Source organism: Dipodomys spectabilis, unplaced genomic scaffold (assembly GCF_019054845.1).
Source record: "Dipodomys spectabilis isolate Male_0828 unplaced genomic scaffold, ASM1905484v1 ptg000240l, whole genome shotgun sequence".
NCBI lineage: Eukaryota > Metazoa > Chordata > Mammalia > Rodentia > Heteromyidae > Dipodomys > Dipodomys spectabilis.
This window is the reverse complement of record NW_024870917.1, coordinates 3,435,336-3,573,826: the sequence shown is the minus strand read 5'-3', so window position 1 is coordinate 3,573,826 and position 138,491 is coordinate 3,435,336. Positions and strand designations below refer to the sequence as shown.

At 50.3% G+C, this 138,491-nt stretch overlaps 7 protein-coding genes and 1 non-coding gene across 11 annotated transcripts; 2 read left to right on the top strand and 6 right to left on the bottom strand.

Moving 5' to 3' along the window:
* Positions 1–7,008: 7,008 nt before the first annotated feature.
* Positions 7,009–10,074, bottom strand: Fam209a (family with sequence similarity 209 member A). Its single transcript, XM_042699272.1, has 2 exons — positions 9,406–10,074; positions 7,009–7,329 (listed from the first exon to the last, which is right to left on the bottom strand). The coding sequence occupies exons 1-2, from the start codon at positions 9,853–9,855 to the stop codon at positions 7,066–7,068; spliced, it is 714 nt and encodes a 237-aa protein (XP_042555206.1). The 5' UTR covers positions 9,856–10,074; the 3' UTR covers positions 7,009–7,065.
* Positions 10,075–12,091: 2,017 nt separating this feature from the next.
* Rtf2 (replication termination factor 2) lies at positions 12,092–40,871 on the bottom strand. Its single transcript, XM_042699236.1, has 9 exons — positions 40,728–40,871; positions 38,375–38,469; positions 36,909–37,002; positions 34,716–34,855; positions 31,144–31,222; positions 15,162–15,275; positions 13,400–13,454; positions 13,209–13,301; positions 12,092–12,662 (listed from the first exon to the last, which is right to left on the bottom strand). The coding sequence occupies exons 1-9, from the start codon at positions 40,794–40,796 to the stop codon at positions 12,484–12,486; spliced, it is 918 nt and encodes a 305-aa protein (XP_042555170.1). The 5' UTR covers positions 40,797–40,871; the 3' UTR covers positions 12,092–12,483.
* Positions 20,842–25,946, top strand: LOC122124581 (beta-1,3-galactosyl-O-glycosyl-glycoprotein beta-1,6-N-acetylglucosaminyltransferase 7-like). The gene is made up of 3 exons (XM_042699234.1): positions 20,842–21,811; positions 23,627–23,722; positions 25,678–25,946. Exons 1-3 carry the CDS (start codon positions 20,842–20,844, stop codon positions 25,902–25,904), a joined length of 1,293 nt encoding a protein of 430 aa, XP_042555168.1. The 3' UTR covers positions 25,905–25,946.
* On the bottom strand, positions 36,172–36,306 carry LOC122124642. Its single transcript, XR_006150609.1, has one exon. It is a non-coding gene; the product is annotated as a small nucleolar RNA SNORA57 (small nucleolar RNA).
* A 7,718-nt stretch (positions 40,872–48,589) lies between the features above and the next one.
* On the bottom strand, positions 48,590–81,399 carry Cass4 (Cas scaffold protein family member 4). The gene is made up of 6 exons (XM_042699296.1): positions 81,373–81,399; positions 63,521–63,781; positions 56,840–56,941; positions 54,330–54,410; positions 51,799–53,064; positions 48,590–49,000 (listed from the first exon to the last, which is right to left on the bottom strand). The coding sequence occupies exons 2-6, from the start codon at positions 63,779–63,781 to the stop codon at positions 48,590–48,592; spliced, it is 2,121 nt and encodes a 706-aa protein (XP_042555230.1). The 5' UTR covers positions 81,373–81,399.
* Positions 81,400–88,348: 6,949 nt separating this feature from the next.
* On the bottom strand, positions 88,349–98,621 carry Cstf1 (cleavage stimulation factor subunit 1). 3 transcript variants are annotated; one of them, XM_042699222.1, is made up of 7 exons: positions 98,264–98,621; positions 96,470–96,546; positions 96,178–96,368; positions 94,221–94,498; positions 93,900–94,097; positions 92,537–92,927; positions 88,349–89,122 (listed from the first exon to the last, which is right to left on the bottom strand). In XM_042699222.1, the coding sequence occupies exons 2-7, from the start codon at positions 96,511–96,513 to the stop codon at positions 88,863–88,865; spliced, it is 1,362 nt and encodes a 453-aa protein (XP_042555156.1). In that variant the 5' UTR covers positions 96,514–96,546; positions 98,264–98,621; the 3' UTR covers positions 88,349–88,862. The 3 variants fall into 3 exon arrangements, with proteins under 3 accessions (XP_042555156.1, XP_042555158.1, XP_042555157.1); XM_042699224.1 differs by lacking the exon at positions 96,470–96,546 and having other exon boundaries at positions 96,178–96,371; XM_042699223.1 differs by lacking the exon at positions 96,470–96,546.
* Positions 98,622–98,753: 132 nt separating this feature from the next.
* On the top strand, positions 98,754–111,748 carry Aurka (aurora kinase A). 2 transcript variants are annotated; one of them, XM_042699225.1, is made up of 9 exons: positions 98,754–98,809; positions 100,940–100,986; positions 102,382–102,637; positions 104,698–104,752; positions 105,948–106,139; positions 107,200–107,338; positions 108,571–108,719; positions 110,714–110,888; positions 111,020–111,748. In XM_042699225.1, exons 2-9 carry the CDS (start codon positions 100,945–100,947, stop codon positions 111,197–111,199), a joined length of 1,188 nt encoding a protein of 395 aa, XP_042555159.1. In that variant the 5' UTR covers positions 98,754–98,809; positions 100,940–100,944; the 3' UTR covers positions 111,200–111,748. The 2 variants fall into 2 exon arrangements, with proteins under 2 accessions (XP_042555159.1, XP_042555162.1); XM_042699228.1 differs by having other exon boundaries at positions 98,763–98,791.
* Positions 111,749–114,334: 2,586 nt separating this feature from the next.
* Fam210b (family with sequence similarity 210 member B) lies at positions 114,335–119,969 on the bottom strand. Its single transcript, XM_042699241.1, has 3 exons — positions 119,762–119,969; positions 114,870–115,045; positions 114,335–114,679 (listed from the first exon to the last, which is right to left on the bottom strand). The coding sequence occupies exons 1-3, from the start codon at positions 119,939–119,941 to the stop codon at positions 114,463–114,465; spliced, it is 573 nt and encodes a 190-aa protein (XP_042555175.1). The 5' UTR covers positions 119,942–119,969; the 3' UTR covers positions 114,335–114,462.
* Positions 119,970–138,491: the final 18,522 nt, after the last annotated feature.

Genomic DNA, 138,491 nt, shown 5'->3' with positions numbered 1-138,491 from the left:
TCCTTCCCCCTTTCCTCTGTCCATCCATTTGTCCGTCCCTTCCTCTCTGCCTCTCTCTCTCTCTCTCTCTCACACACACACACACACTAATATTGTGTCCCTTTATTCCCAGCTGGCTGCACTGGTGGACATACAAGTTGGCGGCTCAGCTCTGCATCATTTGGGGTGCCAGCATCATTTGGGGTGTCTGCTGTGGGAAATGAAGTGGGCTGCCGGGTTTGAACTCAGGCTCAGGGGGAGGCTGCCTGGCGGAAGTTCAGGGGAGCCACAGCTTTGATTCCTCTGTTATTAGAAAGAAGGAAAGAAAAGCACTTTCCAAACAACCGGCCCCCCCCCAGCACCCCACAACAAAGATTCCCAAGCCTTTTGGGGTCCAGCCAGGCTTTCCTACCCAAAAAGCAGAGGAGCTGAGGAGGAGGACAGGGACTGGGTAAACTGGTCCCAGAGGCTGGGCAACCCCCATTCAGCCCCAGCCCCCTGGGCCCAGCCAGATCCCGGGGCTGGCGTGACCCCGACACGCTCTGCTCCCAGAAACCCCTGGAAACCATCCTCAGTCCCGGGGTACAGGCTCTGGGGCCCAGAGAAAACCCTCAGCCCATGCTGGGGTCTGCCTGTCAGAATTCGCACCCAAGCTCAGCTGGGCAGCTCTTCCTACGTTCTCCCGTTCAGCAGTTTCGAGGTGTGTGTGGGTGACCTCCTGTCCCCCTTTGGAAGCTGAGGGAAGAAGGCAAAAGGCAGCCCCTCAGCACAGGGCCGAGGGGGGGTGCTCTCTGAGGGGGGGGTCCCCAGGGCTGGGGACCCGGTGGGGCGCGGGGAGGCCGCCAAGTACAGAGCCGGGGGAGGAAGGCGGCGAGTCCCGGGCGGGCGAGGCCTGCGGGGCTGGAGGGCCTGGCCTGTCCCCTCAGATCGGGCCCCACCTCCTGCCCCGTCCAGCTTCAGCCCTGCGTCTCAGGACAGTGTTTGGGGTTTCTGCTCCCCACTTTGCCCCAAAGGGGATGGGCAAAGACCCACTGGGCCCCTGCTCGGCCTGCCCCAGGACCTGGCTGGGTGGGGGCTGCCCCGGCAGAGGGGCACAGCCCCCCCGTTCCTGGGCCCCCCTTTCTTCCCCGGTTTAACCTTGCCAATCCCCGAGTGGATGCAGCCTTTGCTCTCTGCTCAGCGTGTTTGGGGTGCCATGTGCAGTGGGGGCTCCCCCAGCACCCCAGGCCGGCCTTGAACTCACGTGGTTTGGGATTCGAGCTCTTCCTGCCTGTGAGGCCCTGAGTTCAAAACTCCAGTGTCCAAAACCACACTGGCTGCCACGGGGAGAATGAACTGCTCTGAATTCAAGTCCTGGTGGGTCCCACGCACCTGTCACACACAGTCCCAGGGCTGGCCAGCTCTGCCCTGGCCGGGGGCCTGCTCTGGGCTCCGCACAGATGGGGGCCGCTGGGAGTTTCCACCGCGCTTGCCAGTGTGTGCGCCCTCCACCATCCTCCAGAGGGGCACACGAACACCGACAGCGTCAGACGCGGTTCCAGTCCCAGTGCTGCACCAGCACAGCTGGACTTGGATCAAAGCCACACACACACTTTTCGGCTGAGCGGTCTCCTCCACTGTAATGTCACCAGGCGGGTTGCTGCGGTGTGGACAACCCAGTAAGCACGCTTCAACCTTTTCTTCCTTAAAAAATGTCTAGGTCTAGGGTTCCTTGGGGCCTAAAAGGCCCCAAAAGTAATAGATTTGGGAAACTTAAAAATGAACATGATGCTGAGTAGAGCAGCTCACGCCTGAATCCCAGGTGCTCGGAGGCAGAGGTGGGAAAGATCAAGAGGTTGGAAGCTTCTCTGCCAAAAGAGATGGAGACCCCATCTCAACGCGTGAGCCGGGTATGGTGATACCTGCCTGTCATCTCAGCGAGGAGGATGGGTGCAGGTAGGACCCCCCCCCCCAAAAAAAAGTGAGATTCTGTCTGCAAAACAATGAAAGCAAAAAAGGTCTGGGGGTGTGGCTCCCGTGGCAGAGCACCTGCCTCAGAGTGTGAGACCTGAGCTTAGAACCCCAGGACGGCCCCTCCGAGTAAAAAAGCAGCGCAGTTGGATGAGAGTCAGGAGGGGCAGATCCACACGTGCACCAGGAGACAGAGCAGAAGTGTGGCGGGCTGTGTTCACTGGGAGGACTGGCCGGCGGGGGGGGGGGGGGGGGGAGCCCTGCCGGCCTGAGCTCCTCCACGGGGAGCGCCCAGAGGCCAACTGGGTGTGCAGGAAGTGTGTGGTGGCCTGGGCCGGGAGAGGTGCCCAGAGTCCCCAGGGAATGAGGGAGCCGCCCAGATCTAATGTGCATGTCCAGCGGACCCTGGACCGCCAGCCAGGGTCTCAAGCTGAGGTTGTGCCTAGATCTACAGCCTGTGAGGGAAGAGCAGAGGGGAGGTGCAGGGCAGGGGGAGGCCATGTGAAGAGGAGGCAGCTGTGAGGGCTGGAGCACCTGCAGCCTCTGGTCACTGGAGGAGCCACTGCCAGGGAGGAGCCTCGGAGGCTCGGCGCTAGAGTCACCAGAGACCAGAGGAGAGAAGGCCCAGGGATTCAATTTGTATTCTTTACAGGCATAGATAAGAAGTGGGGATCATCCCGGCTGCTCAGGAGGCTGAGACCCGAGGATTTCCACGTGTGCTGGACCATAGGACAGGTCCACCGTTGGAGTCCGCTTACGTGGCCTGTGACACATTGTCTGTGTCATTGTCATGTGAAGGCCCCAGCAGGGAGGGAGGGGGAAGGGAGGCAGAGGGGGAGGGAAGAGGGGGAAGGAGGGAGAGGGAGGGGAGGCGTCTGTTCTACCACTTGAACCACAGTTCTACGTCCGGCTTTTTGCTGGTTAATTGGTCTCTCTCAGATTTGTTTGCCTGGACTTGGCCTCAGACCACAATCCTCCAATCCCAGCCTCCTGAGTAGCAAGGGTTATAGACAGACACGAGCCCCCAGCACCTGGCTTTTATTCTTCGTCTGTCTTCTTTCCCTCAATGCTTCCAGCAAGTTCTGATCCCCAGTGCACCTAGCTCTTCCTGCGGGGTGGCCACACCAACAGTGCTGAGCTCATGGGCGGGCAGAGAAACTTGAAAACCGGTATGGAAATGAAGATGGCTCACATGGAAGATCCCCCCACCCCTCCCCCCCAGCCTCCTCCGGCAGCTCATCGGGGCCGAGTGTGTCTGCGGGAACTTCCTGAGGCCCTGCAGGACCCAAGCATGGGGAAGCAGCCCAGCAACCCCAGGACCTTGGCTGCTGCCGGCACTCACTCCTGATTTAGACACAAGTGGGACACAAACCTCTCAGTGGCTGGTCGCGCGCTTGGCTTGACTGATTGTTTCCAGCGGATCTATTTTCTCAGTTATGATAGCCAAAGAAAGGCTTCTCCCCCCCCCCCCCCTCGTGTCAGCTCCGGGGCTTGAACTCAGAGCCTCATGCCCTTGCTTGGCCTTTTCAGTCAAGGCGAGCGCGCTACCACTCGAGCCATTGCTCCACTTGAAGCTTTTTGGTGGTTCATTGGAGATAAGAGTCTTACAGACTTTCCTGCCCAGGCTGGCTTCAAACTGTGACCAGCAGATCTCAGCCTCTTGAGTAGTGAGGATTACAGCTGTGAGCCACCAGTGCTTGGGTCCCTTCCCCCTTCCCTTCCCTTCCCTTCCCAAGGCTAGCACTCTACACTTGAGCCACAGCACTACTTCTGGCCTTTTCTGCTTATGTGGTATTGGGGAATCGAACCCAGGGCCTCATGCATGCAAGGCAAGCACTCTACCACTGAGCCGCCTTCCCAGCCCATCTTTGCGGTCTTTATTGACAAATTAAATTTTGCCAGTCCTGGAGCTTGAACTCAGGGCCTTGCACTGTGGGCTCTGCTTTTTCTGTTCATCATGGGTGCCCTACCCCTTCAACCACACTTCCAGTTCCTGCATTTTGCCAGTTCATTAGAGATGGAATCCCAGACTTTGTCACCCATGCTGGCTTCAAACTGTGAACCTTAGGATCTCCGCCACCCAAGTGGCTTGGGTGACAGGGGTGAGCCCCCCCTGGTGGCACCCCTGCCCGCACGCACCCATTGGAGAAGGGCTCAGAGCACCCAGCAGGGGGCAGTGCTGAGCACCGTCAGTCCCCATCTGTTTGAAGCAGGGGCTGCATAATGCCCACTGGGGAGGGAGGCGGCCATTATCCGGGAGGAGGGGGTGAGGCGCTGCGGTGTGGGCGTGACTGCTGACCGGCCTGCCCAGCGGCTCCCCTCCCCCCGGGGCTGATCCAACTATCGCCAGTATTTCCAGGCTGCAGGTGGGCGGGTCAGGCTCCTGCAGGTGCAGGGCATGCATCTGCTTTCCCACAGCCCCTCTGTAGCCCTTCCGGTCCCCTCCTGAACTGCCCACTCCAGCCCAGGGCACGGGGTAGGGTCCTGGAACCTCTCTGAGGAGCCCAAAGTCCCGCAGAGCAGGGTGGGGGCTGGGACTGGGGGGAGGTTGGAGGGGGCGATGGCTGGTGAACAGCAGCCCCTTCCTTGGTCACAGCTTCAGATGGTGAATGGGGTAAGTGCCACGCTCACTCCTCTTATACCTGTTCACGTGCACGGTGTGCACACAGCACACACATGCACTCATGCACACACATGCAATACAAACCACACACAGGCACATACATGCACACATGTGCACAGACGTGTGCATTCATCCACGCACCACACGCTCTACTGGCTCTTTAGAAAGTACACACGCCTAACCTGACAACCTACACATTTCACTTTTTTACGTGTGGTGCTGGGATTCGAACCCAGGGCCTCACCCACGCAGCGGGACTCTCCCGGAGCCGTGCATACACACTGCCGAGTCTCTGCTGCCCTCTCCTCCACAGAGGCCTGCAGGTTTCTGCAGGTCCAACACGGCTGCTTTTCCTTCTTTCCTTCCCAGAGCAAAGCAACCCTTGAGCACATAACCCCACGATGAGGAGGATCTGTGACAATCCTTAGTATTAACAATGCTAGTTGTTGTGGTTGGCAGTGAAGGGTTCAGGACTTCGATTTACTCATTTTACAGCGTTATTGGAAGAAAGGGCTCCTGGGCAGTCTTGGGGAACTCTGTTCGTTGTGATGGGCTTTGTCTGCCTCCTAGTGGCTACTTCTGGAAACTGCGGCCCACAGGACCTTAGGGAGCGGGCCAGGCCTCTGCCAGCCCTGTCCCATTCCTGGATCCAGGGTAAGGGTGCAAACCAGCGTAGCATTCTAGAGAAATGTGGCAACATCCAGCCAAACCACTTCCCTCTCCAGCAAGCCCCCAAGACCTCCAGCCACGCGCATGCACGCACTCACACACGACACTGCACGCACCACTGCGGTGTCATTTCATGCTGTTGGAAATGACTTTTTCTTTTTTGTTGGTTGTGGGGCCTGAACTCTGGCCTGGGCACTGTCCCTCAGCTCTTCAACTCAAGGCTAGCGCTCTACCACTAGAGTCATAGCTCCACTTCCGGCTTTTTCTGCTTATGTGGTGCTGAGGAATCGAACCCAAGGCCTCATGCATGCGAGGCAAGCGTTCTACCACTGAGCCACCTTCCCAGTCCCTGGAAATGACTTCATGGCTAAGATGGATGGATGGAGGGCGGTACACAGCTGGATGCACAAGAAAGAACTGGAAAGTAGACACTGGCTGCTCCTGGCACTGTGTGGAGAGGGAGGAAGGAAAGGAGAGGAAGAAGGGAGGGGAGAGGAGGAAGGGGTGGGCCTTTCTTTTCCTCTTGACGCTGGTCGTGGGGCTTGATTCAGGTCAGGGCGCTGTCTCTGAACTTCTTACTCAACGTTGGTGCTCTACCACTTGAGCCACAGCTCCACGTCTGTCTGTTTGGTGCTTCCTTGGAGATGAGTCTCATGGACTTTGCTAATGTGGGATCAGCTATGAACTTCCCACGTGAGCTTGGGGAGAGCAAAGTGGCCTTCAGGGCATTTGTCTGGGAGGAAACAAGCGGCATGGAGCAGCATTCTGCGCGAGTCTGTGCAGCCTCTGGAATCCACAAAATCCTCCAGGCCGCAGCCGGCCGGGGTGGGCAGGGGCAGCCTGATGCCCGCACAGGGCGTGTGCCCAGGACTTGGCCTCAGAGATAACAGGGAATTAAAGAACTCTGGACAGCCGGGCGCCGGTGGCTCCTGCCTGTCATCCTAGCTACTCAGGAGGCTAAGATTTGAGGATCACGGTTCAAAGCCAGCCAGGGAAGGCAAGTCTGTGAGACTCCTATCTCCAATTAATCACCAGAAAACAGAAGTGGTAGAGGGGTACAGTGCTCGCCTTGAGCTGAAGAGCTGAGGGACAGCGCCCAGGCCCAGAGTTCAAACCCCATGACTGAAGGAAAAAGAAAAGGAACCACTGACCTATTTTGTGCACACGGACTCTAGGAGCAGACACCACACACATCTAGATGTTAGCATTGTTCTCCAGTCTCCTGGGCCAGCACACCTCGGTCAAGAGTGTCCTTGTATGGGGTACTGGTGGCTCATGCCTGTATAACCTTAGCTTCTCAGAGGCTGAGAGCTGAGGCTCAAGATTCAAAGCCAGAAAGTGGTGCTGTAGCTCAAGTGGTAGAGCGCTCGCCTTGACGTGAAGAGCTGAGGGACAGCGCTCAGGCCCAGAGTTCAAGCCCCATGACCGACAAAAGAAGAGAAAGAAAAAGATTCAAAGCCAGCCAGAACAGACCAATAGGCGAGATCCCTGTCCCCAGTTAACCAGCCCAAAGCTGGAAATGGAGGTATGGCTTGAGTGGATGAGCACCAGCTTTGAGCAGGAAATGCCAAGCAAGGGCACGAGGCCTTGAGTTCAAGCCCCAGCATGGACAGACAGACAGACAGACGGATGTTACTGTGTACCATCGTGCGGCTCGGTCTCCCCACCTGAGGAAAAGGTACCCCTGCTCTGGCTTGGGGCAGGGGTGTGCACCTCGAGCCCTCTTCTGGGTCAAAGGAAGGAAGGACGATGGTGTGCGTGCGGAGTCTTTGTCCAGAATAGTTTTATTAGATTGGATACTGCTTGTCAGCACTCTTCTCTCCTACTCTGATGCCCAAATCCACTCACTCGGACTCCTCTTCCCCCCAGATCTCGTAGATGGTGATGTTGTTGTGGGGGTCCGGGGGCAGCTCTGGGTTTTGCAGCTTGGGGGGGCTTCCAGTTGCCATGGTGACTTTCAGATTCCGCACCCTGGACAGAAACTTCACCAGGTCCATCTCGAGCTGGGTCAGCGTGTTAAACGCGTGGTCTTTGGTGGGGGAAGCCTTTGGACTTTTCTTTAGTGGCGAGCGGAATTGACAGCCTCGAAGGCTGGAAATATTCTGCTCCTGCAAAGACACGCTGCGGGTGAAGAAGGGCAGCCCGACAGGACATTTCCCATGCAGCTCTGGGCCACCTTTTGGAAAACTGGTCCAATCTGGCCCACCATCTGTGTTTCGTGCTGTCCTGGGGCTTGAACTCAGGGCCTGGATGCTGTCCCTGTGCTTTTGTGCTCAAGGCTGGTGCTCTACTCCTTGAGCCACAGCCCTACTTCCAGCTTTTTGTCTGGTTAATTGGAGGTAAGTCTCATGGATTTTCCTGCCCAGGCTGGCTTTGACTAGGATCCTAGATCTCAGCCTCCTGAATAGCTAGTTTGACAGGCGTGAGCCACCATGGCCTGGCTGCTCTGACGGTTTTTATAGATTTATTGGAACCCAGCCATGCTTGTTTTTGGTTTGTTTTGTTTTATTGTTAGTTGTGGGGCTTGAACTCTGGGCCTGGGTGCTGTCCCTGAGCTCTTTAGCTCAAGGCAAGTGCTCTACCACTTGGTTTTCTGGTGGTTGGAGATGCGTCTCATGGATTTTCCTGCCTAGGCCGACTTTGAACCTGGACCCTCAGATCTCAGCCTCGTGAGTAGCTAGGATGACAGGCGTGAGCCACGGGCGCTCGGCTCCAGTGACTTCTTATAGATTTATAGGGACGCAGCCATGCTTTCATCTGCACAGTAGCTGTAACCAGAGTTGAACAGCAGCCCCTTAACGGAAGCTCGCGTCTCTCGCCAGCAGGGGCAGTGCGTCCTGAAGCCTTGGGTCTGCCCAGGACACTTTTTCCCCTCTCAACTTCAAAAGGCTGGCAAGCCACTCTGGGGACCAGCAGCAGGTACCATTAACCCTATGTACAGGCCTTGCACGACCTTCCCTGGGAAGATGGGAACATCCTGACGGAGTCCAAGATGCACAAGTCTGAGACCTTAAATAACCAGGGCACAGCCGGGCACCGTGGTTCATGCCTGTAATCCCAGCTACTCAGGAGGAGACTGAGATCTGAGGATCCAGGCTCAAAGCCAGCCCAGGTAGAAAACGTTCTGACAAACTTATCTCTAAGAAATCAGCACAAAAGAAAGCTGGGGCTTAAGTGGTAGAGCACCAGCCTAGAGCCAAACAGCCAAGGGACAGTGCTTAAGCCCTGAGTTCAAGCCCTCTTACCAGCATGTACATACGCACAACCACAACAACAAAATCAAGGATGGCGAACCTGGCTTTATGAATAATTCTGGCTCAAAATACACTGTACATTTTTTTGTCAGTCATGGTGCTTGAACTCTGGGCTTGGGCGCTGCCCTTGCGCTCTTCAGCACAAGGTCAGTGCTCTACCCCTTGAGCCACAGCACCACTTCCAGTTTTCTGTGGTTTGAACCTCCATCCTCAGATCTCAGCCTCCTGAGTAGTTAGGATTACAGGCGTGAGCCACTGGCGCCTGGCTTGTACATTTTTTTTGCCAGTCCTGGGACTTGAACTCAGGGTCTGGACACTGTCCCTGAGCTTCTTTTTGGATCAAGGCTGGCACTCTACCATTTGAGCCACAGTGCTACTTCTGGCTTTTTCTGTGTATGTGGAACTGAGGAATCAAACCCTGGGCTTCGTGCATGCTAGGTGAGCACTGTACCATGAAGCCATGTTCCCAGCCCTGTACATTCTTTATCCTCAATTTGGAAAAAAGGAGTAACTTGATAGGCCAAATTGTGAGCCATTAACCAACTCAATACAAATGTCCCAGCCTCGGTGGGCTTGGGACACCCTACAGTCTTCACGAAGCGCACGGCCCAGGGTTTACAAGGATGGGGCAGCTACCCCCTCCCCCCTTTGAAATTTATCCCCAGTCCTGCCTGGACCGGCCAGAGATTTCTGGGACTGAAAACTGGGCTCATGCCTGCCCTCCTTGCTACTCAGGAGGCCGAGATCTGAGGTTCACAGTTTGAAGCCAGCCCGGGCATCAAAGTCTGAGGTTCTCATCTCCAGTGAGCGCCTAAGAAAGCCAGAAGTTGGAGGTGTGTGTGGCTCGCGCGGTAGAGAGCCCTGAGCCGGCCAGGGCCAGGGCCAGGGTTCAAGGCCCAGGACTGGGGGTAAAAATGGCGCCCTCCTCACCTTACTCTTCTCACTCTCTCCTCGAAACTTCAGTATCACATACAGCACAACAACGAAAAAAAGCCAGAGCCATTTGCTCCCAAGCCAGCCTTGGGCGTGCTCTGGAAGGTTCTGCCTGATCCGGAAGTGCCCTCCGCAGGGCGCCTTCCCCTGGGGCTCTCTGGCCATCTCCCTCAGCGACGAGAACATGAAGGCGCAGCCGCAGGAGAGGCAGAGGGGGAAGAACAGGGGCCATCTCAGCGTCCGCATGGTGGGCAGAGCTGGGGCCGGGCGCCGCTCATGGTGGGTCTGTTGGCTTGGCGCCGGGGCTGGGCAGCTTCTGCTGGATGCTCGTGATGTCACAGAGGGCCCGGCCTGCAGCCCCTGCCATTGTGACCCCTTCAGGCTGCAGAGCAGGGATCGCCGTGGTAGCCTGGGAACAGGACTTGGGGAGACAGTTCTAGAAGCCATAGAAGGGAGGGCAAGTCAGCCGCCCCTATTCTGAGCCTGGCACTCTGCTGGGCGGTTTGTGAGCTGGCACCACACGCCCCACCGCTGTGGAAGAGGTCGCCGATGCCCAACCTCCACTTGCCAGTGTTCCGGTGTAGATCTGTGTCTTGGAAAGCACAAAGTTTGGGGGGCAGCGGCTGCTCTCCTAGGCCATGTGCAGCCATCGCTGCACCCACAGCCCCTCCCCGCCTGCCCAGCCCCATCTGCGGGGTGACCCGGGGAGCACTGAGCACACTCACTTGCCATCCCAGCACGCAGGAGGCTGAGGCAGGAGGACCGTGAGTTCAAGGCCAGCCTGCTCCCAAACATCACAATTCATTAAAATGGTCATAAGAGCTAGGTGCTGGTGGCTCGTGCTGTGGTCCTAGATACTCAGGCTAGGAGCAGGCGGCTTGAGGCCAGGCAGGGCAGAAATGTTCACAAGACCCTATCTCAGAAGTAACCAGGAGCGCTGGGAAGGTGGCTTAGTGGTAAAGTACTTGCCTAGCATGCATGAGGCCCTGGGTTCCATTCCTCAGCACCACATACACAGAACAAACAGGAAGTGGCGCTGAGGCTCAAGTGGTAGAGTGCTAGCCTTGACCACGAAGAGGCTCAGGGACCGTGCCTAGGCCCCGAGTTCAAGCCCCAGGACTGGCAAAATAAATAACCAGGAAGGTGGGCACCCACGGCTCATGCCTGGCATCTCAGCTACTCAGGAGGCTGAGATCTGAGGGTCATAGTTCAAGGCCAGCTGGGAAAGTCCCTGAGACTCTTACCCCGGTAAACTACTCAGAAAATGACAGAAGTGTTGCCGTGACTCCACACTGCTGGCCTTGAGCAGAAAAGCTCAGAGATAGTGCCCAGCTCAGAGAGGAGAAACAAGGGGGAAAAAGGGGGGGGGGGGGGGAGACTAGAGGTGTGGCTCAGATGGTTGAGCTGAAGCCTGGTGAGTGAGAGGCCTTGAGTTTAAGCCCAGGACCACTCCCCCTCAAAGACAGAGCGCAGGAGAGCAGCGGGGCGGGCGGGTTCTAACTCAGCTGGAGGCTGGAGCCTGAGGTGTGGTGCAAGTGCGCCAGGCAGGGAGAGGGGCTGACCCCCGGCCTGCGTGGGGACCCCGACATGGGGCACAGGTGGACAGCCGCGCAGCCATTGGCAGAGGTGGCGCAGGTCCCACCCGCTCCCCAGGGTCACCTGTCTGCACCGCCGAGGCCCAGCTTCCTCCTGGGGTCTGGCGGAGCATCAGGTCCTTCCCTCCCCTCCCCCACCCCCAGTCCTGCCCCACCTCCACCAGGCAGGACTGTGCGCACGCGCAGCTCCGCTAACCACAACCGGACATGGTTTCTCACCTGCCTGGGCTGTGGGACCCAGGAGGAAGCCGGCCAAGGACGGTACAGGCGGCCTGAGCGCAGGGCGGCTCCTGACCCTTCACCGCCGCTGCCTCGTGGAGGTGTGCGCCACGCTCCGGTACAGTGCTCCCTGTGTGGGGAAATGGCCTGAGAAGCAAGCTTCCGCTAACCCGAAGGCTGGGCCCTCTGAAGAAAGTCCCTGGCCTCCCGCACTGCACGGCCTGGACTAGGGCAAAGCCTACGAGATGTCTGTCGTATGTCTGAGGTCAGGGCTTTGGGATGGACGCAAGACCCTGGACACTGAGCGGGTCAGTGGGAAACACTGGACGTGGCCAACAGTCCACCAGAATAGAAGTGAGGCGCAAGTTAAGGAAGGAATCGCACACCTCCAGTGCCAGCAGTCACGAGGGCTACGAAGCAAAGACTCCCAGCCTCCCTCCCAGCCTAACACAGCACTGAGGCTAGCAGCACTGGGGAGGGCACCCCTGTACCACACCCCCTTATACTCACTCTTTTTGGTCAGTTGTGGGGCTTGAACTCTGGGCCTGGGCGCCGTCCCTCAGCTCTTCAGCTCAAGGCAAGCGCTCTACCACTTGAGCCACAGCGTCACTTTTGGTTCTCTGGCAGTTCACTGAAGATAAGAGTCTCCAAGGACTTCCCTTACCTGGGCTGGCTTTGAACCGAGATCCTCAGATCTCAGCCTCCTGAGTAGCTGGGATTACAGGCGTGAGCCACCGGTGCCTGGCTTCATACTCTCTATGTATGTAGGGTCTCCCCTGCCCCCTGTGTGGAGGGAGAGGCGCGGAGAGGCAGTGCCAACTCCTGGGGGTGATATGGGGGGGTGGGGGGACACAGGAGAGCCAGCGGGAGAACAGCAGACCTGCTTTATTCGGTACCATACCCCCAGGTGCCCAACTGATCTCAGCTCTCTCCAGATGACACCGAGTGTCAGGTGGGACCTGGCGGTGGATGGGGGGGGGGTGCCACTGGTGAGGCCACGGCCTGGGTCCCAGCCTCAGTTTCTCCTGGGGACTGTGGGCGCTATGGCCTCCGTGGCAGGGCTGTCCACGCACGCAAGAAACCTGGGCCTTTCACTACCGAAGCAGCCACGCAGCGGCTGCGATGTTGTGGTGTGGAAAGGAGACAGCACGTGGAGGCGGAAGCAGCGAGGCCGAGCTCAAAGGGACCACAGGGGCTGGCGGGTGGCAGGACAACTTTATCACCGAGCGCGCAGGGCTGGTGGGCCGGAGGGCGGGGCTGCTCAGAAGCAGTAGGACGTGTGGGTGACCCAGTGCGCAGACTCCTCCTTGGAGCGCTTGGCGGAGCTGTGTGTGGTGAAGAGTGACTTGTAGGCTTCCGACTCCTCGCTGTCGGCAATGGATCTTTTCACGGCTCCCGGTGCTGCCTTCCCAGCTTTTCCAGGAGCACCTCCATTAGTGGCTAGAAAAGAAAGGCCCAACTTTCACGGCTGAAGGTCAGGCCGGGTCCTGGCCGGCGGGAGTGCTGGCCCGCGCCTGGCTGGCATCTCCCGAGCAGTGGCCATGACTCCCGCTGTGAACGTGCCAGTGGCTGTGATGGCCGGGCCCGGGGCGGCTCCCTCCAGGACGCCGCCGCGCTGGGCGCTCTGCAGGCAGGCGCCGCACAGCTCACAGCTTAAACTGCGTGAGCTGTGGGCCGGCTGCGCCTGTGAAGCGAATGCTGTTTGCTTGAAGTGGGGGTGGTAAATGTCAGGGTCCGGGCTGGCGCTGGGCCAGCAGCGGGGCAGGGGCTGGAGAGGACTGCGTGGCACCGGTGGAGCCGGCTGTGCCGAGACCAGGAGGCGGCCATGGTCCCGAGCCGTGCACAGGGCACCGAGCGTGTCTGAGTGGGCCGGGTGGCCTCTGGCCACACACAGTCACCACCTGGACAGCACCCAGGACAAGCTGCTTCCGGTCCTCCCTCGTGTGGCCGCAGGCCTTCCACCCCCAGCTCCTCCGTGGGACTCACCTGCACTTTTGGGGGCCGAGGCTGGCTTCTCTTTGAGGTCGGAGCCGCTTTCCTCGGCCCTGCCAGGCTTCACTTTGGATGGCCCTGGGCATTCTGGAAAAGAAACACAAACCCAGCAAAGCGGGCCGTTGTGTGGGCCGCGGGCCGCGGGCTGCAGGCCGAGGTGCTGCTGTTCTAGCTCTAGCACTCACCTTCGGTGGCTCCCGCCTTCGAAACACACTCCACGCCCTTGGGCTTCTTGGTTTTCTGCAAGAGGAGAGAAGCGGGGGAAGCATTAGACATGGCTGTGGCGCCTCCTTGTGGCCGGTGGTCTTGGCACAGCAAACCCGGCGCTGGCACGGGTCAACTCTGACCCAAGCCTCCATGTGCATGTGCATGCCGGTCTGCGCGAGGGCCTCCTGCTGGGACAAGACGCCAGTGCCACTCAGTGGCCATTGGGGACCGCTGCCACGGCGGGCAGAGCAACGCGGGTGCGCAGTCCAGCAGCACAACATGGGCTACGTCCATGGATTACGTCCAAAACTCTCAATTACTTCTAGGTTGTTTTTTTTTTTTTTTGTCAGTCATTCCTGGGTCTTAAACTCAGGGCCTAGCTGTTGTCCCTGAGCTCTTTTTGCTCAAGGATAGCACTCTACCACTTTGAGCCAAGCTCCACTTCTGGTTTTCTGGTGGTTAATTGGAGATCAGAGTCTTACATCCAGATTTTCCTTTGAACCATGATCCTCAGAGCTCAGCCACCAGAGTAGCTAGGATTACAGCGCCTGGCTCTGGTTAGGTTCTTAGGCACTAGAATTGTGATATGTTAATTGCTGGTCAGCAAGAATGGAAAGAAAGGAGCCATTGTAAAATCACACAGCCACAGCCGGGCACTGGTGGCTCACGCCTGTAATCCTAGCTACTCAGGAGGCTGAGATCTGAGGATTGCGGTTCAAAGCCAGCCCGGGCAGGAGAGACCGTGAGACTCCTATCTCCAACAAACCACCAGAAAACCGGAAGTGGCGCTGTAGCTCAAGTGGTAGAGCGCTCGCCTTGAGCTGAAGAGCTGAGGGACAGCGCCCAGGCCCAGAGTTCAAGCCCCATGACCGACAAAAAAAAAAAAAATCACACAGCCACGTCTGCACTGACTCAACTGCAGAGACAGGACTGCGTTCGTTTAGTTTACTAAAACATCACTTTAGTGGTGGTAGCAAGGCCAGAGAGCCACATTATTTCGGACGACCATCTCCACCTGCTGAACACTGAAGGGTCCTTCTTAGGCTCGGCCTCCCACTGAGGGCGGCACCTCTAAACAGGCCGACGCCAGCCGTCCCCGCTGCCAGGAGGGACAGGGCGGCATGTGTGGAGGGCCAGTCACTTCCGCTGAGCTCTGACCAATCGGCAGGGAGCCTGGGACAGGCAGGCGTGCTCAAGCAAATGGGACAGAGGCCCACGAAGACCCCAGTAGCTTCTGCAGTGCTCAGTTGCCCCTCGTGTGTGTGTGTGTGTGTGCATGTGTGTGCGCGCGCATGCGCACTGGAACTCAGGGCTGGGTGCTGCTCATAAACATCTGCGCTAGCTAGCTAGTACCCGTGCCTACTCAGTGAATCGTTGTACGAAGTGCGCTGCTGGCCTCGGCAGCTCTGAGGGTTGAGCGCAGGGCTCCTCCTGCCAGGCGGTGCCTCCTGCTGAGCCGCGCCCCAGCCCTGTCGTCAGGCAGCGCTTCCGCGTCCCAGCGCCAAGACTGCCCCCTCCCCGCACAACCCCGCCACTGCGTGCCCGGTGTGGGGCGTTGTCTACGCTGTCACTCGTGGTGGGGCCGAGTGTGGACGGGTACCACGGTGCCCGGCACGAGCGGGAGGGGGTGGACCCACGCGCTCAGAAGCTGCCAGCAGCCTGGGTGAGGGCTGGGGCGGCTCTGGGGAGAGCTGGCTCACCGTCCGCCCTGGCCCACAGCCCATGGCCCACGTGTCTCACCTTCTCCAGCCTGGCCCGCAGCCGCCGCTCCTCCATCCTCGTCTGGAGCTCCTCCACATCCTCCTTGGTGCCGTTGAGCACGATGACATCGTCCTCCTGGAACGCGGTCCCGCACTGCAGGGCGAGGGGGAAGACCGTGGGTCAGATCACGGCTGCTCCCGGCCCTCTCCATGGCCGAGGGCCACGTAGGAGGGAGGGCAGGGCCGTTGCGAGGCACGGCTGGCCCCTCACCTCCCTCGCCTCCCACCCCCCTGCAGTTAGGGCTTTCTCGGCTAATGCTACCTGCACAGTGGGCTCTATAGGAATGCCAACGTTTGCTTTATTTTGGTCACGTGTGCCGTGGATACCACTAAACGGGACAGAAATCACAACACTTACTGAAAAGCTGTGCACGCCTTAGCTCTGCACATTCATTCAAAGGCAAGCCAAGCCAAGTCAGCCAAGACAGCCAGCCAGCCAGCTCCACGGTCGTCCTTTGTGTTCTTATTTGAGGCGGTTTCAGCACACAGCACAGGCTGCCTTGGCTGCACCTTCCTCCCAGGAGGCAGCCCAGGCCTGCCTCAAATTCTCATCCTCCTGCTCCACTTCGAGTGCTGGGATTATAGAGGTGTGCCACAATGCCTGGCTCTAGGTCGTAATCTTTCTTATAAATGCTTTTTAAAAAAGAGTTGGGAAATGTCAAGAGGGAACTGTGGTGGACACGGGCGTGCGTGTGCTACACCTACGTTGTTCACAGCCAATGGGACAGGGCTCTTGGGGTTTCCTTACAAGTGGCACCTGTAAGGAACAGCTGCTGTTGGTGTCTGACCCAAGCGCCACCTGTGTGGCACAGCTGTTCTGTCACATACCTGTCTGCCCCCTGCAGAGGGCGTGACATGGCTGTGAACGTAGACCTGTCTGCCTTCGGGCTCCTCCGCCTGGTGGTGGCCCGGGTTCTGCGCACAGGCCCTCCATAACTGCTGGCGGGTCAAGGGCCAGCGCCAGCACAATGCTACGGGGCTTCCAGCCCTGGCTTTGCTCACAAAGCCTGAGGAGGGGTGGGTACCCATACGCCCCACCATGGCCACCATGTGGCCCCCCGCCATGTACACGTGAGCTCTGGGGTAGTGTGGCTCAGGCTCTCTAGTCAGCGGGAATCGCCAGCTCTTCCCTCTCTCCTTAGGAACACATACACGTGACTAGAGTAGACTTTACCACGCAGGAAAGCTGCGCTCAGCGCAGCCCGCAGTCTCAGACCCCCGAGGGTGGCTGTGGGCTGTCCCCAGGGCCGGCTGTCCTGGTGCAGTGCTTTGTTTACCCAGCTCTGAAGAAGCTCAGAGAAGCCACGGCAGCATCGCCCGGTGCCCCGGGGGAGGCAGAGGCAGCGTGGCCTGCCAGGCAACTCCACGAGCAGGAGGGCAGAGCAGGAGAGCGGCAGGGCAGTGGCCGGCACCTGCAGAGCCTCTCACCCCGTGCGTGCGCACAGCGGCAGCTCAGCAGTTCAGCAGCTCTGGTGGTAAGTGCCCTGTTACCTGCTGTGACTGAATGGCAGGCTCTCCAGTGCTGGGAGGCTGAGGCAGGAGGGCCAGGCCCCTGACTACAGGGTGCACGACCATGCCTGTCTTTCTTGGTCCCTCTGTGGCACTAGAATAGGAAGCCTGAACATCAGGCAGACTTGGAATGCAGGCATGCGGGAACCTTTCCCTCACCACATGCTCCGAGTCTGGCCTAAACAAAGGCGAATGGAGTATTCTCACCAAGGCAGAACCACCGATCATTCCATTTAAAGCATGGCCTTGGTGTGTGTGTGTGTGTGTGTGTGTGTGTGTGTGTGTGTGTGTGTGTGTGTGTGTGTGTGTGTGTGTGTGTGTGTGTGTGTGTGTGTGTGTGTGTGTGTGTGTGTGTGTGTGTGTGTGTATTGATGTGATTAATTGGAGAGAAGTCTCATGAACTTTCCTATTGAGACTGGCTTCGAACTGTAATCCTCAGTTCTCAGCCTTTGCATAGCGAGCAGCACAGATGTGAGCCGCCAGCACTGGGCAGGGCTGTTTTTGTTTTTTTGCCTGTCCTAGGGCTTGAACTTAGGACCTGGGCTGTCCCTGAGATTCTTTTGCTCCAGGCTAGCGCTCGTTAACACATGAGCCTCCGTGCCACTTCCTCCTTTTTCTGTGTCTGTGGTACTGAGGAACGGAACCCAGGGCTTCATGCATGCTAGGCCAGCACTCAACCACATTCCCAGCCCAGGCTGGGACTGCTTTTAAGGAATGTATATTCCCCACGGGGGTGGGGGGGTGGGGGGAATTCACGTTTACTAAATACACCTTCATTATGGCTAAAAACATTGCAATCACAGGACAGAACCGTCCCCGCCCCCCCCCCCCCCCCAGCAGTCCAAAGTGGCTGAAGCAGCAAGTTAAGACAGATTGGTGGAGGCCATGCAGACGTGAATCCCAAATTCAAAGTGAGCCTGGAACAGATGTAGTGGCCACTGTGGGGGCTGTGACAAGCTGACAGGCCACCCAGACGAGGCTCCTCTGTGCGTTATGGAAACGGCTGAGAATGCCGCCCGGGGTGGGGTCTACGCCAGGTCTATGTGGGTCACCTGCACACGCAGGGTCGCACGACCTCTGCAGCAGGAAGGGAACCAGGAGGAGGGAATAAAACCCCATCCCCCCCCCCCCCCCCCCACCTCCGGGGAGAGCCGACCCCTACTGCATTTAAACAGTCTCCTTACCGGGCAAGTTCTGTTTCTAAGGTGGATTTGCTTAGTTTAGAGATGAGATAGAAAATATGCAAACTATAAGCGGGAGTGTTAGGTTTGTGCAGGCAAGTACTAGAATTTCGTAACAGGTCTTTCCAAGTAGGCTGTGAGGTTTGACGTTTGGCATAAGGAACATTTACTGAATCATCACAAAATACCCCACCCCTTGACATTTGGGGAGCAGCTACCTCTCATTCCCTAAGCCTGTTGGGTAAAAAGAAATTACAATAAAGGTAAAGGCAACATTAGAAAATCCAGGCCAGCCACAGCGCTCAAGCCTACTCCTAGCTATCTGGGAGGTAGAGCCTGGGCACTGCGTGGTTTGAGGCCAGCCCAGAGACAAAAGCTCACAAGCCTGTGTTTCCCTCAACTGGAAACTGTGTTTCCAGTGCTGTCACCCCGCTACAGGGGCAGCAAAATGACACAGTACAGTGGTGCGTGCCTGGCATCCCAACCATCAGAACTAGAACCACAGCCCACGCTGGGCATAAACGGAGACCCTACCTGGAAAAAGGGGCTGGAGGCAAGGCTCATGTGGTAGAGCACCGCCTAGCAAGCACGAGCCCTGAGTTCTATCCCAGTTCCATAAAAAACACAACCAACATATAATTAGTTTTGGGGTTTTCTGTTTTTTTTTTTGCTGGTCCCGAGGCTTGAACTCCGGGCCTGGGGGCTGTCCCCAACCTCCTTTTGCTCAGGGCTAACATTCTACCTCTAGGGCCACAGTGCCACTCCGTGGTGTGAGCCACCAGCACCCAGTTTTTATTGTGTCAGAACTTAAGAACCCAAGGATAACTTGGAATACTTTCTCCAAATAACATTTGTAATGGTGACAGGAGAGACAAGAAAGTGCTGTCACATCTGAGGGAAACACCAGTCAAGACAACAGGCTCGCCAGGCGCCGGTGGCTCAGGCCTGAGATCTGAGGGGCGAAGCTGGGAGCCAGACCAGGCAGAAAAGTCCCAGTGAGACTCTTATCTCCAAGTAACCACTCAAAAACTGGAAGTAGGACTATGGCTCAAAGCGGTAGAGCGCTAGCCTTAAGCAAAAGGTATCAGGGACAGCGCACAGGCGAGTTCAAGCTCCACAACTGATCAAAAGAAAAAAAAGGCAACAGGCTTTTTACTTTTTACGGAAGCCGAGGTGCCAGTCACGGAGGCGCAGCCCCACCTCTTTCCTGAGCTCAAGGACAATGACCAGGCCAAAAGGAAGGTGGCACCCACACATACCACCACTGCCCTTCTGCCATGTCCACCGAGGAGCCCACTGGAGGTCGGGGCAGGCCCCATGCTAGCCTCCAGTGATGAGGAGATGACCCTATCTTGTCTGCAATTGAGCAGCTCCTCCCTAGAAACAATTCATGCTCTCGTGCCAGCAGGCTTGTATCTGCGATGGCCACACAACACTTCATGTCATTTCCGTTACTGGAAGATGGGAGCAGGCACTGCATACACCCCAGGCTCCACACCTATCATTCTTGGGGAACCACCGCTCAGATTAGAGGGTTATCCTGGCAACAGCCAACCACACCCAGTGCTGACACAGCTGTCTGCTGCTGCAAGCACTTTGGGAAACACAGTTTCTTTTTTTTTTTTGGTTGGTCGTGGGGCTTGAACTCTGGGCCTGGGCGCTGTCCCTCAGCTCTTCAGCTCAAGGCCAGCGCTCCACCACTTGAGCCACAGCACCACTTCCGGTTTTCTGGTGGTTTATTGGAGATAGGAGTCTCATGGACTTTCCTGCCCAGGCTGGCTTAGAACCGCAATCCTCAGATCTCAGCCTCCTGAGTAGCTAGGATGACAGGCATGAGCCACCGGTGCCCGGGTGGAAACAGACATATGGAGCCAGCCACTTTACTACCTGACATTCACCCAAAGAAACAGACATATCTTTCTGCCACACAAAGACTCGCACTCAATGCTCACTGTATAATTGCAATGTTCAAAACCTAGAAATACTGAAATGTCCACAAGCAGCTGAATGAATACGAAAACTGGGCCTGAGTGCATAAGGATGTAGCTCAGCGGCGCAGCACTGGCCTGGCGTGTGAGGGCCTTAGATTTCACTTCCAGCCCCCCACCCACCACCAAAAAAGGGCTGGAAATGAGACTCAAGCGGGAGAGCGTCTTCCTAGTAAGCTCAGCACTCTGAGTTCAAATCCCAGTACTGATGATAAATGTAATGCAACCATAAGGATGAGTTCAGAGTCAGTGTTACCGGTGAAAGCCAGGAGAGACGTGCACGCTGTATACATGACACAATGTGCACAGGAATCTGGGGAGGTCCAGAGATGGGGGCAGGAGGGCTTCACTAAAAGAGGCACAAAGCAACTCTCAGGGGTGAAGAAAATGCTCACCTGATTGTGGTGTTGGTATTTATATAAACATGCACATAGCTGGATGTGGGAGTACCACCTCTAGTCACAGCTCTGGAGGCAGCTAGGGCAGGGGGATCTCTGGAGGACAGGAGTTTGAGGTCAACTTGGACAGGAGAACAAAACCCCATCTCAAAAGAGAAATCTGGTCAAACTCTCCACTTGACGGACGCATGGACTGGTAGCTGCGGTAAAGCTGGGAAGGGTAAGGAAACTCACCAGCGCTGTCTCTGGTTCTAGGAAGCACAGAGGAAAACACCCAAACTATGGCCATAAGAATGCACTGGGAACCAGGCGCTGGTGGCTCACGCCTGTAATCCTAGCTACTCAGGAGGCTGAGATTTGAGGACCGCGGTTCAAAGCCAGCCCGGGCAGGAAAGACTGTGAGACTCCTATCTCCAATTAACCACCAGAAAAAAATGGAAGTGGCGCTGTAGCTCAAATGGTAGAGTGCTCGTCTTGAGCTGAATTGCTGAGGGACAGTGCTCAGGCCCAGAGTTCAAGCCCCAGGACCGACAAAAAAAAAAAAAAAAGAAAGAAAGAAAAAGAATGCACTTGGAGCGCCAGGCATGGGCCAGCTTCGAGCCACAAAGCCCGGGCTTCTCGTGTGTGTGGCTGTCTGCATCTCCATCTTCCTGTATTTAAGGAGCTCTGCTCCGGAGGCTGCTGAGGCAGAGCTCACCCACCCGGCCGCCGTGGAATGCGGCTTTTATCCAGATGAACTGTGCTCAGCTTTATTTGAAGGGAAGAAAGCAGCCCCCCAGATTGCCAAATTCTGTAAAAGTCCACCCACATCCCACCTCCTTGGGTATGTACACAAAGCGGGGAACTGCTCCCAGGTTTCCCGGGGGCTGCACTTCATCACCACACCTCTCTCTGCAGAGGAGGGGAACTTCTCGCTGGCCTACATCATCGCCTTTCACGAGGAGCCGGCCATGTTTGTGCAGCTCCTCAGGGCTATCTACGCACCACAAAATGTTTACTGTATTCATGTGCACGAAAAGGCCCCAAGGAAGTACACGAGGATGGTGCAGACCCTAGCCAACTGCTTCGAAAACATCTTTATTCCATCACAGACACAAAAGGCGGCTTACAGCAACCTGGCGAGACTGCAGGCGGATATTAACTGTATGAAAGATCTGGTCCAATCCAAACTGCGATGGAGATATGTCATCAATCTTTGTGACCAGGATTTCCCCATCAAAACCAACAGAGAAATCATCCACTACCTCAGAAGCAAGTGGAAAGATAAAAACATCACTCCCAGAGTGGCCCAAACAGCGCGCCCCCCACCCCCGCCGGGCCCAGGGCTTCCAGAGTCCCGCACGGAAGGGAGTATCCATGTATCTCCAAATGAAGGATTCGAGCGCAAGCCACCACACAACGTAACCATTTACTTTGGAAGTGCCTACTACTTGCTTACGAGGAAGTTTGTGGAGTTCATACTGACCGACAGCCATGCAAAAGACATGCTGCAGTGGGCCAGAGACAGCCACAGCCCAGAGCAGCATTACTGGGTGACCCTGAGCCGACTCAAAGGTAAGAAGACTGACCACACAGATGTCTGTCCAGAGCAGAGGCCAGGGGCAGGGCTTCTATCCTCCCCTCCTTTCCCCCCTCTCCCACTTGTCTTGTGCCTGTTCTTGTGCCCTTACTGGGGCTTGAACTCAGGTCCCCAAGCTCTTGTTTAGCTATTTTGCTCAAGGCTGGCACTCTACCACTTAAGCTACAGGCTTAAGTATACTTAAGTATACTTCTGGCCTTTTGCTGTATAATTGGTAATCTTCACAGGCTGGATTGGAACTTGGATCCCCAGATGTCAGCCTCCTGGGTAGCTAGAATCACAAGTAACCTGGGCCTGTCTGCCCAGGCTGGCTTTGAACCTTTCCTCAGATCTTAGCCTCCTGAGTTACAGGATTACAAGTATGAGCCACCTGCAGTCAAGTGGGGACTTTATTTTTTTGTTTGCTTCATTTGGCTTTAATTTTTATCCTTAATTATTCAAAAATTGTGGACATCTGACCTGTAACATTGTTTCTAAGAAAGTATTCCATAATCTATAAAATATACCATAATAGTGGTATAGCTGTATCCAAAATAAGAAAAGTTCCTTCCTGGCCTTCATGTGCATTGGGTCCCATATCTCTGGACACTGAAGGCTAACTTATGCTAACTTATGCTGGAATGAACAAAATTATTTTGTACTATTGATGAAAACATAATTTGTTTTTCTCTGTCATGTGGCTTTCCTAGCATTATTCTTTTCAAGGTGACTTCTTCCCTCATTTCCTTCATTGCTTTCTACCAAGGGTTCTGGTTCAATATTTCTCCAACTGCCTCCTTGTATTAGCTGTAAAATAAATGTAAAGCTTGGTATAAGCCCCAAAAATATCTGATCAAAACATAAACAGCAAAGTACAGACGTTGAAATGTAGGCCCTGAACTAATCCGCGTGGACTGGCTGGGGAGAAGTTCACACATTCCTAGGGAAAGTGTTTTATAAAAATGCTTGCTTTTCGAGATTTTAGCAGACCCGTTTTAGTGGAGGGAGTTATTCTTAATGGAGATTTTTTTTTCTATTCAGCTGTTTTCTGAAGGCTTTGTTAAAATTCTCTTGCTTGATCTTTTCCTGGGGAGTGCAGGTGGGTCTTTGGCTTTAGGACAGTCACATCCCCACCCCACCTGGCTGCTTTAGTCTCCTCTACAGAAGTACTGGCATTTTTTGCTTCTCCTCAGATAGAGCCTTTGAAAATCCTGGCCATGTCTTTGGGAATTCTTCCTGTTTTCACCCATTTGGTAAATACCACTGGGCAGCCACTACTGCCAGGCATGACCATGAGGGCCCTATAATAAGGAGACATGCCCACACCAGTGATGTGTTTGTGCAAAGGCCCTGACACTTCACAAGGCTCTTGGAGGCAGAGGGAAATCCTGTGTCCTCTCCTCTCAGTGGACATAGGTGTCTCTTCCTTGGAAAGACTAAAGGGCTCTCCAGGAGCACAGCTGCATGCGGGACATCCAACACACCTGGCTAGGACCTGTGCATGCCCCTCCCACCCAGCGCAAGTCCTTTCTGCAGGTCACCTCAGAGGGCTGTTACCAACAAAACAATCCGAACAACCCAACATGACTCCAAGGGGCACTTTGCAAACACCCGTAAACTACAAGGGATGGGGAATGGGTGGAGAAGGCAATCTAGGTCCTGGATGGAGGCTGGCACCCTGCCGCTCAGCTCCAGCTCCAGCACAGGTGTGGAACACCATCTTTCTGCGGTGGCCTTCGCTCAGGGAATGGAACTTTTACTGAACAACCAAAACTGAACTCCTGGTGCGTGCTGGTTTTGTGTCCCCTCAGATGCTCCCGGGGCTACACGAGATGCTGGCTGGGAAGGAAACGTTCGAGCCGTCAAGTGGAGAACAGAGGAAGGAATAGTTCATGATGGATGTAAAGGTAAAAACAAAACCAAAACAACCAACATTAGAATGTTTTACAAAATCTATGTGGAAGCAATATACAATTATATTTAATCTGAGATGATCAATTAGCAGGGGTGTCAATTTTGATTAAAAAAACCCTTTACTTGATATAAGATGCCCACAGAAAAGTGTAGGAATTATAAATATACGGGCTAATAAACATATTAGTAAGTGACTATAACTCAAAGTTGTCTGTTTGGTTTGGTTTTATGAGACAGGGTCTTGCTATGTAGACCTGGTTGACCTGGAACTCTCTATCTATCCTTCCTGAGTTCAGAATTTCAGGTGTACCAATATGCCCAGCTGAAGTGTTTTTTTTTGTCAGTCATGGGGCTTGAGCTCTGGGCCTGGCCTGGGCGCTGTCCCTGAGTTCTTCAGCTCAAGGCGAGTGCTCTACGGCTTGAGCCACAGCACCACTTCCGGTTTTCTGGTGGTTAGTTGGGAGATAAGAGTCTCAGACTGGGCTGGGAAGGTGGCTCAGTGGTAGAGCGCTTGCCTTGCATGCCTGAGGCCCTGGGTTCGATTCCTCAGCACCACATAAGAAAAAAGCCAGAGTGCTGCTGTGACTCAAGTGGTAGAGCACTCGCCTTGAGCTGAAGAGCTGAGGGACAGCGCCCAGGCCCAGAGTATAAGCCCCACGACTGGACCAAAAAAAAAAAAAGAGTCTCAGACTTTCCTGCCTGGGCTGGCTTTGAACCGCGATCCTCAGATCTCAGCCTCCTGAGTAGCTAGGATTACAGGCGTGAGCCACCAGTGCCCGGCTCCAGCTAAAGTTTTTAAACCACATTATGATCTGGTTCTTTCTACCTGCTCCTACAATTCCAACTCAACTGAAGAAAGTGAGTCCTGTGCTCTGATTTGTCACCTAGCACGCGAGACTGACAGAGACACGCTTCCTGTAGCCACGGCCCCCAGACCATGCTGCGCAGCGACGGCTGCTGCTCTCTAGTCAGTGACGAGGGGTCCTCTTGCTCCCCAGCAGTCTCACACAACTTGAGCGCGCCCTCTGTACCCGTGATCTAAATTCACCCAGTCACACAGAATCACGGTGCAGCCATTACTTTCCATTGGGCCCGAGCCTCCAGGCTGCGACCTTCACTTTCCTGACTTAACAGGTGACGATGTCTCTACTTGAACGTGTCAGTTAGGAAAGCGCCCGTGATAGCGGCTGCCACCCCTCAACTTGACCACGTGCCAGCCCTGACTCTTCACACAGATAGGCCTCTGGAGGAGTGCTCCTCTGGATTGTCTCAGCTTCTGCTTGCCGCGCTCTCCTTCTCCTTTAAGTATTTCCTGAGGGAGGTTGTGAGAGAGAGGACTTCTGATGATTGGGCTGCGGTGGAGACAGTGCAGGAAGGAGCCATTAGCTCGGCCCCTCCCCAGAGGCGCTGACAATGGAGAGCGAGGAGCAGGCCAAGCGCAGTGAGAGGCACTGACAACGGAGAGCGAGGAGCAGGCCAAGCGCAGTGAGAGGCACTAAAAAGTGCTTTGGAGTTGGTCAAAGGAATCTCACTGGATTCAAATCCCCATTTTAATTATTTACACCTACATCCAACAGTCACTCAGAAAACCAATAAAGCCAGAAGCAATGACTTATTAAAACTAGCACCCTGATGAACTGCCCATGACCAAGGAAAAGTCTGAGCAAGGGGAGTTAGATGAGGGGGGACTTGTTTTGCCAGGCAGCAGGTACGTGCCAGCTCATCTCCCAGTGTCCAGGTCAGTGAATCTGACACAGGATTCACCTGGAGAGAACATTATAGGAATTTCTGGCACAAAGGACCTAATCAAAACAATGGCGAGATGGTTTTTAACTGAACTGTGAAGCCCAGAGCCTTATAGTGACATCAGAAGGGGCATATAGCACTTCTCTGCAGAGGGAACAGCTGGTGGAACAAAGGCAGCTGAGATTCTGTGTTCTCTCTGCAGGCCACTATGTCCAAGACACCTGTGTCTACGGGCCAGGAGACCTGCCCTGGATCATCCAATCGCCTTCTCTGTTTGCCAACAAATTCGAGCCGGCCTCTGAGCCCCTCGTGGTCACGTGCCTGGAGAGGAGGCACCGGCTTCGGGTCCTGGCACAGGCAGAGGTCCCCATTGAACCACACTGGCGTTTCCAACCGGAAAGTCATTTCAACATGAAGCTGCACTGCTAAAGGCATCTGTTTTCTTGTGGATGTGATTCTTTCCTGATCGAAACAAGGAAGTTTAGAACTAAAGAACACTAGGACAGTAATTCCTGGTACTAATTAGTCCTCAGATTTTTTTTTTGCCAGTCCTAGGGCTTGACCTCAGGGCCTGGGCGCTGTCCCTGAGCTCTTTGTGCTCACTTGAGCCACAGTGCCACTTCCAGCCTTTTCTGTGTATATGGTACTGAGGAATAAAAGCCAGGGTTTCATGCATGCTAGGCAAGTCACATTCCCAGTCCTGGAATGTGTTTTGACAAGACATTACTACTGATCACAGGCCACTTCCCTAGCTTTGGGAGAAAAATCTCAGGAGAACAAAAGGCCTAAGCCTGTCCCAGTAGTCTTGGAAAGCTGAATGCTTTCATAAAACGCACAGTGCTACAATGTGCGTTCCAGCTGGAGTTGCTCTGGGGAGGGTACTTGTGGACAGTACCTGTGGGGAAGGAACCCCCCACTTTAATGGAAATACGCTGGCCATGCCGGGCTTGTCAGTGAGAACAACAGACTGTACTCTGGAGACCCCTGAGTAAGATGAAACTGCTTAGAAGCAGGAAACACTTTGTCCAAAGCTGCTGAAAGTGAGCCATCTGCGCTGTTGCCTGCTAGTGCTCTTCAAGGCAACCATGGCTACGCTGCGCCACGGGGCACCATGGATGCTGGAAAGGGGGTGAGTGTGACTGAGGAGTGAATCTGGACTTCCGTTTCATTTAGAAGTTTTAGCTGACTGTGTTAAATCTGAAGCCCAAGTGGCTAGCAGCTCCGTCGCGAGGCTCACTAAGGCAAGCACAGCACGCACCAGGACGAATGCCCCCTAGCAGCACTGACACTCCCCACGGGAGATGACGGGGCCTGGGCACGGGGCAGGAGGGTGAGGCCAGGATCTGAGCAGGCAGCTGGGCAGCCTGGCCACAGAGGCCACCCTACTGACTTCCTATGAGGTACAAGCTCCGTAACAGAAGCAGCAACCAGAACACACCACTTCAGAAACAGCACAAAATACAGTAAGAACAGCAAGGTTTCAGGGCCCTTGTGTAAGCGCAGCAGCAGCTTTGGGATTGGGGGGTGGGAGGGTGTTAGGAGGTGAAGGAAAGGCAAGCTGCTCTGACCTGAGCAGCACAACACCAGTGCAAGCTTCAGCACCACTCACATCCAATGGAAAGGCAGATGGCGCACACTCCATTCTCAAGCAGATTGTCTGCTCACTTATAGCGTATAAGAACAAAATAAAATCCCACATAAAACTGTGTGAACTCTAACACCAAGATGATTCACGCACAGGGGTCCTGAGATGATGCCTCTAGTCTCTGGAAACAGAGCCCTCTTGCAGCCTTACACGTTACTGTTTAAAAGCATATATTAAGTTGGGCGCTGGCAGCTCACCCCTGGAATCCTAGGTACTCAGGGGGTGAGATCTGAGGATCACAGTTCAAAGCCAGCCCAAGCAGGAAAGTCTGTGACACTCTTATCTCCAATAAACCACCAGAAAACTGCAAGTGGCGATGTGGCTGAGAGTGGTAGTGCAAAGAGCTCAAGGACAGCACCCAGGCCCTGAGTTCAAGTCCCATGACTCCCCTCCCCATCACAAAGTAAGTGTTTCTTCCAATTCTTTGAGGCTTGACAACCATAAATATTGCAGGAAGCTCAAACAACCCAAAGGAGATCAGAGCCAAAAACTAGAATTAGATGACCCACTAGTGTGTATGTGTATGTACACAGGTAGTGGGATTTGAACTCAAGGCTTTGCTGTCTCATCTGGGAGAGCTAGTGCTAGTGCTCTACCACTTGAACTATAGCTCTACTTTTAGCATCTTACCACTTAACTGGAGATTAAGAGCTTAAGACTTTCCTGCTGGCCTTGAGCCTTGATCCTCAGGTCCTAGTCTCTTCAGTAGCTAGGATTATAGGCACGAGCCACTACAACTGGGCTTAGCTGACCACTTCAAAAAAATATTCCCTTTCCTAATGTAATCTTCTCTTTCCACCCCATCTGCCATGAAAAGAATGTAAAACAAAACAAAAGAATTTAAAACAGAAACAGCCAAGTACACATTCACATTTACTTCTAACTTAAAGCACCCCACAACCTCCACCTATCACAGAGCCTGAACACAAGGGGCCAGAAGCTAGCAAGTTAACTACTACCACTTGCCACACCTCTAACCTTCACAGCAACTCGCTTTATGCCTGTGCATACCAGTCACCTAGGGACCCTGATAAAACACAAACTAGATCAGTAGGCCTGCAGTGGGCTGAGGTTCTATACTTATTTGTGTGTGCTGGTACTGAGGCTTGAACTCACAGCCTCACACTCTTGCTCGGCTTTTTCACTCATGCAGGAGCTCTATCACTTGAGCCACACTTCCATTTCTGGCTTTTTGCCGATTAGTTGGAGGGAAGAGTCTCTTAGACTTGTTTGCCAGGCTGGCTTCAAACCCTGGTCAGATCTCAGCTTTCTGAGCAGCTGGGATTACTGGCGTGAGCCACCAGCGCTTCTTTTATTCTTAGAGGTGATATGCAGAGGGGTTACATGTACGTGAGCCAGGTAATAAGTGCATTTCCTTTTGTACAGTGTCACCTTACCCTCATTCTCTCCCATTCCCATTCTCCACACACGAGTTGTATAGTTCACTCTCATCAATGTCCACTGCACTCCACTGCTGCACTTTTTCACCCCTCCTCCTCAGATTCTGTGCCTTCTCACCCAAACAATCAAACCTGCCAATCTTGTAGGTTTTGATGGACTCTGAGTAGCAAGCACATTATTCATTTTGCAACCTGAAATGATTCCAATGTGTTTCTTCTTGTTGTAAGAACTAAAAATACAGTGGGGAATACAATTAATTTTTCTGGCTAGTGGTTTGTTTATAGCAAAAACAAGAAAGCCTAGCAACTGCCATCTCTTTGGATCCTGTTTACTGAAATCAGGCATGTACACCTGATAGAACCAAAGCTGTCTCCAAGCTCTGAATCTCTGCTAGTGAATTTAAAAGGTACTTCTTGGCAGGCACTAGTGGCTCATACCTGTAACCCTAGCAATTCAGGAGGCTGAGATCTAAGGATTGCAGTTCAAAGCTAGCCCAGGCAGGAAAGTCTATGGAACTCTTATCTCCAATTAACCACCAGAAAACCAAAAGTAGAGCAGTGGCTCAAAGTGGTAGAGCACTAGCCTTGAGCAAAAAGAGCTCAAGGAGGGGCTGGGAAGGTGGCTCAGTGGTAGAGTGCTTGCCTTGTATGCACCTCAGCACCACATTAAAAAAAAAGAAAAAAGCCAGAAGTGGTGCTGTAGTTCACGTGGTAGAGCCCTAGCCTTGAGCTGAAGAGCTGAGGGACAGTGCCCAGGCTCAGAGTTCAGGCCCCACAACTGGACCCCCCCCCCCCCAAAAAAAAAAGAGCTCAAGGAAGTGTCCAGGCCCTGAGTTCAAGCTCCACAATTCCCCTCCCCCAAAGACACATCTAGAAAATAGAAGGTGAAAGGAGAAAAAAAACGCATAGCTTTCAGCCCACTGAGGCCCTGGCACAGTCCTCACACCAGTGATTGCTCAAAAATTCAGATTCAGTCCAAATAGCCTTTGGCACTGGCTGTCTTCCTCCATTCCCATATTCACGGTGCACTGAAATTCCTGATGCAGAAGTGGCCGGCGTTCTCCATGCACCTAGATACCCATTAAGACTACATCTCCCATGCTTCCCAGCAGCCAGGTTCCCTGGCCTTGTGACTCCCAGCCAATGGGGAGAGTAGAGGGGTTATGAGCCAGTTGTAGGTCTGCCCACAGAAATCTCCCCAGAAAGAAAGATACTCTCCTTCCCTCAAGTCAAGGGAAAAAGGGAGAGAACTTTTAAACCACAGGAAGTACAATGAGAGACAATCCATTTCTGTCCCTCAGTGCATGGTATCTTCTCACAGTGGCTCTGGCAAACGAACACAGGCATGCATGCAACCCGTTCTGCAGTGGCAATGTTTACGCATATTGTAGTAGTAAAAAGCACTCATGACCTTGTCTTCTACAACAGATTCCAAAAAAAATTCTTTTAGCCCAGTGCCTGTAATCCTAGTAACTTAGGAGGCTAGATCTGAGGATGGCAGTTCAAAGCCAGCCAGGAAGGAAAGTCCATGAGATTTTTATCTCCAGTTAATCACCAAAAGCTGGGAGTGAAGCTGTGGCTGAAGTGGCAGGGCGCTAGCCTTGAGCTTTTTATGAACGTTCAGGGACCAGGCCCAGGTCCCAAGTTCAAGCCCTAGGACCAGCACACACAAAACAATCCCCCAAATTGGGAGGTACCCGAGTTCCAGCCAGTCCTGCCTCACTGGAGGGCTGGGTGGCTGCTTGGCTCGGCGCTGGGTCTGTGTCTGCGAGAAAGGTCAGCACCCTTGCAGCTCTGCAGAGCCTGTCAGCTGCACCGGCTTCAGCCGGCTACGCGAGGGGCTGAGGTGACACTAGGGGCATCCTCGCAGCCTAAGCGTGTGAGGATAAGGCTGGCACTCTAATCACTCTCATCAGTGAGTGCCCCACGCCTGGGTGCCCGCTATGATTACTCTGGAAACTGAAAAACTAGTGCTGACTTGGCTCACTTGGCTTCTGAACGAATTTTCAGCTCACTCCCCACCTTCTCGTACCTCTTTCTAAGATTTCTAGAGTGCACAAGGTACTCCGGTGCGTCTAACCTCAACACCTCCATGTACACTATGTGTAATAATGCACACACAACTGAGCACGGGCATACACAGAGCTCCCTTCTTGCTGGCAAGACCACCCTGCTGCAGAGTTCCCTCCTGAACTGTGCTTCCCACAGCTGTGCTTCCCAAGCTGCTGCCAAGCTCTCCCACCCCCACGCTGCAGCACACAGCCACTTTCATGCTAGTACATGCGTTCCGGCTTGCTCTACCAGGGTAAGAGCTAAGAAGACAGTCAGGGACACGCAAGGACCAACCGCAGGAAGATTCAGAGCTAGTAGGAGCTAGGCAGCCTTAGGCTGGCACGGTGCCAGATCAGTGCAGAGGGAACACAGCCCCCTGGGAACAGCCCTGACGCGCGCAGGATGCATGGGCAGACCACAAGAGGCTGACTCTACTTCAGCAATCAATGGCCTCCAAGGGTTTTCAAATGTGCTTTGGAGAGAACGTCAGGAGAGCTGAACGATAGAGGGACCCCAGGCCATCTGATTTCCTCTGCTACCAAGGGAAAAATGGAGGACAACAAGAACTTACCGTGTGACAGACTTCTGCCTTTATCTCTTTCAAGGCGCGTTCAGAAAACACACAACCGCAGCCCCGAAGGAAGCAGAACCTGGAGGGAGAGTCCAATGAAGAGAATGGCTTTACAGTGGACTAGACATGAGTACCGACATCACTGACACCACTTGGCTACACAAGGAGCCAGAGCCATGAACATAAAAATGGCTGCATTTCACTGACTAAAAAATCAGGGATTGGGGTCTAGGGCAGGGCATTTGCCTAGGGCATGCAACTTGCACACACTAGGCACTGGAACCCCAGTGCCACAAAAACAAATTAATAATTACGTCATGTAAAAATTAAGAAAATATTCATTGAAATTACAAACATAAAAAGACAAAAAGCAAATCGAGTGTATAAATCAAATATATATATACATATATATTTAGGTTTTATACAGTTTTTAGTTTATTTTATGAGTATTTAAAGGTTTTTTTTTGTTTGTTTGTTTTTTTGCTGGTACCAGGGCTTGAATTCAGGGCTTTATGCTCACTCACTTGGCTTGCTGGCTCACACTGGTGCCCTACCATCTGAGCATCCGGCCCTCTGAAAAAGCCTTAAAAAGCAACTATAAACCACATGAAAGCAAAATACTCAGGAGGCTGAGACCCGAGGATTGCAGTTCGAAGGGAGCCCAGACAGGGAAAGTTCATAAGACTCATCTCCACTTAAGCACCCAAAAAGTTGGAAGTGGAGCTGTGACTCAAGTGGTAGTATAGTAGCTTTGAACACAAATGTTCAAGGACAGTGCTAAGTTCTCAGTTCAAGCCCCAAGGTTGGCACACATACAAAAAAGCTGAACAATATGATAGCAGGGATAGGACACTAACATGCCATTTAGAAAAGACAAAATCTACAAAAAAATTGTTAGCCTCAAATGTTAAAGAAATTCATTTGAAAACCATGGCTTGTTTCACCTCGCAGGTGTAAGTGAGGAAGCTGAAGGTCTCTAATGAAAACTGTGGACACGGGCACTTCTGTGGGCGGTGGGTACCACATGGCACTGCATTTTAGGAGTGGAATTTAACAATACCAAGTAAAGAACCACTTTAAAAACTATTCAATAGAAATGGGTCTCCAAGTGCACAAATGCACAAGTGTGTACTCATTAGGTTGTGAAGCACAACACTGCTTTTAATAAGGAAAGCAGGGAATCACAGACATGTCAAGTGCTCACCAGTGGGGAATGAGTCCAGCAACTCTGAATACCCACAGAGCCTCTGAAAAGAATAAGGCTAATTGGTGTTCAAGGTTGGAAAAACACATGAAAAATTAAACAAGGCAGCAGCAAAGTAGTTACAAAATATGAACAAGGGATCCATGGCTGTCTAGAAGAACCATGTTTAAGTACAGGTCCACCTGCTGAGAGTGGACACTGGAGGGAGGATGGGCAGCAGAAAGCACATTCACATTCTACTCCACCCAGTCCCCAGAAAGTCCACCACGGAGATTTTCACCACACGCAGACGGTCCTAATGGAAACTCATTAACACCTCAGTAGCTTCACTAAATAATGTTGGGTGACTCCTTCCAGTGAACATTTTATGGATGCTTACTACTATTACACTATTTTTCTTTGAACAAAGACCTAATGTATTTTATTGCATGGCAATTTATTTCTGTATGTTCATATCGTTAGTATATAAATTTTACTAAATTTACTAATGAAAAAAATCTATTGCACAGGCTCTATTAATCAAGAGGACAGAAGCCAAACAGGCAGAGTTCAAAAATAACTGGGAAGAGAAAAAGGGGCAGACTAAGTAGCAGAAGGGGGAGGAGTCAGTCAGAGCACCAGGCTACAGGCAGCTGGGTTTGTTTCCTACTGAGTTCTTCCTGTGGGGAGAACCAAGGTTTTCTTAAAAAAGAAGTGGGCAGGGGCTGGGAAGGTGGCTCAGTGGTAGAGCGCTTGCCTTGCATGCCTGAGGCCCTGGGTTCGATTCCTCAGCACCACATAAGCAAAAAGAAAAAAGCCAGAAGTGGTGCTGTGACTCAAGTGGTAGAGCGCTAGCCTTGAGCTGAAGAGCTGAGGGACAGCACCCAGGCCCAGAGTTCAGGCCCCACAACCGGACCCAAAAAAAAAAAAAAAAGAAGTGGGCAGCCATGTAGAAGGCCAGTCATTGTATGAACTCTGTATATATGAAATACGTAAGACAAGCAAATTCACCGAGGAGAAGGCAAACTGACACCTGTCAAGGGAGAAGTGCCAGGGGAGGGGAAGTGGTTGCCCTGTGGGCGGGGCGGAGCAGGGGGAGACGGGGGTGGGGGTGGGGGGGGAGTTTCTTTTGGGTGACAAGACAGGTGGTGACGGCACTAAAATGTGAATGTATTAAATACCACTGAATTAAAATGGCCGATTTTGTTACGTGACTTTCACTTTAAAATACATACATGAATATGTACACAAAAATAAAAAGAAGCCAGGCACTGTTGGCTCACCCCTGTAATTCTAGCTGCTCAGGAGGCTGAGATCTGAAGATCTTGGTTCGAAGTCAGACAGGGCAGAGAAGTCTGTGAGAGTCTTATCTCCAACTAACTACCAAGCCAGAAGTGGATGCGTGGCTCAGGTTGTAAAGAGCTATCCTTGAGCAAAAAAGCCAAGTGAGAGCAAGAGGCTCTGAGTTCAAGCTCTAGTACTGGCACCAAAAAAAAAAAAAAGTATAATAGCTTGAAATAAAATACAGTAAGCAGGGTAATATTAGGTAAGCAAGTTCCCTGCTTGACCCAACTGCCAAAGAACTGAGCCCTCAATGGTTTAAATTCAGGCACTTGAAGGGTCCCTGGCCTTCTATTTTACTTCTCTTCAAATCCATAAGCTCCAGGCTCTTCCACTTCTGAGCATGGCAGTCCATCTCGGGTAGAGTGTGAAAGCTGGCACAATGGGCACACCGGCTGGCACACCTACCAGCATTGGTCTGTTACCTGAACAACACAAATACACCAGAATGCCAGAGAAGGAGCACAATCAGCTGGGACCTTAGCTGGTGCTCACAGCATGCCTCACTACATCCAAAAAGTCGCCTGCTAGTCAATAAATCTGGGTACTTCCAAGGAACAGGAGTTGTCATGGGAAGCCCTGCCCTTTGCTTGCAGTACCCTAGGAGCCGATGGTGAAATTGACTCAGGTCTCCTGAGTGTCACCCTACAACTTTGTGAAGTTCCTCTTTTTTTTGTTTGCTGGTTGTGGGGCCTGAACTCTGAATCTGGGGGCTGTCCCTCAGCTTTCAGCTCAAGGCTAGTGCTCTACTACTTGAGCCACAGCACCACTTCTGGCTTTTTCTGCTTATGTGGTGCTGAGGAATTGAACCCAGGGCCTCGTGCATGCAAGATAAGCACTCTACCACTGAGCCACCTTCCCAGCCCTCTAAAGTTCCTCTTCAGCCTTGGTTTTCCTACTCTCAAGAACAGTGGGCTGCAGACAATGAAGGCAGCTGAGCACAGATGGCCACTGGGGACTGAGTGTGTCTTTTTCCCGAGGTGAGCCGAGCTGAGCCCTAGGATGCCACAAAGAAACCCCAGGTCACTGGCGCTGAGGCCACACTGACCTGTGTCGGCCGTTCATCTCCAGGCCCACCACGGGGCAGATGAACCGGGCTCGCTGGAGGTCATCGTGCTTGTCGCCTTTCGTATTTCCTTTATCTCCTTCCCAGGCCGGGTTATCAGAGAGCTTTAGCTCGGTCACATTCTGCGGAGAGACATGAGCACTGTTGAAGACAGTCACATTAAGAGCAGCACAGCTCAGCAGGGGCACTGGGGATCACTGGGGGTGCCACTAGCCACTCATGGGCGATCTCACAGCTGTCATCCTCCCCCCTCCCACTACCCCTGGTCTGGGGAAAGAGCCACACCCCAAATTCAATGTATGATTCCCACTGAATGCAACACTTGTACACCATCAGAAAGTAAAAATCCTACATCAAACCATCATATATTAGAGACCACATAACTTGGCAGTTCCTTTTCATACACGTTTGTTATATGAGGGACAGAAGCAACTCACTAATAGCATGCACTTAGTTCACCCAAGGCCACGACCTAGGGCAGACCTTTAGGGGGAAAGTGCACGCACAGGTCTCCAAGAATGCAGCCTCACAAAGTGTTTCATTCAGCAGCTCTGTGCTAGTGTTGGAGGCATCTCTTTCTACTTAACCCACTGTTCGATTTCCGTACTCAGAAGAGCAGCTAAGCACCTCGCAGGAAAGCCATACTTCACAGCTCACTTCCTAAGAGTCAGGCGAAGCTAACTAGGACCTCCTCAGGTGTTCTGCTAAGAAGAGAACTTAGGGCTGTAAGGAAAACCCTGCAATCCTTCCTCCAAGAGTCTGTTTGGAGGTCCCAGGAGAGCAGCCTGGCTAGTTATACACCCTTGACTGAAGCACACTCCTCTGTTGGTCCACTCCACACTCAACCTCAGAAGGGATACCCACGCCACAGTGAGGGGAGGGGACATCAGATAATCAGCCCAATCAGTAGACAGATCAGCCTATATCCTGCATCTTTCTCTTCACTGCTCCCATTTCTTGGAGGGGAAGGAATGTGCATGTTGTGTGCATTACAGGTTTGACCACAAAAAACCATTGTGTGTTTTAAGCATTGATTAAATGAATACAAAAGCTAGTGAAGTTTTGAGGTAAAAGAATTCACACTTGTGGCTTTTTCAGGAATGAAAATCAGTCTGGCAATTTCTATAGTACCATCACTGGCTACATTTCTGAAAAGTACTCAAATAAGCATATCCTATAATCAGCCCCAGAATCCAAGCAAAAAGCCTAACATGTGAATGAGAAAGAAAGCAAGGCAAAGGAAAGGTCCTAAAGCCCTCTCCTGGGAGCTAAGGATTGGGTTCTGGTTAGGCCCCACTAAGCAGCCTTGCGATTTCTGGAGAGTCATTGTCACCGAGGTGAGGGCTCATCAGCCTGATGCCGCCCAACTTCTTCTATGGATTTGAAAGATTCTGTTCTCTCAATGAATGTCTCCAATTTATATATTTTTTTCTTTGATGCGTGTCCCAGAACTGGCAAATAGAAGTCACTGGCACTGAAGACATGATACCAAGAGGGCTTGAGCCCTTTCCTTCTGCCTCCGTATGTAATGGAGAACAGGACTGCATGCCTGGTCTCCACCAAGAAATGGAGGGCTATAATTACAAAATTCTCTAAGTTTTTTTTGGGGGGGGTCAGTTGTGGGGTCTGGGCGCTGTCCCTCAGCTCTTCAGCTCAAGGCAAGCACTCTACCTCTTGAGCCACAGCGCCACTTCTGGTCGTGATCCTCATATCTCAGCCTCCTGAGTAGCTAGGATGACAGGCATGAGCCACTGGCACCCAGCAAAATTCTTTAATTTTATGAAAGCACCTCCCAGATTTAACTAAAAATTCAAGTAACTGAATTTCTTCTTCTTTGTTTTTAAATGGTGTTGGGGATCCAACCCAATGTCATGTTTTAAACAGGATAAGAAAGTGACCTGCTAATGAGCTATATCCCCAGGCCTCAAGCAGAACCTTGATTAAGTACATTCAGAAATTTCACAGCTTCCACAAAACCACAACAGGTTAATCATACAGAAGTACATGTGTAGGTATTCTGGGCTTGAGATTCACATAAGCTATTACTTCACAGCTCTATTAGAGGCTGGATAGGATTAGAATCCCAAATTCTAAAGTCAGTCCTTAATGTACATAATTTTATGAAATAAGTTCAACCTGGGAGACTCTTTGGAGCACTGTAGAAACATATCTTACCTTAATGCTCTTTATGTGAGATGCTGCCTTCCCAAGAGCCTTTTCAGAAGATTTGTCCAACAGAAACTCAATAACTGCATCTTTGTTATAAAGTCTGCAAAAGTAAGGATCAAAGTATGTAGCAACAAGTGATGTTCAATAACCAAAGGAAAACAAATTAAATGTTAACCCAAAATCACTTACATTTGATAAAGAAATGTCTTGCTTTACAAGTAAAAGTGCCTATGACCTTCTATCAACCCTTATGAACATGTACAAAGAAGTGGTTTAAATCAAGAGGCAAAGGGTAGATTAAAAAAATGAAAAAGGTTTTTCTTTCATACATGTGTTTCTAATGCATTTATAAGATTATTTCTTTGTTGCTTTGTATGTCCCTCCCCCACAGTGTAACCCCCGCTTTCACTATATTTGATGTCAGTATAACTTGTGGAGGAGATGGGGACAAACAAGTTGTTTAAGGATTCAGGTGGACCTGTTGCAACAATGAGAAGTATAAAATGTCATGTCAAAAACGAGCTTTACAATGTCGGTGTGGGGGGGAATGATTGGGTGGGGGGGAAGGGGGAGGCTGGGAAGGGAGGTGAAGGGTAAACAAAGGAGGAGGCTGCAATGCTTGATAAGAAATGTATGCATTATCCTGCCCATGTAATTGTAACCCCTCTGTACAGTATGTTCTCAAATAAAATAAAATAAAATTTAACAAAAATTAAAAAGGTAACCTGAGAAAGGGATTTTAAAACATGGGAAATTGAATGTAAAAAAAAAAGTACATATTTTCACTTTTTTTCAAAAATAAGAACAGAAGATTCAGAACTTCTAGGCACACATTATTGGACTTTAAACTGGCTAAGGCTGGGGGGTATAGTTCAAGTTGGCAGAGCTACAGTACTACCAAGAAAGAAAAAGAAATAGCTAAATCAGCTCCCCTGTTAAACAAGACATACTCTTTCCATACTACCTACCAATCTCTACTGACCCTCATATGGTTCCTTTATGCTTTGTATTTCGAATTTAGCAGAGTTAGAACATGGCCCTTGAGGTTTTGAATCATAGATTGAATAAACCAAATTGATTAGGGGAGTGTAGTTACGTCCAGAAATCGAGAATGAAAACTTTTTCTCAACAGATTTGCATAGGATAATTCATATTTGTAGCCAGGCATCAGTGGCTCATGCCTGTAATCCTAGCTACTCAGGAGGCTGAGATCTGAGGATCTCAGTTCAAAGCCAGCCCGGGCAGGAAAGTCGGTGAGACTCCTATCTCCAATAAACCACTCAGAAAACCGGAAATGGCACTGTGCCTCAAGTGGTAGAGTGTTAGCCTTGAGCTGAAGAGCTGAGGGACAGCGCCCAGCCCAGAGTTTAAGCCCACAACTGACCAAATAAAAAAAACCTCTATGTACACATTAAAATTTCCCTTCAAGATCACCTAATAAACCTATGTTGATTAAAATAAAGCAGCTATACCTGCCAAGTTCACAGGCAACTATTGGTCGTCTTAGGATCTCTTGACTCAGAGTGCAATAGTTCCACTGGGCCACTAACTCAGCATCTTTATCAACCTAATAAAAGAAAACAAAAATAAAATCTTTCAATTAAGTTTCACAACTGAAAACTCCATGGTATACAGCTCTCTATATAAGCTTGATACTATGCTGATATTCTGATACTTAAATCAAACCACTTTTATTTTTATTTATTTTTTTTGGGTCCGGTCCTGCGGCCTGAACTCTGGGCCTAGGCGCTGTCCTTCAGCTCTTCAGCTTAAGGCTAGCCCTCTACCACTTGGGCCATAGTGCCACTTCCGGATTTTTTTCATTTTGCTTATGTGGTGCTGAGGAATCGAACCCAGGGCCTCAGGCATGCAAGGCAAGCGCTCTACCACTGAGCCACCTTCCCAGCTCACCACTTTTATTTTTTAAATAAAACATAGTGAGGCTGGGCATGGTGATATACACCTATAATCCCAACACTCAGGAGACTAAAATAGGAGGATCACACATTTGAGGCTAGGCTTGGCAGATTACCCAAACCCTGCTTCAAACAAACAAACAAAAAAAGCCTTGATGATTATGATGATAATGATGATGTTGGTACTGAGGCATGAATTCAGGGCCTGGGCACTGTCCTGTAGCTTTCTTGCTCAAAGCTAGTACTTTACCACTTAAGCCACACCTACAGTTCCAGTGCCTTGGTGGTTAATTAGAGATAAGAGTCTTATGGACTGCCGGGCGCTGGTGGCTCACGCCTGTAATCCTAGCTACTCAGGAGGCTGAGATCTGAGGATCGCGGTTCAAAGCCAGCCCGGGCAGGAGAGACCGTGAGACTCCTATCTCCAACAAACCACCAGAAAACCGGACATGGCGCTGTAGCTCAAGTGGTAGAGCGCTCGCCTTGAGCTGAAGAGCTGAGGGACAGCACCCAGGCCCAGAGTTCAAGCCCCACGACCGACAAAAAAAAAAAAAAGAGTCTTATGGACTATCCTGCCCAAGCTGGCTTTGAACTGAAACCCTCAGATTTCAGCCTCCTGAGTAGCTAATATTAGAGGTGTGAGCCACAGGGTACTTGGCTAAGCATGAAACTCAGTGATGATGCTTGGGTGGCATGCACAAGGGCCTGGGTTCCATCCCTAGTATAGCAAACAAAACGAAAAACAAGAGTGACAGATAAAGGGAACAAAAACATCATGGGTAATTAATACTGTGTCAAACAAATGCAACATATACAAAGCAACTACCACTTACTAAAAACTGTACAAGTAGCTGGGTGTCAGTGGCTCATACCTATCATACCTATAATCCTATCTACTCAGGAGACTGAGATCTGAGGATTGCAGCAGAAAATCTGTGAGACTCTTATCTCCAATAAACTACTTAGAAAAAAAGCAGGAAGTAGCTCTGTGGCTCAAGTGGTAGAGCGCTAGCCTTGAGGCTCAGGGTCAGCACCCAGGCTGAGTTCAAGCCCCAGGACCAGCAAAAAACAAAAACAAAACCCAAAAAACTGCAAATACTACCATTTGTATTTTAACACTAAATCTAGGAAGGGCATGTAGAACAGAACTTCTTAAGTATTACAAGGAGGGTACTAAAAATTCCAAGTTTCAAATCATGAGCTTGATTAAGATTCTGATGACCACTAAATGTCACTTCATTAGAACAAAGAACACGTTTATCACCCAGGAAATTACAAGAGACTTATGAGTACCGGTCCAGAAACCAGGGGTTAAAAACCAGCACACACATCTACTGGACATTTCTTATTACTTCACAATATGGATTTGAGATGGAAGCTCTACAAGGGGTCGCGCTCTCTTCTGTATTCCCAGTGTCTAGCCCAGAGCTCACGGAAAGCACTATTATTTGCTGTGCTCGACGGAGTGAATAAAAACTATTCTGCTTGCCTAAACATGCCTAGTGTTTACCTTTCCTCTTGTCTACCCCATTTTGACATGTTTCTTGCCCAGCTTTTCAAAAGGAAGCTACTCCCTTTCAGCCCCATCACAAGACACTGAAAGTGAGCTGAGGCCAACAAAACACCACAAAAACTCCACGAACTGGCGAAGGGACCGAAGAAAGTTGAGAATGCCAGCCAGGCTCAAATTCTGGCTCTGCCACTTTGTCCTTCGGGGCCTCGGTCTCCACGTCTGGCCGAGGGCCTGGGCGGTGAGGGTCCCACGTCGCCCACGCCATGTCAGTGAGGGGCGGCCAGGAGCCGTCAACACCGCGGCGGGGAGCCAAGCGAGCGGCCGGCCGGGCCCAGGCCTCGCAGGCCCCGGCCGCCCCCCGCGCCCCCCGCGCCGCCCCCGCGCCGCGCCACCCACCTTCTCGACCTTCTTCGGCCCCTTCACCAGCTCGTGTCTCTTGGGGATGGTGCCCCCGTCGCAGCCCATCGCGAAGCCCCACTCGAGACCAGCAGCAAAAGCTCCACTTCGCCACTTCCGGGATCGCCGGCGAAGGATAAAGCCACCTCCGGCTCCCTGTGATGACGCACCGCCCGTCGCGCAGCTCGCAACCGGAAGAGGCGGGGAGCAAGGCGAGCCCGTTGCCTAGCACCGGGCGCCCCAGGGAAGCGCTGCCAGGAGTTGGGCGTGGCCCGGGATGTGAGCCGCTGGCGCGCGCGCCGCGCCCTCCGAGTGCGCCCGCTGCAGCCGGCCAGGCGCCACCCTTCTTCCTCCCGCCTCCCCGGGATTCCCGCAGGGTGGTCGGCGCTCGCCCACCGCCCCCGTCCCCGGTCGGGCCCCCCAGCAGCTGGGGCTGCACATGGGCACCTCCCAACCCGTTCAGCTAGCTCGTGTGCACCGCGGGACCCATCTGTGGAGCCAACCACCCTGGACCAGCCCGGCCGAGTCCCTGCAGGTTCGGGGCCCCCACGAGCCTCCGACCGGGGCGGGGGCCTTCGGTACGGCCCTGCGTCCTGCTGGCAGTGCGTTATGAAATTCCCCTCATTGGGATATAGTATGTATCTTACTCACTGCCTCCTAAGGCCCAGGTTAGGTGTTTTGTTGTTGTTTTAAGAGGCCGCTATAACTAACAAATGAAACATTTATTCTTATAAGAGATACACTGATGTCTACATTCACTTTTGAAGAGACCAGCTCTATTAGATTATAACGGGAGCAGAACTCCCTTTTATAAGACCTGAAATCCATCATAGTCTACTGTCAGGCTCTTGATTATTTCTTTGTCCCTTTAATCATTATACAAACCAGGAGGAAAGCTCACTGTTGACTAGAAGTAGATTCTTTTCAGAACTGGAAACTGCCACACTGACCTAAGTGAAATGTTTTCAACCTAAATCGATAATAAATCTGCCGCTGGTGGCTCAGGGTTGTAATTTTAGCTACTCAAGAGACTGAGATTTGAGGATTGTGGTTCAAAGCCAACCCAGACAGAAAAATCCATGAGGCTCTTCATCTCCTCCAATTAACCAGCAGGGACCAGGAACTGAAGGTATGGCTCCAGTGGTAGAGCACCAACCTTGAGTGAAAAAAGCATGTGAGACCCTGAGTTAAAGCCCTGGTACCAACACCAAAAAAAGAGGAGGAAGAGGAGGTGGGAGGAGGGAAAGAAAGAAAGAAACAAAGTTGTTGACACAGTTCCTCACTTGGGAACCGTTGCCCATTAAGAAAATAGGTAGATGTGAAAAGTTCCAGGTCTATAGAAGCAGAGTGGATATTACTGTCATCAGTGGGAATTAATTGATTTATCAATAAGTTGGTCTCTCATTGGCTTGTGATCACAATCACCAGAATGAATCCCCAGGGGAGTGGGAACTTTCTGTCCTTTCCAGTTGTACCCCAGTACTTAGAAGAGGGGTTGGCATAGTCAAAGTACATTTCCTCAGTAAACTGAAAAAAGAAAAACAAAAAAGCACAGACTCATTAAGGAGAATTGACAGACCCAGTTTTGCAGCCTTCTCCCCCCTCCTGGCCCCCCCCCCCCCCCCCCCCCCCCCCCCCCCCCCCCGACTGTGAGCCTACAGAACATGTGCACAGGACAGCTGTTGCCAGAACCTTACTTGAAGGCTGAGTCTTTTAACAAAGTCTAACAATGCCTCCGGCCGCATAAAACGGTGTCCTTAACATGACCTCTCCCTCTGCAAGATGACCACTGAAGAAAGCTCAACAACAATGCCTTGTCAGCTGTGCTGGCTGAGGTGGACAGCTGGACTTCTCTCTCTCCTTTCCCTTTTAGATTCATTGGTCTCTTGGCTACTCTGTGCCTCAGACTATACCCAACTAAAGCAGTGTAACTTATCACCATCATCAGTGGCAACTATCTTGGGTTGAGAGCTGGTGCCATGGTAGAAGGCCTGCCTGCATGTATTACCCTTCTTGACACATTGGGTTCTGGCATCTGAGAGGCAGGTGTGTGTCATGGCTGTCTGTTTTCTCTTTCACTGACTTTGTTGAATAAAAGGGATTTTCCTTACATAAGTCCTTGGGGATAACTTTGTCCTGGTCCAGATGTGGACTTGAAGAGAAGGGTGAGGATGGAATGATCAAAGTGGGAGAAATATAAAACACAATCATCTACTAAAACCAGTGTTTCAAGCCAGGTGTTGGTGGCTGGTGCCTGTAATACTAGCCACTCAGGAGATCTGAGGATCTGAGATCTGAGGATCATGGTTAGAAGCTAGTCTGGGAAAAGTTCATGAGACTTTTTTTTTGGTCTGGTCGTGGGGGCCTTAACTCTGGGCCTGGGCACTGTCCCTCAGCTCTTCAGCTCAAGGCTAGTGCTCTACCACTTGAGCCACAGCGCCACTTCCGGCTTTTTTCTTTTTGCTTATGTGGTGCTGAGGAATCGAACCCAGGGCCTCAGGCATGCAAGGCAAGCGCTCTACTACTGAGCCACCTTCCCAGCCTTCATGAGACTTTTATCTCCAGTTAACTTGCAAAAAAGCTGGAAGTAGAGCTGTGGCTTAAGTGGTAGAGCTCCATTCTTGAACAAAAAAAGGCTAAGGGACAGCACCCAGGCCCCTAAGTTCAAGCCCCTGCGCAGACATGCATAAAACAAACAAAACCCGCCAGGCGCCCATGGCTTACACCTGTAATCCTAGCTACTCAGGAGGCTGAGATTTTAAGATCTTGGTTCAAAGCCAGCCCTGGCAGGAAAGTCCGTGAAACTCTTATCTCCAATAAACACCAGAAAACCGGAAGTGGTGCTGTGGCTCAAGTGGTAGCGCACTAGCCTTGAGCTGGAGAGCTGAGGGACAGTGCTCAAGCCCAAAGTTCAAGCCCCACGACCGACAGACAAACAAAACCCATGGTTTCTTTTTGTAATTTGATTGAAACTCTAGACTTTTTGTCAGAGGGTATTTACTAGCACATAGGAAATATTGCATATAGTTTATGCATGTTTGCCCTCATGAGCCTTAGGATTGAGACTTTGAGTCCACCCTGGGCAAAGTTAATGACACCCTATTTCAAAGCACAAGACTCAAACAGAAGAGCTAAGAGTGTGGCTCCCGCAGTAGAATTCATTTCAAGCTCCAGGACCAACAAAAAAATTAGGGCTGGGGATAAAACGAAGTGGTAGAAAACTTGCCTTGCCGAGAGAGGAAGGAAGGGAGTGAGAAGAAAAAGAAGAGAGGCTGCTAACCAGACGGGTGACTCCGCGAGCGCTTGTCACATGCAAAGATCAGTGGCAGCTCGACCACTTCCATCCTCCTGGTGAATTTAACTTAATTGGGGTCAAGCTGTTACCACCACACCATCTACCATTTCCTCTTCCCTTGGTGGAAATGGTAAACAATTCTGGGCTATTTGACACAAATGTTTAGCAAAGAGGTGCCAAGAGCTTAAAAAAAAGATATATTCCATTTTGTTAGATTTTTTTTCTGAAGCAATCATCCTGTGTATTAGTGAATGTTTGCCTAGAAGCATTCTCCTTCAACAAAAAGGGAAGGAAATGACCCCCCCTTTTTTTACTAAGAGCCATTGCCATCATTTTGTACCAACAACATTCCTTGGTTTTTAACTTCTCAGACAAAAAAAGGTGGGGAGGAGGGGTCATGTTAATTACCCACTAGAGAATGTGTCACTTAGGACTGAGAGCGTACAAGGTCCCAGATCACTGCTTTAGTAGTAATTATTTAATAAATACATGCTGTGATCAACATCAATGGAAAAAAGTAATGTTACAGATGCTTCAAAGCTGCTTTTGCTGAGAGGCACAGGCTCCCCACTTAGCACTATGAATGAACAAAAGCTGGAGAAAAAAAATTAGACATCCCAGCCTCCTCTTCATGTCTGTGTCCTTTGCCCTAAACCACTCTCTCTTGCAGTGACTCCTCAGCCATCTTAAAAGTCAGGGAGGCGTAGTCAGGGACCCAGCTACCTGCCAGGCCTTGTAACAAGGCCCCACCCCCATCCACGCAATCCTGAGACTGGACTCTCCCTGCCCCCGCTTTTCATCTATTTAAACTTCATGTCTAGACCCAGAAGATGGCTGAGGACAGGCTGAAGTGCTGTCTTCCCTGGCTGCTCATGCCGCATAGTAAATCTTTCTCTGCCCTTCACCTTGTCTCTTTGGTGTATTTGGCATAGAAGCATGAGTGGCCAGAACGGATGTGTAGAATGCCTGTCCATTGCGCTAAACTTGTATTTCTTGTTAGAAGACAGTCTCCCATGGGTACTGCACATTTCCACACATCTTCTGAGTACAAGACATTTGGTTCCTGGCCATCTTTTCAAAGATGTTGTAAGCAAGAACCTTGGGAGGCAGAGCTGTTTTCGGGAGAGCAGGGGGCAGGTTGGTTGGTTGGTGATATAATAAAGATGGAGCCTCTCTCCAAGGCAAAGGTCAGTCAGCTCTGCTCAGAGCCCATTGTAAGAGGGTGGAGGTTCTAGGCTGAGGGTTTCAAGGCTTGAATAGAAGCCCAGGCATGCACATCCTCAGTGCCTCCTGTGGTTCCAGGGACAAATGGTACAATGGAGAATTGTGAGGAGCTTGAGGAGCTGGAGACAGGGGAGGAGGATGAATGGGGTGACAGCGACCATGATGCATTCATAAACTGGCATGTGGAATCGAAACCCTTTGCACTACAACTTCAGGATAATTTTTGTTGGTGGTGGTGGTCATGGGGTTTGAACTCGGGGCCTGGGTGCTGTCCCTGAGCTCTTTTACTCAAGGCTAGCACTCTTACACTTTGAACCTCAGCTCTACTTCCAGTTTTTGAATGGTTAACTGGAGATAAGAGTCTCACAGGGACTTTTCTGCCTAGGCTGGTTTTGAACTTTGATCTTCAGATCTCAGCCTCCTGAGTAGCTGGGATTACAGGTGTGAGCCACCAGCACCCAGCTAAGGACATTTTTTTTTTTTTTTTGGTCGGTCCTGGGGTTTGGAGTCAGGGCTGTGCACTGTCCCCGAGCATCTCTGTGCTCAAGGCTAGCACTCTACCACTTCAGCCACAGCACCACTTCCGGCCTTTTCTGTGTATGTGGTACTGAGGAATTGAACCCAGGGCTTCATGCATGCTAGGCAAGCACTGTACCACTAAGCCACAGTCCCAGTCCCTAAGAACAATTTTTAAAGAAAGGCTAAAGTTCGTGTTCATGTCAGACTAGCACCTTTAGAACCACCTGATTTCAGGGTTGGCCTTTGGTTGGCTGTGGGAATCCACGAAGGTCTCCACTATTTCCAGAAGGATCAGAGTGGCTGGTTGTGCCTGACTGTAGAAACACTTTGGTGTGGGATGGCTGCTTTACGCTTTGTTCTGACAGCTTGGTAGTTTGATGTGTGCCAGGCAGGGCTGCTTACCTGACTGACTCCTAGCAATGAGCTACACTGGAGACTCTCAGCTACATTTCAGCGGCACTCCTGAGCTTCCCTTGATGGGGTACCATGCGCATGCTCAGAGGTCATTGTCTGGGAGAGGGAGGACGCTGAAGCGTGTCCAGGCTTCCCCAGGTGACCCTTCCCTTTCTGATTTTACTCTGTGTCCTTTCACTGAGTTGAATCATAGCAGTGAGTCTGACTGGACCCGCATCCTGCATGTCCTTCCCTGATGACTCACTGGACCCTGGGGTGGGAGCAGTGGGGGGCGGGGAGGGAGCAAGGAGGTGGGAGGGAGCGGATTCCAGAGTGTCATGTCTTCTCTCAGCATCTGTTAAGGCTTGTTAAGGCTAAAACCTTAGGCAACTCAAAGTTCTGATCAAAGCTGTCCCGGAGTGTGTGTGTGTGTGTGTGTGTGTGTGTGTGTGTGTGTGTGTGTGTGTGTGTGTGTGTGTGTGTAAGAGACAGAGACAGAGAGACTGGATTGTGGGGGACACTCCACTTTGGCTCCCTCCCTCCTGAAGAAGGACATCACCGTGACAGCCATCCTGTTCCTGTGATTACAGAAGGGAGGCAGAAAGCACAAGCCGACGACCTTAGGCTACATAGTTGCTGAATCCCCTAAAACCAACCAGCAGGCAGCGAGTCTGCTCAGCTTAGTCTGGGACCCAGAGCTCACACATGCTCTCTGCTGCGTCCACCACTTTGGGAGTGGTTTTCTTGGAACAGGTCCCAGCTAAAGTGGATCCTGCTGTTCCCAGCTGGAGGCCCGCTAAGGTCTCTGTCCAGCTCACAACGTGGCACCCTCCTTTTTAGTGCTCCTCGGTGATCAGCTCCATAAAAACAGCCAGCCTGCTGCAGTGGACACTTTGAAGGTGCCCATCAAGCTGGGAGGACGGGCCCAGAGCTGGACTTGGCATCGGCTCAGGACATGTGGCCTGGAGATGCTGTTTATAGGGCTGAGGTGCAGGTGAGACATAAGGACCTCACCGAGGAGAGAGACACAATGGTATAACCATAGGGGGGAGCTCAGCAACGCTTCTGTCTGTGCCCACTGATGGGCATCGGCTCCCTGTCTGCACCCCCACTGCACCTCCCACCAAGTGGTGATTTTACTTTCCAGAGATAGCCTAGCACATAAGAACTTGGGTTCTAAGCATTGCATACAGACTTCAGAGGAAGAACTAAAGGATATAGCCAACGCTTTATTTTGGTACCAGACCTTCAACCATGTGGATCCAAAAAAAAAAAAAAAAACCAAAAAAAACACCTTTCCAAGAGAAGGGCTCACTGCAAATGGTGCTTACATTCATGATTATATTTAAATAGTATCATAGATTGCAACAGGTTTGAGAGTGCTGATGTCTGAACATTTTCTAACGGAATAGCAGAAACTTTATCAGCGGAGTGGTTTTGTAGCATGTAACTGCAAAATAAGGTAGGGTAGAACCCAACAGAAGACAGTCTGTGAAAAAGAATATGCATCTTAACTTGGATAAGATAACACAGCAAAAATATAGTTATATATTGGGGCTCAGGTTCTTCAGTGGGTGGTCACATGCTTTGCAGGTGTGAAGCTTGGGTTCAATCTCTAGCAGCACCATTCTCTCTCACTCTCAGTGATAGAAACACAGGCGCATAATTTTTACATGTCTTACAGAATTAATTCACAAATGAAAATAAAAGCTTATTGCATTTTTCTAATGGGTGCAACAGAAAATCATTTGAAAATGGTTCCCTTCTCTTTCCTTCTCCAACTCCATGTTCTTCCTAGTGGCCTGCTATTGTGTGTGTGTGTGTGTGTGTGTGTGTGTGTGTGTGTTGCCAGTCCTGGGCTTGAACTCAGGGCTGGGCACTGTCCCTGAGCTTCTTTTGCTCAAGGCTAGCACTCTACCACTTGAGCCACAGCACCACTTCTGGCTTTTTCTGTATGTGGTGCTGAGGAATCAAACCCAGGGCCTCATGCATGCTAGGCAAGCACTCTACCACTGAGCCATCTTCCCAGCCTTGGGCCTGGTATCTTGTACTTCCATCTACCTCCTTGCTGCACTATGAGTTTTGTACAGGAAAGATGAACTCCAGTCCCCATGAGATGACATTAATTGATACCCAATAAACAAGTGTTGCGTGAATGAATGTAAACCGAGCGCACATTTAACTACTATAAAAAGTGGCATCCATGATGTCATCTCAAGCACTGACCCATGTAACCAGTCAAGGCCCGCTCTACTTCACCAAGTCATGACCTTGGCCTTGACTCTCCTGGCTCCCTTGGGGCAAACTCCTTGTGTGTGTTTACCACTCAGGGGTGATCCCAGCTCTGGGCACGGTAGCTGTTGGCTTCTGGCCAGGTCATGGAATGAAGCTTAACCGAGAGTGAGCCTCGGAGAGAAAGAGGAGCCGCACTTCAATCCAGCGTCCCCCTGAATTGCTGCACGTGGTGCTCCAGCCTCTGGGCCTCTGCCCGGAGGTGCTCCAGGGCTGCCGGGCTGGGGTGCTGGAGCACCGCGCTCTTGGTGGCCAGCGCCAGGTCCCTGAGCAGCCCACAGAGGTAACTGCTTCTGCAGAGGATCTCATGGTGCGCATCCTTCTCCCGGGTCTCCGCACACAGCGTGTCCACCAGCTTCTGCCCGGCCGTGATCACCAGCTTGCTCTGAGAGATGAAGACCTCAGGGGCTGGGCTGCTGTGGAGGCTGCTGGCAAACACACGGACGGCTTTGAGGAGCGCCCCAAAATACAGCCGGCAGTGTTCAGAGAGGCGGATTTTCCTCTCAAGGGTCTGCTGACTCAAGGGTTGGGGCACAAGAGAGCTAGGACCCTGAGGAAGAGGAAGAGGAAAAGCGGTAAGGTACAGACGGATGAGGAGGCTGTGGTCGCCTTCCTCTTCCTGTGGTTGCTCAATCTGCAAGAACTTTTATGACAACGTGCGCAGTCTGGTTAGGGAAAACTTGATACTACAACATTTGTCCAAGAAATTAATGTTGATGTTTGCAAAGTCCTGCTACAGATAATCCTGCAGATAGACATTTGTATTATATATTATGTATTGTAACACACACGTATAATTTTTTTTTATCAGTTGTGGGGCTTGAGCTCCCAGTGTGAGTATTGACCCAGAGCTCTTTTTGCTCAAGGCTAGCGCTCTACCACTTTGCGTCACAGCTTCACTTCCAGTTTTCTGGTGGTTCATTGGAGATAAGAGCCTCACAGACTTTTCTGCTGGCTTTAAACCATGATTTCAGATCTCAGCCTCTCGAATAGCTAGTATTACAGGCATGAGCTACCAGTACCCAGCACACGCATAAAACTTTACTCAGCCCTTTCAGTAAATCAGAGAAACCTCTTCTAAAGAGCATATTGGCAATGAGTGTATTTTATCTTTCAGCCACATGGGAAAGGAAACAGATATGCAATGAATACCTACAATCCTAGCTACAAGGGAGGCTTATGCAGGATGACCAAGTCCAGTCAGGCCTGGGCAAAAGCAAAAGGAGGCTGAGGGTATTGCTCAAGAGGAAGCATTTGCCTAGGCAAGTGTGAGGCCTTGAGTTCAAGCCCCAGGACAGTCTCTTGTCTACACCCGCCCCCCCCAAAAAAGTTCATTTGATAATAAGGCTTTGTCAATTGTGTGTGTGTGTGTGTGTGTCTGTGTGTGTGTGTCTGTGTGTGTGTGTGTGTGTGTGTATGCTGATACCAGGGCTTTGTGTTCTTGCTTGGCTTTTCTGCTCAAGGCCAGCACTCTACTACTTGAACCATGCCTACACATCTAGCTTTTTGGTGGTTAATTGGCAATAAGACTCTTACTTTCCTGCCCAGGCTGGCTTTGAACCACAATCCTCAGATCCCAGCTCCAGAATAGTTAGGATTATAGACCTGCACCACCAGGTACCCAGCTAACCAAAAACTTATTTTCACAAAATTTTCCTTCTGGAAAATGGTATCATTGTCTCCCCAGAGCCAGGCGTATTGAAGGATACCCAGCATCTTAAGGAAGTGGCAAGCAGGTAACAATCCAAAGCTCCTTTGTGATTTTTTTTTTTTGTCTGCTGTGGGGCTTGAACTCTAGGCCTGGGCACTGTCCCTCAGCTCAAGGTGAGTGTTCTACCACTTGAGCGACAGCACCACTTCCAGTTTTCTGGTGGTTCATTGGAGAGGAGTCTCATGGACTTTCCTGCTGGACTGACTTTGAACTGTGATCCTCAGGTCTCAGCTCGGATCTCCTGAGTAGCTAGCATTACAGGTGTGAGCCACCGCCACCCGGTCCTTCTTGATTTTTTTATTTACCCTTTTGTTGTTGTTGTGCTAGGAGTTGAACCCAGGGCCTTTCACACGCTAGGGCAGGTGCTGTACCACTGAGCTCCACTCAAGCCTCCCTTTGCAGTTTTATGAGTAAGGGAAATGTCTCAGAGCAGGAGCTGCAGGATGGCTGCAGGGGCCATCCAGTTAGCAAGTCACGAGTCTGAAGCTCCAAGTCAATTGGCTAAGTCAGAAACTCTCTTTCCCTTCCCCTCTGCCTCCTCTCATTTGTCGGTGGACTCCTGGAGACAGGGCCAGGCAGGGGGTGGTGTCAGAAGAGGTCTTGTCACCAGGGCTGGTGCGTTTGGAAGGGAGGAGGGCGGCATACTTTGGAGATGTACATTTGTTATTAGGATTTCATAGGGAACATGGAAAATGAAAGCAATGAGTGTTTTTTAGTGGAAAGTGAGAAAAGGTGAGGTGTGGGTGGAAATGGAATTGTATTGAAAGCAGAGAGGATAAGGTCGCGGCTAGAAGCAGGAAGAACCAAGAGCCAGATACTAGACTGTCAGCCTCTCCACTTGAAAATAACTGCTACAGCGGCCATCCTAGCTATTCAGGAGGCTGAGATTTGAGGACCATGGTTCAAAGCCAGCCTGGGAAAAAAAATCCCTGAGATGTTTATCTCAATTAACTGCCAGAAAACTGGAAGTGGAGCTGTGGTTCAAAGTGCTAGAGTTGCTAGCCTTGAGCAGAAAAGCTCAGGGATAGCCCCCAGGCCGTGAGTTCAAGCCCCATGACCACCACCACAAACAGCAAAATCAACTACAGGCAAATAAACATTGAAGGTGGTGTCCACTCCCTTACGAGGAAACACTGAAGGTCTGATTCGGGTGGTGAAGCACTTGCCTAGTGAGCCTGAAGCTTAGATTCAATCCTCATTACTGCAAAAGAATCATGTACACCTATAAAAATTAAAATTTTATTCACATTTCTAGAATGTGCAGTCCTAAGATTTGAACTCAGGGCTTCAAGCTTGCTAGGCAGGCATTCCTAGGTAGGCTTGGATGAAAGATTTCAAAAATCCTTTCTGATCCTATTTGCAGAGATAAAACGGAAGTCCAAATATTTCAAGGTGAAAAAAAAAAAAAAAAACCATTGAAATCTGCTGATCTATTTGCCCAGATACTAAGATCTTACTCCCTAAAAAACCATTTGATCTAGAGGCTTATGCCCTTGAATTTTATTTTCTGGGAAATGGAGCTGCTGTTTTCCCAGAGCCCTGGGTTTATGGAGGGAGAATCCCAGCCCCTTCCCTGACACGCCCCTGTCCGGGCACCCGGTGGGAGGCCCTGTTACCCCTCAGAACCCGGAACTCACCTGCCCACTGGTGTCCATTCCACTCTTCTTCCCCAGTTCAGTGGAGAGTTCACTTTCCTTTTCCTTGGGAAAGGGACTCTGTGTGCATGTCTCATGCTGGGGGCCGGCATTTGGGATTAATTGCACGAGCTCTTCTTTTTGACCGTTCTGAGTGAAAAGGAGCCTCGCGTTGGCAATGACAATGGAGGCGAACTTCTTGACATCTTCTGGAACTATCCGAGCCACCATGACAAACCTCTCAAGGTCATCAGAGCTGTTCGGGACTTGATCCGTGCCAAGAATGTCCAGAGACCACTTGTAGCTGTCTAGGCTTCCCTTTGCTTCCAGCAGGATCTGGTAGGAGTTGGAGATGGTTTGGAGCTGATTTTGAATTCTAGCCTGCAGATGATGGTCTGTGAGGTGGCAGGCCGACCCACGAACGCCTTGCGCAAAATCCAGAAATTGCCTTAAAGATTCCTCGACGTGGCCAGCGGCCTGGCGGATGGCGTGGACGTGGGTCTCCAGAGAGTCTCTGAACCTCCACTTCCTATTCACGAAGAGCAGCAGGCCTGCCGCAGAGCCGACCACCTGGTGCTGCAGGGCCATCGCTGTCTCCTTGGCCGTGTCGGGATCCAGGTCCAGGGCGAGCTCTGAAGAGGAGCTGCTGGAGGAGTCAGCTGACATGGAGGAGCAGGAAGACATGACACTCGCCCTGCTGCTGTCTGAGCTGGAGACGGATAACCGGTGGGGCTCGTGGGACAGGGAGGTTGTCGGCCGGGAGAACCAGGACGAATCGTGGCCTGGGGGAGTCTCCGGAGCCTGCTTGGCTTTGCCCCGCTCACTTCCGGGCTGGAGCACACCTGACAAGGCCTTAGGGATGGCGTAAATGTTGGGCGTGGTGTTCTGCTGCTCCACCCGGGGCACCAGAAAGCTGGACGGTACCTTGTAGCTGACGCCGGCCTCTGACCGGAGCGAGTCCCGAGGCGCTGCGCAGGGGTGAGGAGAGACGTCTGGGAGGCTGGATTTTTTCTGCCTGAGCATGTTGTCGCCGGGCTGTGGGGGGACACTCCTGGCACGGCTGCTGGGGGGGTTGGGGACTGGAGAGAAGGAAGCGGGGCCCGCACGGGGCTCCACTTCTGCCTGCGGGCTGGGTAAGGATGGGCTTGTCACACTGGCACTTCGGGGAGACGGGATGTCGTAGGTCCGTGCTGGTTTCTGAGGGTTTGGTAACGTGTGGCAGCTGGAGCTCCCCACAGCCGCGGCTGCTGTCAGGACGATCCCGGGCTCCTGGGGAGGGAGACATGCACGGCTGCTCAGGGGAGTGGCCATAGCAAGAAGCCTCGGTGCTCAGTGGAGTCTGGCTGCCACCTCTGCGCCCCACGGGGCGCCCGCTCAAGGCTCTTCCTTCCTTTTGTGCCTCTGTCTCTCTGCTTCTTCCATGACAGCCCTGTCTTACTTACCTGTCACCCCCCACCCCCCAGCTCAGAAGACTTATACACTGTATTTTATTTTCCCCAAATGGGTCCTTCTGCTCCAACCGTCTTTCCAACCCTTCCTTTTCCATCTAACAAACTCCTACACAGCCCTCACGAAGCCTGCTGAAATGCCGCCCCTTTGTAAGGTTTCCCCAGTAGCCTCGAGGGACTGTGTTTGCGGGCCTTGTGTGGTTGGAGCCAATGTGGTTGAGTCACACAAGCTTCAAGTGAGATCTTTGAATCCGGTACTGCGGCTTAAGCTCTGGAATGCCTCACACAGGCGCCTGTCGGGTGAGGGGTGGAGACTCCAACCATTTCCCTCCCTCCTCTGCCACTTTTACTTCCTGGTCACCAACAGTAGAATGTCTTTGCTGTACCATGCACTTCCAGTGTTAGTTTGCTAGGAAATGCTCCCCTCTCCTGGGCTGGCTTGAGTGATAGAATGACTGCCTAGAAAGTACAAGGCTCTGAGTTCAAATCCCAGTATGACCCCTCCTCACCAAGGAAAAAAAAAAAAGAAATGAAATGACCCTCACCACTCCTAGCTCCTATATTGGCCACTTAGTCTCTAGCTTGTGGCACTATTTTGGGAAGTTCTGGAAACTTTAGGGGATAGATCCCTAGCTAGAGAAAGTAGGTCCCTTGGTGGCATGTGGGGGGGGGGAGTTGGGGGGGTCGGGGGGGGGAACAGGCATCTTGTCTCTGACTCCATCTTGGCTCACTCTGTCTGCTTCCTGACCACCGTGAGGTGAGTAGCTGGTGCCACACCCTCTCTCAGCCAGGATGCTCTGCCCGGGAGCAGAGGACCAACACACTGTGGACGGATTCTTTCTAAACAGTTAGAAAAGTAAGTACCTCCTGCCTTGAATTTGTTGATCACAGTGGGGCACAGGTGGCTGATAGGCCCACCATGACCAGTGAAGCCCCCCCCCAGGCTCAGCAACCAGCCAACCCAACATGGGCTGAACCCTGTGAACCTTGTGAGCTGTTTGCCTCAGCCATGGAAGCTAATAACATTTCCCAGAGGACGCTAGATTTGAGGGCCTCGCGCCTCCGTGTGGATGCATCCATACTCACGCTGACGTGGCTGGCCGGGGGGTGGAGGGCGGCCTTCTGGGGGCTGGCTGGTACGTCGTACAATGGCTGCTTCTCCGGCTCCTAGGAAAAGATCACGAGGGAAACAGTTCTGATTTTTTCTCAGCAATGGTGGCCAGCACAAACTGTCCACACCCCAGTGGTTTCTCCAGAGGAAGATGCAGGTTTCTAAACACCCTTTGGGGCTCTCAGTCCTGGAGCTCTTCAGAAAGACATCTTTGAGCTGCATGGATGACCTTTAGCAATGCACTTGGTGCTTTCGAAAGTGCCTTTCTCACTGACGATAGAGAAAAGCCATGGGGCTCACTGCAGCGCAAACAGAGGGAGGTAGGCCTTAACACAGAACGACACCAGAGAGCGTGGGACTGGACCTAATGAGTCTGCATTTTTGGTGTGTATTTTTCCTGGTAGCACATTCTGCCTTTCACTCGTGTTCACCTGAAAATATGTCTTGACTGCCTATGAGCTACTAGGCACTAAGCCAAATGGCATCATATGCCTATAGTAATGATAACAAAAAAGGGGGGGTTGTTTGAGCTGGACACCGGTGGCTCACACCTGTAACCCTAGCTACTCAGGAGCATGAGATTTGAGGAGCCCAGTTTGAAGCCAACCCAGGAAGATAAATCCAGGAGACTCTCATCTCCAACTAACCAGCACAAAAGGTAAAAGTAGAGTGAAAAATTAAGGGACAGCATCCAGGCCCTGAGTTTAAGCCCCAGTACTGGCACACACAAAAGAAGGTCTGTGGGGTAAGATGGAGGAGAAGGATGGAAGGGGTGACTTTGTTCAAAATGTACAGTACTCTTACCCTGACTTATGGAAGTATAACTTCTTTGTAAAACTACTTATTAACATTTTTAAAGAGGGTTTGCTAGGCACCAGTGGCTCACGCCTGTAATCCTATCTTCTTGGGAGGCTGAGATATGAGGATTACAGTTCGAAGCCAGCCTGGGCAGGAAAGCCTATGAGACTTTGATCTCTAGTGAAAACTACCAAAAGGAGCCAGGCACCAGTGATTCATGATTGTAATCCGTGAGACTCTAATCTCCAATAAGCTACTCAGAAAAAACCAGAAGTGGCACTGTGGCTCAAATGGTAGAGTGATAGTCTTGAGTACAAAGAAGCTTAGAGACAGTATCCAGGCCCTGAGTTCAAGTCCCAGGACTGGCAAATAAAACCCTAACCAACCAACAAAACAAACAAAAATTACCAAAAGGCCAGACATGGACCTATAACTTAAGTGGTAGAACACTTGGCTTGAACAAAAGAAGCTCAGGGACAGTGCCCAGGCCCTGAGTTTGAGCCACAGGACTGGCACACACACACAGAAAAGATTTGGGTGACTGATTTGACAAACTTGAGGACCTGCTAAGAACCAGGCACTGCGTTTCTTTTTTTTTTTTTTTTTGCCGGTCATGGGGCCTGAACTCTTGGTCTGGGCACTGTCCCTCAGCTCTTCAGCTCAAGGCTAGTGCTCTACCACTGGAACCACAGCGCCACTTCCGGCCTTTTCTGTTTATGTGGTGCTGAGGAATCGAACCCAGGGCCTCATGCTTGCAAGGCATGCACTCTACTGCTGAGCTACCTTCCCAGCCCCGGCACTGCGTTTCTTAAAGACATGACTGCTACTGCCCGCTCAAGCTCCTTTGGTGCCTGTGACGCAAATATGTTAAATAATGTACTATATTAGATGATTAATGTGAATAGCAATCAGGAAATATTAATTGTATAATATAGTACAATGTTAAGACTGGGTCAAGTATTGTTAAGGATTTTTTTTTTTTTTTTGGTCAGTCGTGGGGCTTGAACTCTGGGCCTGGGCGCTGCCCCTCGACTCTTCAGCTCGAGGTGAGCGCTCTACCACTTGGGCTACAGCAGCATTTCTGGCTTCTTCTATTTATGTGGTGCTGAGGAATCGAACCCAGGGTCTCATGCATGCAAGGCAAGCACTCTGTCACTGAGCCACCTTCCCAGCCCTGTTATTTTTTTAGGCCTACCGATGTGGCTCAAGGCTAGACTGCTTGCTTAGAATACTGAGTCCAGCACTACAGAAAAAAAAAGTGTGTGTGTGTGTGTGTGTGTGTGTGTGTGCTGGTATTACGGCTTGAGCTCAGAGGCTCTTGGATTTGTCTGCCATGCTGGGTTTCAAACTTGACGCTCAGATTTTAGCCTTCTGAGTAGTTAGGATTATAGACATAAGCTTCCATGCCTGGCATGATATTGTTGTTGTTGTTTTAAAATAAATGCATGTATGTGCATATACATGCACATAATAAAATACGTATTATAAAGTAAAAGTAAGATTTCAAAAATATCTGCGCCGGGCTCCTGGGCACGAGGGTGGTGACGCAGTTAGTCATGAGTGGTGATGTTGTCCTGGGCAGGAGAAGTTCTACCCCACTGAGGACTCCACTCTAGGAAGGTGAATGCAGTGTCTTATGACTCAGCACTCAGCTCTGGGGGAAGCAGTGCTGCTCAAGAAGACTCACCTTAAGCGTTGAGTGGACCCGGCTCTGGGCAGGCATGTCGTACACCTGGGAAGGCTGAGTTGGCAGCCAGGCCCTGGTGGGTCTGGGAAACACAAAAAGGGCCTTGGAAAGAAAAAGAAGGGAGCTAAGCGAAAGGACATGTTACACTGGTTACCACTGTACCTTCAAAGGACGCCCCAGGCAGCAGGGTCGGCCAGGCAGACACTGCATTTGCCAGTACCACTGGTGGGCAGATCCCTCCCTGTGGAGATGAGAGCAGGACACTGTGGGGGGTCTCATGGAGGAGGGCCGGCTTCCTCCCGGGGTGGACCATAGCTGCCTGTGTTACCTCGCCTGGGAAGCAGGTTAGGATGCACCGGCTTTGGCTCCATGCTATGCTTCCAACTGCTGAGAGGCCCCAGGGACCTGCTGTATAAGTAAGCTTGCTCAATGATTCTAAGGACAGAGAGACTGGGTCTCTGACACTGAGCTATTCATATATTCACCTAAAACTTTGTTTTTGTTTTTTCTTTTAGCGCTTCTGGGGCTTGAATTCATCACCAGGCAGGTGCCACTCCACTGAGTCATACCCCTGATCCCTTTCTGCAATTGGTTAACTTTGAGATATGGACTAGCTTCCTGCCCAGCTGAGCACCTAGGCCACAATCTGCCTATTTATGCTCCCCAGGAAGGTAGGATGGCAGGTTTAGATCACTGTGTCCTCAGAATGGCCTTGAACCATGGTCCTCTCTATCTCTGCCTTCTAAGAAACTAGGATTACACATGTTAGCCACCAGCACACAGATCATCTAAAGCTGCCAGAACAGTAGCTGCCAGCCAAAGTCAGGCAGAGCTGACTTTCCAAGTACACAATGGAGGAACTAACAAGGTCTATAGGAAACAGAACGTTCTGCTTAGGTGTGAGAGAAGATTGGGAAGTAGGAGGTGTTCAGAGAAACTGTGAGTGACAGATTTTGCTGGAATGAGTGGGAAGCAGAAGAGATGTTGACAGGGGAGTGAGTGCAGGCAGGAGAGGGGCAGAGTGAAAGGGACACAGATGTAGGTGGTCACGGAGAGGAGCTGCAGGACTCACTGTAGATTTACATGACTAAAGACCTAGTTCTGGGGAGAACCCACTCAGCTACAGCACTGAGCCTATGGAGTATGAGCTTATGAGGTGGAAGGCAAGGCTGGTTTGATTGTGGAGCTCAGAGCTGCCAATTCTATGCTACAGGGGCAGCTGTGGCAGCCCAGATAGAAACCTGAGTTATCTGGTGAACTTTTTCTTTTGGTCAGTCATGGGGCTTAAACTCAGGGCCTGGGCACTGTTCCTGAGCTCTTTCACTCATTCTACCACTTTGAGCTACAGTGTCATTTCTGGTTTTCTAGTCGTTAATTGGAGATAAAGAGTCTCATGTACTTTTGTGCCCAGGCTGGCTTCAAACCACAATCATCCTCCTGAGTAGCTAGGATTATGGGCGTGGGCTATAGTTGCCTGGCCTTTATTTAGTGAACTTCAACTCAGATTCTCATGCTTCTATCTTAGATCTTCGAACTAGAATATCACTGGGCAAGGCTTCGGGGTGTGTGTGTGTGTGTGTGTGTGTGTGTGTGTGTGTGTGTGTGTGTGTGTGTGTGTGTGTGTGTGTGTGTGTGTGTAAGCTGAAGGCTGCTGGCTGCCAGGGACTTATTATATATAAAGTGAAAGGAAGTTGGGTTCCAGTATGATTCAGCACAGGCTGGAGAACAAGATGAGCTGGGAAGACTCAGTTTCTGAACTCCAGCACTGGGAGAATGTAGCTTCTGTCTGAGGTCCAAGGAACCTGTCATTGAGTAGGGGATTTCCAAGTTGGCTCACAGAGGTGAGAGGGAGTCAGGATGATTTAAATGTGGACAGGAAGGAGGCAGCTCAGATGTAGGAGAAGCTCCTGAGGACCAGACCAGAGTCCTTTTATCATCAGTGTCTCCAGGACCCAGCACAGGGATGGCGCAGTGAAGGGCCAGCATTTGTTTGTTTTGGGTGAATGAATGTGGCTAGTTTGAGATGGGAGCAATTAGCCAGTCTGGCTTCACCAGGCTGCACCCACAGGCATGGCTAGCACAGGTATGGGGCCAATAATTGGCAGCTCCTTTCTTCCTAGCAAAGGAAGCTGGGTGTGTAAAAACCTGGGTTCTGGGAAGCAGGGCTCTCTGAAGTGCCCTGGTTAAGAAGGAAACATCCCACATCTCCCTGGAGAGCCTGAGTCTTGTGCACAAAGGAGCAGACTCCCCCAGCGCCAGCCTTCCATACCTCTGTCTCCCCTTTGTGCAGCCTGGGCTGCTGTTTGTCCCCTTTGAGACTATCGCAAAACAGCGTTGGCTATATTTATTCCTCTCATCCCATAACAACACCATCCTTTCCTCTGAGAGATGCTTCCAGGTTCCTGTGTTCTGGAATCTTCCTTATTATAGCCCATGACCCTGACTCTGACCTTGGTGCTTCTATGCTGATTGGCCCAGGCCATCAATGGCTCCCGTTACATTTTGAGTTGAGTCCTCTCCCCTAAACATGGCCAAGACATCATATACTACCAAGCCCAGGGACCACCCAGTACAGTGTGTTCCTGACTACCAGTGCTACCCACCCTCCCATCCATCCTCCACCCGTCCCGACACACTAGATCTGCCCTGATGCAGACTCTCCTCAAATGCTGCCCTGCCTCTTTCCCTCCCTCAGGACTTCAGGCCCATGTCATTCACCTGGCTGCCCGGGTACACTGTGCTTGCCTACAAGAACACCTACAGAACCCAGGGACTTTCCTGAGGGTGGCATTTCAGACCGAATGATGCCACTTCAAACATGCCTAGTGCTTCTTGGAAAAACGTAGGCTTGGGGGTGGAGGTGGGGAGGGACCATCAGTTAAGGAACATGTATGAGAAACGGGGTTTCAAAAGGGAGCAGAAATCCCAGGTTAGGAACTAGTGGGTCTAAGAACAACTTCACCAAGAGATCTTACCCCTGATGGGGACTTCAATCAAAATTGATTATGTTTCTTATGTGGTCATTTCTGTAGTTTTGGTTTTAAGTCACGCCTGTCTATTATATTAAGGAAGTTGAAATAAAAAGTAAAACAAAGCTGAGGTTCATGGCTGCCCTAGTGGGGAAGTGGCAAAGAAAGAGGGGAGACTTGGGTGGAGGAGACCTGGTTTTGTTCAATGTCTCGATTTATACTAGAGGCTGAGCAATGCTCTTAGGATCTGAAGGTGAGTTTAACGAAAAGCTCCATAGAGCTGAGCCCAGTGGCTCATGTTTATAATCCCAGCTACTCAGAGGAAGAGATAGGAAGGATCTTAGTTGGGAGTCAGTCAAGGTAAAAAGTCTCCCTCATAAAAGCTGAGTGTGGAGTGGGGCATTGGTGGCTCACACCTGTAATCCTAGCTACTCAGGAGACTGAGTTCTAAGGATCGTGGTTCAGAGCCAGCCTGGGCAGAAAAGTCCACGAGACTTTTATTATCAATTAACCACCAGAAAACTCAGTGGTGCTGTGGCTCAAAGTGGTAGAGTACTAGGCTTGAACAAAAAAATTTAGGGATAGCACATAGGCCCTGAGTTCAAGCCCCACAACTGACAAAAAAAAAAAAAAAAGCTGGGTATGGTAGTACATATCTGTAATCCCAGCTGGGCAAGAAGTGTAAATAAGCAGAGGGAAAAGAGAAGAGGTTGCAGAGGAGAAAGGATGTAAGGTAGAGTAGAAGGGAGGATGGGAAGGAGGGAGAGAAAAAGAAAAGGAAGAAACAGGAGAAAAGCAAAATCAAATCCATCGTAGGGGCAGGTGGGAGAGACTTGGAAGAGAAAAGCCAGGGAAGTCCCTGGAGGTTTCTCCTTCCCCCAGGAGCTGCTTGGTGGCAGAGAGTCCCTGAATTCCCCTCCCTGGCTGTGGTTTTTCTTGGTTTCTGTAGGGCAGAAGCCCCCATTGCCATGGTTTGTGCCAAGTCCAGCTCTTAACAGCTGGTGCCCTGTGCTTCATGCTCAATGCTGCTTCGGTGCTACACCCATCTTCCCATCCCACCAGCGCCAGCCCTGGAGCTGAAAGTGGGGTCTTGGGGCGTGTGGCTTCGTTCTTCCATGTTTGCTGAGGTACCTGCAGGAGCCCGGCACTGGGATGGGTCCTAGGGACACTTTCACCTTCCAGGGAGAGGAGATAGCCTCTGGTAGATTGTTTTCTTTAATAGTTTTGGGAAGAAGTTGAAATTAACTTCAGCTCCTGTGGCTTGTCCTTGAAAGACACACTGCCAAGGTCCAGCACGAGTCAGCGGCTTGAGCATCTGCCCATCTGGCTGTGTGTTCCAGAAAAATCGAGGCAGACTCTCTCAGCTTCCTCCTGGCATCTGGAGCTGGCGTCAGGAAATAGAAGTTTTGGGGTTTTTTGAAGGGATGACTCTGGGTGGAAGGTAGCGTGTTAGGAAACAGGAAGTGGCACGTTCGGGGCCTGCTGCATGTCAGGGGCATGGTCTCTCCACCAGGAATGCAGACCGTGCCAAGGCCTCTGCCAGAGCATGGAAAGCAGAGTGGCAGATGGCAGGAAATGCCATCCGTGATCAAGCAATTCACGCCTGCTCTCCATAACAGCATGCCAGCGAGGGTAGGGCAGGCTGATTATCTGCCCAATTTCTTCTGTGCATGTGTGTGTAGGGGGAGAGGAGGTATGCATGCACCTGCCAGGATTCAGACTTGAATTCTGGGTCTGGGTGCTGTCCCTCACAGTTTTTAGGTTAAACCACAGCTCCACTTCCAGCTTTTTGGTGGTTAATTGGAGATAAGAGCTTCATGGATCCATAAGAGTTTTTAGGCTGGGTTCAGACCTCCACCCTCAGATCTCAGCCTCCTGATCAGCTAGGATGACAGGCAAGATCCATTGGCCTGCTTTCTTCTTGTTAATTCCGCTCGTTGTTTTTTAAGTTGCCATTGTGCATTTACCAAGTGCTTCTTCTTCTTCATTTTCAAAAAAACTGATGTTATAAACATTACAGATATTGTAATCAACTCTTGACTCTCTTTGGTTTATATTTATTGAGCACCTACTCTACACCAGGTGTGATGCAGGAACTTCGGGACACAGGACTGAATAAAATAAAGGTCTTTATTTCCTGCTTTCTTCTTCTTTCTCTCTAATCAGTTCCACTGCCCTGAGAGGAATCTAGGGGTTCATCTAGATCTTTCCTATGTGTGAGAAGTGTGGGGGAGGGTGCATGTCCGCATCCACATCACTGTGCATGCACATTTTTTTTTGAGGTTTGTTTGTTTGGTCCTTGATTGTTGAATTGCTCTTTCCCCTTAGAAACACCTCATAGAAACAATTCCTAGCCGGGCGCTGGTGGCTCACACCTGTCATCCTAGCTACTCAAGAGGCTGAGATCTGAGGATCTCAGTTCAAAGCCAGCCCGGGCAGGAAAGTCTGTGAGACTCTTATCTCCAATAAACCACTCAAAAACTGGAAGTGGCGCTGTGGCTCAAGCAGTAGAGGGCTTGCCTTGAGCTGAAGAGCTGAGGAACAGAGCCCACGCCCAGAGTTCAAGCCCCACAACCAAAAAAGAAAAAGAACCAATTCTTTTATCACACCTGCGTTGTAGAGTTCACTGTGCCATAGGCTCAAGCTTTTGTAGCCAGTCCCCTGCTCATATATATGCAAGCATTTCTTGAACACACATTACGCTATTCCGATGGAGACAGGAGGGTCAAGAAAATTCAGGCCAGGGCTGGGAAGGTGGCTCAGTGGTAGAGCGCTTGCTTCACATGCATGAGGCCCTGGGTTCGATTCCTCAGCACCACATCAGCAGAAAAAAAAGCCAGAAGTGGCGCTATGGCTCAAGTGGTAGCGCACTAGCTTTGAGCTAAAGAGCTGAGGGACAGCGCCCAGGCCCAGAGTTCAGCCCTCACGACCGACAAAAAAAAAAAGAAAAAGAAAGTTCAGGCCAGCCTGGACTACAAAACAAGTTCAAGGCTAATCTGGGCCATGTAGCAAAATCCTATCAAAAACAAAAATAATAACCAACCCCCCACTTCCCCGGCAAACCTAAAGATGGTATGGTGGCTGTGCCTCCATACCTAGGTTAATACATGCTTTGTGTGCATCTATCTGTGTGATGATTCAAGAAGGAAAGTTTGGGGATGGAGGGAGTGTGTGTGTGTGTGTGTGTGTGTGTGTGTGTGTGTGTGTGTGTAAATAGAAACTCAACCTGCTTCATCACCGGTGGCCGTAGTGAGCCGCAGTGTGCTCACACATCATGGCTCCACAGAGCCACCCACAGGCTACGAATAGGCCAGGTGTGGGGAGCCGGCCAATCACAGGATGACAGGGTATGAAGGGACGGGCCAGGCTTGGTGAGCCGGCCAATCACAGGATGACAGGGTGTGTGAAGAGACACTGGGCCTGAGCACCAGCCTGTCTTTCCTGGGCACCTACACTGGCCTTGTCCTCACAGCGGAGCTGTGGGCCAGTGGTGACAGGAGGGGAATGGCTGTCCCCACCGGCCAGCCCTGTCATGGGGAAGGATGCTCACCTGTTCGGGGAAGCTGAGAGTCTTTTCACAGATGGCCCTGGCCTGGGACGGTGGCTCAGGAAGTACATAGACCTGGGCGGTGGGCAGCGGAGGCCCCTCCACCCAGCTCTTCATGGGCTCGTACACAGGGCCGGGCCGGAGAGGGGGCCGTGGGGTGGGCACCTCGTAGGTCCCTTCTGAGCCAGCGAGGTCATTCTCCAGGCCCCTCAGGAATAGGGGGCAGGGCCTGTCTGGGGGGACCTCCGGGAGGATGAGGAGGCGGTTGGCGGGGGCCAGGCCTTGCCTCCCGTGGAGCAGACACTTCCACCAGCCCTCGCTTTCTGGCACATTCTGCTCCAGCACCATCAGGATATCTCCCTTGGAGAAAGCCAGCTCGTCGCAGCAGTCAGGGCGGTTGTCATAAAGAGCTCTGGCCAGCAGCATCTGGGGTGGTGGCAGGGACAGCAAGCAGGGTCATTACCATTGCCAGCACTCCCCACCCTGCCTGCCACTCAGGGTCTACCACGCGCGTCCACTGTGCATGTTCACAGCCTCTCTTCTCTTTGCATTTCTTCCTGCCCAGACTCTCTGGCTCTGGCTCTTCCCTCGAGGGACTCCTTCTCGCCCGTGAGATCTCAGGTGAAAAGTTTTGCTTGTGCCCTGAGACCAGGTGTGGCAATTTTCCCCAATGCCTCCTCAAGGCCCTTTTTAAAAAATCCACAAATGTCATGGGCCTGGAAGTTATGTTTTTGAGTGTGGCATAGCCCATAGTAGGGCACACTCTGGTATGTACCACAAGTGTATCATCTCTGCGCTTCAGTTTCCTCATGGATAATATGAGGATAATACCTAGCTCAAGTGGCTATCAAGAATTAAAGGGACTGATTGTGTGTGTGTGTGTGTGTGTGTGTGTGTGTGTGTGTGTGTGTGTGTGTGTGTGTGTGTGTGTGTATGTGTAGGAACCACCTCTTGTTTCTCTGCTACTCTCTACCCAGCATCAGGCACAGCTACTTAGCAGAAGCTCAACAAATGTTCATGCATGAATGAATGAATGAGCACGCAGGAGGCTAATGATTTTCTGTGGGGTCAGAGATAGGTACCCAAGTGACTACAAGGGAGACTAAGGGAGAGTAATAAAGGGAGCAAATATGATCAAAGTACATTCTATGTGTGGAAGGGTCACAATGAAACCCCTTACTATGGACAACTTAATATGGACCAATAAAAACCCAGTCTCCCTAACTCTCCAATCCATGATCTTTTAGTAAGTCACACAACCCCCTAAAAACACTTGTTCTCCCCAGTACTGGGATTTGAACTCAAGGGTTCTGCTTGCTTGTTATGTAGGTGCTCTACAATTTGAACCATCCAGTCCAGCTTTTTGCTGGTTATGTTGGAGATGGAGTGTCTCCTACTTTGGCGATGCAGTGAGTCTGGGCTGATTTCGAGCTGTGATTCTCCAGATCTCAGTCTCCTCCATAGCTAGAATTCTGGCCACCAGCACTCACCAGTGCCCACCGGCGCCTAGCTGAGCCCCTCAGGTAAACATTCCACTGCAAAGACAGTTTCCGTAGGCTTCAGAGTAATTGCCTTTTCATCCTTACTATGCCAACACATAATTATCACAGAGACATTAGGAAAAACAAGGAAGGAAAACGAGAAACACAATCACCCATGATCTTACCACAAAGAGTTGCCTAGTCACACTTGGAAGAGTTAGCTATTTCTTTAACTGGTTTCATTGAAAATTTTTTATACTCCTGAACTCTCGTACTCAGAGGTCATAAATAAAGCAAATACGGGCCCCGATCCCATTACATTTGTTGAGAGCGTATTTCTAAGATGTGCAATCATTTTCCTGTTATGCCATAGAAAATGCTACACCATGCATGTGTATCTGAGGAACACAAGTAGACTTGGAGCCTTTGTGCAGACAGGAAGTGCATGCAGGAAGTCCCTGTACTTCCTGTCCCCAGGATCCTCAGAAAGCAGCAATGCTCTGTAAATAAAACCTAATGTTCTTATTACGAAATAATACACGTTCATTGAAGAACAAGTATACAATGGTTCATGTTGTAATCCTCTCTAATCAGGAGGCTGAGATCTGAGGATCATGGTCTGAAGCCAACCTATGCAGGAAAGTCAATGAGACTCTTTTTTATTTTTTCCAGTCCTGGGGTTCGAACTCAGGGCCTGGGGTGCTGTCTCTGAGCCCTTTTGTGTTCAAGGCTAGCGCACTACCACTTGAGCCACAGCACTACTTTCAGCTTTGGCTGAGTAGTTTATTGGTAAGAGTCTCGAAGACTTTTCTACCTGGGTTAGCTTCAAACTATGATCCTCACATCTCAGCCTCCTGAGTAGCTAGGATTACAGGCGTGAGCCACCGGCACCCAGCTGGTTTTTTTTTTTTTTTTTTTAAACTATATACCTTTTGTCTTTTCTTTTTTTTGGTGCTGGGGATTGAACCTGGGACATTGCATTATAAGCACTTTGCCACTGAGCTACATCCCAGCCCACTGCTAAGACATTGGTATCCATGTTTACTAGGTACAGGCAAGGTTCCAGGGAGAATGGAAGACACAGTCTTAATAAGTTTCCAGGGCACTTCCCACATATGTTCATCTCCTGCTCTCTTTCTGTTTGTGTCTGTCTGTCTGTCTGTCTGTTGCTCTGTGTATTTGGGAATGATCTTGCTATGAAGCCTGGGCTGGCCTCCAACTCCCAATCCCTGTGTCTCAGCCTCCAGAGTGCTGTATTACAGGCATGCGCCATCATGCCCAGTTCACTTGTCAATCTTCACATAGCAGCCAGGAGAAATACGAACAAGTGTTTGGAAAGAAGTGGAGGGCGGGGCGGGGCAGGGAGGGGAGACTGAGGGCCACAGGGGCAAACAATAAGGAAGACTCCCAGGAGAAGAGCTTTCATAGAGCCAGGCTCAGTGTGTGAATCTATCCTCAGCCCCCTTTTGGGCCACTACTGGAGAAACCCAGAAAGCCATGTAAGCATTCATTCATTCATTCATTGATTCATTCACTGACTCACCAAGATTAGGCCCTTCGAGCATCTGCTACCTGCCTGATCTCTGCTGGAGCCCTCATGGCAAACAAAATGGATCCTGATGGACATGCCCAACTTCTTGGAGGGGACACAGCTCCACAGAGGTAAGCACAGATTTCCATTTGATTTCAGTGCAATGGAAAGAAAATGCGGGAAGTTGTGGGAAACCATGAGTCAGGAAGTTGTGGTAGGAAAAGACTTAGGAAAGTTTCCCTGAGAAAGTGGCCCTGGAAATTTCCATGTCGGGGTAAGGAGGAGTGGGGGAAGGTCCCCCTCCCCCCGGGGCAGAGGAAGAGAAACGTGTGGAGGCTGAGCTAATGAGGGGTGAAGGGGCGTGTGTGTGGGGAGTTGGAGGAACCGAAAGGTGGGAGGCAGCCTAGAGAGCCACAAATGGAGCTGGGCGCTGATTTCTGCAGTGGCTGCTATTTATATTAGCCTGCTGGAAGGGAAATTATTGCAGGGAGCAAGTGCCAAGCCCATGAGGCTAGTCAGACCTGTGGCTGTACAGGTGGGGGATGCTGGGCCTGGGCCGTGGGTGGAGGCTGCCTTCCCCTAGCTGCAGGGGGCCATGGGGAAGGGCTAGGGACCTTAGAAGGCCCTGGAAGAAAGATCAGGAGTGAAGGGAAAGTAAGAAACAGAGCTTGCTGGGCGCTGGTGCTCATGCCTGTCATCCTAGCTATTCAGGAGGCTGAGATCTGAGGATAAAGGTTCAAAGCCAGCTAGGGCAGGAAAGTCCGTGAGACTCTTATCTCCAATGAACCACCAGAAAACTGGAAGTGCAGCTGTGGCTCAAGTGTTAGAGTGCTATAGCTGAGGAGCTGAGGGACAGCACCCAAGCCCAGATCTCAAACCCCATGACCGACAAAAAGAAAAGAAAAGAAACAGAGCTTACTGGGCATTGAGTGCTCACACCTGTAATCCTAGCTACTCAGGAGGCTGAGATCTGAGGATCAATATTAAAAATCAGCCTGGGCAGAAAGTCCATGAGTCTCTTATCTCCGAGTAGCCACCCCAAAAAATTAGAAGCAGAGCTCCACAGCTCTCTCAATTGACCAAGTGCTAGCCTTGAACAAAATAGCTCAAGGGAGGTTACCCAGGCCCTGAGTTCAAACCCCAGTACATGCATCAGGGGACCAGCCTGAGCAGTCCCAGCCGCTGATAGTGGAGTGAAGTTTACACCAGCTCCATGAGCCTGGACTGAGGACACCTGTGTCCCCGCAGCCTCCTTCCCGGGACCAAGTCTGTTTCCTACTGTAGCCTGTCAACTCTTAAATGAAATGCACATGCATCTAGAAGAGGCCGGGTCACGAATCTCCTTGGTTGGGGAAGGTAGCGGGGTGAGAAAGTGCTCGCCTAGCACAAACAGAACTCTATATTCAAACCCCAGCTCTAGAAAAGAGAAATCAAAGAGAACTCGAACACTGTAGGGGATATGGGAAAGAGACTGATGTGAGCAAGCCAGGTGAATGCCATGGGGCTGCGGTGGGAGGGTGGCATGCGTGCATAGAGTGTATTTATGTATATTTCTACAGTGGGACTGGAGCTTAAACTCAGGGCTTCTTGCTTGCTAGGTAGATGCTCTCCCATGGAGCCATGCTTCCAGCCTGAAAAAATGCCACTTGTGGCCAGGCGCTGGTGGCTCACGCCTGTTATCCTAGCTACTCAGGAGGCTGGGATCTGAGGATCACAGTTTAAAGCCAGCCCAGGCAGGAAAGTCTGTGAGACTCTTATCTCCAATGAACCACCAGAAAACCAGAAGTGGTGCTGTGGCTTATGCGGTAGAGTGCTAGCATTGAGCTGAAGAGCTCAGGGACAGTGCCTAGGCCCAAGACTAACAACAACAACAACAAAAAAAGGCACTTGCTTTCCTAAAAATGAATAAGTAAAATAACAGTACTTGGGCCAAGTAGATTACTGGGCCACCATGTCTGGCACACAACCCCCAGCTTCCCTTGCCGTGTAAAAAGTCACAGGGCCAGGCCCAGGCCTCTCTGGCCCACGCAGGCCCCTGTAAGGAGGGGGCTCTCTCCCCATCCCACTTCCTTCCCTCTTTCTCCAAGCAAGGGTCAGAGGGCATCAGGACTCAATCCTGCTTCCTCCTGTGTCATCTGTCACAGTGCTCCATGGCCCCAAGCTCTGGAGCTTTGACTGTTGTGAGCAAGCTAGCATCTCAGAGACAGGGAAGTTGGTGAGGAGGTTCCATGCTGAGCATTGCCATCTGCCCCAGGACCAACCACACTGTGAGAACGCAGCAGCAAGCCCAGGCTAGGGACAGGTGTGGGAAAGGGGCTGGGAGCCCTGAGTGTCTGGCCCCCTCTGACCCCCGTTCTGTGCAGACACAGACTTTCAAGGTCCATGAGGACACTTGGGACACATTTGTCTTCAGCTCTAGGCTTTCTTCTCATAGAGGCCATGGCTTATTTTCAAGAATTCTTCATCTTAAATGGGAAGGAGACAGACTCATTCATACTTCCCTCTGAGGGCCAGGAGAGAGGACTTACACAGAAACCACTCTTTTTTTTTTTTTTAAAGGATGTGTATTCCATCAATGGTATGAGACCTTTGATGTCTGGGAACTGTGAATCACTGAGATTGTATTTCCATCCATGAAGGAAATGTATACCAAGGTCAATGGAGTCTGCCGTGCATCTCAGATGGTAGTTGAGCTCAGACCCACAACAACTGGAGTCAACTCTGAGTGGAGAAAGTTCTCTGATAATTTATTCCCTCCCCTCCCCTCCCTCCCCTCCCTTCCCCTCCCCCTTTTGATAGTACTAGGGCTTGAACTCAAGACCTGGGCACTATCTCTTACCTTTTTCCACTCAAAGCTAAGCACTCTATAACTTGAGCCACAGCTCCACATCTGGATTTTTGGTGGTTAATTGGAGATAGGATCTCACAGACTTTCTTACCCATGCTGGCTTCAAACTTCAGTCCTCAGATCTTAGCCTCTTTTTTTTTTGGGTCCAGTTGTGGGGCCTGAACTCTGGGCCTGGGCGCTGTCCCCCAGCTCTTCAGCTCAAGACTAGCGCTCTACCACTTGAGCCACAGTGCCACTTCCGGCTTTTTTCTTTTTGCTTATGTGGTGCTGAGGAATCGAACCCAGGGCCTCAGGCATGCAAGGCAAGCACTCTACCACTGAGCCACCTTCCCAGCCCCCAGATCTTAGCCTCTTAAGCAATTAGAATTACAGGAGGGCCACCAGCACCCAGCTCTGATCATCTTCATAGACAAACTTTCCCCTTGAGTGTACTTTGAAAGTATTTCACATTATGTCAATATAAACATCAACTAGGAGAGATCAAAGCAGAGGGGATGGCCTTGTCTGTCGGCTTGTGTTTATTGCCCGTCATTTTGTAGGCAGCACGTGTGTGTGTGTGTGTGTGTGTGTGTGTGTGAGAGAGAGAGAGAGAGAGAGAGAGAGAGAATTTCCAAGAGCATAAGAAAAATCCCCTCACCACCTCCATTTTTCCCACCCACATTCTCTGAAAAGGGAAGAAAAGCAGAGGAGGAAGGAGGGGGGAGGAAGGGGCGGGGGAAGCAAGGAGCATCATGTGACACAAGTCCTCTGGAGCGAGGAGAGAGGTATTCTCAAGAAGCTACAGCAAAGATGATGTGGAAAGAGTCCCCAGTTCGCAACCCCCCCCCCCCGTACCCCCCAGCCATGAGACACGTGTGTATCAGCAAATAGCAGCTCTTAGTCTGGTGCACCCCACTCTGTGGACCAGGACCACAGGAGGAGCAGAAGACCCTGGCCTGGTTCTAGAGAACCAGAGGATTTCACATTTGCCCTGGGCAGCTTCAGAGCCAAAGCCGGAGCCAGGCCACAGAGCAGAGCTGGCTCTGCTTCATGTGCAGAGGTTTTTTAGTTTTTAAATTTTTATTGTTATTATAAAGGTCATGTACAGAGGGGTTACAGCTATACAAGTCAGGTAAAGAATACATTCCTTCTGTGACAATGTTGCCCCTACCCTTGCTCTCTCCTTGTTTTTATGGTGTTTTATTTTTTTATTTGAAAACAGCTGCAAGCCTGAGGCCAGTGGCTCACGCCTGTCATCCTAGCTACTCAGGAGGCTGAGATCTGAGGATCGCAGTTCAAAGCCAGCCTGGGCAGGAAAGTCCGTGAGAGTCTCACGGATGGCAACATGGATATGCCACACATGCGCGCACACACACACACACACACACACACACACACACACACACACACACACACACACACACGGTAGCCTCATGGATCTGCTCTAAAGGGGAAGAATCCCAGGCAGGTGCCACAGAGACTCCCAAACAGATCTGCTGCTGATATTGTTGGACTTTGACAAAGTCTTTCTAAAAGATTATACTGTTGGAGCTCTCTGTAGACTCGGGTGTACTTCCTTTGGAACCACTTGCACGCCACCCATTGTGTTTAGATTTATAGGCACATTCTGTCTACTGCAGATGAGGGAAACCATGCAGTCTGTGTTTCTCTGGATCTGGCTTACTTCGAGTAATACATTTTTTCTAAGTTTTTCCATTTCCTTATGAATGGAGAGGGGTAGGTGAATGAAAAGGGAAGTGGAAGGGTGGGAAGAATGCAGTAAAAAAAAGGGGGGGCTGCTGGGAAGGTGGCTAAGTGGTAGAGCGCTTTCCTTGCATGCATGAGGCCCTGGGTTCAATTCCTCAGTACCACATAAGCAGAAAAAAAAAAGCCAGAAGTGGTGCTGTGGCTCAAGTGGTAGAGCAATAGCCTTGAGCTGAAGAGCTGAGGGACAGTGCCCAGACCCAGAGTTCAAGCCCATGAATGACAAAAAAAAAAAAGAAGTGTGCAAAACAAAACAAAACAAAACTTTTTTTTTCTTGTCAGTCGTGGAACTCTGGGCTTGGGTGCAGTCCCTGAGCTCTTCAGTTCAAGGCCAGTACTCTACCACTTGAGCCACAGCGCCACTTCTGGTTTTCTGAGTGTTTTTATTGGAGATAAGAGTCTCACAGACTTCCCTGCCTGGGCTAGTTTGTGAACTGTGATCCTCAGATCTCAGCCTCCTGAGTATCTAGGATGACAGGTATGAGCCACCAGTGCCCGGCAAAAATTCATTGTACGAATTCATTGTAAGAAAAGTAAGGGAAGGGGTAGGTGGGAGGGGGTGAGAAGGTTAAAGGGGGAACACTGATCAAGATGAGCTGTATACATAAACCGCTTTGTTAGATTGGCGCCTCCTTCGTGCAACTATTTAAAGATAATAAAACATGTAAAAAAAGAAAAGAAAAAGAAACTGATCTGGACTGCAGTAATGTCTGGCCAAAGCAAGACCCAGAGGAATGGACAGAGTCTCTACACAGTTATGGAGTACCACTGAACTCCTTCCCTCCCTCCTTCCTGTAGCCAGAGGTTGGATGCTTTGAACCCTGCACATGAGCATCTGGGTGTGACCTCTGGGTGCCATGGAGTGAGGCTGCCTGCCTGTGTTCCTCTCTCCTGGCAGTTGTTAGAGCAAATGTCTACTGGAAGGGACCATCAGACAAGCAGCCCCCTCCCCTGCCCCCCTGCCCTCCCACCCCCTGCTTGCCCCATCCAATTCCTGTCTCTCCTCGGCTCCTTTCTCCACTTGGATTTGTTCCCATCCTGAATTGCAGTCTCTTTTCACAAACATCCTTCACGCTGAAAGTAAAATTCTAGGAATCTGGACTGAGTTGGGAGTCAGCAAAATGTTTGGGTGTCTTTTGCCTGAGAATCTGCAACATTTTCAATTGTTTCCTTAGGATCTGCCAGGCTAATGGAGACCCAGCGAGACAGACTGATTATGGACAGACAGACTGACAGATGGACAGGGTAATAAAGCTTCCTCCCTCCTGCTTTGCTTCAGCCCTCTGTCTCTACTCAGCAGCAATGATGAGGACTTTTAAATGAGGTGACACGTAAGAATAAATGAGGTGATGGGCAGGAGATCTCTCGCAACTTCCCAGGCTGAAAGCCGGGGGAGGGGGGGTTGCTGTTTTTCTTGGAACTTTTTTTTCAAAAAGCTTTATAAAGTAGCTGAAAGAGAAATATTGAAGGGAAACTGCTGGTGTGTGTGTGTGTGTGTGTGTGTGTGTGTGTGTGTGTGTGTGTGTGTGTGTGTGTGTGTGTATGTGTGTGTGTGTGTGTGTATAATATCAATTTGCCAATCTGACCGTATAAATGGGAAACTAATCTAGTTTCTGCTTCAGTTTCCTTTTTTGGAACAAGTTGAAAAATCTTGAATTCATGGCTCCCTGTCCAGAAAATGCCTGAAGTTGTTTATCTGAAAATATGATATTCAAACTCCCTTTGCCCAATTATGCCCAAGTGTAAAGTAATACTAAGCTTTCAAAATGAGTAGAATGAAGCCACGTGCTGGGAGTTCATGCCTATAATCCTAGCTACAGGGGCTGAGACCTGAGGATGGTGGGCAGAAAAGTCTGTGAGACACTTTATCTCCAATTAACCAACAAAAAGCTGGAAATGGAGCTGTGGCTCAAGTGGTAGAGTGCCAGCCTTGACTGAAAAAGGTATGAGAGAATATGAGGCCTTGAGTGCAGGCCCTAGTAGTGGGGACACACACACACACACACACACACACACACACACACACACACACACACACACACACACACACACACACACACACACACACACACACACACACTCTGTAGGTTCTTTTTATGTTGTTGTTTCAAATCCCAGCACATGAAACCACTTCCGTTTCTAGTGACACAGTGGTGGTTGGTTAGTGACTTCCTTAAGGCCCAGGAGACAATTGGAAATGACAACTTGGGGACTCCTGGAACAGCAAAGGCGGGCGGAGTCCCAGGCCAGTAGTCCCAGGAAGGCATCAGGAGGGGGGGCAGGTGTGCACAATCACCTTCCTCTCCTTCCCTTAAAGCAATACTCTCCAGGCCTGGCAAATGCCGATGGGAATCCGCTCCCTCTGCCCCGCCCCCTCCACCCCACCCCCCCCCCCCGCCCCGCTTCCTCCCCCCCCCACCGCCCTGTCTTGATTTGTGTGGCTCAGATGGGAGATCTGGACTCTGCAAAGCCAGTGCCTATGGGGCTGAAACCCACAGCCAGGGGTTGGTGATGGTGATGGCCCCCTTGGCCTCCTCTCCTTCTTCTGGATACAAAACAAACCGCACCATGATTGATCCAGAGAATCTAGTCAAAGATGTGACTAGACCTGGCAGACTCAGCAATGGCAGGGATGGGGCAATAAAGGAAAGCTTACATAACAGGGTGAACCAGGAGGCCGCGGCTCAGGAGGCGCAGCCTAACTACTCAGGAGGCTGAGGTCTGAGGATCACAGTTCAAAGCCATCCTGGACAGAAAAGTCCATGACTTATTAGCCACCAAAAAGCTGGAAGTAGAGCTGTGGTTCAAGTAGCACAGAACCAGCCTTGAGCAAAAAAAGTGTAGGCTCTGAGTTCAAGTCTCAGGATGGGCACAAATTCAATAAATACATAGTAGACAGCCTGTACTGTGAATACACAGCTTTTATTGGTTTCTCTGTGGCAACACTAAGCCCTGGGCCTCCCACGTTTTATTCTTCCTGGTGTTTGAACTGGGAAAGCCACATGTGGCAGGGACTTCTGTGGGTAGATTAGGTAGTGTCTGTCAGCCAGGCTGTGAGGCAGAGGCTGTGGTCAGAAAGAAATTCCTGGGCCATGGTACCGGTGGAACATTTCCCTCCCGATGTCTGAACGCTGTGGGTTCCAGGAGAGCTGGGTTTTTCCTGATCTACCTGCTTCATTGCATGCTCTGTTCATGGGAGCCTTGTGGAGACCCACGCCAGAGCTCCATGGAGCCCACAGCTGCAGGCCACACATCTGCTGACAAAGTTCCCTGGGAACCTGGCACCAGGCTCTCTTCATCTGAGCCCAGGGATGAAATGAAGCCACAACGTAATAAGTTGATTTTCTTAGATACCGCCCCCAAAGGGCACAGGTCAGACCAGTGTACCTTCTGTAGAGATACTTGTGGATTTATCCCTTCTTGCTAGCTGTGCCCGAGTTATTAAGGTATTTGGTACTTGTAATCCTAGCTACTCAGGAGGCTCGGATCTGAGGGTCATAGTTCGAAGCTAACCTAGGCAGGAAAGTCCAAGAGACTCTTATTCCAATTAACCACCCAGAGGCCAGAAATGGAGCTGTGGCTCAACTGACAGCCTTGAGCACAGAAGCTCAAGGACAGCGCCCAGGCCCTGAGGGACAGTGCCCAGGCCCCGAGTTCACACTCCATGACTGGCATTGAAGAAAACAAGGCATTTGGTTTGAGAAACTGAGGACTTGGGAGGTATCCTGGGTCAAGGTAAATGGAAGAAGGTTCTGCCCCCACTTTTTTTTGCGGGGGGGGGGAGGGAGGAGGTCAGTCGTGGGGCTTGAACTCTGGGCCTGAGTGCTGTCCCTGAGCTCTTCAGCTCAAGGCTAGCGCTCTACCTCTTGAGCCACAGCACCACTTCCTGTTTTCTGGTGGATTATTGAGATAAGAGTCTCAGGGGCTTTCCTGCCCAGGCTGGCTTCGAACCGTGATCCTCAGATCTCAGCCTCCTGAGTAGCTAGGATTCCAGGTGTGAAGAGCAGCGCCTGGCGTCTGCCCCGCTTATAATAGACCCCAGACAGGGAGGACAAGTGACTGAGGGCGGCTCAGGGCCCTGCTTCACCTCCAAGGCGGGAGCTTCACCTACGGCTGGCCCGACTTCCTTCTGCCTGCCTCTTAGTCATACAAGCCATGGGAGGGGGGTTTACCATGGAAATAACATGGAAGTGCTTTTCCTTTCTCTTTTCTTTCTTTGAAAGGAAAAGGGGAAGGGAAGCCTGGAGAAAAGAAAATACGTATTGTTACTTGACTGCTTCTAAAGACTTAGGCAACTCTAATTAGGAGAAAACTGGCCAAAGGCTGTGATGACCAAACGTTGTCTACCAACTGCACGTTTCCTCTCACAACCAAGTATTGCTGGTAAACTATTAACACAAAACAGAGGAGGGGGTAACAAGTTAGACAAGAAATGCAATCACTACCTTACGTATGTGACTGTAACCCCTCTGTACATCGCCTTGACAATAAAATTGAAACTATTAAATGAAACAACCTTGCCACACACAAGCCAGGCCCTGTGGTCTGTGTCTGTAAACCCAGCTATTTGGAAGGCCGAGGCAGGAGGATTGTAAGTTTGAGGCCAGTCTGGGCAACATAACAAGACTCCATCTCAAAAAACATAAAACCTTCTCCTGAAGAAATAGTATTTATGAATACCAGAAAGACACCTGCACATCCAGATTCACTGCTGCACTATTCATAATAGCCAAGCTATGGAATCAGCCCAGATGCCCTGCAATGGATGAATGGGTGAAGAAGATGTTAAACATAACGGAATTGTTCTCATCCATCAGGAAGAATAAGATTATGTCATTTGTAGGGAAACGGATGGACCTGGGAAAACAAGTATGTAAGTGAAGTAAGTCAGGATCAGAGAGACAAAGGGTGCATGTTTTTCTTATATCTGGAAGTTAGATCTAAATTAGAAACATGTGAAAATACATACAAGGTATGTGCACAGACAAGCTGACTAAGGATGGTATGTGCAAGGGTAGATTCCAAGGTGTAACTCCAACAAGATGAGTTATAAGGAAGCAGAGGCATGTTTTGTCAGATGGTGGTGAGGTCACAGAAATGGAGAAAGAAGCGCAGGTGAATGAAGTTATTACATTCAATGTACATATGTGAAATTGGACCAAATAACCTTGAGGGGATGGGTGAGGTTGGGAGGGATGGGGGAGAAGAATGGGAGGGTGACATCGATCCAGTTGCATTGCATTCACAACCTGACATGCTGAATTGACACCCCTTTGTACAACTACGTAATGATAGTAAAAGTAAGTGAAAGAAATATGATCTATGAAATGATAGATTTAATGATCTAGTTCTAGTTCTTTCTAATAAGCATCAAGCTACATAAGCTAAATATGTAATATATAACTGACATATATAATTTATACACACACATACATACATGTGTATGAAGTTTCATGTGAGTGCCACACCCAAGGCCATCTGGTATAGCAGAGGTCAGGTCTGTTTGATCAACAAAGAATTCAAGGCTGGTTCAAGCCAGTTAATGTATCACCAAAAGGTGAGTGAGGCTGGGGCTTAGTCCTGAATTCTCTGTTTTTTGTCCCCCCTCCCCCCTCTGGGTTGTAGAGAGATGTGGCAGACAAAGCATTGGTATAATTCAAGTGTTTCTCCTCTTTCTTCTGTTGGTGTGAATTTCATTAGATTTATTAGTTCTATTGTCAATAAGAGGCCATAGATCAACCTACCCTAGTCTTTGATTTTCCTCTTGGTTCAGAGGAGGCTACAAGATGGCTCACGCTACTGCTCTGTTATACCAGAGGGGCTGCTAGTCCCCTCTCCTCAGGAAGGGAGTGCCCCGAAATATCTGCTATCAGTTACTGATTCTGGTATTTATTCCTCTTGAGTTGGTGCTTGTTTAAATGCTGAACTCAAAGCAAATATTCCACAAAGCGCTTTTCTCTTGTTATACAGGAGGCAACTGTCTCCCAGGGAGAGGGAGCCTACTGCGCTCTTTCCTTCCTTGACTTCCTTCAAAAGACCAGCAGCCTGGCCGACAAGAACAGGTACAAAACCACCAGCAGGCTGCTCTCCATCCCAAGGGGAGGCAGGACTTCAGGGAAGACAAACAAGACTTTACTTATGCACAGACATTCTTCTGGGAATAATTCCACCCCCACCCTACCCATCCCAGGGTGGCACTCTGGCCTCTTGGTGTCACTCAAGACACCTCTCCCCTGTAAGCAAATAGTTCATGTCCACTCATGGTGGGAGCCTGTCCCCCCAAAAGTCAGTTCCCCTTTGTGCAAGTCATGTTGGAGAGTAATCTCCCTTAGCGACATCGTTCTCACCGGCCTCCACCTTCTTCCTTTTCTAAATTACTTCCCCTCCAGTCTCTTGTCATTTCCTGCCTTAGTCACCCGAATTCCAAAACGGCGATGGCATGTTGCATTATCAAGCGGACCCTGCGGTTGGAAGTTGCTTATTGGGATAGAAGGGGCATTCTCTCGAGCCCTCCCCTCTCCCCATGTTTAAAGCGTGCTCCAGAGGAAATAAAACGCTCAGAGAATAAAGGCTATCAGGCAGGGAATGGTGATTGTGCAATGATGAGTTGTTAGATATTGAGGAAGAAGCCAGGCATTTTTCTGTGGCATTTAGAATAGTGCTGAGCACGGAGAAGGCACTTGGTGTTTGTTGAATGAGTAAGAGTACATGGTAGCTGGATACCCAGATAGGTGCTCATGTCTGTAATCCTAACTGCTCAGGATTCTGAGGTCCAGAGGATTGTGGCTCAAAGCCAATCTGGGAAGAAATGTCTGTGCACCTTCATCTCCAATTAACGGATGAAAAGCCAGGATGGAGGTATGGCTCAAGTGGTAGAGCGCCAGCCCGGAGAGCAAGCTCAGAAAGCATGAGATCCAGAGTTCAAATCCCACTACTGGCACAGAGGAGTGCATTGTCTTCTCACACAGGACCTAGCATGCCCAGTTAAACTAAAGCTACGTAGGCTTTTGTTTACTCTTCCTTCTGTTTAGACTCCAACCGTCTTAAACACCAAAAGGGCTTTTTTTTTCATGATGCAGAGTGAATTCTGCCCTTGCTTCTCTCTAGCATGCCCTCTCCCACTAAGCAGTCTGTGCTTAGCATCCTGCTATCAACTGTCCTGAGTGTTCTGGTTTACGAGAACCGATGATTTCCTCTGCAAAGTACTACACAGCCTTCCCCGCAGGCTGGGCAGTGTGGTCCGGCCTACCATTCCTTCCCCTCATTGACTCTGCTCCCGTCACCCCAGCCTTTTGAAGAACTCAATCCCACCACAGGGCCTTTGCACTTGTCTCTTCCTCTGCCTGGAAAGTTCTTCCAGCCATCGCATCTCGAGAGTGGCCTGATGTGTCCATCACCTGTTTTGTTCTCTTTATGTCAAGCGTATCACCATGTCTGTGCATCTGCTTGCTGTCTGTCATTCTGTCTCCTCTGCAGTGTCAGCTCTGTCTTTGTCACCCTGAGTCCCCAGTTCACCTTGTGAACTCTGTTGGGTGAGAGGCTGAACAATGGGTTGGTTGTATTTTCAAACTGTGTGCTGTCTTTGGGCTGTTTTGCCTTTTAAGAAAGAGAGATTATTTTTTTGGTCCTGGGTCTTGAACTCAGGACCCAAGCCCTGTCCATGAGCTTTTTTTGCTCAAGGCTATCACTTGAGCCACAGTACCATTTCTAGCTTTTTCTGAATAGTTAATCAAAGGTAAGAGTTTCACAGACTTTCCTTCCCTGAGCTGGCTTTGAACCATGATCTTCAGATCTCAGCTTCCTGCCTAGCTAGATTATAGCTGTGAACCACTAGCACCTAGCAAGAGAGAACTTCGAGAAGTTGTTGGCAAGTGGGAAAGAGGAGAGAGGCCACCAGGTGTTGACCTTGACTTGGATCACAATGGCTGAGCTCTGAAGCACCCGCTGACCATGGGAGGAGGAGCCAGATCGCAGGTGGAGTGCAGGTCGGGTGGGATCAAGTGGGGCTAGAGAGCTGGGACTAGCTGACCTTGGGTCCCAGAACCCCCACAGCCAGGAAGCTGCATCCTGTGCTTGTGGTGATGCTGGGTTGTAAGAGCTCGACTTTCCCTCCATGGGACCTCCACATCCTCCCACCAGGCATTTAATGAGCTCCTACTGAGTGTACACACTGCTGTAGGCAGCAGGCACAGTGCTGGAGAAGCCAGCCCCGGTCGCCAGCGTGGAGCCTGAGCCCACAGGTGATGGCCACGGACAGACCAGCGTGAGACAGTGGTGAGTTTGCCCAGTGGAGAACACACGGGGCAGACTGGGCTGGGAAGGTGAGAGTGAAGACAGGGCTCAGCGGGGGACCGGGAGGGAGCCCAGGCTCCAGAGCCCCTGAGGAAGCCCGATGGGGCCTGGCTTTCTGCGTGGGTCCCATCTGTCCTCTTCACCAGCCAGCCAGTTTGCCACATCCTGATTACACCTCGGGGCATATGGAGGTCCCCACTGCACCCCAAGTTGCTCCCCACTCCCAACTGAGGCCTCAGTAAGGACTCTCACCCAGAGATCTGAAGTGAGTAGCCACGGCCAGCCAGTGGCCATGCTGTCACCTTTACGCCAGCCTGGACAATGTCGGTGTTTTCTGGTCTAATTCTGTATCTGAACCTCCTGAAGTGAGACCGGAGTCACGCATTCTGACAGAGCTGAGATGGGGACACTAAATGCTAGACTCTTGATGCTCAGTGTCTAGACTCGGTGTCTAAATGCTAGACTCTCGATGCTCAGTGTCTAGACTCGGTGTCTAAATGCTAGACTCTCGATGCTCAGTGTCTAGACTCGGTGTCTAAATGCTAGACTCTCGATGCTCAGGGTCTAGACTCGGTATCTAAATGCTAGACTCTCGATGCTCAGGGTCTAGCATTTTGGTGAGATGCCTCTTTCCATTTAACCTTTGTTTTTAAACCAGCAAAGTTCGTGCCCAGCTTTAAATTTACACTCAGCGATGGCCTAAGTAGCACGAAGTGCCAGGCGTTGACAGGTCCAGAAGCAAGAGACACGGAAATTCCACAAGTTTCCCGTTTCCCACTTTCCAAATTGTGGACAAAGCTCTCAGGTAGCCTGGATGTTTTCACGTAATGGACGGGAGCTCGTAGCATGGGTTACTCAGCTGTCAATTGTACCCCGACAAGAATGATCACTATGGCAACAGTAAACAATCCACTGAGTTCTTGTAAACAGCCCTCCACTTGTCATGGTTTCATTTCTATTTTTATTTTCCTGTTCTACTTAAAATTTCTTTTTTTTTTGTCGGTTGTGGGGCTTGAACTCTGGGCCTGGGCACTGTCCCTCAGCTCTTCAGCTCAAGGCGAGCGCTCTACCACTTGAGCTACAGCGCCACTTCCAGTTTTCTGGTGGTTTATTGGAGATAGGAGTCTCACGGTCTCTCCTGCCCAGGCTGGCTTTGAACTGCGATCCTCAGATCTCAGCCTCCTGAGTAGCTAGGATTACAGGCATGAGCCACCAGCGCCCGGCTCTACTTAAAATTTCTAAGTGAGGCAGGATAAAGGAGCTTCAACGTTGAGCCTCACCTAACTTGGATATAAGGACCCTTGGGATGGGAAGGTAGCCACATTGCCTGGCTTCTTTCTATTGCTTCTTCCCTTCCCTCCCTTCCTTCCTCTCCCTTCCTCCCTCCCTCCCTCCCTCCCTCCCTCCCTCCCTTCCTTCCTTCCTTCCTTCCCTCCTTTTTCTTTGTGCCAGTTCTGGGCCTTGAACCGAGGGCCTGGGCACTGTCCCTGAACTTTTTTTCCCCAAGGCTAGTGCTCTGCCCCTTGAGCCACAGCTCCACTTTTGGCTTTTGGGTGGTTCATTAGAGATAAGAGGTTCACCAACTTTCCTTCCTAGGCTGGCTTTTAACCTCACCTTTCAGGTGTCACTCTCCTGAGTAGCTAGGATTATAGGCATGAACCACTGGCACCTAGCTCCATGCTGCTTTTCGAAGTAGATCCTATTCTTTGGTCTCTGGCACAGATGGGTAGTGTGAAGGAGCGTTCGGCTTTCCTCCAACACAAGACAAGGTAAGACAGCACAAGGACGCCCTCACTGGCCTCAGAGGGAGGTAGAGAGATCAACAGAATCAGCTAGGTTATCTGAGCCACACTGAGTGCCTTCAGGGTCCAGGAGAAGAGGTGGGGGGGGGGGCAGGACAGATCCACATCTGGCTTCAGGAGCTGGACAGAGACTACACACCCAAAGCAATTGTGCGGCCGATCATCCAGCTGATCACTGTCCTATCCAGCCAACTGGTAAAGTGCTTTGCAGCACAGATATTTACCATCTCCAACCTCTCAGAATCCATTCTTCGCCTTCCTTGGAAAACCCAGAACCAGAGCCAGTCAAATCCTCACCCCACGCACAGCCGGTTGCTCACCTTGGGCAGGCCATCCCTGAGGCCAGATCCCCGCATGCTCCTGGTGGGAAATGGCTCCTTCCAGCTACCTGACTCCTTCTCCAGCTCCAGAGACAGAATGGCCAAGTCACCGCACGCTCTAGCGGCTTCTCAGAAGCTGGGACCAGGCAGTGATCTGACAGCGCATAGGAACCTGTCAAGAGCCTTCTCCCAGGAGGCAAACTTTCTGGAAAGCATGGTAAAAGTAAAATGACAGGGTGAGAGGAGGGGAAACAGAGATATAGGCCACACTCACTCCATGCCTGACGTAGTGCTAGTCTGTAAGCAGAGACTGCCACTCATTTGCTAGGAGAAACCACAAAAGGAAATAAAAAAAACAAAACCACCCTCTTCTGCTTTGAAGCACAAGTTCCTGCTTTGAACAGCCCAGTTCAGGGGCATAGAACATTCTTGTCTCTTGAACCACTGCCAACTCCTTTCCATGATGAGGCCAACTGGCCCAATTTCTGATGGCGGTCAGCGTTTCTTCCTTCCCGCTTCCTGGGATCTGCCTCTGTCGCACAGGGAGCCAGGCCCTGAACACACTGAACCAGGCATACTTGTTATGGCTGGAATCCAACAACCCACCCATCATCGCCTGTCCTTGAAGTTACCACACTAGCTCACAGTGCTTCCTGACTTGCCAGGTCTAGAATGTTCTTTCAATCCACCACTATCATACAGACATAGTAGGGCAGATGTTGTGCATTTTTATGTCTGGTAGCTCCATCTCTTCGCACTCTCCTCTCACCATTATATACATTTACCTTTTTTTTTAATCCACAGGGCCTGAACTCTGGGCCTGGGCGCTGTCCCTCAGCTCTTCAGCTCAAGGCTAGTGCTCTACCACTTGAGCACAGTGCCACTTCCAGCTTTTTCTGTTTATGTGGTGCTGAGGAATCGAACTCAGGGCCTCATGCATGCAAGGCAAGCACTCTACCACTGAGCCACCTTCCCAGCCCTACAGTTACTTCTTGACTTCTGGTTTTCCTGTGTGACTGGGCCCTGCATTGGAGCATCTGAATGCATTTACCATGTGAAATAGTTCATTGCTGGCCCAGGCACTCCATACCTTAAAATGCTCCCTTTGTTTAAACTTAACTTTGAGGGTTATCACTGTTGGGTGGATGGTAGTGGGGGTGCTGACTCCACAGAACGTACAGAGTCATTTAGGGAAGGCAAGGCATGGAAATGCAGAGGTGAATGAGTGTGGAGGTGAAGCTTCTTCTATTACAGCGTGAACAAGCATGAGCCGGGAAAAGGGGTGAAAATGAACATGTTCCTCGTGAGGAAAACCAGCAGCTATGGATGGAAGCGCAGTGAATTATGAAGCGCTGCTTTGACTGACAGCTGAGCCCCCAAATTCTTTAGGATTTGAGATTTCACTCCAACAGCATGGCTGCAAGGCACACAGTGGGTACCCCCAGGCTGACAAATGCGGTGTTTGAGCCCCAAGTCTGGTGTTGGGGTTTTCTGAGGGGTCTTCCTTCATGTGCTACAGTCCTGTGCAGGCAGTGGGGAGATGGAGCACCCCATGAGGGAGGAGGGGGAAGGGAGAGATTAGAACAGGGAAAGGAGGGAGCTCTGGGGCCAGGGAAACCTTTCCCTCCCGCTAACCCCACCACACACAAAAGATCCCCCAAACAAACCTGTCTCTTGTTCTAAAGAGCTGAAAGTACTCAGCCAGGTGCCAGTAGCTCAGGCCTGTAAGCCTAGCTTCTTAGGAGGCTGAGATCTGAGGGTTGCAGTTCAAAGCCAGCCCAAGCTGGCTTATCTCCAACTCACCACCAAAAAATGGGACTGTGGCTCAAGTAGTAGAATGCCAGCCCTGAATAAAAAAGCTAAGGGACAGTGCCCAGCCCCAGTACCAGCGTACACACACATGCACTTTGTAATGAATAACACTGATCCAGAACCTGGCGTGTGGGGGCCACTGATACCTCCTCAGCATTGTGCACGGTGCTCAACACGGTCCTCTCAACGTGCTGAATACCTTCTGGTTCTAGATTAGATAACGACCAGGAGGATGCGATCCCAATAGTCGCTATACTGCACAAGTGTTACAGCAATGCTGCCTGGCTACACGTCCTGTTTCTGCGCCCTCAGCACCCCCTTTCTCTTGTGGTTGAAGTTCTTTTAGCACCTGGAGAAGCTGCTAAACCAGAGTGGGTTGAAGGTGGCACTGGGCTGTGCACGTAGCCCAGGCAGGGAAGTGAGGGCCAGCCAGCACTCCCAGCCCGGATTATCTTGGCAACAGGGGAGAAAGGGTCTTGTGTCCTCTGAGGTACTCCAAGGAAGAGGGCGGGTGACAGGCCAGGCTCTCTTGGTGGACAGCTCTGCCTCCATGGGTCTACCAGGAAATGACCCCCCTCCCCCTCCACAGGCTGGGCTGAGAAAAAGAACTGGAGAGCATCAGGACCAGACAGGGCCTGAAGACCAACCTCTAAGCGTCTACAGTGCCAGGTTCAGATCTAACCTCGTGCCACACTGCCTCCTGTAACCCCAGGGCAGCCTTACAAGCCAGCTATTGACAAGGAGCTGGGAGGGGATGTTTATTTGGCCACATCTACTTTCTTTGATGAATAAAACTCCAAAGGGAAGAAAAAGACACAGAATATGAAGAAGAAATACAGGGGGTGGCTCTTGCTTAGATACTACATCAGAACAAACTAATCACCCATATGGGAATCCAAACATTGAATGGGTATGTGACCGTGTTAACGAATATCTCTGAGGAGTTCAGTCCCAGGTGTTCCCCAAGCAGGCCCCAAGCAACTCAGTCTAAGCTGCCAATCTAATCCGTAATTAACCTTAGTGTTTGCAGGTATAATGATGTTATGATTGAGTCCTTAAAAGCCCCTGCCTTTCTGATACATATACTGAAACATTTATAGATAAAATACAGCTGACTTCTAGCAAAGACACGCAGCAGAGAGGCTCAGGCAGATCAAGGCTGGTCACAATGGAGGCTGGAGAGCCTGTGATGGGAGCACTGGGCTTCATGGTACTATAGACATGTTTCTTTTTCTTTTTTGTGTGCTGGTCCTGGGCCTTGAACTCAGGGCCTGGAGGCTGTCCCTGAACTCTTTTACTCAAGGCTAGTGCTCTACCATTTGAGTCACAGCTCCACTTCAGTTTTTTTTGAGGGTAGTTAATTGGAGACAAGTCTTACCAATTTTCCTTCCAGGGGCTAGCTTTAAGCTATGATCTGCAGATCTCAGCTTCTTTGGGTAGCTAGGACTAGAGATGTAAACCATGGGTACTTGAGTCTAATTCAAGTGCCATAAAACTCACCCTTTAAAAGTGTACACTTCAGTGTAACTATCATCACAATCTAATTTCAAAGCACTTTCATTATACCCAATAGAAACCCCTCAGCAGTCACCCCTCTTTCCCCTCCCCAGGTCTCAGCAGCCACTGTCTGTTGTATTATTGACTTCTACACACATTTGAAATGATCTATAATAAAAAAGTTAAATGGAATCCAGGTGTGATGGCGTACTTTGAGAGGTGGAGGGAGGAGGATGGAGTTCAAGGCTGGCCTGGTCTACATAGTAAGACTTAAAATTTTTAAAGGGGCAGGGAATGTGGCTTAGTGGTATTATGCTTGCCTAACATGCATGAAGCCTTGGGTTCGATTCCTCAGTACCACATAAGCAGAAGAAGCTGCAAGTGGTGCTGTGGTTCAAGTGGTAGAGTGCTAGCCTTGGGCAAAAGCTCAGGGACAGTGCCCAGGCCCAGAATTCAAGCCCTAGGACTGGTAAAAAAAAAAAAAAAAATTGTAAGGAAGGACAAATCTGCTCAAGATCAGAGTGAAGCCACATGGCTAGACTTCAGTCTGAGAGAGGCAAATCTGCTCAAGATCCGAGTGAAGACACATAGCTAGATTTCAGTCTGAGAGGCGCCATGCTCACTCAAGTTCAGATGGTTCCCATCACCTCGGCAAGCTTGTCAGTGACTTTCCTTAACAAGGTAGGGCTGGCCCTCAAATATACCATAGATTCTGGCGCTCTAATTTATGATGTTTCTAGAGAGCTCAATCTAGGCTAGAAGAGGAAACTAAGACTCAAAGTGCTAGAACCGGGGCCTGAAATTAGTCTGACTCCCACACAGAAAGCTGGGATAGTATTTTGTGGTTTGAGACTGCTTTAAGACACCTTGACGAAATGCATTTGTCTTTCAGTGGACAAGTCTTACATGAACAGATATTGCAAGAGCAGAACATTCCAGGAAACTGGTCCTTTCGAAATGTCTGGCTGAAGGCAGTAACAGAGTCTGAGAACCAAATCAGGGAGGTCCTAGTGAGGATCTTAATGTTGGGGTGTGGGGGGGGGGACGGGGGGGTTTGCTCAGACAGCTCTTGGGACCCAATGTCTTCCTGAGCTTAGAGGCCGATCAGCTGAGCTCAGGAGGTGCAGGAAGGCGGGTGTGTCTCCTGCACACTTGTTGGGCTTCCCTGCAAAGCTCACGTATTGCTTCTGCTGCTTCTCATAGCAGGGGCTTCTTCATACCTATACTCGGCATTCATGCCACCCCTGTCCACCGCCCCTCACCCCCCCAAGTACCATCTGGGAAGATGACTGAGGGGTTCAGGTGTGTTCTTCCTCAGGGAATTTGTGTTGGTTTCTCGAAGTCACTTGGGCCACTATTGATTGCCGACGGCTTTTAAATTTCGACTTGACATTCCCTAAGCAGTTTAGATTATGAGTTGTTGGGGGACAGCCTATGAGCTTCTGTCCTCTACGCCACCTTCCACCCCCTCCCCAATACGGGGGGGGGGGGACTTGAGACTTCTAGGCTTTCTGGGTCTTGACCAAACCCTCCAGCCCCCACAAGAGCTTTCTGCTCAAAAACCATTAGGCCACAAGGAGCGGACACCTGTCCTTGGGGTGGCTGTGGGCTCCAGCACTGTTAGCCCTCTGCATTTGTCCTCCTGTGCTTGCCTCTCAGGATTTCCCCGGCTTTCTAGTCAGGTGGATACTGAAAGGACTCTCAGAGGACCTGGTCTGCTAGGTCTGCTGTGTGTTCAGACAATGAAGCCTCCCGCTTCAGAGCAGGTGGCTTTTCCTGCTTCAAGCCAGTCTGTGTCGGGAAGAGCCAGGCCTTTAAGCAGAGGACACTGTATGCCAGAAGACATATGGTTTGCGGGAGCACACCAAGTCAGTGACAGAGCTGAGACGGCACCCTTCCCCCAACCCCCACGACACCTTGCCTAAAGAAACCCAGTGCAAGACAGAAGAGTTCGCTCTCAACGATCTAGAGAAACTGAATCATACACAAGCTGCTTAAATTCAGAGAGGAGAGCAGACACAGTAAGGCGATTGACAACTGTGACTTCTAGAACAGGCACAGGGGAAAGTGCGAAAAGCACTCATTGCATCTGTGCAAACACGGGAAAATTCACGTTCCAAAAAAAAAGGACTGACTTTAAATGGCCATTACATACAAAAGTTTATTTTAGCAATCACAGGTGTGAAGGTGTAAATCTCGTTCTGACTGGAGACTATCCATCACTGAATGCTGGCACCATTACTGTGGTGAGAACACCAAGTCCATACAGACACTCTTGGCATTTACACCAACTCAAAACATTATCACTTTTACAAGCAAAGAAGAAAGGAAATTGTTTCAAAAACACCGAAGTTCTTGATCCTGTCAGTTTAGTTCCTGATGCTACAGAACCACTCCAGAGACTGGCGCAAAAACCGGCACGATCAATGCAAAGACCCAGTGGAGCCACGGGCACGCAGGGCTGTCCCTTCAGTACGTGAGGCAGAGCGGAGAAACAGACATGGCAGATGGTGCGTTCACAGGCTAAAGGCAACAAGGAAGTCAGAAAAAGAAGTGGGGAGTTTTGCCTGATAATTTAGCTTTTTTAATATTATTATTAAGAACTGGTTACCCCTGTTCCTATTCAGTAGCAGTCTTTTAATCTAAAAATAGTACCTCCCAGCTGAGTGCCAGTGATCACATCTGTAATCCTAGCTACTCAAGAGACTGAGATGTGAGGAACATGGTTCCAAGCCAGCCCAGGCAGGAAAGTCCTTGAGACTTCTTCTACCTCCAAGTAACCACCAAAAAGCCAGAAGTGGAGCTGTCTCAAGTGGTAGAACGACAGTCGAGCAAAAAAAAAAAAAAAAGCTCAGGGACAGCAGCACACAGGCCCTGAGTTCAAGCCCCAGGATTGGGTGCACTCACGTGTACACACACACACACACAGCACCTCCAGATGGCCAAGTTCAAGTAGTGGGAAATCAGGATGCAAAATAAAACTAAATTCACACTCATCATGGATCAAAAACACAGCTCTCTGGAAGGCTGACCCAGAACCCTGGGCCTTAACACACGGAGAACATGTAAGGTCTTTACTGGCCAAGGGACAATGACTGAAGCAGAACTTTTAGGCAGGAAGTTCCTGTGACAGCAATTACTTTTATTTTGATCTATTTACTATAATTCCAGCTGTTCCCAGGTCCTACTTCTAGGTACTTCTACTGGCTCATGAGGTATTTGATTTTTGGAATAAATAGCAAGACATAGTAAGAGAAGAGTGTATGGTTCTCTCAGAGAGAGAACAGAATCCAGAGAAGTGCTGTCATCCTCGAAAAAATTTCAGGATAAAGAAACCTTGTATTGGATTGTTAATTGTCTTAATCTTCCAGGGCTGTAGCTCCTGTGGCCTCTGCAAGGAGACACTAACATGCTTAAGAGTATGGAAAAGAGAGTGGAGATTACTGACAAACAGAGCCAGCTAACAGAGCAAGCCCTCATAAAGACAAAACACAGGCTCCCATTTCTGTCTGAATCAGACTCATTTTTCATGATGGTTGCCATCAGATCATGAATCACTGTACTGGCTAGGCACTTTCTGAGGACCCGCACCCCAGCGCTGCAGGGGTGGGGTGAGGGTGGGAACAGACGCAGTCCTGCGGACCGGTGAACATAGAGAACACTAAAGTTGCAGATCTGAGCTTTATTGTCAGAAGGATGAGAGGTTCTCAAAGTGGTTCAACATGGCACAACACTCTAGGTCCTCACGCCGCAGCTACTCACCTGTCACAATGTATCTGGAAAGGAAATACAGAGAGGGGTCGCAGAATAGGCTTGGGGGTGGCCGAGAACCAAGCCGAAGTTCTCACGCTAGACTCACCTGAACCCTAGAAAGCACTTTAATACTCTCTCCTCGAAATGCGCAAGATCAATGAATCGGCAAGTCCTGCATTTACAAAACCAGTAAAAATCACACTGTAATCATCAGTGAGTGGAGAAATGCACAGATCTGGGTTTCCAACCTTTTCCACCATGATTCTACATCAAGGCCAAAAAAGATTCTTTTGTCCAAATCCCAGTAGGATGTACACCGTGGCACAGCACAAGCCACGGGTGGCATAGCTTCCTACTGGCACTGGTGGCAGGCCCCGGGAGGAGGGCGGAGTCCTCAGACATGAGCCCCATGGCCAGGTCTGCCTGGCTCAGTCGGTGGTGGACCTCCGGTACCAGAACCGGGCTCTGAAGTCGTCGCTGCAGGTCATGAAGCCCGGGTTGGTGGGTGAGTGCACGATGCAGCGCACGATGTTGTTGTGGCCCAGCGAGAGCAGGTTCCGGCGCTCGGCCGTCCTCGAGTCCCAGCAGCACAGGCTGATGGTCCTTTCATCCGGTAGCAGCACGTAGTCCTCCGTGTGGTTAAAGACGGCCTGTGTCCGGTGCACCTGCCTGCCGCTCAGGCCCGCGCCTGCAACAGAAACCAAGCCGTGAAGGGCCCGAGAATGAAGCCATCATCGCCACCCTCTGGATGTCCTGGTGGTGTTCTTACTCCCTGGGCTGAAAAAACAGCCTTTAAAAAAAAAAAAAAAAGAGAGAGCCAGGCCAGGTGCTGTTGGCTCACACCTATAATCAATCCTAACTACTCCGGAGGCTGTGTTCTGAGGAGCATGGTTTGAAGCTAACCTGGGCAGAAAAGTCCGTGAGACATCTCCAATAAATTATTCAGAAAAAGCTGGAAGTGGTGCTGTGGCCTAAGTGGTAGAGCACCAGCCTTGAACAAAAACTCTCAGGGATAGCACCCAGGCCCTGAGTTCGAGCTCCAGTACTGGCACCAAAACAAAAACAAAAACAAGAACCCAAACAAATTAAACAAATAAAATAGAGCTGGTGCTGCATCGTCTATCTTCTTTAGTAAAAACTGACTTTATATTGGTCACATTTTTTCATAGTTGCAAAGTATCTCATGTTTAGAAGAACCAAGACAGGGGCTGGGAAGTTGGCTCAGTGGTAGAGCGCTCGCCTTGCATGCCTGAGGCCCTGGATTCGATTCCTCAGCACCACATAAGCAAAAAGAAAAAAAGCCAGAAGTGGTGCTGTGGCTCAGGTGGTAGAGCGCTAGCCTTGAGCTGAAGAGCTGAGGGACAGCACCCAGGCCCAGAGTTCAGGCCCCACGACCGGACCCCCCCCCCCAAAAAAAAGAACCAAGACAGTTCTTTCACAGCTAGACATTTATTTCCAGCCAGGATGAACAGGGCTGGAAAAACATCCCATGTACAGATCTCTATTTCCTTAGGATTAAACTCCTAGCAACAGAATTACTGGTGCATGAAAATTTGCTTTCCAAAAGGAATCTTTATCCTCTCATGACTACGTAAAATACTCAATGGAAAGTGAGTAGCCCCGTTGTTGGGAGGACAGGACTGAATTGCTTTCTGGGGTGCAGAAGCCAAACGCTGGTTTGGTTCTGTCCCGTCTCTCTATTTCCTCTCCATCTGGGTGGGAAATGACCCCTGGCTGGGCTGCCCTTGCTATGGTGGTCGGTCACTCTTCCACTTCTCTGGGCACTAAACTCATTATCAGTGTCTGAAATCAGAGCAGAGGCCCCACGCTTCTCATGTGAGAAGGAATGAATACAGCTCAACGGATGGAAACAGAAGCTTTAGCTGAGGCAGAGGCCAGCTCGGCTCTAATTAGTGACGTCACCTTGGGCAAAACACATAATGTTCACAAACCTGTTCCTATGACATAAAGTATTCATGTATTTGGTAGTACTTGGGGTTTGACTAAGGGTCTTGATAATTTACCACTTGATTCATGACTCCAGCCCTTCTTGCTTAATGATAATGCCTGGCTTCTGTCTGGGCTGGCCTTAAGACTGTAATTCTTCTACCTTTACCTTTGCAAACCTGCGATTTCAGGCATGTGCTACTATATCTGGCCCCAGTGAGTCTTCATTTCTGTAACTGTTTTGGTACCAGGGGTTCAACTCAGGGCCAGCACTCAGGCTTGGCTGGTGCTCTACTGCTTGAGCCGGATTCTAGGTTAGCTCTCTACTGAGTCATCAGAAATGAAGCCTTGAGGACTTTTCTGCCTAGGCTGACTTTAACTGTGATTCTCCAGGTCTCAGCCTCCTTAGGAGGTAGGACTACAATGCGAGACTAGTATCCAGCAGGCATTTACTTTTTTTTTTTTTTGGTCATGGGGCTTCAACTCCGGGCCTACGCGCTGACCCTCAGCTTTCAGCTCAAGGCTAGCGCTCTACCACTTGAGCCACAGCACCACTTCCGGCTTTTTCTGCTTATGTGATGCTGAGGAATGGAACCCAGGGCCTCATGCATGCAAGGCAAGCGCTCTACCACTGAGCCACCTTCCCAGCCCCCAGATATATACTTCTAAAGGCTCTCTGCACAACAGATTTATTCAAGCTTCCTGATGGTCATTTACATTGTTCCTAACTTTCAACAGCTCCAAATGTTGAGTGTACTGCTCCCGAAAAAGAAAGGAATTTGCATACAAATCCCCTTTGGAACACCCAAACTGGCAGTTCTCCATTCAGTTACCACGTGCCACAAGGCATCGCCTGCATCCACTGCTCTTGGGTGAAGCACAGTGGGACATGTTTCCTCTGCTCCCACCAGCATCTTTTCTCTGCAGTCCACGTACAGTTCATTTCAAGAACTAGGACAAGAGTGGCTCTCTGCAGACTTGCAGGCTGTACTGGAGACACATCTAGGTAGGCGATGCTGCACCCTAGTGGCTCAGATGTCACCAGCACTGCTGTTCTACCTCCAGATAGTAGAGGTTCCCCCCCCCCCCCCGCCCCCACACCAAGTGTCTTGAGTTTTCTGAGCTATGGTGATCTTAGTGTACAACGCAAACATTGCTCACAAGAGAAAAACAGTAGAAGCTCCCTGGAGGTTTCTCACCAGACAACAGCCTTTGCTGCTATGGAAAAGAAGAGTAAGAAATACTTTAACAATACTTATTATCTCAACGGACTTGAATCCTTATGCCAAGTAATAGGAAAGCTGAACAGATTCACCACAAAAGGAGCTCCTTGGCACACATACTGCCGGAGAGACCAGCAGGAATTATTGAGAATTCGAGCTGTTCTGTCTGCTGAGCTCACTTCCAATCTGGGCTCAGGACACTGGTCTCAGGTGGGGACTTGGGGAAGACCCCTACCCCCTCTCACTGGAGAAGCCCCCACACATGCTATTATGGAGTTCCACTAACAGGCTTTCCTCTGCTTGGGTCCCCGTTGCTATGGGAAGAAGAGGACAAGTGCCTGTTCTACCAATGGACTGCCAAGTCTCAAGGTTCCCTGCATAGTCTCCAGACTGCATCTCTCTAGCTGAGACTGTACTGAGAGGAGTGGGGTTAAGAAACTATGATTTTATTCCCAGCTTTGCCTCTTACTAACTGCAACCTTAAGTAAATGGTTACTTTATTTTTTTGAGTATGGGGTGGATTCTGGGGCCTCTCATATGCTAGCAAAGTACTTTACACCAAGCTACCACCTCAGCCACGAGGCTGGACCTCTAGCTCTGAAAGAGGGATTAAGAACTGCCTTGGGCTGGGAAGGTGGCTCAGTGGTAGAGTGCTTGCCTTGCATGCATGAGGCCCTGGGTTTGATTCCTCAGCACCACATAAGCAAAAGGAGAAAAGCCGGAAGTGGCGCTGTGGCTCAAGTGGTAGAGCGCTAGCCTTGAGCTAAGGGACAGCGCCCAGGCCCAGAGTTCAGGCCCCACGACCGGACCCAAAAAAAAAAAAAGAACTGCCTTGCCCTGTGCATACATTTACTGTATTGCTCTGAAAGGGGGACTGAGGAGTTCTGGAAATGGTAAAATGCGATAGAAATGGCAATCAGTTTCTCACATACCCGTGTATCTGACCAGTGTTCGTCCTGTGGATATTTCCCAAAGCTTAGCCACAGAGTCTTTTCCACTTGAAAGAATGTATTTAGAATTTTTGGAAAAAATGGCAGAGCAGACTTCGGCACCATCGTGTGCTTTCTCAAAGGTGGTGATGCAGCGATTTGAAACTCCATCCCATAATTTGATACAGCCGTCCTTGCTGCCAGTTACATACATATTGGCACTGGGGTTATAATTAACGGAGCAAATGGCGTCGGTGTGCTGATCTTGAGGATTGCAAGAGACAAAGCATTGGAAGGTGTTGATATCATAAAGTCGAAGAGTAGGGTGCTGAGTTCCAACCAGTATAAAGTCTCCAGAAGGATGGAAAGAGATGGAGCGTAGCATTTCAGCTTCCTGAAATGACAGACATTAACCTGAGTGACCAATCCGCAGACAGTAAGATCCCAAGGCAGTGCAGAAAATACCAGACGAAAGAGTCCATTAAAGAACCCTTGAGTATCACACAGATATCAGAAGGAATAAAAGCCAAGCACTGGTGGCTTGGGCCTATGATCCTAGCTAGTCAGGAGGCTGAGACCTGAGGATCTTGGTTCGAGGTTATCCAGGCAGCAAAGTCCATCAGACTGCTTTCCAATTTAACCACCAAAAAGTCAGAAGTAGAGCTGTGGTTCAAATGTAAAGCAATAAAGATTGGGACAGTGCCCAGGTCCTGAGTTTAAGCACCGGAAGAACAAAACCACCAAACCCCAATGTAATAAAAGTACTTTCTGTCATATACAAAAGTATCTTTTTCTTTATAGCAAAGATTTTGAAAAACTGCATTTACTGGTTAAGTCTTCAAAAACTACAGAAGTGAGCTCCATTTGTAAATGCATACTGGGAGAATCCAGAATGGATTAGAAATCGACTAATGGATTATCAATCTATTGTTACCTACATTGATAATGCACTCTTGTAAATGTGAAGAGTCTCTTTAAGTTGCTCCCTGCGGCAAGCAGTGAGGAAAAAATTACATTTAATTACTGACAGCTGGAGGTCACTACTATTAGTAATCCTGTGGTTTTTCTTCCTGTATTGAGCTCTTGGTGAAGGCAGCAGTTTTGTGTATAATGGGATCTCAAGGAGTGGTGTGGACGTGAAGCAGTCCCAGTGAACTGCAGCCAAGCTCTAGCTGCTCAGCAGCTGTTCTGGCAGCCAGAGGTGGCCAGCACACACTTCTCATGCTGGTCCATGTGCCATCTGAATGGATTCTCCTTGCTCTATTTTTGTTTTATACAATGATCACTGAGACTACTTGAGAAAAAGTAGCATTTATGAAAAACAACAACAACAACAACAAAAAGCCCCCTTCCAAACATTTCTTACCTGAATGTACTTGAAGGCTCTTTTTGCCGATGGTTTGGAATAATCAAATAATTTGAGAGTATAATCTCTTGAGCCAGAGGCCAAGATCTGTTCTGTTGGGTGAAAAGCAAGACATGTGACTTCATCCACATGGTCATAGAGTGTCCGAATCACGGGGTGGTTTTCCATGTTCTGCTGTGCAGTCTCGTTCATCATGACCTAGGCCAACAAGAGGAGGAGACAAAGTATACTATCTTGAACTACAGTAAACCATCACTGGCCTATACCACACACACTCTCCACAATGAGCAACAGAATGCTATTATATTCTAGGCTTTTTACCTCTATTGGCATGGCACTTTTGGCCAACATTCTCTCTGTGTCAAGTATCTTTATGGAAGCATCAGCAGACCCAGTGGCTATCAGCTGCCCATCTCTACTGTAGGTTGCTACACGGCAGGGTCCTTTATGGGATGTGACGTAGCACGTCTCATACTCAGAAGCCTCTGGGGACATGGTCTGGACATCTGCATCGAATTCCAGGTCTATGCCTGTGCCAGGAGCAACCGTATCTGAACGACCAATTGCATACTGGACTGCTGTGTCGTCGTTTTCCATCCCTGAAAGAAATCAAAATCAAGAACATGAGGAAATAGCGTAAAGGCCAAAATGGAGATATTTACCAGTGTCAATCTGCAATTCCTTTGAGGTCTATCACACTTAAAATGGTACAAAACTATAGACTCTGCCCAGGCCACCCAGGGTTGATGGAAGGTTGGGCACACACAGCCTGAGTTACCACTTTAACTGCCACCAAAAAGCAGTTTACTCTTTATTATTTCCCCATTTTAAATATATATGTGTTTTGGAAGTACTGGGATTTGAACTCAGAGCCTTATGATTACTAGGCTGGTGTGATACTATTAAGCCACACCTCCAGCTCTAGTTCTCACTTATTTTTAGGATGGGATCTTGCTTCCTGCTTGGACCACCAGTATATACATAATATAGGCTTCCCATTGTTGCTGGGATGACAGGCAGGTGCTAGTGTGTTCAACTTCCCTCTGTTCACATGGAGTCTGTCTAGGCTGGCCTGGAACTGCAAATCTTCTCAATCTCAGCCCTCACATAGCTTAGGATGACAGGTATGAGAAGCTGTATCCAGCTGTGGGCTGAGTCTCTTGACCATTTTTGCCTAGGCTGACATTGAACCATGATCCTCATTCTCAGCCTCCCAAGTAGCTAGGATGGCAGGCATGAGCCACCAGCAACCGGCTCCAAATCTCAGTATTTTTAAGGTTGACTTCTGTTAGCAGCTCAGAAGTTCATTAATTCAGTAATATGCTTTAACGTTAGTGAAATGTTTGAAAAAATGGTTAAGTTGAAATAGATTAATATCATGCTTAATCTAAAAATACATCATGCTTTAAGTTAAAAAATAACCTGACATATAACACAAATAATAGTTACTAGCACTGGAAAAATTAGAACTATATAGAAGAAAAGAAATATGACCTTGAGTCTTATCACCCAGAGATAACTTTTTATCATTGTGGCACAAATCCTTCTGGCTCTCTTACCATTCATACAACTTAGTTTTCAAAAGGGACGCAGACCTGCTACTGCGCAGCAAGTTGTGACTGGCTTGGCCACGTCACACAGATTTTGTGTTCACATTATCATAGTTATGTTCAATTTTATGGGTATTTAAAATTTTTTAGCCAATTCCATATCGTGGGGCTTTTTTGTTTATACCTTTCAATTCCCTTGTGATAAATCATCACGATTCGCACCATCAAGTCAAAGGAAATCAACATGTTCAGTAATTCAGTATTTTATTGAATGGAAGGTAGGCACAAGGATACACCACTGAACAAGACAAGGACCTCACTTTATTACCAAGGTAGTCTTTTATTTTTGGTGAGGAAAGAGGGGTTTGGAGGGCAGGAAGATTAAGGATTTTAAGGAAACCCAAACAATAAAGGGACTCTTGGACAAGAATTGTTACAATTTAACAAAAAGCAAGAGAATTTAAGGGATTAGTCTGAGAGGTGAAGAGGAGTCTCAGGTAACAGATGAGCTGAGACTTGAAGGAAGTAGGCAATATAATGGCAGAGTGGTCCAGAAATGGGTAACACATTAGAACAGCTTAAAGTCTTTATTACCTGGACTTCATTTAATCCATCAGTAGCTAGAGTTGTACTTGTCACATATTACACAGTAAAACTACACAAGAATAATCTTGTGGACAGATCTAAAAGTTCTTTATGGGGTCCACACACTGACATTCACAAGATACCTAGTTTGATGAGGTGCAGGAGCTGCTCGGAGGGGGCACACACTGACTGAGGCTTGACTTCGTTGATGAGGCCATTGGCGATGCTGATGTAGCCATCGTAGAGTAGCTGGCTGATGATCAGCTTGTAGAGCTGCTGGCGGTCCTTCAGGCCCACTTTGGTTCTGTACATCTTGGAGAAAAGGACAACTTCCCTGGCAGCGGCAGAGAGAAAACAAGGAAGTGAAAAACAGTGAAAGGCAGAGGCACTAACTAGTAAATCTGAAGCAACACAGGTGTCTTTGGTTAGACTTACATTCCAGCTAGACTAGCTGCATCATCTTTGGTTAGTGACCTCATGTTCTTAGCCCAGGTTCTTTAGCTGTTAAATTTCTGGAGGTTAAACAACATGGTGTGTGTAAAGCACTGAGCTGAAATGATTCAAGTAGTGTCAGCGTGTTTATAGTAGAACCCCACATCAACTTTTCTTCTCTGCCAAACTATCCAGCTGCACAAGTTTTATTCTTTATTGTTAGCCCTGAATCTTACATTTCTTCTTTTAAACAAACACCAACTGGTGTTTGCAACAGACAAGACAGCTTGTCTTATTGTTATATGGCTGGCTCCTGTTTCCACCAGCTGAGCTGTATGTTTACCAGGGACTGTTAAGTTCATCAGTGAAACCTGTTTTCAAGCGACTGAACTTATTGTAATCATTCAACTTAGTCAATACGAATGCAAAAAGCTACTGTATTATGAAAACTCAACCGCTAAATACTTTGGAAAGGTTCAAAGTGAAGTTATGTTAAGAAAATGTACGAAGAGCTGGGAAAGTGGCTCAGTAGTAGAGTGCTTGCCTCGCACAAATGAGGCTCTGGGTTCGATTCCTCAGCACCACATAAGCAGAAAAAGCCAGAAGTGGCGCTGTGGCTCAAGTGGTAGAGTGCTAACCTTGAGTTGAGGGACAGCGCCAGGGCCCAGTGTTCAGGCCTCATGATTGACAAAAAAAAAAAAAGGTAGAAAAAAAGAAAATGTATGAAAAGGACCTAGCAAGCAGGACATGTTCAAACCCTAGCACTGTTACCTTACATCCAAGTGAGAAAGGGCCAAAATGACTATAGAGATGGTAAGAAAAGGACAACTCTGCAGAGACATGCACATGGATTTACTTGAGAATCCAAGTTCTCTTTCAGTCTAGTAAAGTGAAACAGAAAACTGGAGAGAATTTCTGGTTTATGCCCACAAGAATGCCAATGGGTGGACCTGGGTAGTTGGTTTGAGGATGATGATCAGGTATTATCCGTTCCCTAGCGCGCCCCCTTCCCTGTGGCACTTGAACTCAGGGCCTTGCATTTGGAAGGGTGTATTTGGCCAGATACTGGGCTACAGGTGTCAAGCGACAGAAATATAGAAAAGTGGCCTCACCGTGGGGTATCAATAACATCTATCATTTACCAAGCCCTCCCTATCTGCGCGAGGGCCTGCCCCGCACGTCCAGACCCTCACCTCGCGGCTACTGTATTCGAGTATTTAGAAACAAATGTACCATAAATCTACAAGAGAACAGATACTCAAGGAAGTTAGTTAGGCCACGGATTCGGGGTGAGGGTTAAGGGGGTCGCTAGGACCGCCTGCTCGGGCGCCGGGGGCCTAACCACCCTTCTGGGCGGTCCTCGCTCCCAGGGAGAGGCGGCAGGGTGGGATAGGGAGACTTTCAAAAGGGAAAAGCGGTCGATCTCCCGGCGCGACCCGCGGAACTTCCGCTCGGCGGGCGGGGGGGTGGTTTCTCCCCGGACTCGCCGGGAGGACAGCGGGGCACGAGGACGGGGCGCCCCCCGCCCGGGGCCGGTTACCCCGGGGCGGAGGGCCGGGCGGGCGCGCCTCGGTGCGCTCCTCCAGCACCCGGCCGCCGAGGCGGACGAGCCGGGCGGTGGCCTCGGAGGAGGAGGAGCGGGAGGAAGGGGCCGTGCAGGCCCCGCCGGGGGACCCCGACTCGGGGCACACGCCTCGCCACGCGCGACCCTGGACGGCCCAGGGCCTCGTGCGGCCCACCGCGGGTCCCAGCTGTCCCCCGCACCGCCCCTCCCCGATGCCCGGACCCCGTCCGTACCCTCTGATCGCGATCACTGGCTCCGGCTCTCCGGCTCTCTTCTAAAAAAATGGAGGCGCGAATCCCGCCCGATCGATGGCTCTGCGTGCACATTCACTGCGCACGCGCCCAGGCCGCGACGTCGAGTGCTGCGCTATCGACCGGTCCCGCTCGGTCTTGCCCTTCTCGCCATTTTACTTACTGGCACGTTCAAGACGTTCGCTCACCGACCCCCGGCTTTATCTCCTATGCAACAATCTTGAGTCCAATGGACTGTTATTTCAAGGACTAATGCCCACTCCTGGAGACCACGGCAGGCTCTAGAACCGCCATAGACCTGTCAGGCCGTTGGCTCCACCGCTTCCGGGCTCTTCGTTGTTAGTGCGCTTGCGCCACGGCACGCTCGTTGCGAACCAATCACAAAGCGGCTCCGCTGAAACTCCGGCCAATCAGCTTTCAGACCGGAGGGTTTAAACCCATATTTAAAAAGAAGAATCCTTAAACTGTAACGGCTGAGCTCTCGGAGGACTCGGCGGCCTTGGCCCGAAGGTGGGAGCCGGCCGGCGGGTAGGTCAGCGGGGGCCGGCTCCGTGTGGCGGGCAGAGGGCGAAGCCTGGGACGAGGGGCGGCCGTGCTGGGCGGCGGGCCGCGGGCGGAAGGCCGGAGGGGAGCGGGCCGTCGGCCCCCCGGCCCTGGTGTCCCCAGCCCCCCACTCCCCGCCGTCTCCCCCCCTCCAGCACCCCGGCTCCGGGACGCCCGGTTGGGTGCCGCGGAGACCGCAGGCGGTGGCGGGAGCTGGGGCGGGGGGGGTCTTCCTGCCGGGGCTCCGCCTTCAGTGACCCTCTCGGTGCCTGTGGAGGTCTTGGGGTTCTCGGGTTCGTGAGGTGAGGAGACAGCGGACGCTGAGGGGGACGGGCTGCGGTGGCGGGGGCTGCGGGGAGGCGCGCAGAGTCGCCCGGGAGGCGGCGGTGTGCGGCCTGCGGGAGGGAGTGGTGGGGCCCGGGCCGCAGGCCCCGGCCGCCCCGGCCCCGGCCCCGGCCCCGGAGCGGGAGGATCTGGGATCGGGAGGAAACTGGTTGTGAACGGATGGTAAATCCCAGTTCGTAGGGAGGGGGGTCAGGTGTCCTTAACGAGCGCCTCCGGTGATTGGTAACTCCGCCCCAGTGCGTGCTCAGAACAGGGTTGTTCAAACGCAAGATCTGATTTATTAAGACCGGGCGGGTGGAGCGTCGCCATTTCGAAGAACTTTCCACGGAAGTGGAGGCGTGGCTCAAGTGGTAGAGCGCCAACCTGGAGCGGAAAGGCTGAGGGAACAGCGCCCGAGCCTGAGTTCAAGCCCCAATACTGTGATCTTCGTAGTCTCCGCTACTTGGAATTGTTAGGGAAAGTGAAGAAAGCATTAGAACATTGGTGGGGGAAAAATATTTGCCAAGCCACTCGTGGGTTTCCTTTTAATTGTTTGTACTAATCAGCCGTTTAAAGACTGGGGTCTTTATAAGATTACTAATTTGTAAAAAGAATGAGATATTGTGGGGAATGCCTTGTGGCTGGGCTCTAATATTCAAAAAGCAGTTGAGTAGCCTGATTTCTTCTGCTTTCTTGATGCTTGTTCAACTCACTTGATAGGTGTTTCTGCCTGCCTCCTTATAATATTAATTGATATAATATTAACTGGTTTCCTTTGTCAATGGCTTGGTTCATTTCCAAACTATCTGAGTCCTGTTATGTACTAGGCATTTGTTCTAGGTTCTGGGAGTCACAAGAATGGATTCTATGGCACCACCAATTTGGGTTTTGGTCTTTTGCTCCCTATTTCTGGGAAGGATATCCGAGTCTCCGGAGACAGACAATAAACAGATGCACATAAGATTTTAAGATGTTAAGGGCTGTGCAGAAAAGGGAGAGATGGTCCTGGGAGGGAATATTGATTGAAAAAAGACCTGAATGAAATGAATGAGCTACACCCCAACAGCCTGATAGGCAGAGGAAACAGGAAGTCCAAAGTCCTGGTGGCAGGGGACTTGATTTGGATGGTATGTGGCAGACAAATGAAGGCAGAGGTGTTTCAAGGTCCATCGTCTATGGGACTTGCAGATGAGTTCAAATTGTGTTGTTTGAGTTGGTGAGCAGTAGGGGTATTAAACCATGGATTAACACATTTTCAGTGTTTGAGAATGGACCGCCTCAGGTTTGAGAAGGGATCTCCATGAGCAAAGGTGGAAGTGAAGTGACCATTCAGGAATTCTTGTAAATGATCCAAGGTGATTATATTAAGTGAAAGTCTTTAAAAAGTGATATATGTAAGTTTTGAGCTGAGAGAAATCTGGGTTGCAGTTGAACATTTAGCAGTCATCAGCCTGTGGGTGAGAAAGCCAGGTGACTGGGGCAAACTCACCTTGGGGGTCAGTGCCGCTGGGCCTGAATCTACCACATCCCTAGTCCTACCCCCTACAACTGTGGGACAAATGGACGTGCACATCAGTTCAGGAGTGCAGAGTATGTGAGGGTGTGGATGGGAAGGGGAAGACCTGCTTGCATGCATGCACACAGCATCTACTACATCAGGAAAGAAAAACACATTAAAGAATACAGAATTCTGTGAGTCACAGATACCTTTTCATTAGGGAGATGCAAGTAGCATAGCAACGATTAGAAGCAGGTGGATTTGTTTGTATTAAAGGTTGTTTTTCTTTTCAGGCACTATGGACACATCTAAAGAAAACTGCATTTCGGGACCTTTTAAGGTAATTGAATTGTCTGTAGTTCCATTTACATCTATAAAGTACATGTGGTGATTGGTCTGATATTTGGAATTTTTCCTCTTTTACATTGATAACTGGGGCTTGAACTATATCTGGCCACTGTCTTTGAACTTTTTCACATAAGGGTGACACTTTGCCACTTGAGCCACAGCTCCACTTTCTGGCTTTTTAGTGGTTAATTGGAGGTGAGTCTTATGGAGGGCTGGAATGTCCATGAGACTCTTGGTGTGTGTGTGTGTATGTGTGTGTGTGTGTGTGCGTGCGCGCGCAAGCGCGCGTGCTTAACATTTTTGTTTGTTTTTTTGGGTCCGGTCATGGGGCCTGAACTCTGGGCCTGGGTGCTGTCCCTCAGCTCTTCAGCTCAAGGCTAGTGCTCTACCACTTGAGCCACAGTGCCACTTCCGGTTTTTTTCTTTTTGCTTATGTGGTGCTGAGGAATCGAACCCAGGGCCTCAGGCATGCAAGGCAAGCCCTCTACCACTGAGCCACCTTCCCAGCAACATTTTTAAAAATTATATTATTTTTAGTTATACAAAGGGGTACCATTCAACAAGTCAGTTTACGAGTACAATGCATTTTGATGAATATCACCCCTTTTATCGTTCCCCCCATCCCTTCCAACCCCATCCCTCCCCTCAAATTTGAAATAAAAATTTTGTAAGCATAGATTTGTTGTGTAAGGGGTTTTCACTGTGACCGCTCCAGATGTGTACACAGTGGATTGTGGGCAATCATTCCTCCTCCACTGTTTCAGCTCACCTCCCTTGTCTTAATTCAGCACGTTTCATTGTTCTATTTTCATACTTGCTTATAAAAGACTTGGACCACATTCACCCTTCCCATTGGCTCTCTCCCTTCTGTTGGTGCTCACCCCAGCATAGACTTTTTAAATCTTTTCCCCACCCTCATTGTGAAAATCTTGCCTATGTTTCAACTTAGACCATCTTCCAAACTTTGTCACTGAAGAATAAAATGTTGAACATTGACACAATTCTTTTGGTCTTTTTTTCTAAACATGTATTATCAAAGAAAGTTGGTTGGAATTGCGTTGGTTTGATGTATAAAGTATCAATAACAGATGAGTATATTCCCAATATGCTGAGAAATCTTAAATGTTCAGTGTCTCCCTCATTGGATGGAAGTTCATTCAATGAATATTTGCTTACGGATCATGATTTTAGGATAGAGAATTGGGCTTGCAGATGTCATTCAAGTATTCCTTTGATCTGCTATCTACATCTTTGTGAAATACTTATTAAAATAGCTTTCCCTTTCCATGTGTTTCCAAAGATATTCCTACATAAGAAACTAGAATTCTCATAACATTCATCTTTTCTTTCATGAAGAACATAAAGTTTATTTTCCATCCCATCCTAGGCTACAGCTCCACTGGGGGATGGTCCAAAACGTGTTCCAGTGGCTCAGCAGTTTCCCTCATCTGCAAGCAGTGGTCAGGCTCAGCGAGTCTTGTGTCCTTCAAATTCCTCCCAGCGAGTTCCTTTACAAGCACAAAAGCTTGTCTCCACTCAGAAGCCTGTGCAGAAGCAATCTCAGTCAGCTGCCATTGCTCGGCCTCTCTCCCGGCCCGTGAGTAACCCCCAGAAGAATGAGCAGCCTCCACCATCAGCCTCTGGTAAGCAGGCCTTGCACTCACTTAGTGGTCCTTCTTTGTCTGTTTCTAAAACAAGTACATAGACTTGTGCAGTTGTTGGAGCCATAGCTTCAGCCTCATATCTGTTCAGGATTAGGAGAAAAAGGGATGCTTGTGTTGAAGTAATTTTGTCTGCAGGACCAGCTTGTGCTGGAGTGTACCCCGAATCCTGCCCTCAGGGAAGAAGGGGCGGCCACCTGCATCCATCATGTCCTTTGAGGAACTGAACAGCTACAGAAGTTTTGGCCTTGTAGGGAGAAGTGAAATGGGACCACATTGGGGTGAGGCCATCCAAGGCCATTGCTGGAAAGGGTGGAGCTTCATCTCCAGGAATCGAGGAACTACTGAGGAAGGGACTGGTTGCAAGTGGCCTTTTAGAAAGCTTACACCAGACATAGTGAGTGTGGGTGTGTTGGGGAGGAGACATTGAGGTCAAAGATGCTTGCAGTCTGGTGCTTTAGCTGGGTGGAGCAAGGTGTTGGTGATAATTACTATTTGTCCTTCACCAGCTATGAATTTCCACAATGCAGCAGGCTCTGAGAGGGACCATGCCTTCATCCGTGGTGCCTGATTCGGTCCTGAAAACCACTTTGTGAAGACAGCAGAGCTATTGACTCACTTCCACAGAGGAAGTGGCTAAGACTGAGAGAGGCAGTTAGCTTAGTAAAGTCATAGAGTGGAGAGACTGAAAACTCACTTAGGATACAGGCTCAGGTAAAGTGGACAATAATAAATCGCTCCTGAAGGATGGTGATGGAAGAGTTCAGGATGCTGGTGAAAGGTAGAAAGAACTTCCTCTCCACCACAGATTTCCTCACTGACTCTATGAAAGGGGAAATGAAGACTCAAAGGACTGAGCTCAGTGGTCAGCGGTTGAAGTTCATGCTGCATTGTGAGCTCAGAAGGGCTCGTGTAGGCAGGCCCTACAGTGTGTCCTGCAGTGGGGAGGGAAAGGCAGCAACAAGGCCCAGAGGGTGGCGGAGAACACAGGTGAACCAGGGCTGTGCGATGGTGCTGGTAGCAGCTTCTTGGTGACAGTTCTGGTCCCCCAGCATACACAATCATACACATAACTGTCTTGATGTCATTTTCCCTTGGAGATGTGGTGGCATCCTCCGATCTACAGTCTCATGCTGGGGTTTTGCACCCTGAGTGCCAGTAGTTGTTAGCCGAGATAGAGACCACACGAGGGGGAACAGTTTAGACTGACAGTGTGATACCTGAGTGCAGCATACTGTGCTGTAGGAACAAGAGGCCTCAGAGGTAGACAAGTGCAAGTCCCTTGGTTCCACAGCTAGTCAGAGTAAGCTGGACCTGGTGGTGCATGCCTGTAGTTCTGGCACTTGGAAAGGGGAGGCAGGAGGATCAGAAGTTTCAGGCTGGCCTGGGAGCACAGCAAGGACCCTGTCTCACCAGGTGCCAGTGGCTCATGCCTGCATTTTAGCTACTTAGGAGTCTGACAGCAGAAGAGTTATAGTTCAAGGCCAGTCTGGGCAGAAACATTTCCAGACCCTATAAAGAAAAACAAGGCTGAAGGCATGGCTCAAATGGTTAGATCACTTGCCTAGCAAACTTGAGGCCCCGAATTTGAACCCCAATATTCACTCTCCACCCCCCAAAAAGTTATTTTGCTCCCCTCTTGAATAGCTGTCTATTGAAGTCTTGGTATTTTGTAGTTTTTGTTCTTCCCCCATGGAAGACGTTGGCTTGCCCTGCGTGGTTTTGTAGGGTGTGGATGTGGCTGACCCATGCAGTGGTGGAGAAGGTGATGGGGTGTGAAGTTGGCGGTTGTTCCCTGGAAGTTCAGGGAAACTGCAGGGAGGTGGGCTGGCTGCCTTGGCTGGCTGCCTTCCTGCTGTGAAGGCTTCCTGCAGTGGAGCCAGGGCAGGGTTCCGAAAGAAAACCTGAAGCCTAGATCAGTCATTCATTGCTGATGTATTGTTAGTGTTTCGGGGACCGTCTAGTTTATCTGCTCACAGATTTCTAAAAAACCTATTCTATGTAGTTACTCTAAAAACAGGACTTTAACTTATTCCACATAGGAAATAATCCTGAAAAGGAAGTGGCCTCAAAAGAGAAAAATGAAGACTCAAAAAAGTAAGCTCTCATTCACAAAGTTCTGTACTATTACTCTACTGGAATACATTAGTTCATTGTAAATTTGAGGAACTCTTAAACAGATATTTGTTTTCAGTTATATGATATGCTTCCAGTTATCTAATCTTAAAGCCCTCTCTTTTATAAGTGATTTTACCAGGAACTCAGATAAAAGCCTGAATGAATTTGTTACAGAAAGCTTATAATTTCTGTCTATTCTCAGAAGTAATCAGTATATGGAAGTGGCACTGTGGCTCAAGGGGTAGAGCGCTAGCCTTGAGCTGAAAAGCTCAGGGACAACGCCCAGGCCCAGAGTTCAAGCCCCACAACATACTTCTAGTTTATTTTTGTGCAAAAGTGTGAGTTCTTAAATTTTTTTAAATTTTGAGCTGGGATCTTATGTTGCTATTGCTGACCTAGAATGCCTAAGCTTAAGTGATCTTCCTGCCTTAGGCTCCTAGGTAGCTGGGACTGTAGGCATGCACTATTATATTTGGCTACAAGGACAAGTTTTTCCAAAATGTCAGGTTACAGAACTATACAGGTATGTGTGACTAAGAGGTATTTTGATAGTACTAACATAATTACTGCACTTTTTGTTCTCTATTGTAAAGTCCCCAGACACTTTCTAAATACCTGCTCTTAATCTCTGAATAGAGGTCAGCGTAGAGGAGCAGGGTCAGGATGACCCTCCTCCTACTGCTTTTGCTTCTGAAGGAAGCTTTCTCAGGATTGAATTCCACTGACTCCCACATCCAGCTGGTCTGAGTCCACCCTGCTTCCACTAGTGACAGTGGCTCCACAGATAAAAGGGTCTTACCAACAGTGGTTGGTAGGGAGTGGATTTGAAAGAGGTCATTCCTCCTCTCTAGTAACTTACCCTTTTGTATGGTCTTAGAGCTGTCAGTAGGTCTGTATTCTGAGCACAGTACAGCCTGGGACCTTCCCATTGATGGCTTCTACTCTGGAAATCAAGATGGTTCCATGTTACCAGCTGACAACGCTGAAGGCAGCTAGTGAAGTTGGGGTTCAGTGTCTGTGACTCATGAATAGTGGCTATGGGCTTGGTTCCCACTGAAAGTACAGTAGAGGCCAGTTGCCAATTGGAACTTACAGAATGTGTTTCCTTCTTGGTGAGAAATTGTTGGCAAAGGTTTGTGTCCTTCACATTCTAACATGCACACATCTTTTCTAGGAGGCAGTGGACTTTGGAAGATTTTGACATTGGTCGTCCACTGGGTAAAGGAAAGTTTGGTAATGTTTATTTGGCAAGAGAAAAACAAAGCAAGTTTATCCTTGCTCTTAAAGTGTTATTTAAAGCTCAGCTGGAGAAGGCAGGAGTGGAACATCAGCTCAGACGAGAAGTAGAAATACAGTCCCACCTCCGGTGAGTGTCCAGGTTGATGTCAGAGGAGAGTTCACAAGACTTCTGAGGATTAGCCTTTTAGAGGACTTGCTTCAAGGGGTTGGAGGCGTGGCTCTGTTAGTAGAGCACTAGCCAGTGAGTGAAAGCATATCAGTTACTACGTTTGAGTCCTGTTGGACCTAAAAAAAAAAAAAGAGAGAGCCGGAGAAAGGAAAAGAAATGTAAGACTTGCTTTATAGTATCACACAGAATAATTATACTTGTCATTTTCCAAAGATTCATGGTGACTTCAGTGCTATGTGTTGGAACTCACCTTGAGAATTTGAATGTTTTATTAATGAAGTAACTTAGCTGGACAGCCTTTTCTTTTGGTGGGTAATTAAGTGGTAGTAGTCTCCAGTTGCCTTGAGTCTATTTTTTTTTTTCATTTTTGCTTTTAATGTTCTTCAGATATAAAAGAGGGGCTGGGCATGTGGCTTAGTGGTAGAGGGCTTGCCTAGCATGCATGAAGCCCTGGGTTCGATTCCTCAACACCATATACAGAAAACGCTGGAAGTGGTGCTGTGGCTCGAGTGGTAGAGTACTAGCCTTGAGCAAAAGAAGTTCAGGGACAGCGCCCAGGCCCTGAGTTCAAGCCTTAGGACTGGCAAAAAAAAAAAAAAAAATCTAGCAGATGTAAAAGAAATAGTAACCCTTAGACTTTGCCTATGAGCCACTCATCATCAGCTAGGCCTATGCAGGCTCTGCCCCAGGCCACACACCTCTGTCTGCTGTGTCTGTTTGCACATCACCCTTGTGTAAATGCCATGCTCTTTTTTCCCTTAATATTTAGAATTGCTGTTCAGCTGAGTTTCCCTCCCATGATAAAGGGAAGAAATAAGAGTCTTTAATATGAGGTCCAGAATCACGTGAAGTGCATGTCAATGGTGCCTGTGTTTTACATGTAGGTCATGCTACATGGAGTTGGGCTTGTAGCTCTGGCTTTTCCTGTGGGAGAAGCACATTGAAAGGTGTGTGGTGGTAGTCAGTGCATACTCTCACCTCAGCCCTGAAATTTACCCATCTTCACCGTTCCTTGCAGGCATCCTAATATTCTCAGACTATATGGCTATTTCCATGATGCCACTAGAGTGTACCTAATTCTTGAATATGCGCCCCTTGGAACAGTCTACAGAGAACTCCAGAAGTTGTCCAAGTTTGATGAGCAGCGAACTGCTACTGTAAGTTTTCATTGATTGTCCAGGCTAATTCTTTTTTACTCCAAAGTACCATTCATGGGGGAGTCAGATATTAGCGTGAGATCAGGCATGGATCAGACCTGCAGAAATTGTGAAGGGAGTTCCAGTGTAGCCCACATCTGATTTCTCCTATTCATGTCTTCACTAATAAATGAATCATTAACTTCTACCTGCCTTTTTAGTGTAAAGTAATATCCAATTAGGATATTCAGCGTTTTGCGAGCTGCATATATACCTGGAATATACTGCACCCTTCTGTTTGTTAAAACAAACTCAGGACTTGACTTGCTAGATCTTAAGTTGATAGGAGACTGGAGATAGTAATTTAAGGAAACCAAAGTAAAAACAAAAAGGACTAATTTGCTTGCATACTTTCAATCTGATTAACCAGTGAGTATATCCCCAAATTCAACATTTACCAAATTTACCTGCTAAATATGACAAAACAGACTGGGTGACATGTAAACAACAGATGATCAGCGTGGAGGTGGGAGGTCTGAGTTAGAGGAGCTCATGTCTGCCCAAGGTCTCACTGCATCATGACATGGCAAAGCAAGAAGGGCAAGAACCAAAGACAGAATTCAAGCCTCAAGCCCTGTTACACGGCAGACAGAATACTACGGAGGGTGGAGCTCCCCTGATCCAGACCTTTCCCTTAGACGCCCTCTCAGAACACTTGTTCTGGGATTCATCTTCCAACGGGGTTTGAGGGCCACATTCAGTCCTCTCACTGCTTAATAGGACGGTGAACTCAGCCTAGGTGCTCTGATTTTCCCCCTGATACTTTTCTTCTAACAACTCTTTTGTTGTAGAATGATCTTACTTTTTTTTTAATGGGAATTGATGGCATTGGAAAAGTGTCAAAAGATCATAAGCGTTGTTATCTGAACCCCTGACTTATACTGTCTTTCCCACAGTATTCTTTCACTTAGCTGCCGCTGGGCCTTGTGGGAGTGTGGTTAGAGCTCAGAATTTGTCTGTCTGTCTCAATGTCACATCAGCAGTATTATCAAAGAACCAACTAAGCACTGAACAGCTTATTGCTAACCCCTGCCAGTCCATTCAATTGATGTTTGCCGACTTACCTAGTGTATCTGCAATATTTGCTTTGAAACTTGAAAACATTCCATTTATGTTGTATTAAAAATACTCAGGTGTCAGAAAATGTATAAAAATCTAGAACACAGACTTCTCTAATCCTTTCTTTCCCATAGTATATCACAGAATTGGCGAATGCCCTGTCCTACTGTCATTCAAAGAGGGTTATTCATAGAGACATCAAGCCAGAGAACCTGCTGCTTGGATCAGCGGGAGAGCTTAAGATCGCAGACTTTGGGTGGTCAGTCCATGCGCCATCCTCCAGGTATGTGATGTTACAGTAGGGGGTAAATCATGAATCAAGTCTAGAGTCTACTCTGAAATAGTTTATAGTTGGTTGGAGTGGGTGACTAGCTGGGATAATTTCAGCTGGATGATCAACTACTGTCTTTTAGGAAATGTTATTGTGTGACAGTTTTGAGCTATCAGGCATTCTAAGGCTTAGGGTTAAAGATGCTTAATGTTAATGAAGGGGATGAAAAAGCCTGCAGAGGTGATGAGTGCGTGGCAGGAATAACACAGATGTGTGTAGGGGGAGACCCTACCTACATGCTGGGGTGGAGTCCAGATGTGTCCTGGACAGAGATGGCAGAAATCCCAGGGGCCGTACAGCGGTCAGGAGCTGAGAGCACAGTTCTGGGGAATTCGGAAGTCCACGTTGGTGCTGGTGGACACTCTGATGCTTCATGTGGGTCAGGCATTCTAAAGTGTCAGCTTAGAGGAAAAACTAAAAATAAAGCCACTTCAGAAAAGCTGCAGAGCCTGAAATAGGTGGTGTGGAGCAGACCCTTTGTTGAGATGATCTCCATTTCTGCCAGCCATGCCTTCAGTTTCTTTTTAACTGGTTGTCACCAGTGGGAGGGGTGTCACCCTGTGAGACAGCTAACATTGAACTGTAGGTGGGGTGAGAGGTGGGTTAGAGGTCTGGAGTGGTGGCTCCTTCATTACAGGGCACCCCTCACTCAGTGAACATGGATGAAGAGTGCCAGGTGCTACTTGTGGCTGGTGTGGCCACAGCACTGTGACAGCACTAGCACCCTCCACCTTCCATTCTCAACTAACTGGCTCAGTGCCTGCCGCAGCCAGCTATGTCCAGCCTTTGCTTTCAAAACCAGTATCGGTAGAAATGCTGAACCATTGCAGCTATCACCCAATACCCCCACCCCAAAGCTGTAGTTACTTTGCCATCTTGCCTGGGTCTGCTTTCTTGGTGCACATCTGAGAGTAAGATAGAGCACCATTGAGCTTTGTCCTTGAGTGCCTCCATGCGCATCTCCTGTAGTACAGGACCTGCGCCATCGCCCGTGAGGACCCCAGGGTTAATGGCATTGTTCATACTTCATGTTCCATGTTCTGATTTCTCTAGTTGTCCAAGAAATTTCATAGGTGTTTATTTTAATCAAGACCTAATGGCTCACACCATAATAACATTTGGGAGGCCAAGGCAGTATTGAAAATTCAAAGCTAGCCACTTTCCATGCTAGCCTTTTGCTGGTTAATTGAAGAATCTCAGACTTTTCTGCCTGGGCTGGCTTTGAACCACAGTCATCAGATCTCAGCTTCTTGTTCTTTAGATTACAGGCATGAGCCACCAGTACCTAGCAGCCTATACTTGTGTGTGTGTGCGTGCACACACACTCATGCACACATACACATACACATCAGTCCTGAGGCCTCAACTCAGGGCCTGGGCACTGTCCCTGAGCTTTTCTGTTCAAGGCTCCCATTTGAGCCACAGCTCTGCCTCTGGCTTTTTGGTAGTTAATTGGAGATGAGTCTCTTGGACTTTTCCTGTCCAGGCTGGCTTTGAACTTGATCCTCAAATCTCACCCTCCTGAGTAGCTAAGATTATAGGTATGATCCACTGGTGCCCAGCTAATTTACAGTTTTAAGTGTGTTTTTCTGATTGTGGTGTCACCTAACTTGGACTTAGTGTACAACTTCAAGTGATATTTAGAAAAACGGAATGACCGCTTTTTTCTGTTACCCATTTTGTGCTGTAGTCCGTGAACTCTGGCCTGTGTGCTGAGATGACAGGCGTGTATCACCATGCTGGCTACATGGAAGCTCACGTAAAATAACTGCAGTTGCTCTCTAGACCATTGAGCATTTTGGAGCTGTCAGATTTGGAGGCGAACTGTGGGTCTTCCACACTTGCTGCCTGTAGTGTAGGACCTACATGACCACTCAGGGTCACCAGGGGAGCGTGGACTCATGTCACATGACTGACCATTGGGCCTTGTTGTGCTAATACCCTAGGAGAACCACTCTGTGTGGCACGCTGGATTACTTGCCCCCGGAGATGATCGAAGGCCGCATGCACGACGAGAAGGTGGATCTCTGGAGCCTTGGAGTCCTCTGCTATGAATTTTTAACCGGGAAGCCTCCCTTTGAGGCCCACACATACCAAGAGACCTACCGAAGAATATCCCGGGTAAGCCATAGCTGAGGAGGCCCTAGCACGGCTGTTAGGATTCGCCCCTGATTGGCCTGAACCTTAGGCCTGGGTATGAATATTTACTGCCTCTAACTTGTGCTTTGAGACATTTATCAATTATATTCCAGGTTGAATTCACATTTCCTGAGTTTGTGACAGAGGGAGCCAGGGACCTCATTTCGCGACTGCTGAAGCATAGTGCAAGCCAGCGGCCGACGCTAGGAGAAGTACTTGAACACCCCTGGATTATAGCCAACTCGTCAAAATCACCAAATTGCCAAAAGAGCAAAGAATCGACTAGCAAATAATCTCACTGAACCTGGGGAGAGCCAGGGCTGCCGTACAACGTTCTGGAACATGTACCGAGATTATCTTCCGTTGGCCGCCTGCCGTCGCTGGAGCGCTGCGGGATGGTGCTCACCCAGCTGAGCACCCCCACCTCCGCCGTGCAGTGCTCCACAAATGTGATACTCGGAGGCCACAAGGATCCGGCTGCTCTCACTGGTTTCATAATCTGGAGGCAATCCCCGCAATGTCCACGTGTCCTCGTGGGACACCAGTTCTGTCAGCCCAGCGGCAAGGAAAGTGACCATTTTGCCTGGCTCAGCAAGCTGGAGCTGTACAGTGGCCTTGCAGTGCCTGAGCGTGTGTGTAACTTATTGGATGGCCCCGCCTGGGAAAGCTGTTGGAATGTGTATGTGGTTCGTTCTTTTAAATGTTAAAATAAAGATTTGTGCGTGGACGTTGATGTTCCCCTCCGTGGCCTGCGCCCCTTGGCCATCCCTTTGCTCAGCCTGTCTGGGTTTCTGGTCCTCCTTAACCATGGTGAATGGAACACGTGCTCTACGTCTGTCTTGGGACACAAAAAACTGTCTCAGTTTTCATTAAGGCCTCTTCAATTACCCTGAAGTTATGGCATGCATGCATGCATGTTATGAAATACACACGTTGCCTGAAGTAAATGGTTTTTTCCACTGCTTCACTGTTAGCTTGGAGCAGTCTGGCCCTGCTCTGCTCTGCTCTGCTCTGCTTGTCCTAATGTGTAAAGTTAGTAGAGAGAGATGGGCTTTCCTGGCTGACTCAGTTCAACTAGATGTAAAAAACTTTTATATCTAAGTGACAAAGGAGTTGACCTTGCAAACCTAACAATAAAACCTCAAAGGTCAGCTATATCTTCTGGGTGCAAGTGAACTGTGGTTTCCAGTCTGTGTGTATGTGCAGATGTGCATGCATGTACAGGCATGCCTACACCAGAGCAGGTGGTGTTGCTTACTTTTTTTTCCCCTCAAGGTTGGTGTACTGCCACCTGAGCCTCACCTCAACTGCAGGCTTTTCCTTGGTTAGTTGAAGATAGTTTCTCAAATCAGCTTTGAACTCAGGATCTCAGCCTCCTGAGTAGCTAAGATTACAGATGTGAGCCATCGGTGTCCAGCTTGGTTCCCAGGCTTGTGCTGAACCAGCCATAATCGGTATCACGTGACCACACTGGCTACACATAGGATGCTCCCCAGGCTGACTCCCACAGGGGCAGAAACTCAAGGCAGCACAGCTCCCCAGCACCTAGTCAGGCACCATTCATGACCAGCAACCACGGCTTGCTGGGAGAGAAAGGAAAAGTCACAAACTTACACAAAGCATTTATTTGCTCACATTGTCAGATTAAAAAACTAAAGGCAGGTAATGGCTTACATGTTTAAAACATGTTTAATTCCTCTAGTTCCATGAAAAACTAAGTACAAGCAGTCCGGATCTTGCTGGTGAGTCACATAAGGCTTCGGTTCCCTGATCCCTGACCACATCCCCTCCACTTTGTTCCGTTTTGGCTATTGACTACGGGAGTGGGGTGGGCTGGGGCTCAAGACTGGCATGGCTATGTGGTATGCATCTTATTGCTTACCCTTTCTGACATTTTGCAGAGGCATTACCAGGGGTTCTGAGGGAGACTTGGCCAGATTGGGGGAGGGGGGAGTGAGATCAGATGGAAGGCTCTTCCGAATCCCACTGGGAATTACAGCTGTGGAGATGAGATGACCTTGGGAATCAATCCCAAAGGCAGTCCAGTCCTTGCAGTACTGGGAAGCTACAGTTGCAATCACTAAATGACTGCTTTCAGAGCTAGAAAATGCCTGGTGTGGTGGCAAATTCCTGTAATCCTAGCACTTGGGAGGCTGAAGCAGGAAAATCTTGAGTTTGAGACTAGGGAACTGTCAATAATCAGGGCTCAATAAAACTTGTGCTGTCAGGATGAGTATTACTGCTACAATGGTAAACATTTTCAGAAGGACCCGTGGACCTGATGGAAATACAACCCCCACAAGTCATCCAGCAGAGCAGACTTGAAACTGGCACCTGCTAGCAGCACAGCCCTGAGGAGAGCCCGGATGCTGGGTTCCTTCTTGACCTGATTGCTTAGAGCATCTCAGTCTAGGGCTTGAATTTCTGTGCTAGTCTCCTTAACCCACTTTTTCCTCCTACAGTAAAACTGGCCTGCTAGACTAATTACACAACCCATTTCCCCTCCTCCCAGTGTGAATTACTAAATGGTTACTTTCCATGTACAACCAATACTATATTTCCTTTGGAAGTAGTACTGATTACTTCACGTATTTTAAAAATGCAAACAGTGATGGAGTAAATAAGCTCTGATGTTTGAGGCAGAGTTAAAGACTGCCTTAGCTTCCTACACTTCTAAATTCCTTGTGTACAAGAGGAAAGAGCCAAGTGGGTCTGTGCTGGTCTTGGTACTTGATCTCAGGGTTTGGGGTGCTGTCCCTGTGTTTTTTTTTTTTTTTTTCCTCAAGGCTAGGGCTCTACCACTTGAGCCACAGCTCCACTTCCAGCTTTTTGGTGGTTAATTGGAGATAGAGTCACACGGATTTCCTGTGTGGGCTGGCTTCGAGCCATGATCCTTGTATTTCAGCCTCTTGAGTAGCTAGGATTAGACTTGAACCACAGGCACCTGGCTCCAAGTGGCAATCTTTTAACACTGCTGATGAGCAGTGCTTCTCTATTTTACGAACAACCCTGGCCTACTTTAATGAAATCTCAGAAGAACCATCTAGTTCTTTCAGGTTCACATTTGCATGTATTTTGGAGTCTCCAAAACAAGTATTAATTATGAACACTGAGGGTTGATGCTAGCTCAGATCATGATTACAGATGGTCCTGCTTTGTTGCTTGTCTGCCTGGCAGCTGTTTTGCAGAATACTGCTAACTGAATCAGAGGGAGAATTTTACATTGCAGCTGAACTGTTGCTTTTTAAGCAGGTGAGCAAAGAAGTTAGGCCTTTTGAAGACACCTCCCACTCCCCACTAATGAACTAGAAGGGTCATTTTTGTGGATGGTTTGAAGATAGTAGCTCATTTGTCATGACTTGCTGACAATTAGATTACATACACAGCCCTGTAATCACTAGCATTAACAAAATTTTATAAAACAAAAGCATTCAAAAACCTCATTTTTGCCAGCAAAGGTAAACTCCCACACGATCATAGCCGCTCCCTGCCCCCACCCCTTAACCCCAAATCAAATTTCATGATTGAGAAGAAAGAGGTACCCGCCGTTGGGTTGTCAAGGTTTTGCAGCTGGAGGTTTAAAAAGTCCCACTTTACGAAAGTATCTGACAATGAAGGGCACGGAGACGAGGGTGATGCTGATTCTCACGGGGGCAAACAGCTTGTGGATCGCGTAGGCCACCACAAAGGTGCTTGTGCCCGCCGCCATCTTGGACTGTACCAGAGACTCTCTAAATCCAAGCTTAAGCAGGATCGCAGACATGTCTACACCACTGGAGGGAGAGAGGAAAGGACACAATGTCATGGGGGATGAAACCCACTGGGTTCTAAGATTCACAGCATCTTGTCGAGTGCGATGCAAGCAGCTGAATAATGAATAAGCCCTTAGAGTCAAAATTCTCTTTTACACAGAATCCTCGATGACAGTAAAAAGCCGAGTGATTATTACTGTCAAAATCTTACCTGGAAACAACCATGTAAAATACGCCCAAGGAGACCAATGAGATTCCGATGTGTAACGACACGCCAACAGCCCCATACTCTTGGAAAACCTTTTTCAGCTGCTGGGACTTGCTCTGCGTTTTCTCCTCTCTGCCTCTGGTCTCCTTGCCTGGGGTTGGGGTGATTCTGCTGGGGTCCTGTACATGAACCAAAGGGGAGACTCTAGGTTGGTGGTCAGCACCCAGTTTTATTCCAATGCAGTGTTAAGCGTTCTTGCCCACGAGAGGTCAACTACTGTCCTTACTTAGTGACTGAGACTAAGCAAGGCCCACTCAGCCACACGTGCAGGCAAAGGCTAATCCCTAGGGATGGCCAGCAGAATGGAGGTGTCCAAGATGCCCAGGTTTTCACCTTCAGAACCGCAGGGCATGTCATCTTACACAACCACAGGACTCTGCAGCTGTGCTCTGGGGAAGACTCTGGAGATGGGGAGATTATCCAGGTGGGCCCAATGGAACCACACGGATCCTTACGAGGGAGAGGAAAGAGAGGTGGGAAAGTCAGCATCTGAGAAGCAGGAGTGATGGCTGGCACAGAGGCAGCAGTCTGAAGATGTGCTGCTGGCTGGGGACTAAGGACCACAGCCAAGGGGCAGGTGGCCTCTGGAAGCTGCAAGAGGCAGGAAGTGGATTCTGCCCTGGAGCACGGAAGGAACTGGTTGACACCGTGACTAGTTCAGCAAGACCAGCTTGGACTTTTGACCTCCGACACTGCAAGATAACAGGTATGCGTGGTGTCTGTTAGAGCAACAAGAGTTCATAAAACTGGGCTCCATTCTTGAGGGCAGCAGTGACTTTGTTGAGTACTTTTGCTGAGCCAGCTAATACTCCAATGTATCTTTAATTTTTTTTTTTATTTTTTTTTTTATTTTTTTGTGGTCGTGGGGCTTGAACTCTGGGCCTGGGCGTTGTCCCTCAGCTCTTCAGCTCAAGGCGAGCGCTCTACCACTTGAGCTACAGCGCCACTTCCTCCAATGTATCTTATTTCTTCCTCCCATCTTCCTGACAGCGTTGTGACATTGGCATACTGATATAGTCATTTCCCTCACTTCAAAGAGGAGTAGCCCAGGCTTGGAGAGGTCAATCAATTGGTCCAAAGTCATAAAAGTTAGTGCCCAGGCCATTTGAGCCTGCAGGTACAGCACACCATGCCAGGCACCAGAAAATGAGTGGGCAAAACAACCAGTAAAAGCTATGGTATCTTTTCTTTTCCTTGAGGGTTGTGTGGCTCGAACTTGGGGCCTGGGTGCTATTCCTGAGCTCTTCTGCTCAAGCCTAGTGCTCTACTACTTTGAGCCACAGCACCACTTCTGGTTTTCTGGTGGCCTTTTGGAGTTAAGAGTCTCACAGACTTTCCTGCCTGGGCTGCTTTTAAACTGGGATTCTCAGGTCTCAGCCTCCTGAGTAGCTAGGATTACAGGTATGACCAACCAGCACCCGGCTGCTATGGTATCTTATACTTGAGACAGATAAAGGAAAGGTCAGTTCCTGGACATATTACTGACTGGGATTTGTACAGAAATAACTCATGATATGTAATGGCTGGTAACATTTATGGGTCACCTACTGGACTTGGAATGCTTGGGAGGAACAGGAGCAACAACAAAAAACCCCTACCTCTCGGGGTAGAAAGTAAGTGCTTTTAACCAAATGCTTCTATCTATAGTCAGCGGTGCTCGGCAGGTGGCGCGCATCTGCACTAATTATGGGTCCTGCAGCTGGAGGGCTCCCTCCTTCTTGTATTTTTAGAGCCTGCTGTAGCTAAGCCACACTGCAGGCAAGGGGGAGGCGCAGCTAGCCTGAGATCTCATGAGACAGAGTGGAGGAAATGATAGCCGGGCCTCAGCGGCATGCGTGCCCACTCAGCCAGGCCCACCTGATTGCTGAGAGCCACGGCCAGGCCAGGAGCAAGGAGCTCTGGCTCAGCACATCGTGACCACCATGCATTGGTGTGGCCCAGATGCCACTGGGTGTGGCCTCTGGGAAGCAAAGGTCCAGAGAGCTTCGCCATTGGTCCGTGAGCCCCACCATTGGGGAGGCCTAGGCACTGGGATTTCTCATCGGTTCCCCAGGTGACAGAGGTGTTCAGCCAGTGGCCAGGCAAGCCCCTCCACCCCTGTTCTTCCCTAGCTGGCACGCTCTCCTAGCTGTCACCTCCTCCAAGAAGGCCCTCCACTGTGCCTTTGGGATCAGTGAGGCCTGGGCTATGCTGCTTCACACTGAGCAGGAAGCTGCCTGTTGTCCTGGGTTTGTTCCTACTATAGTCTTGACACAGATGCTGGTGCTCTGTAGTTCAAAGTCTGGCTGCCTTTTCATTTTTCTGTTTTGGCCAGAAGGCCTTCTGCCAAACTAGAGGGTGAACAAAAGGGCCCTGGGCAGCCATGATTGGGTGCCTGCCTGAGAACAGGGAAGCGTAGGGCAGAGCTGAGTTTTGACGGGATTTCTACGGCCCTTGGCCTCCTCGCAATGAGTTGGACTGGAGGGGTCTGTGGGCTGAGCTATCAGTGCTGGCTGCTGTCCCATCTGCAGGGAAGAAGGCGGGGTTTGCTTATCAGGAAGAGCCCAGCCTCAGCCCAGCTCAGCTCAGCCCAGCTGCCAATCCAGCCAGGTACCAGGCCTGGGAGTAGGGGAAGCACATGGAGAGGGTGCTCTGGGAAATATCTCCCATTCGGAATGGCCACTCTTGAAGGAAGTGAGGGGCACCAGGAGCCATGCATTTGTCTTCCCCTCTTGGGACGAAAGAAGCTAAACAAAGGCATTTGTGAGTGTGACTTGTGAACAGTGGAAGTCTCAGACCCTCTTCTGTCACGCGCACTTCCTCTAGGTATTGCCCCAAGTGCTTGCAAGTCCACCAGTCCTGAGTGCTTTCACACCCCCGATATCTGGCAAATCCCAAATTCCCTACCAGAGGAAGAAAGGAAGAGGAAGCCAAACACTTCACCCACAAGCCAATCCTCCTCTTGGGAGAGGTGCACGATCATTCATTTGCCACGCGATGAATACAACATTGCACTGCCTTTGTCCCTAGTGATGTTCTGAGTATACTGAAAATATTAATTCTAACAATCCCCCCCCTTCCAAGATTGATCATCGAATAGAAGAGGCTCCTCAAAGCTCAGAGAGGTTAAGTAACTTTGCAAGGATCACTCAGAGATGAGCAGTCAGCACTGGGACTTGGGCCCCTCCAGTGTCTGTCTTCACTGTGCCAGGCTGTTTCAGGTGTAGGGACAGAGCAGTGAAGAAAACTGCCCCAATCCACAGGAAGAAAGGGCCCAGTGACAGAAAATTTAAATGCCAGGGCTGCCAAAGGTGATCGTGTATGGGGAGGCCTGGGAGGAGAGGCTACTTGGCATCCTGGGGACAGCAAGTCCTTTGTCTTGGTGGCCTTGCTGTACAGACCTTGGCTGCATTGAGGGCAGTCCTTGTGTGCTGTGCGTCTCCTTCCCTCCCCGTCCCAGCCCCTTGCTGAAGACAGGGGCTGGCACGTGTCTCAGGTCCTTAAGTAAGAATCTGGCATACGGGGAGCACACAGCTGAGTTCCATTCTCATCAGGAGCAGCAGGCAGGGGCTGCTAGACTCTGACCAAAGCCAGATCCTCCCCTCACTGGCTCCAGACTAGGGAAGTGCTTCCTCAGAGAGATGAGGTTTTTGTTAGGATGGGTTCCGCTCATCTCTCAGAGAGCAGAGGCAAGGCCAACTCCTGGACCCCAGAGCCTTGTGGCTGTGTATGTTTATGGTGACGAGAACAGTCACCCACGTTAATTTAGGAAATCCCAGATACCAGGTCCAAGAATGATCTCCTTTTATGTTCATACTCTAGGAAGTGCAAGCTACTAACCTCCCATCTTACAGATGAAACCAGGGCACAGAAGAGTGAAATATTCAACCAAGGTCACAGAAATAGTGAATGGAGACAGGAACCCAGGGAGTCTGAGACTCCATTGATCCCACAGCATACACTGCTGTCCGGACCAGGCCTGGGCTGGGGACAAGGCTGGGGAGAAGCGAGATAAGAGGCCATTCCAGATGAGTGCAGAGGGGAGGCCAGGGGAGGCTGGCGCCTGAGCATGGCTGGTGTTGGGAGACATGGCAACCTGCGAGTTTACAGAGTTTCCCCAGACTGTGTGTGCCTGCCAGGCAGAAGAGGAGAGAGAGACTACGGAGAAGTCCCACCTGTGTGCGCAAGGACGGAGAGGGCTCGGAGTCCAGCCCCTCTGACCCTTCCTGAAAAGCCACAGGAAGTCCGGGGACAGGCTCCCTGGGCTGGGCTGCATCGGCCTCAGTCATGGGGGGAGGGGTCCCCCAGCTTTGCGATAGGTCAGCAAGCAGGTCGAGGCCCTGGGGCTGGGGCATCAGGACTGGCCCGGACGCAGCGTGGGACAGTGTCGTGATCCTTGGCTCTCCAGCCTCCATTTCCGTGGGAGTCCCGCTTGGCTGCCATTCTGAATGAAAACTAGTTCACGAGCCACTTTCACTCAGCCCCGGTGGCCGGCGACCAAAAAGAGACATCGTACACAGCTGGACAGGCGGCCCCGGCGGCCCGGGCCCCGGCAGGATAACAAAGGCCGCGGCCGCCGGCCAAGTTCACACGAGCCCGGCCCCACCGACGCCCCGCCGGGATCGGCGGCCACGGGCGGCCCCCGCGCCCCCGGGCCGCAGTTTCCCGGCTCTCCATCCGGAGGCTCGCTTCCTTGGCTTGTAGGGCTTTAGGGGCTCAGGGACCCCGGGGGTGGTCGGTGCCGAGCGTCCCGGCGGCGGCCTGCCCGCGGCACGGCGCCCCTGCCCGCGCCCTGCGCCCTGCGCCCGCACCCGGGGGCCTGCGGACCGGGACCGGGACCGGGAGCCGAGGCTTACCTGGCGGCCCGCGCCGTCCTCAGGAGCGGTGCGAAGCAATCGGGTGACTGGACCAGGTCGGGCCAGGGCCAGGGGCGCCGGGGCGCAGTGGGTGGCAGCCCCCAGGAGCCAGGTGGCTCGAGGCCGGACCCGAACGCCCACCCGGCTGGCCTGGCCCAGCAGCGTCCACAGCCCCACCATGGTGCGCGCCACAGCGGGGCGGGCGGGGCCCGGGCCTTGCGTGCTCCCGGCCCCGCCCCCAGGGCGCAGGCCCCGCCCCCGAGTCAGGCGCGGAGGGGTGGGGCTGGAGAAAAGTGCGCCCTCTTGGGACGCACCCTCCGGCTCCGCCCCTCGGGGCGGCCGCCAATTTCACAGTGGATTTGAGGAGGAGGAGCGTACCCTCCAGGCCCCGCCTCCTGGCCCCGCCCCCGGGCGAGCAGGCTTGGTGGGCGGGGCCTGGGTGGGTCTGGGCGGGGCCTGGGCGGGGCCTGGGCTGGCTGGGCGGATTGGCCGGGTGTTGAGTTCTATGGGCAGCAGCAGGAATGGGAGAAGCTGACAAGTGAACACATTTGTTTGCACGTTCACTCTAGGCACGAAGGGCAAGGGGAACGGACCCACACTTGAGAGCCTCCGAATGGCCTTGGCACACGTTGGTGTGGCCCGGAAGCGGTGCTGCGCTTTGGAACGCAGGGTGTGAGATTCTTGAAAAGTTAAATGCATGCCACCGCCCAGCGCAACTCCAGGCGGTTGTCCAAAGAACGCCGCCCGCAGCTGGACACGAGCCAGATGCCTGTCGGTGGACTGTGAACTGCCCTGGCCAGGGGTACCATTCATCCAGCGACTGAAACAAGATTTATTTGATGCGTGGTTGTACATCACAGAAACAGATCCCAGAGCTGTCCCGGGAGTAAACAGTTCCAGGCACAGACATGACGATTTCTGGGACTGCTTCCCATGAAATGGCCAGAACAGGCACAAACAAACAAAACTCCACAGCCTAACACAGATCCAACCTATCAGAGGCTGCCTGGGGGTGGGGGGTAGGGGGGATGCAGTGAGCATCACCGGGGACAGGCAAGGGTCAGCCGGATGATGGTAGCTTCCTGAGCTGTACACGTAGCCGTGGGTGAATCTTAGGCTATGCACAATCACACGGCAACAAAACAACTTGTAAAAGTCCTCCGACAGGGAGGGTACACCCCTGTTCTCCCCGCTCCTGGGGGCGGGGCAGAAGCTCAAGGCCAGCCTGGGCAACATAGAAGCCCCTGTCTCAAAATAAATAAAATGGCAAATTCCCAAGGTGTAATTGTAAGCTATATTTCAACTCACACCACCTCTCCTGGTCACATACAAACTGTGTGTTTGTTTGTGGCGTTCTTAAGTGAGTGGTAAAGAGTGGTCCAGGGTGCGGGCTCTCAGACCAAAACACCGACTACTGACTCAACCTCTCTGAGCTGCAGGTTTTCATCTGGAGAATGAGGACACTGCTAATGGCCTCCACAGAGGCCGTCCTTAGAGAGGGCCGCGGCTGTGCTTGGCACAAAGAGCTCACACAGGGAGGAGGGGGTGCAGGGTAGCTGCCATGTTGCAGGGTCGCTGGAGGCAGGTCGCTCCCAGAGGCTCCTACCTCAAAGCCATCCCAGGTCCCGTGATGTTCCTGTCACCAGAGTTCCCCATTCATTGAGGTTTCATGGCAGTTGACATAGCGTTTTTGATGTATGGTTCTCAGGGCAAAAGGAAAGCATGTTTTTATTTTCTCTATTTAATCTGACCATAAATAGCATATGTAGTAGAATCTTGTTCTGTCTTCTTCTAAACATGATGAGATAACTTGATTTTTTGCCTGAGACAGAGTCTCATGGAGTAGACTTGAGCTCAAGGTTCTCCAGTCTCAGCCTCCCAAGTGCTGGGATTACAGGCATGTGTTACCACACCCAACTTTTCCTTTGTTTTAATGATGCACATGCAAGCTGCTTCTTGCCTGAACTTTAGGTAGCTTTGCCTTGTATTTGTATTATTAGCTCCTTTGTTTCTCTCCAGCAGAAGCTCATGTTGGCAGTGTATTCATTTAAACTTTCCTCCTATTGTGAGTAGAGAATGAATGTATTCTTGTGGTTCAGATGTTGACAGGTTTGGAAAGGTGACTACAGTGCCATTCTTCTCGCACTACAGGCACCAGTTCCTCCAATTCCTCTCCCTGTTGGCAATCACTGTTTGTGCAGAACCTTCTAGAGATGTCAGACAGGTGCTGGCAAATTCCTACAGCTGGTTTCTAGTTTATGTTTTCTTTCTTTCTCCTCCTCCTCCTCCTCCTCCTCCTCCTCCTCCTCCTCCTCCTCCTCCTCCTCCTCCTCCTCCTCCTCCTCTTCCTCCTCCTCCTCCTCCTCCTCCTCTTCTTCTTCTTCTTCTTCTTCTTCTTCTTCTTCTTCTTCTTCTTCTTCTTCTTCTTCTTCTTCTTCTTCTTCTTCTTCTTCTTCTTCTTCTTCTTCTTCTTCTTCTCCTTCTTCTTCTTCCTCTTCTTCTTCCTCTTCTTCTTCCTCTTCTTCTTCCTCTTCTCTCCTTTTCCTTATTTTGTCAGTCATTGGGCTTGAACTCTGGGCCTGAGCGCTGTCCCTCAACTCTTCAGCTTAAGGCAACACTCTACCACTTGAGCCACAGCACTACTTCCATAGTTTATGTTTTATTCCCACATGGAGCATACGTAGGGCAGGCAGAGTTCTGTTTTGTACCTTGACTTTTTTTTTAGTCTCAAATATGTTCGATTTTTTTTTCTTTATCTGTACATAAAAGTCTTCTGACAGGTCTACTCAGCCTGTGGGTGTTTTGCAGGGACTGTAATGCAATCCCACACTCCCCTGTGGGTGGGCCCCGGGATCATCGGGGCTTCCCTTTCTCCAACAGCAGGGCACATGGAGGTGGCAGAAGAGGTCCTAACCCTGGAGAGGGCATCATGGGGTGGAGGGGGGAGCTCCAGTATTGGGGTTAGGGCTGCTGAGGATCTGTGCTGAGCCCAGAGTTGAATGTGCCTGGGGGGCCAGTGGATGCTGTTCTTCTGGGCCCCAGAGCCCTTGTGAAAGCAGTCTTGCTCATAGCCTTGAGTCAGACTCAAGGGACAGAGTACTGGGGTCCTGAAGGCCAAACCCAGTTCGGACCCTGGCTGTTATCTGGTGGGGTGGAATCTGGCCTCCAGAGTTAAAGAACCAACTTTCCTGCAGTTCTTGAGTCCTTTCCCCACGCAGTTCCCCGAGGCTGCCCAAGTCCAGATTAAAACCACCAGCAACGACCCCCACCACTGAAAGTCTGTGCTCTTCAGGATTTTCCTGATGGCTATGGGATTGTAAAGTCTCTACACACATTTGTATATTTAGCAATTCCCTCTCCTCCCCCAGAGCACGCTTCTAATCCCCAGTGTGCCCAGAACTCAGGGCTCTGAGACTGACCGTAGTTTGCTGGGGTCACAGTCCAGCAGTTGCTGACTCACCCTGAGAGGTTAAGATACTACTTGAGTCTACACAGCAGGAGGGACCAGGGTTGGGAATGAAACCTGCAGGTAGAAGACATTTTCATCTGCGCCGTTTAGATCATGTGAGGGGAAGGAGGGGTGGACAGGGTAGGAATACACCATCTGGTCTCCATTTGCTATGAATCTTGGGCAGAGCTGGGTAGACTTTTTGGGACACAGAACACAATGAAAATACGGGGTTTCTGTTTCAAAGAGCAGGCACAAATGTAAAAGTTAGCAGAGAATGGAGCCTTCCCCTTCCTTTCATCATCTCTATCTTGAGTTGTTATAATATTTAAATCTTTTTTTTTTTCCCTGCCAGTCCTGGGGCTTGAATCAGGGCCTGGGCATTGTCCCTGAGCTTCTTTTTGCTCAAGGCTAGCACTCTACCACTTGAGCCAACATGCCGTTTCTGGTGTTTTCTGTGTATGTGGTACAGAGGAATTGAACCCAGGGCTTCAGGCATGCTAGGTGAGCACTCTATCACTGAGCCACACTCCCAACTCCCTTAAATCTTTTTTTTTTTTTTTGTTGGTCGTGGGCCTTGAACTCTGGGCCTGAGTGCTGTCCCTAAGTTCTTTGCTCAAGCTAGTGCTCTACCACTTTGACACACAGAACCACTTCCAGTTTTCTGTGATTAGTGGGAGATAACAGTCTCACAGACTTTTCAGCCTGGGCTGGCTTTGAACTGCTTATCCTCAGCTCTCAGTCTCTGGAGTAGCTAGGATTATAGGTGTGAGCCACTGGGACCAAGCCAAGGCTATCATTTTTCAATGGAAAGTGTTGGACATTTAAAAACAGTGAAATACGTCATAACCTCAGATGCATAGTGTAGCTTAGGGAGGAAATGAAATGGAGCTGGATTTAGAGAGGTCAGCAGATGCTGCCTGGGTATTCTTCCTCCTGTCCCTCTGCCTGCAAGGGTGGCCAGCCCCTAAAAGCTATACTTACTATTCTTTGGTCTTGTTGTCAGTCATGGGGCTTGAACTCAGGGCCTGGATGCTGTTCTTGACCTCGTTCAAGGTGAGCACTCTACCACTATGAGCCACAGCACCACTTCTCATTTTCTGGTGGCTCATGGGAGATCAGAGTCTCACAGACGTTCCTGCCTGGGCTGGCTCTGAACTATGATCCTCAGATCTCAGCCTTGTCAGTAGCTAGGATAACAGGTGTGAGCCACCAGTGCCTGCTTTCTTTGGTCATTCTTTTTTTTTTTCTTTTCTTTGGTCATTCTTGATGGGTTCCCTAGATACTGTATTATAAATTCTAGCATCTTCTTGGATTTCATGTAGGTGGGATTCTAGTCTAATGCCCGTGGACCATGTCTGTGGTGATGGTCTTATGCAATCATGGTGCCCAGTGGAGTTGTAGCCAGCCTAGTGGGATGTTTCATGTGTGAGCACACGCCCTACGTGTGGGGTTTGAGCAGCCACGGAATCCACAGACAGCGTACCTGTCAGAATGCAGAGCACAACGGTGCAGCCAGCCTGCGGCGGCTCCCCTTGCTCCAGTGCCAGGTGTGAGGTTTCCATCGTGCGTGGGGTGGTCGCTGCGTGCCAGGAGTGGTGCCCTGCATGTCACTCATCTTCACTAAATGGTCTGTGGCCACAGTGCTGCTGCCTGGACTTCCAGGGGAGGAGTCGAGGCCCCCCTCCCCCCGGGGCCCTGTGGATCGCTCGCTGGCCCTCACCCCAAGGTTCGCATCAAGTGCTGCCAGGCGGTGGTGCCAATGTCTTGGTGGATTCCCAGCTGGCCTGAGGAAACCCTAGGGGTCTGGGCTGTGTCTCTTGAATCTGCCCTCCCTCCCCGTCCAGAGCTGCCTTCCTGCTCCCCCCAGGGCCATTTCCCATCTGGCCATCCTTCTCCTTCAGTGACAAAGGTTTCCCACTGTGGCTGCCACAGGCTTCCAGAGAGGCCCAGACTTTGGCTGGGAGCCGCTGTCCTCCAGCAGAGAGGTCTGTGGAGAGCTGCCAACCCAACAGGTACCCGTGCCAGGAGAGCCCTGCCGTCCTCCCACAGGAGAAGCCTCGTAACGGCTCTTCAGGAAAGAGAGGCTGCGTGTTATACTAGCCAGGTGATTCACAAAATATAAACCCCATATGGGGGCACCTGCTTTGCAAGCAGGAGGTCCTGAGCTCAAATCTCAGTGCCAGCAAATAAACAACCCGACAAACAGTGAATGGGACTTAACCTAGGGGAAAAACAACAACCACAAAATGGCTGCACAATGATTAATCATCACATGGTGAAAAATAGTTATACCAGGTGATGGGAAGTTCTTTTTTTTTCTTTTTCTAGGAAATGTTGAATGGGAAAAACAAGAAGGATGGCAATCTAATTTGCCCTGTTTTTATTAAAAAGTGACAGACACCGTCTACATTTAAATGTGAAAATGTGTGTGTGTGTTTAGGGTATATGAATATAGCATTTTAAGGACAGAGAAAAGAGACTCTTAGGGTCTCAAGTTTTGTGAGTTTTTGTTCTTTTGTGTGAGTATGGGGCTTGAACTCAGGGCCTCCTGCTCTCCTTCACCACTAGAGTCACAGCTCTACTTCCAGGTTTTTACTGGTTAACTGGATATATGAGTCTCATAGGCTTTTTTGCCTGGGGCTGGCCTCAAACCCCAATCCTCAGACCTCAGCCTCCTAAGTAGCCAGGATTACAGGCATGTACCACTGTGTCTAGTGGGTCTCAGGCTTTGACCATTGAATGTTTTGATACCCAAACAACAAGAGTCACTGTGGCAAGACAAATGCCTGACTGGAAGTAGCTGCCTGTGGATGAGGCTGAGTGGCTGTCACACTCCTGTGGGAATACAAACTGGGCTGGTACAGAAGGACAAACTTTGCAGTGCAATAAACAGTAAAGTGAGCCAGGGGCTGGGTGCATGAGGGAAATGCAGGGCCCCTCCTTCCTCAATGTGGAACAGCAGGCTGGCCATGTAAGGCACGCACAGGGCCCTTCTTTAGGCAGACGTGTGGGCATCTGCAGTTCAAGGCTCACAATGGCTGAGGAGGCAGGTAGAGATCAGCAGATACAAGCCTCTAGGGGCTTAGTCACTTGACCCTGGCTACTGGATGTTCTGGATGTTTCTAACGGCAATGCCCATTCTGTTCTTAGCCAGGACATTAGTTGGGATGCTGACAAGGAAGCTTCCTGCACCCAGAGATCCCTAAACATGGTCCCTGAAGAAGGCTTGGTGGTCCTTTGCCTCCATCACAGACAAAGAATCTGGAGCCTAGAGAGTCAAGGAAACTCTCAGAAAGCCCCATGATTATCACACAGGCCCAGGGCACTGCCACTTAGCTTTTTAGCTCAAGGACGGTGCTCTACCACTTGAGCCATACCTCTACTTGGAGCTTTTTGGTGGTTCACTGGAAAAAAGAGTCTTCCAGTCTTATCTCGATCCTCAGAGTTCAGCCTCCTGAGCAGCTAGAATTACTGGCGCTTGGCAAGGGTCTCACATGTAGGCTCATTTGTATTTGGAATTAAAACTGCAGTAGGGGCCTTAGAATGCTGATCTTTAAAGCCCTCTAAGGAGCAGTATGAGGTGTCAAAGCAGCCAGACTGGCAGGACAGCAGGGGAGGAATGCGGCTTCAGAGAAGCCGGCTTCGTGTCTTCCATGTGACTGGGCAAAGCCTGATATGTGACGATGAACTTCCTTGGCGAGCAGCACAGACGTCATTGGAGGAGGCGATTCTCTGGAATCTGAGATTCAGGCCTGCAAGGGGCCGGGCTGGCTTGGCTTGGACTCTGAACTGGGATCCCAGGGGTCATCAGAGAAGACCACCGACCCTCATCCTGCTCAAGACTATGCCAGAGCCAGTGCCCCCACAGCTCCTGTAGCAGGGGCCTGGGGGGGGGGTGTCCCAGGGCCCCGCCTCCCAGCACTCAGGTAACCTCTGTCATCTCCTACTTTAGGCTGCTACCTTGAGTCTGACTTCTAATGAATAAAACAGCAAATGTGAAGGATGTCATGGCAGTGGTTAGCTTACAGCAGCCTGGCTCTGACAGGACTACCATCCTGTCCCCCCTTGCCTGTGGCCTTGCGAGAGACCCCAGGCCCCAGGTACTTGGCCAAGCCACGTCGGTGGTGATCTCTGTGTGGCTCTGGGGAAGTTATCAGCCACTCAGATCCTCTGTTTTCTCATTGGTGTGCAGCAGGACAGGGTTCTCATTCAGAGCACCGCTGGAGGACAGGGAGCCCGGGGCACAGCACTCCTGCAGGCCTGGTACCCAGCCTGTGTCTGCCTGCGGGATGTGTTTGTTGCTGGGTAACAAATGACTCCAAATTGTAGCGGTGGAAAGCAGGCGCCATCGGCTAAGCTCATGGAATGGGGGGTGGTGGGGGAGGGGGATTTGGAGAGGGCCGCATCTTTCCCACTGCTTCTTCTTGTCTTTTCTTTTTTGTCAGTGATTTGCATTTAGTTTATGCTACATTTATTCCCGTGTCATCAGTTTTTGTTTCTTCAGTTTCTTCTGTGAAATTTCCTCTTCAGGTTTAGGAATCATTTGCTCCTTTTCAGTAAGGATCATCTCAGTGTGGCAGGGAGAGATATTCCTTCTTTCTCCTCTACATCTTCCTTCCTCTTCCTCCTCCTTCCTCTTTCTCCTTCCTCTTCCTCCTCCTTCTTCCTCCTCTTTCTTTTCTTCCTCTCTCTCCTCCTCCTCTTCCTCCCCCTCCTTTTCTCCTTCCTTTGCAGCAATATTGGTTTTCATTTTCAGAAATAAATGTTTTTTTCCTCGTCTCACCATTCACTTTGCTGTTATAAGCCTGTAACATCAGTACATAACTGTAATTTGAAATCCAAATGAAGCCTCAACACACAGAAACCCACACTCAAGTGCTCTATTTTAATATCCTGGGCAATATAGAATTATACACAGAAGAGAAAATGTCCCTCTAAATTGAGTTGAGAGGACACACACGAAGTGCATGTGTTACATTTCAGTTCTGTCAAAAGACAGTGCAAATCTGTTGGTTAATTATATCTCTGTTCACTGATTAATACCTACCTTTTCCCCAATTATTTTATTCAAAATATTATTGTTTGTGCCAAGTGATGGGTTAAATAGTACCTATTCATAACTTACATCCCATTGTCACAATATGTTAAAGGTAAATGTCTTCCATTGAACTAGTATGCGATAGTTCACTGTAAAACGGAAGGACTCATCTGGCAAACCTTAATAATTTTTCCTGTAGGATGATGTGCACACTTGGACACATTTTCTTAGCTTCAAAAGTGACTTGCAAAAAGGAATGCAGGAGACTGACCTGTAAATCAGATTTTTAAATTTATAAAGCTCTGAGTTGGGGTAGGTTAAGATAAGGCTAACCCTCTACCGTTCTTCTTTCTAAGTTATTGGCTGGGGTTCATTTCAGTTCCTAAACTGCCACTGGGCTCTCTCCAGGAGCGGGGCCAGGGGCGGGTCCCGGGTGACACTGAAGAGCCGGCTGGACAGTCTGCCCCTTAGCCTCATGCTTGGGGAAGCTGCTGTGAATGACAGCATGCTCACCCTTTAATGTGACGGGCCAAGGAAGTTCTGCCGCGCCATCTTGGCTGCACTTGATCGGGTGGAAGCGAGTCACAGAGCCTGCTCACTCTTGAGGGAGGGAGTTCCAGGAAACAGTGGACGTCAGGCAGGAATCACTGGAGGGCAGTGGCCTACACAGCTGGCAAGACTCAGGGTGGGGTGACTTGAACAGCTGGGAGCGGGGGTGGGTTGGAGGCTGCTTCACCCACGTGATGTGCCAGCGAGCATCGGACCCCTCCTTCTCTCTGCCCGTATTCTCCACCCTTCTAGAGCCTCTCTTTCTGTTTGGGTGCCTTCCCTCTGGGCATTGTCCCCACTGTCCTCCTCCCTTGCTTCCCCAGGGAAGCCTGAGGCCCATGACAGAAGTTCACCTGTGTTGTTTATCTCTGGCTGCCCCTCAGCCCCTCCCACTTCCATCCCACGATGAGCTCTACCATCTGGGCTTATACCACATCTGGCCTCATCTGCCACCTTGTCTATCCATTTCGAGATGACGTTCATGGTTCTGAGCATCTACTGTGTGCTGCCAATGTGCTAGCAGCTAGAGACCCAGGGAAAGGAAGGCCTGGTGGATTAAGATTAGGTAGTTCAGGTCCGAGCTCTGGCGATGAGCTTGTCTTGGAACCCAGCTACATGACTCAACTATCGGCTTCCTCACATGCATTGTTTGGGCATTATATTACCCATCTTGCAGTGGTGCTGAGAAGGTATGTTAGTTTTGTGTTGCTGTAATGAAATGCCTGAGGCAGGTAATGGATAAAGAGAAAAGGTTTATTTAGCTTGTGGTTTTGGAGGCCCAAAGGCATCTGCATTGCTCAGTTCTGGTGAGGGTGGCAAGGGTGGCATACCTGGACTGGAGCATGCTTTAGGAGCAAGGCAGTGGCGTTTCTAAGCACAGCACAGGCAGAGGAAGAGGAAGAGGGAGAAGGTGAGGAGAAGGAAGAAAGAAGAACAAGAGACCAGGTTCCCACAATGGCCCTGCCCCCAGCGAGCTAAGCCCCTCCCACTAAGAGCCACGTCTTAAAAGCTCTGCTTTGGGTGCTGTTTAGCATTCAAGCTAGCAGGAAGTTAAGTGGGAAGACATATTTAGGTGGTTATGGAGCCATGGGAATGCAACTGTCACTCATTTTTCTTTTCTAGAACCTTCTATTACTTGGAGAATGCCTTGCTCTCCTTTATCCCCCACCCATGGTTTGGACTGTCTCAGTGTCCTGCCCGCCCTCCAGTTGGGGCCGGACCTAGATCTCGCTGGAATGTGCCTGGAATGAATAAAAATGGGATCCTGCTGTGTTTATGTAGCCTGACCCAACTTGTCCACTTAATAGACCACAAATGTCTTTCCCGCTGCAGCTGTAATTAGGGAGCATTATTTTAAAAGCCACAGGGCATGCCCGCACCATGATTAGGCTCATCTCTTACAGATGGATTTATAGCTGAGTTCCATTTTTGTTGGTACTCTAACTTGAGTTTAATTGTCAAGTCCACTGGCTTTTTCCTAGGCCTCATTACTCATGATGTCCTATAACAACAGCTGCTGTTGCTCACTCTTGGGAATGTTTACATCCATCCGTTCGTTTGTTCATCAGCAGGAACATACTGGGTGCTGCCATCGTCCCTCTCTGGCACTGTGTGATAGGGTGGCTAAAAGGCAGGGTTTTGGAGACAAGCAGGCCTGAGGTGAGTCTGGAGATCCGTAAAGAGTTAAAGCTGTGTGACCTCAGGGAAATGAATCTTGACCCTCTTCTCTTTGCCTTGGGTTTAAGGACCACAGCTCTGCATCCAGACAGGATTAAAGACACCCTGCTGTGAGCGACAGGCCTGAGGGCAGCACCTCTCCCCCTCCCCCAACACACCCGCTGCCTGGGACAATGGAGGGAGGAGGGCAGAGGGCAGAGGACCTTTATCCCCCCTCCCTCCCCCCCCCCCGAAAGCAGCAGGGGGCTCCTATGTGCTCCAGTAAATTTCCTCCCAAACCATTTCTTGAGCAATCACTGTGTGTTTGGGGACACAGAGAAAACACAGGCTGGGCAACAGCATAGAGATCCTTGAATGTCTGTATTCCCAAGGGCTTGGCACCCAGTCAGCTGGTGTGGGCAGTGTCAGCAGCGACGGGCTGCCGCCGTCTGCCCTGCGGGTCCTGTGCTCCTGTGGCCTGTCCCATGCGAGTTCTGCTGACTTTTTTTTTTAATCAGTCATGGGGCTGGAACTCAGGGCCTGGGCGCTGTTCCTGAAGGTGAGCACTCTACTACTTGAGCCACACAGAGTCACTTGTGGTTTTCTGGTGGTTCATTGGAGATAAGAGTTCCATGGACTTTCCTGGTGCCCCCCACCCCCCACTCTGCAGTCTATCTCTGCGTGGTGGATGGTCAGAGTCCACGCCTCTTAGTGCTGTGTGAGCATGCGTGTGGGCAGCGTGCTCAGGGAGCCTGGTGGTTCTGGCATGGGACAGAGCTCCAACACTACACTATTAACAGGAGCTCCAGGGGCTGGGAACGCAGCTCAGTGGTAGAGTGCTCGCCTAGCACACATGAAGCCCTGAGTTTGATTCCTCAGTACCACGTACACAGAAAAAGCCAGAAGTGGCCTGTGGCTCAAGTGGTAAAATACTAGTCTTGAGCAAAGGAAGCTCAGGGACAGTGCCCAGGCCCTGAGTTCAAGCCCCAGGACTGGTGCACGTGCGTGCACACACAGACACACACACAGACACAGACACACACACAGACACAGACTCAGACACACACAGACACACAGACACACACACACGCACGCACGCACGAGTTCCATATTTTCCTCCCTAGCTTCATGACCAGGCAAGTGCTTTCTTTTTGTTCCCACCAGTGGGGTGGAAGATAGCCCTGTCTGTGCCTGGGGCGCAGCTCGGGCTCTGGGATCCAGTGCTTCCAGCTTTCACCTGTGTGACCTGACAAGTCACGCAGCTTCTCCGAGCCCCACTTCCTCACCTGTGAACTGGCCTCATGGGGCTGCTGTGAGGACTAAGAGATGCACCTGAGATACTCAACACAGAGCTTGCATGGCGGCTGCCTCCTGAGAGCAGTCATAGTTCACACTGGGACCACTCTCACAGGTTCCACTGGGGCAGCGTGTGTGTGTGTGTGTCCCAGGACACAGGACCTGAGCCGTCTGGTCTGATGATACCACTTGGAGAGAGATGCTACTCATAATACTGCCAGTTAGCCAGGCGCCGGTGGCTCAGGCCTGTCATCCTAGCTACTCAGGAGGCTGAGATCTGAGGATCACAGTCCAAAGCCAGCCTGGGCAGGAAATGTCCATGAGACTCTTATCTCTAATTAACCGTTAGAAAACTGGAAGTGGCGCTGTGGCTCAAGTGGTAGAGTGCTTGCCTTGAGCTGAGGAGCTGAGGGATAACACCCAGAGTTCAAGCCCCCCCCCCCAAACCCCACCCACCAATGAGAAAAGGGGTAGCCTGTGGGATGGAGGTGCTGCTGCGGGGTTCAAGGAAGTGTCTTGCAGTGAGAATTCTCTGGAGAAGGAAATGGACAGTTTCTCAGAACTGAGGAAGGATCTGGAAGAACGGAGCATCTGAAGAAAGTATTTTGGTGTGATCTCTGAAGTGCTCATGAATGGCAGTATCTGACGTAGATACTAATAAAGATGCAAAGACGGCTGAGTCACACCCAGGAATCTTGGGGCGAACAGGAGATCAAATCAGGATCAGCACGGCACACTGGAGTCTGTGCTGTTGGCAACCACGGATGTTTTCACAGCTCAGAGATGTTTATTATAATAAATAAAAGTAGCTCATAAAAAATAAAGTTCAAACAACACTTTCCGGGGCTCAGGACACATGACCCTCCCCCCCCCCCACAACGAGTGCAGAAGAATGGAAGATGTCCCCTGGAGTCGTTTGAATGGTCATTTGGAGAAGCTGCAGGTGCAGGGAGAATACTGGAAAGCTACCTCCAAGTGGACATTGGGAAAACATCGCCTCATTATCAGCAAGAGGCTGCTGGGGGCCAAGGCCGGTCACTGGAGGTCCACTTGCCCAGCAGCACAGCCTCCTCCCCCTCCCTCACCCCCCCCCCCCCCCCGGCTTGATGTCTTTCCCCTCCCCACTGGAGGCCTCAGGTTTCTGGTCCTTTCTAGAGCTCGGGATGTGTCTGCGCTTCAGCCTTTGAGTCTCCTTGCATGTACACACAGAATTTAAATGCTTTTCTTTTTCTCCTGCTATCTGCCTACCATCAGTTTACTTAATAGATTCACTCATCAAAGCTTTAGAATGAGAGAGAAGTTTTCTGTCTTCTGCAATTGGCAGTGGGTTTACTTATTTGTTCAATGAAGATGCTTCCAAAGCCTACTCAGTGCTGGGCTCCATGCTGGGATGCAGTTATGAACAAGAAAGGCTCTCTCTAAGGCCCTCTCTCCTGGGAAGAGAGGATGAGAAATGGAATTAAGCACACAATCCCCTTTCCACACAACGAGAGAGAAAACGATTTTAGTATTGAATAAACATTGAGCCAGAGGTGATGCCGGTCACTGGCAGTGGAATGATTCTCTTGCCTTTCTGGGATGGGGCGATTGCGACCCTGTTATCACTACTGCGCATGCATCCCTCTGCTTGTTATTGTTCTATCACTGCTGTTTAGAGGCCCCGGGACCCTAGCTGCTTTTTATTGTACATTGTTGGAGTCAGGTGCTGAGTTCTTCCTATGGATGCAGCTTTACGCCTGCCAACTCCATGGGCTTGGCATCATGCTCATTTTTGTTTTGCAGGTGACGAAGGGCTAAAGGAGGATGCGGCTGCTATCCTGAGTGGATAAATGAGTGTGGGCAGAGGACCGGCTTCCTGCTGGGCGATGCCTGCCCTTGCAGGCAGTGGCCGTCTGTGGTTTGGGCACGTTCATTGCTGAGATCTGAAGATTGAGGTCCACCTCTCAGTTGATGCATGCAGCGGCTCCCCTCAGCTCCATCTCAGCTTGGCGGGGCCTGTGGGCAGTGCCCAGGTGAAGGATGCTCCCACCACAGAGCTCCTTGCACTAGGCATCTTCTCCCAGGAGGTGGCGCTGCAGGCTCTCCCAAAGCCCGTCCTGGCTCTCGGAAGTGTAGCATGGACTAGGACATTAAAGGAAAGTTAGGATTTGCAAGTGTAACTAGTTGAGACAGCTGCTTGGGCTATGGGGTCTCCACCCCCTTCCGTAAGTGGTAATTTGTTACACAGCGAATCCCAGCTGACCCAAGATGGACAACAGGATTGACAGGATGTAAAGTCTCCTGAGATCCATGTGCATATGCAGGAGATGTATACATGCTTCTATTGCTACATCTACCTTAGTTTTTGTTTGTCTTAGCAGTATGGGATTTGAACTTAGGACAAGTGCTCTACCACGTGAACCATGTTCCCAACCTTCTACTGAGTTTTAATTTATTTATGTATGTGTACCGGTATTGGGGCTCGAATTCAGGAACTAGGTGCTGTCCGTCCCTTAGCTTTTTGCCCAAGGCTGGCACTCTACCACTTTAGTCACACTTCCACTACTGGCTCTTTTGCTGGCTAATTGGAAACAAGAGTCTCACAGACTTTTCTTGCTTTGAACCTTGACCCTCAGATCTCAGCCTCCTAAATAGCTAGGATTACAGGTGTGAGCCATGAGCACCTACCTCCTTTCCTGAGTTTTAAATTTTGGCAGTTGAAAAGAAATAGGAGCCAGGCACTGGTGGCTCACGCCTATAACCCTAGCTACTCAGGAGGCTGAGATTTGAGGATCACGGTTCAAAGCCAGCCCAGGCAGGAAAGTCCATGAGAGTCTTATCTCCAATCAAACACTCAAAAACCAGAAGTGGAGCTGTAGCTCAAGTGGTAGAGCGCTCACCTTGAGCTGAAGAGCTGAGGGACAGCGTTCAGGCCCAGAGTTCAAGCCCCATGACTGACAAAAAAAAAATAGGGACAGGTCAAACCAAATATGTTTGAGCTATCTCTGGGGCCCCAGAGATACTATAGATCCTGGAGAGGTAAAGCTAGGGTTGCTGCCCATAGCCATCTTAGCACACGGCAATTAGAGTAAATGTGTGAACAATGGTAGCACGGAGCATGAGTCTTTTGTGACTAGTGTTGGGGGCTTCTGGGGGCTTTTTATCAAATCTTTGTGCTTCAATAGCTATAAAGGCCTAATTTTGTTGCTCCCCTCCCATGGAGCCCCTGGACCCCAGTGACACTGGGATTCTATGCATTGGCAGGCTTTGATACGTCCCTGAAGGAGCAATCAGTGGCTGTTGATGAGGGCTGGAGGGGATGATTCTAAGTGCTCAGGAGACAGCCAAGGGAACCCAACTCTTCTTTACCCCAGTCCTGGAAGGGTTTCCCCACATTAGCTGGGAGGCTTGGGAGAGCCCTGACATACATTCTTGCTTCCAAACGCCCACCATAAAGAAATGGATGTCCTTTCTTCTGACTGGCCACACGGGAAAAGCAAATAAGGGACTGGGGAGGTGGCTCAGTGGTAGAGCGCTTGCCTTGCATGCATGAGGCCCTGGGTTCGATTCCTCAGCACCACATAAGAAGAAAGCCAGAAGTGGTGCTGTGGCTCCAATGGTAGAGCGCTAGCCTTGAGCTGAAGAGCTGAGGGACAGTGCCCAGGCCCAGAGTTCAGGCCCCACGACTGGACCCCCCCCCCCCCAAAAAAAAAGAAAAGCAAATAAGTATAAGGAAGTAGAGAGTGGCCTTCAATCCTTCCCGATGACTGTTTTTCTGTGTTGTGGGTGGTGGTGCAGGTGTCCCACGGGAGCTCTGCCTGCTGTCTTCTGAGTTCCTTTGGAGGCGACCTGGCTTTTTTGAGCTTGGAGGTGTTTTCTATGTCACTGATGCCTCAGGACCTATGTCTGCGTGGGCTTATGGCTCAGGGAGACGAGTCCTTACAGCATCTGTTCTCACAAAGTGGCCTGGAGATTTCTTATGTCAGGGTCACCTGGGTAAGGACAGAGCAGGTGTTTCTGAGATCTGAGGATGGCAGTTCAAAGCCAGCCTGGGCAGGAAAGTCCGTGAGACACTTATCTCCAATGAACCACCAGAAAACTGGAAGTGGTGCTGTGGCTCAAAAAGTGGTAGAATGCTAGTTTGGGGCTCAAAAAGTAGTAGAATGCTAGTTTTGAGCAAAAAGACCTTGGAGACAGTGCCCAGGCTCCAAATTCAAGCCCCATGATTTACAAAAAAAAAAAAAAGAAGAAGCAGATTTCCAGGTCTAGATGAACCCCTGGTTGGAATCCCCTGAGGCCAGGCCCGGCATAGATTAAACAGGTTCTTTAGGAAATGATGCGCAGTGCACTGGCACAGGGAAGAGTCAGGGCCCCTGTGTCCAGGGCTGAGCTCTGGGGGGGCTTCTATCTGTGCAATGTCAAAGCTCCAGTGTCTCAGCGAGATACTGAGCCACAGCCTAGGATATGTGGAGCACTGGCTTGGACTTTTGCCATCAATCCCAGGAGAGGGTTTTGCAGATAATTACAACTCCACGTTTGTGCCCCTGCTAAATGGTGTGAGTCTGGTGGAGAGAGAGCCCCGCCTCTTCCGCTGCCGTAGGATGCTGCCGTTTGGAATTAGCTGCACAGGATAACACAGATGACTGTCCACCACCCGTAGTCATTATACATTGCTGTGTGACCCCGTTCCCCCCACTGGGTGGTTAACAGTGATCCGGGGATTCGCTGTGTTCGGCCTTCCCATGGTCAGACATTCAGGAGGCATTCACAGCGGGGGACTGGCTCGGGAACACTCAGGAGGTTGCAGTCAATGCAAGGTCAGGGCTGTAGTCATGAAGCTTTGTTTGGGTCTGGGCGATGGCTGGTTCCCAGAGTAGGCCGGGGTGCTGAATGCTGTCAGGAGAGGAGGCTGTGGGTCTTTTCCTCATGGGCCTCCGCACAGAGCAACGGGAGCTTCCCACAGCCCGGCCCAGGCGCCCTTCCTGGAGGCGGCTGCCTCGGACCCAGGCTGCCCAGGATGTTCATTAAGACCTTGCTTTAGAAGCCATGCGCCATTGTTCCCACAGCACCCCAGTCGCTCTGGACCAGTACCAGGAAGCCGTGAGTGCCAGGAAGGAGGGAGCAGGGGGGCCTGGCCTGGAGGCTGGCTCCACACACACTATTCATCTGGGCAGGAATCAGTGATAGCCAGTCACGGCACAGCACAGAGTTTGTCATGTGCAAAAACTGCACCATCCTTTGTTTCTCCCCCTTGAAAACTGGGCCTGTGCACTGTTCCTGATCTTTTTTTTTTGTCAGCCGTGGGGCTTGAACTCAGGACCTGACACTGTCCCTGAGCTTTTATGCTCAAGGCGAGCACTCTGCCATTTTGAGCCACAATGCCACTTCTAGTTTTCTGGTGGTTAATTGGAGAGAAGAGTCTCACAGACTTTCTTGCCCAGGCTGGCTTTGAACTGCGATCCTCAGATCTCAGCCTCCTCAACAGCTAGGATTACAGATGTGAGCCATCAGCACCCAGCTCCTGATCTTTCTGTGCTCAAGGCTAACACTTTACCACTGTAGCCACAGCTCCACTTCTGGCTTTTGATGGCTAATTGGAAATAAGAAGAAGCTCATAGACTTTCCTGCCCAGGCTGGCTTGGAACTGAGACTCCTGAGTAGCTAGGATTACAGGCATGAGGCGCTGGTGCTTGGCTGTATCATTCTTTTGTTCACATAGTCTCACAATAGTATTGATGCCATTTGTCCGTTTAAAATATTTAGATGGTTAAAAATGATTTGTAAGACAAGCATGGAAGACTTAGCCAATGAGACTAGAAGGCCTAAAAGCTGCGGCTCTCCCAGAAGCTGTGGAGTGTGAGTGAGTGAGAAGATGCAGAGAGGAGGGATTGGGAATTAGTTGGAATTTTACACAGGCCGGATCAAGAGATGCTGTGGAAAGTCAGTGGCACAAGGAGTAGAGGATGAGTGCATACCTGTAAGTTCAGCTCTGAGCTGAAATTCAGGCTGAGCCCCTGACCACAGCATCCTCTATTTCTTAGAACCATGGAGGTGAATATTGGGGTTGATAGTTGGAAAATGGGGCCCTTCCTTCCTTTGCTCTCCAGTTTCCTACGGTCATGTCACTCTAGATCACTAACCCACCCATCACCTGAAGCTTAGAATACCTTGGTTCCCTAACAGTGACCTACAGCCCAGGTCAGCAGGACCTAGAAGGATATTGGAGTCACCATGACTGACAGCGGCATTCTACTTCCTGCCCAGGGCTAGGTCCACTGTCCCTCCTCTTCTATACTTGCTACTGACCCAACTTTGCACTGGAGCCCCTCTGGGTGATGCCCGGCTCTGACCCAGGCCCCAGGCACTCAGGAAATAGTTCCAAGGGGGTCCCCAGACCCCCTTCAAGTGCAAGGGGCAGTGCACAACTTTTGGCTTGAGAAGTGAATCAGGTGTTACTCACTCCTTGCCAGACACTCAGCCCTGCCGGCAAGGGCTCTCAGCCCCGTGGAGGAAGCTAGGAGATGGCATAGAGATTTGGTTTTAAAAAAAAATGAAAACTGGAAAAGGTGCCGAAAATAGATTGAATACTTTTCCTTGGCTTTTTTTCTTTTTTTACATTGAATTATCATACCAAAGCGTGAATACTATTCAATTAAGTGACTAATTTCCCCTTTTAATTTTGTTTCAGAACAATAGCTCCTGTGAGGTTCCCATGGTAGCGAGGGAAATGATATAGATGAACCTGAGCACCATGCAACGCA

Bases quoted from the DNA above. Each gene is read 5' to 3' on its own strand.
- Fam209a (XM_042699272.1), bottom strand. From the start codon at position 9,855: ATGGCTTCTAGAACTGTCTCCCCAAGTCCTGTTCCCAGGCTACCACGG. The intron at 7,330-9,405 runs GTGAGGAGGGCG...GTGTCTTTGCAG, and splicing joins GAGAGAGTGAGAAGAGTAAG to GAGCAGAATATTTCCAGCCT.
- LOC122124581 (XM_042699234.1), top strand. From the start codon at position 20,842: ATGGGCCAGCTTCGAGCCACAAAGCCCGGGCTTCTCGTGTGTGTGGCT. The intron at 21,812-23,626 runs GTAAGAAGACTG...GTGTCCCCTCAG, and splicing joins GACCCTGAGCCGACTCAAAG to ATGCTCCCGGGGCTACACGA. The intron at 23,723-25,677 runs GTAAAAACAAAA...TTCTCTCTGCAG, and splicing joins AGTTCATGATGGATGTAAAG to GCCACTATGTCCAAGACACC.
- Rtf2 (XM_042699236.1), bottom strand. From the start codon at position 40,796: ATGGGCTGCGACGGGGGCACCATCCCCAAGAGACACGAGCTGGTGAAG. The intron at 38,470-40,727 runs GTGGGTGGCGCG...TTCTTTTATTAG, and splicing joins GGCCGAAGAAGGTCGAGAAG to GTTGATAAAGATGCTGAGTT. The intron at 13,455-15,161 runs GTGAGACACGTG...CTCCTCTTGCAG, and splicing joins TGCGGGCCAGGCTGGAGAAG to AAAACCAAGAAGCCCAAGGG.
- Cass4 (XM_042699296.1), bottom strand. From the start codon at position 63,781: ATGCTGCTGGCCAGAGCTCTTTATGACAACCGCCCTGACTGCTGCGAC. The intron at 54,411-56,839 runs GTGAGTCTTCTT...ATCTTTTCCTAG, and splicing joins GGGTCCACTCAACGCTTAAG to GAGCCGGAGAAGCAGCCATT. The intron at 49,001-51,798 runs GTGAGTTCCGGG...CCTCTTCCTCAG, and splicing joins GAATGGACACCAGTGGGCAG to GGTCCTAGCTCTCTTGTGCC.
- Cstf1 (XM_042699222.1), bottom strand. From the start codon at position 96,513: ATGAGGTCACTAACCAAAGATGATGCAGCTAGTCTAGCTGGAAT. The intron at 94,499-96,177 runs GTATCTTGTGAA...GATTTCTTTCAG, and splicing joins CCTGCACCTCATCAAACTAG to GGATGGAAAACGACGACACA. The intron at 92,928-93,899 runs GTAAGAAATGTT...CTGTCATTTCAG, and splicing joins GAGCCTTCAAGTACATTCAG to GAAGCTGAAATGCTACGCTC.
- Aurka (XM_042699225.1), top strand. From the start codon at position 100,945: ATGGACACATCTAAAGAAAACTGCATTTCGGGACCTTTTAAG. The intron at 100,987-102,381 runs GTAATTGAATTG...ATCCCATCCTAG, and splicing joins GCATTTCGGGACCTTTTAAG to GCTACAGCTCCACTGGGGGA. The intron at 108,720-110,713 runs GTATGTGATGTT...CTAATACCCTAG, and splicing joins GTCCATGCGCCATCCTCCAG to GAGAACCACTCTGTGTGGCA.
- Fam210b (XM_042699241.1), bottom strand. From the start codon at position 119,941: ATGGTGGGGCTGTGGACGCTGCTGGGCCAGGCCAGCCGGGTGGGCGTT. The intron at 115,046-119,761 runs GTAAGCCTCGGC...GTTCATGTACAG, and splicing joins AGGACGGCGCGGGCCGCCAG to GACCCCAGCAGAATCACCCC. The intron at 114,680-114,869 runs GTAAGATTTTGA...CTCTCCCTCCAG, and splicing joins TTTTACATGGTTGTTTCCAG to TGGTGTAGACATGTCTGCGA.